Below are 109,665 nucleotides of genomic sequence, written 5' to 3' on the forward strand. Positions count from 1 at the left end.
TATTCTGTCATTCTTCTCCTGTCTTCCTATTTCCATTTAAATGAGCCTTAACAAAAATGGGATTTTTTTTTTTGGCTGTTCCAGCCTAAAACTCCAAAGATTTGAAATGTCTCAAGGAGCTGGGGAGAGGGCAAGATCTAGGCATGACCTATTTCAGGCTACAAGCCAATTGACACCTGCAGCCGCCCTTCTTCAGTGCAAGGGAAAGGTCCCACTAGCTACAAGTGCCTTGCGGAAACTGGGAGAGAAGCCACCCCACGGCCCCGGGGCAGATACTATGTTTTACAGCTGTAAGCAGCCATGTGCTCCCCCCCCCCCAAGCCTCAGTGCAGGGGCCATGTCTGGAGGCAGGACGGGGCCATGCCAGACTAGTCTCTGTGAGAGCAGACCCTGGCCTCTGAAATGGGAGGGGGCTGGGGGGGCTCAAAGCACCTTCTGTGCTCTGCCTCCAGGGGGCGCAGCACAGCCTCTCTCCCCACAGGTGTTTGCATGTAGAAGAAGGTGGGTTCTGGGTTCTATGGGCATCAGCCGAGGAGATTCCTTGTCCCCCCCAGCCGAAATGGGGGGGGCCGAAGATGGCCATCACCTGGCTCTGGGCTAAGAATGATCCGGGTCCCAGCAGGGCCAGGAAAGGGGGCCTGAGGAAGGGGCAGGCGATGGAGCCATGTGGCCGGAGGGGGAGCTAGAGGTTGGATTTCAACGATACGGTTCATCCAGAGTGATCAGAAAGCTGCTGGCGATGGTCAAGTGCCGGGGCCCTTTGGCAGATCAGTGTCCTAGCGCTGTATGGAGCCACCGGGAGTGTCACGCTGCACCGGGGGCTTGGTGGGCTAAGCACAGAGGGAGGCATTTCCCCTTCCTCCTTTCTGTCTCACAGGGGCGGTTTCCACCCACTCACGCCCAGGTGCCGTGGTCGTCCCACCTGCCCTCTACTGAGCACCAGTGGCAGGTTGTCAATCTTTAACCACCTCCTCCTCCTCCATTCGTATTTCTTCTTTTGTTCCTCCTGTTTCTTCCTGGGGCAGGGACTGGCTGCGGGGAGGGGACACAGGCATGACCACCCGCTAGGCCTCTTCCCATCTCTGATCCCTTCTGTAGCTGAGGCTCAGGTTCCCATCTTCCCTCTGGATAAAACAAGGTGGCTGGAGATCAGAGGAAGCCCTAGGAGCCTCCTCCTTTGATTCTGCCACCCTGCTTTTCCAGGAGCTCTTCAGATCTTCCCCGCCAGGCCCTGCACATCGATTTTCTGGCTGTGCTGGCATGTGAACAAGGGATGGACTGCGCCGCCCCAGCATGGGGAGAGGGGGGTGTCTGAGGAATGTTACTGACACCCCGAGCCCCCTCCAGCCAGCGTTCAATAATTAATCACTAATAACAAAGTGGGATGGCTCAGCCTGCAAAGGGAGCATCACAGACACTGGAATATTTTCCTCTCTTCCCTGGTTGCTTGGCACAGTATCCCCAGCCCTGGGCCTGTCTCATCCAGACCCGCCAGCTCTCATTGATCCCACCATCTAGATACACAGGGTCACGGGAGCTGGAGTTGGGAGAGACCCCGAGGGACCCAGCCAGGGGCTCTCATGTCCCTCCCCGGTGCTCAGATGCGGCAGGGATGGGCACTACAGGTGCTGGCACAGAGATCTCACGTACCTGCCCAGCCCTCGGCTCCTGAACTGACAGGTTCTGTAGACTCCAGCGTGGAGAGCTCATGTGCCTTCCTCGTGCTCAGATGCTGCGGTGATGGGCTTTATAGACACCAGCACAAAGCTCTCATTTGCCTAGACACAGAGGCGGATAAGGAGTTTGTGAGGCTCTGGGCCAGAGCAAGTGGGGGCCCCTCCTCACCCATTCCATCTGCAGTCCCCCCGCCCCCCAGAGCACTCCTGCCAGGGAATGAGGTGGGGGGCAGGGGCTTGCCCTGCTCCCGGAGCACCGGTGGAGCAGGTCAGGGTGCAGGGGCACCCCCAATTGGCCAGGGCCCCTGGGCACAGGCCCTGTTGCCCCAATGGCTAATCTGCCACTGCCTGGACACTGCGGTGATGGTCGTTGTAGAAAAGCCCCGGGCAGACTCACTGATGAGTTAGCTCATACAGCCCCATCTCCCGCGAGCACAGGTCACAGGACCCCATGGAGCGGACACAGCAAACAGGCACCCTGGGCCCCAGCATGTTCGCCTCGGGAAGAACGTCTCCCAAAGGGCCAGGGGACCAGCGCTGGGGTGGAAGGAGCCTTCCACAGCTTGGTCCTTGACTCTGCTCTGGTCCAGCACCTGGCGCGGTTACTGTCTGATGGCTGCAATGGGCCCCATGTTGGCAGGCTCAGTGGAGAGGCCAAGGGATGGATGGGCCTGGGGAACTGAGCACCCGTCTCAGCCTTGCACGGGCCCCATAGCAGGCCCGGGGATGGTGGGAGAGCTCATCCTGCTGCCACTCTGAGCAATAAAAGCTTTTCATCTCCAGGGCTGTCAATCCGGCTCCTTTCACCGGCACTAAATTAATTTTAAGCAAACATAATACTTCTCGAAGGGCTCATTTCCCAGCCCCGCCGCCTGCTCCTGTCTCATTGCAAAGCGAGCGCTAATGAATCACCCCAGCGTCTCGGCTGCGGCTGGGACGGCTTGCTGAGGTTATGCAGACAGCTATCTAACAAATTCATGAATAATACAGCAGCGCCGGCCTTTCAGACACAACGGGCAACTTTATTTTGCCACTTCGGAGAAGACAAAGAGGCATTAATGAATTTGTCAGGGAGTCGTCTGCATAAAACATGAATCTCAGGTTCCTGCCTCACCTGAGCATGATGCCATCCGTCAGCTCAGCTTCATCAGTGGGAATCTGCTGCTCTCCTCCATGCAGGGATCCCAGCAGGCTTGACTGACACAGCCCCCTGCACAGGACGCTCTGCCTACAACTGCTGCCACTCGGGCAGAGCCCTGGAGTGACATGGCCCAGATCACACAGCGCCAGGAAAAAAAACAGGAGTCCCAATGCCCTGTCCTATCTCTAACCACTAGACACCACTCTTCTCCCGCAGCTGGGAAAGGGAACCCAAGGGTATGGACCTGCCCATTGCCTCATCACCAGCCGCCCCTAATTTTGTCCTACAGGCAGGAATAGAACCCAGGAGCCCTGACACCACCCCACACTCTGCTCTAACCACTAGGCCACACATCCTGACTTGCTAGCACATGTTCAGTCCACCGAGGCTCCCTGGCGAGCCAGAGGGACCCCAGCTTTGCTGCCTCAGTGGCAGTGGATGAGACCTGGGGGGCAGAGGCGCTTGGGGGGCAGATGGCACTGCGTACAAAGGAGGTCGCTTGGCTCCACTGAATCCATGCACACTTCTGAGCTCTGCCTCTGGGATGGGGAGAGAGAAGGGGCTTCACATATGCTTGGGGCTGTAGCAGGGGGGAATCCAGGTTCACCCATCCCCATCATCCGCTGCCGGGCCAGTAGACGGGCCCCGTAGGCTCTGCCAGCTGGATCTTCATGCACAAGGCCAAGGTAAACGGCCCATAAACCCCCTCTGCAAAGCCACCATCCTCTGGCCTGGGACAGAACAGAAGCACTAGTCTGGCCTGGGGGAAACAGGGCCCAATGCAATGCCGTTGGTGCTCCTGCCCCCGTGCAAATCCCTAGTGGCGACATGCTGCTGCATTCGTGCAAAGCAGAGTTTGTACCTGGCACCTCGCGGGCTCAGTCACGCTAGTGAGGCACCCTCTTCCCATGGTGCAGGGGGGCCGCTCCATCCATGGCACAAACCCCCAACGTGGGGGCCCAACGATGCTGAGCTGGGTTTTCCCCAGCGCCCATCCCTGCTGACCTCCCCAGTGGAAAAGCCCTCACCCTGGCTCCTCCTGGCTCTGCTCCCTTCTCCGGCACCATTGCGGCCAGCACACGGTCACCCAGGGCCTTTGCCCAACAGCTGTGATTACTGGCTAGATTTAACCGCACCAAGCAGCGTGGATCTGGGAGAGCGCCTGGCATGAGGCTGTGGGACTGACCCACGCTGCCTCTCAAAGCCACTGCCCTTCCTGGAGGGATGTTGCCTGTTCCTCCCCTGCCCACACACACACACCCCGACACTGCTCCAGAGGGGAGGGAGCTATGAGGGAGCAAGGGAGGGGGAGCCTCTAAAATGAGGTTCCTTGTTTTAGCCCTCGCCGTGCCACAGGGCCCTGTCCAGGCTGTCGCGGGCCCCTTGCTCTCTCGGTTCACAGCCCTTTTCGAACAGCGAAATCCAGTCCCAGCACAGCTGAGCTCCACTCCCCCCGGCCCCATTTGCCATGGCAGAGCTGCTGTGAGCAGAGCCGGGGCCAGCTTGACGGTGTTTCGAATTCCGGCAGCTATTTATTTTCATCAGCGTTTCGAGTCAATAAACATGATGAATGAAACGTGCTCGAGTCCCCCTGGCAGGAGATAAAGCACCACCAGAATCCAGGCCTGCCTGCTTAGCCAGCCCCAAGCAGAGCTGCTGGGCGCCACCCACCGCCGGCTCCGCATTCAGCACCTCTCCTGCACACAGCGGCAGAGAGCTGACGGGAAGATGAAAGGAAGAGCCGGGGGCGAGGGGGCACCTCACTCCCAAACTCCAGAGAATTAGGCCAGTTACTGAGCAAGGTCACTAGGTGGAAAACAAGAGCTGTGGCCATTCTCCATCAGAGTTAGCGCTCTGCGAAAGTGCAGCTCGGATTGCACCTGGAGGCTGGTTTCACCCCAAAAGACATCATCCCTGGTGAAGCAAGGGCCGACTGGCCAGGATTTTGTGTTGGGGGGGCAGAAAGGGGGGGCTTGTGGTTAGGCCACTGGGCTGGGCCTCAGGAGAGCTGGCCTCCCACTCTGTGTCCGTACAGCGCTGGCACAACAGGGGCCTGAATGCAGTTCAAGCACCTCGGGGCATCTGCCGTAACAGGGCAAAGTTGAAACCACAAAGCAGAACCTACCCCAGAGCCAGGGGAAAGGGCTGCGGAGCCTTTCACCTCTCAATGACTTGTTCCAACCCAGCCCGGGATGGCGACCCGCCGCTGCGGCTGTCTGGTGGGTCCTAGTCCCTCTCCCCAAGGCCAGGTGCCCCCGCACTGAGACCCAGCCTGTCTGCAGCTCACTGCCCGCCTGCTGGCAGTGTGGGTGGAGCTGACAGGGCATGGGGAGTGGCTGGAATCTGCACTCTGGCTATCCCCATCCTATGGCATCAGCCAGCAGGGCTGCCCATCGGGTATCTTCCACCATCTGCAAGCCATCCTGGCAGAGCAATTCCTGCTGCAGCTCTGGGGCTCGCCTGGCAGCTCCTTCCCTGACCCCCCCCCCCCCCACATCCCCCAGCTGCATCTGGGAGTGCGGAGGAGGCTGGGATTCCAGCCTGCAGCCAGCTTGGGAAAGAGAAAAATTCCAGAGTCTTCAACTGTCCAGAGTGCGTCCCCCACCTCCGGAGGGTCTCAGCAGCAGGTCACCCGTGCACACGCTCACAATGGGAGGGAGATGAACCCTTTGCGATGCTGCTCGACTCCTCTTTGCAGCCCTGGGTGCCCAGTTCCAGCTCCCGGGGAGGTTAGCTTCCTAGGCCGCAGCCAGGAGCAGCATGTGGAAGATTGATCCCTGCCCGGCCGGATTCTGCCACTGCTGCTGACAGGATGTACAATATCTGCTTAGCCGCACTGCCCTTTAGCAAATCCCTGGGAATGTTGGATGGGCCGGGACGCCAATCACTGGGAGCCGCGCTTGGCACGCTCAGGCAGAGTCTGCATTTTCCAGGGGCCTCCTCGCGGCTGTGAACAGGACCTAAGAGGCCCAGGCAGGCGCTATCAGCCTGACATTGCTTGACTTGCACAGCTATCTCTGCAGCTGCCTGTTGCCGAGGGAATGGGGAGAATCGCTCCTGACAACCAGCCCTGAGTCCTCCAGAGCCTGCCAGGGCCAGAGCCTGGACACTCCTGCCAACGCCTGCCGCTAGGGGCTTTCACGGGCCTGTGGTACCTGCTTAGGATCTGGTGCACCAGGATCAGACCAGCAGAGGGGAGCAAATCCTGCCACACTTGCTGACCTCTTGGATCTTCTCACTGTGGGCCTGAACCTCCCTCCTGGACTAGGTTAGGGGGTTGGGTCCAGATCAGAACTTGGGGTCAGACCCTTATCTCTATAATGCAGCAAACCAGAACCCCAATTCCCCATCCTGATTGAGGGGTCATGGTTCACCACCATGGCTGGGGAGGGGAGGGCACCTGGAGAGCCAAGGGGCTGGGGTGCACTCACCCCCTCTCAGCCCTTTGCTCTGTCTCGGCTCAGACACCGCCCACCCCTTTGATGAGCAGTGTAACCAGATCAGGCCTGTGAATTCACATCCCATCCCCGAGAGGCACCCCCTACGCAGCCTGGCCCAGACCATCCCTGCCTGGCATCAAAGACGCAACTAGAAGGGGATGCCCTGGAGGGGAGTGATGCAAACAAGCCACTGTGGGGGAGACCCCAGAATGCTCCACTGGCTTGTGGACTCCCCTGACACACCCTCTGCAGTGAGAGAAAACTCACGGAGCAATTACCCCAGCAGGACAATTATGCAAATTAGCTGCAATCATGCAAATTAGCTCCCCACCTCCCTTGCATTTGGCGCTGCACAGAACTCAGCAGCCTGCTTTCCAGGCTGCGCTGACACACGTAGGTTCTGCAACAGAGGGCAGCGATGCCAGGCCTGCTCCCAGCCTTCCCGAGGCTGGCGGAGCGACCCAGAGAAGCAAGAGCAGAGGCAGGGCCGCAGAGATGGTTTGGCTGCAGGTTCCCCCAGATGGGTGGCTGGCTCCAGCTGGTTGCTCACATAATGGGAGCCCCAGGCTGCAGCAGTGGCAGCTGGGCGATGTTGGCTCCCTGCACAAGAAGCAAAGCGGGATGGCCACTGGCTTTGCAAGGCCCATGACACCGCTGACTAATAATAAGATTCCCCTGCAAATCTGAGGCTGCCTGCCAGGCCCCCAGGCTGCAAAGTGAGCGACGACCGACCGGGTCTGCACTGAGCAGGCCCAGCTGGGGGACACGCCCATCCTGCAACCAGCCACCTCCAGCTAGTGCCGCTCTCAGCCAGGCTGGACTGGGCTGGGCAGGAGAGCTCCAGAGTGAGTGACTGATCTGGGCTGAGCTTTCTCCCACCCCCGCAAGTGGGCGCTGAGCAACGTGCTCTGGGGGGCACGGCGCTGCTGGAGAGGCCCTATACCTGACGATCCCAAAGGAGCAGGAGTGCGGGTCCTGCCTCCCTCCCTCATTCCCCCTGCCGCTGGAACTGGCTCTCGACCCCTCCCCGCCTTCCTGCACCATTGCTGGGTGCCATTAACCAACGTCTGCGCTTCACCCCAGAGCTGCATGTTTGTTTCTCCTGCACATCGTGCAGCACCTTGCACGTCAATGTGCCTTGTTGTGATTAGCCAGGAAGTTCGACTGGAGACAGGTCCTGTCTGAGAGGCCCAGGAGCCGGAGAGCCAGGTACAGAGACGTGAGTCCACCCCTCATTCTCAGGCAGCAGCCAAGCCTTTATTTCATGAGCTCAGTGATCACAACCGAGCCCGCACTGGCCAGAAGGGAGGGAGGCCCCTGTGGATTTGGGGAGCCCATTTGTGACCTCTGGCTCTGAGAGCCTCTTGCAGGTCTGTCCCAGTGGCCATCTGGCCCTAAATCAGGGAAATGGAGACCTTGGTCAGCTCTGCTGCTAAACTCAGAGCAGAGGGACCAGGGGCTCCCTCCCGTCACTGGTGGTGCTCCTCGCCCGACCATGCATGCAGCTCATGCAACTGAAAACGAAGTGACGCATGCGATGCAGCGTTGTAGCAAGAGCGGGAGACGGCACGTGGACTGCATGCAGCGGGGGAGGAGAGATGGCCTCAGCCACTGGGCTGGGCTCTGCACCTCAAGCAGGGAAACACACGAGCCGCCAGCGTGACTGAGTCCGACCCCTGGCCCTTGCCCTGTCCTGGGAGGCAGCGCGCACCTGCAGGGCAGGGGAAAGCCAACCCCCTGCCCCCTTTCCCGGTCCCCTCCCCTTTCTCTGGCTCCGCCCCCTCACTAGATTTCTCTCCCATTTCGGAGCCCATGCTGCATGGTGTTGATTTCAGTGGCGGCTGAGGGGACTCAGCCCCTGCAGGATGGGGCCCTATATTGCGATGCTGTATGAATCCCCATCGGTTGCCCCGACTCCACAGAGTAGCCCCCACTTTCACAGGGGGCCCCTGGCTGGGGATCTCAGAACAGCACTGTGGGGACTGAAAACTCCACTCTTGTTTTTCTTTGCCTGGGAAGTGGGAAAAGCCCACCTGTGCTTTGATTGTTTAAGCCTGGGACATCAGCAAGCGTCAGGCAAAGAACAGTGCCCCTCACGGCGAAGCGCCCACAGCCCAGTTTCATAGGTCAGTGGTGAGTGCCTGTTTGAGCTTAACAATGCCCAGTTTGCCAGATTCCTGCTTTCCCATAGTGCCTAGCTTCATGTGCTCAGTGGCGGGGAGAGGCAGGGTGGTGTGGGATGGAATCTGAGCTGTGCCACTGAGTACCATATGCCCTGTACTGTATAGAGCTAATGGGGAATCTCCTTCAGCTCAAAGTGTGTTTTCGAAGTGGGAGGGTCAGAGTTGTGTCGCTGTAAAGTCAGATCAGCTGCCTGAGCATGGCATAGTTCCTACATGGCTATGGATTTGTAACAATATTAAACTGAAGTCCGCAGATGGGATTATTCAGCCAGATGTTTTATACAGACCTCAGAGGGGTTTTGCAATACAAAAGCTTGAGTTAGAGAGTCCAGCTCTCGCCGTGCCTGCTCTCCTGGCCTCTTACAGGGGAGATTCAGGGAGCATAGGCCTCTCCATGCTTATTTCAAGGGCTTTGCACTGAATCTGGCGCTGGGTATGCGGCGTCTGGTCCCTTAGGAAGCATTGTCAGCATGACCGGTGCTGAGCTGTGCAGCTCCCAGGCAGCAAGGGGAGCAGCACGCCACCGCCGCCCCTGGTCTCTTCCGACACCCTCGCGCTTGCTTCTCTTCACAGCCGGCAGGCAAGGGGGAGCTGTTGGTTTTGCTCCGGTGCCGTTAGCTAAAGCACTAACAAGAATGGGCAGGGAGGGAATGGGCTGTAAACGCCACAGGACAGTGCCATTCCCAGCAGACACTTTGCACTCATCCACCCGCTCCCCATCCAGGGCTCTCAGCTGGACCCAGCTGCCCCCTCTGAGTTTCCATCCTCCACAGTCATCAGAGAAGCAGGGCGCAAGGTCTGTCCGTTCGGCAGGACCCACCCTAGCGCTGCTGGTGTGCAGCACATGTGAACAGCCCCCAGCCCCAGACAGGAGCGTGGCCTTGGCACGGGGGGTCCTGGGAAAGCTGCAGGGGCGACAGCCCAGCCCTGCCCCCTCTGCAAGCAGAGAAAGGCCTAAACACTAGAGTCCAAGCACTAGCCACAGCAGCGTGAAGCCAAGAAGGAATCTGGAGGCTGGGTTAGCAAGGGGGGCAGCGGCTGCATCACAGCACAGCAGGAGCGGCCCCTACGAGTGGAGAGACTGGATGTCCGTTTGCAGGAGAAAGCAAGTGAATTGAAGCTGGCATGGTCCCCCCTGCAGCCCCCTTCACCTCTCTACCACAGACTCCCGCCCCAGCCTGCCACGCTGTGGGACCGGCCCCACCTGCTATGGAAAGGGATAAGGGTGGGGAGTTCCCTTCTGTTTCCTGTGATGCTGTTACCAAGAAATGCCAGATCCCTGGGGCTCAGCAGCCAGTCCCACGGTCCTGGCTCACAGCCGGCTCCAGGTGAGAAGCGATGGCTGGCGGGGCGTGGGGGGGTAGTTACTATGTTAGCAGCTCTCCAGCTGTGGTGTTTGTCTGATGGTTGCACAAGTGGTTCTGTCCCCGGCAGAGCAACCGTGGCTGCCTCTTACACCTGGAGAGGCCCCCACTTGCCTGGCTCCTCGCTGCCCTTCTTGGGGGGCCCCTCGCTGCCCTTCCTGTAGCAGTAGACCCCAAAAAGCTTGTACTTCTTGTCCGGGAAGCCCAAGTTGCGGACACCAGGCTCCTGGCCCCCGCAGCGTGCCCGGGGGTTGACGATGGGATAGCGGACGCTGCCGTCCTCCACCCAGCCCGCCTCACATCTGTCCAGCAGCTGGATCTTCCAGGCAGCGTAGAGCTGCCCCACCTTGGCCACCTTGGCCCCGTTCTTCTTGCAGGCCTGGAGGGCCTCGGAGTAGCTTAGCTTGCGGTAGGTCTTCAGGAAGTAGACTTTGCCTGGAGAGGGAAGAGAAGGAGCCGGGTTAAAGGGATGGAGTTTTCTCCCCCAGCTACCAAGCCCAGGCCCGAGACTGGCCATGCCGGGACTGAGGCATCAGCCACACACCGTGGCCAAGACCTAAGCCCATAAGGCTTGGCACCCACAGCTCCCATTGGCTTCTGGGGGAACCCCAGGTGCTCAGCATCTCCGTAGATCATGCCTGTAACTGATGGGAGGGGTCCCCACCATGGGACCCTGCCATTGTCACCATGGCATGAACCGTGAGCGCAGTTACACGTCCAACTCCAGGATCGGCCTCTCCATGACCAGTGACGCCAGGGGGGGTCTCAGACCTAGCAGGGGGACACGGCCTCTCAAGGGGCTTGAATGGCCCCATCTAGCATTTGTTGGAAGGAAGGAAGCAAGCAAGGGAAGGTGCCGTGCTGGGCCATGTCCAGGTAGTGACTGGCCCCCGTTAGCCATGGGGCTCAGAGACCAGGAGGGAGCTGAATTTGTGGCTTGGTTGCCAACATCCCCTGAGCTGGGGGCAGGGCAGAGCTCCAGCCCCACCGGGATGTTGGATCAGGATCTCTCCCACGCCCCCTGGGCCCATGAGCTGTAGACACTGGGCAGCACAAGGGAGCCATTTAGTCTGAGAGGCCCCCAGGATGGATCTGTGTCCCCTTTGCAGCCATGAATCCCAAGCCTGGTCCCCTCTCTGCCCCACAGGACCTGGTGCAGCTTGGCTCCCCCGAGCTTTGGGATCCAGCCGTGCCACACGACCTCGCCCATCCCTCCCTCCAAGGGCAAACCTGCAAAGGTGCCCGACCAGTCCCAGCCGGCTGGGAGGGGCACATAGGCAGGGCTGGGCCTTCATCAGCCCGAGGTGGGGAGCTGGAGGAGCTGAGCCAGACTGGCTGCGGAGGAATAAAGGCAGCTCCTGGAAATTAATTCCTAGACACATCGAGATTGATGGGGGCTGCAGCACTGCGGCCGGTGATGAGTCCCCGTAGCTATTACAGCCGCTATTTATCCTGCCTGCCATGATTAAATAAACATCTTCAGAGCCCCCCCTCCCGCACCTCCCTCCCCCCGCCAGCCAGAGGACTGTAATTTACACACAGGGACAGCCCCTCTAGCTCAGATTTGTCTTGTGTAGCCCTGGCTTCATCCATCATCCGTGCCTCTCTCTGGTGCAATTACCTGCTTCTCCTTCCCCGGTTTCTGCCCCGAGGAGGCAGGAATTACAACACAAAGGACCTTGTCCATCAGGAAACCTCACCTCCTGGCACTAAAGCCAGTGCCGCTGACAGCCTCTCGCACCATTGCCCTGGGGGAGAGGTTCCTCCCCCCACATCCTGCGGGGGGGGGGGGGGGGGCTCTGTCTGCATTGAGTCCTGCTGGGATTTGTGAGGGCTGAGAGTGGCTTTGCAAACGGAGGGGAGGGACTGCACCTCTTGTCTCTCGGTGCCTTGGAGGGGCAGAGGTCGGGGGGTCAAAGCCTGACGAAGGGGGCTGGCTATGGAAGGGAACAACAGAGGCTGACCTTGGCTGAGGCTCATCAAACTCACTGCACACAGGCCAGCAAAACAGCCCTCTGGTCCCCGACTCCGGCCTGTCACAAAGCCCCCGAAGGAGGCCGGACTTTTCAGAGCCCGAGCGAGTGACAGAGACGCACTTCCACCACCCCAGCGCTTCGCCGGCGGCCCCTGCCATCGCCTCCAGCAGCCAAGAAACCAGCGCTAATTGGGCAGATTTATGGGGCAGCCAATGTTACAATGACAGCACGTCAAGCTGTCCCGGCAATAAAAGACATCGTGAAAAGAAAGCAAGAGATGCCTCCCTCTTAGTGGCACCAGAGCTGGCTGAAGGTGCCCTGCATCTGTAGCGAGTCGAGGGCCCTCGGGTTTGCTCCCTCCTGCTGTTTGCCCAGCCCCAAATCCCAGCTGGGACTCCTTCCTCTGTGCAGAGAAGCAGGCCAAGCATTGCCTTTAACAGAGAGATAGGGAGTGAAGGAGGAGCCGGGGCTGGGGACAGCAGGCAGAGAACCGACCAGCCAAATCCATGCTCCAGCTGCAGCCCAGGCTGGGAGCATTGGTGAGATGAGTTGAGAGGGTCTCAGTCACTTCCCGCTGCGGCTCCCCGGCACTTGGGCCCCCTCATTGGCAAACCGAGTGGAAAGGCCAAGGGCTGAGCAGGCAATGGGGACTGAACGCCCAAAGGCAAGACAGGGGCATGGGCAGGGAGAGGCTTTTACCACCCTCTTGAGAGTAGAGAGGATTTGGGGCTTGGGGCAGCTTCCACCAACACCATGTTCACATCCCCACTGGAGACCCCTGGGCTCTTTCTGTCATTGCTACCGAGAGCAGGTTGGGGGGGAGGAAGGCTCTCGCCTTTCCAAAGCGCCCTGCCCAGAGGCTGAGCACTGCCTAGCTCGTATCAGCAGGGACCCCTTTGCTGTTCCTTCCTCCCTTAGGTGGCAGGGGTGGGCTGGATATGAAGAATCCCCTTAGCAATAATCGCTGGTGCTTCCCTGGGCTGTGGGGGGGCTGAGACACAGGCTGAGGGGCAGGGGCAGCCGGAGGCTGCCCTGACAGCACCCCCTCCCCTGCCCCGCCCCAGGGAGAGCTGAGTGATCTCACTGACTTCCATAGGACAGGGGCAGGCAGGGCGAGACCCCAGCAGCTTATAGACCCAGATCAATGGCTGCAGGGGTAGCTCTGGGAAGCTTTTGGGTGCTTAAAAGCCATGGTGTGACACTAATCCACAGCAGAGGAAGGAGGGGAGGGTGCCGAGGGCTGCATGGCTACACCACTCAGGTGATGAGCTGCCTCAGATCTGAGCCTATCCCCACCCCACTGCCCAGAAAGGCAGCATAGTCCAATGGGTAGATTCAATTCTGCTGACCTCAATTCTGTAAGTCACTTCCCCCTGCTCTGTGCCTCAGTTTCCCCATCTATACCATGGGACTAATGAGCCTCCCCTTTGGCAAGTGCTTTGGGGTGTCCAGAATCACAGTACTAAATAAGGGCTGTGCATGGGGGTGCCTCACTAGGGTATCCTCCTGCCCAGCAAGTCCAGTGACGCCTCCCTCCAATGACACGGCCTGGCAGGGAGCGTTACCTAAAAGTGCAAGCACTGGGCCAGGAACCCCCAAGCTAGAATCCTGGCTCTGCTCAAAGGAGAGAGCTCAGGCCAAAAGTGGCCCCTGATTTCAGCTGCCCCCATCTTTGCAGGCACAGCTCAAGGGGTAGAACGGGGAAGGAGCTCGGGTGCCAGCTCGACACTCAGGTCCAAGTCCCAGCTCTGCCACTGACTCCCCGTGTGATCTTGGCAAGTCACGTTGGCCCAGGTCCTCCATGGCTCCTAACTCCCATTAGAACTAATGCTTGGGGGTGCTGGCATTCCTGGCTCCTTCTTTTAATCTGTGCCCCCCCCACAGGGCTGCCCAGAGGATTCAGGGGGCCTGGGGCAAAGCAATTTGGGGGACCCCTTCCATAAAAAAAAGTTGCAATACTATAGAATAATATTCTCATGGGGGGCCCTGTGGGGCCCAGGGCCTGGGGCAAACTGCCCCACTTGCCCCCCCACTCTGGGCAGCCCTGCTCCCACAGCAGCGGCTGTGACTGTTAAAGCCATAAAAGGCACAGGAAAGCTGTAGCCACCCAGTGTGCTGCTCATTCAAGTGCTTTAGTGCCTAATTAACTCCCAATAATCCAAGGCAATGAACCAGGCACGTTCAGCAGCCAGTCACCAGGGGTTAATGGAGAGGGAGGAACTCCACCCGCTGCACCTGAGCCCAGGGCGGGGTTGCTGCAGCCAGGCCCAGAGTGTTTAAATTCCCTGGCAGTTCAGGCTGTGTGGGGCTTTGGGTGATGGACTGGGGCAGTGACATTCAGCCTGGGGCTCCTGGGGGGCTGGAGACTGTGTCTGAGATTTTCAAAGGGGTCTGTGCTAGCATTTGAAATATATTAGGGGTCTGCAAATGAACCAACATTGGGGTATGGAGGAGGAGGAGGAGATGCCAAGGCCAGGCTAGGAATAAATACAATTAAAGGGTCAAAACCCAGTGAGGCCAGGGCTATTGGCCAGGCTCTAGGATGGGCCGTTCTCTTCCCCGATTGGGGAATGCAGCCTGCTCCTTCAGCCCTGGGTTGGGACAGAGAACAGTTGCTGCTCTGGGGGGGGCTGGGATTTGCAGGGGCTGGTAGGGAGAGACGCGTGGGCCTGAAGGAGAATTTCTGCTCTCTCCAGAGCAGGATCCGCACGTCCGTGCTGGGGGGTGACAGCAGCACAAAATGGGTTGAAATGAGGAAGGCGTCTGGAAATTTCAATGACCCTTTTTCCCATTGATGAGACCTTGCTGCTGCTCAACCAGCCCCGTGCCCCTGGGGGACCTGCCGTGCCACGCATCCACAGGGAGAAGAGCTGCCTCATCCCAGCAGGGGAGGGGGATCAGCTTAGGGGACAGTGTTGAGCTACCGTAGCCCACACAGGAGTCAAGTTTAAGGGCTCAGGCCTTCTCTGCAAGGGAAGAAAAGAGCCTCAAGCTGCAGGACAGGGAGGGTGGTTGACAGCTCTGGTCGTCAGGCCCTGTGGAACTCCCTTCCACAAGGGTAACACTTGTCTGGGCAGGGGCCAGAACTTCCTCAGGGGCCAGTCCCAAGCTGCAGGATGAACTCCCCCAGGAACGAGGGGCCATCCCAAACCAGCCTGGTGCCCACCACTCCAGGCGGTGCCCTGCCCTGCCTTCTCCAACCCAAACACAGCAGTGCAGACATGTAGAGATCCAGAACCCTCACGGTGCAGGGAGGGGAGAGAGAACAAATCCTGGGTACCAGATGTGAGTCACACAGCTTAGTGCCCGCCTGGGCGGCGCTGAGACCCTAGTAGAATGGGGCACCTGAGTAGGAGCCGGGGGGTGGGGAAGAAAACACTGAGCATCAAGGCAGCCCGGCTCGTTACACAAAGCACAAGGCTGGGGAGTTCGTTCTCCCACAGCTGCCTGTGTGACCTTGTGCAGGTCACTTCCCCCACACACATTATGTGCCTCAGTTTCCCCCTCTGTAAAGCGAGGATAATGAGCCTGACCCGCTCTGCTAAACCCAGCACGCGCTATGTTTTATGTTCTCGCTGAGTGTTCAGCGTGCCCCATGGCCTGCTGCGGTGCCAGTGCAACTGCCCACGGATCTCAGCGCTGCCCCCCGGGGGAGGGGCTGTTACCGTTCAGATTGGACGTGAAGCAGAAGGCGTCGTAGCGCTCGTCGTCCTTGTGCCGGTACCCATAGGTCCTGACCCCGACGGGGGTGTCTTTGCGGCCGCACTCGTCTCGGGGCCTGGAGATGGGGTACTGCACAGAGCCGTCCTCCAGCCACCCGGCATTGCACCAGTCCATGCCCTCCAGCCAGGCCTTGTGCAGCTGGTCGTATGAAGCCAGGATGCCGTCCTGGGCCAGACACGCCTCCTGGGCCTCATGGTAGTTGAGGGTGTAGCGGCCGAGGCGCGGGTGGTACGGGAAGATCACTCCTACAGGGACACGCAAGCAGAGCAAGGCGCTGGCTGGGGGGTCTTACAACAATCGTCAAATGGGGAGCTGCACAGGGCGGGGAAAGGGCCGTTGGCTCTCAGGCTTCAGGGCCCTAGCTGGGCATTGCAGGGGTCAGGAAGGGATTTCTCCCCCCACCTCCTCAAGCACATTACTTTACAATTGCTCAAGTCTATTACGGGTTCCCCCCCTCCACCTTCCTCTGAAGAATCAGTTACTGGCCACTGCTGGAGGAGGGACGCTGGGCTAGAGGGACCCATGGTCTGCTCCAGGGGCCACACGGGAAGCCTGGCCTCCTGCCTCCTGGTCCTGTGAGCCAACCTCCAGCCCACACTTCCTACCTCTCATCACCCCTCCCATCTCCTCTCACCACTAGTCCCCACTCCCCTCCTAGAGCTGGATATAGGGCCCAGGAGGCCTGTCCTCTGCTCTAGTCACTTGACCACATTCTCCTCTCAGTGCCCGGCTGTCCCCTGAACCGGCTCTAACCCCGGGGAGACATGCTCCCCTGTGTAAAATAGGAACCAGCTGAACTTTCATCCAAAGCTTGAGCCTAATACCAGCTGCCACTAGCCCTGGGGCTGCTGTCCAGGTGGCAGGCACAGCGCAGGTGATGGGACTTCTCTGCCCTGGCAGCTGCTGGGTTTTTCTCTGGCCTGGGCACGTAACACTTGCTTTTGAAAAGAAAGTAGGACAAAGTGAGCTGCAAGGCAGCTTCCCGGCACCGCAGCTGGGAGTGACGGATGCAGCTCTCAGCCCTGCCACCCCAGCACCGACTCCTGCGCCACCTTGCCGGGAGCCGGTGTCTGGGTTCTGCCAGGCCGCAGAGCGAGGTGATAGAGAGGCATGCTCCAAGGGCACCTCTCCAGCAGTTGTGTGCTGTCCTCCCACACTCATTCAGATCACCTTCCCACCGATGCAGGATTACCCGCTCTGAGGAAAGCAAACCCAGTGTGAGGCAGTGATTACAGCAGGACAGAAGGGAGTCTGGCCGCCTGGGGGCAGTGAATCTAGTGGTTAGAGCAAAGGACGGGGAAGTCAGGATTCCTGGCTGTGTCATTCTCTCTGACCTTGGCCAAGTCATGTATCTCTCCGGCTGGCTGGCTGCAAAGAGAGGGCGACTCCCCCCTCCCCAGGTTAATGGATTGTTTGCAAAAATGCTTAGAGAACCTCAGACAAGAGGTGTCTGCTAATGACCGCGCCTGGACATGTACCTCCACTCAGTGTTCTGACTGCATGGACATCACACCAGGACCTTGTCTACGCTACAGGTGACGTCAGTATAATTTACCTCAGTCAGGAGTGTGAATAATCCACAGCCCTGAGCGATTAAAGTTACACCTGCTGGAGTGCCAGTGTAGACAGCACAAAACCAGTCTCTAAGGCCACGCCTGGGCTAGGAAGCTCACAGCAGCACTGCTGCACCAGTACATTCATTTTGCTGACGTGAGTGGTAGTGCAGACATGGCCTAAGTGGGAGTGCACCGTTTTTTGTCTCCGTACGGTAGCTGGGCACGGCAGTCCAGGATTTACGAGCACGTGTTGGGTAGTCAGGCCATGTGTGCATGCAAAAGTGTGCACATAAAACTGGGTGTGCAATGCAGCCTGGGACTTGCAAGCTGCCTGCTAGTGTCTCCGGGATTCCCTTTACCTTCCAGATCCAGCTTCACCATGCCCGTGTCGTCCTCCAGCTCATTGGTGACCTCGCACTCATACCGCCCATAATCCTGCAGGGTGACGTTGCGGATGATGAGGGAGGCATCCCCTGCCCCGTCCTCCTGCAGCGCCGTGCGCCCCCGGTAGCTCCCAAAGGCTCTGCGCTCCTTCCCCATGGCCACAAAGACATCCACGAAAGACATTGGGTCCATCACTTTGGTCCACTTGAGACGGATCTCGGCGGGGTCATGGGCTGACACGTCATAGTGGTACCGGCAGGGGAGGATGATGGTCCCACCCCGGTGGGTGACCACCTTCCCTGGCGCGGTCTGGACGACCACGGCCCCGCTCTCATCCTCTGCACACAGACACAAAGGCTAGCTGTGGCTTTGGGGGGGACACACCCCTCCTCCAGCCAGCACACCACCCCCTGCCCTGCCCTGCCACACCAAACCACAAACCAACCAGGATGGTCTGACCGGTTTTTTCCATCTCAACCTCTCAGGTTGCTTGGAAATGAGAGAGTCGCCGCTTCTCCATGTCACATGTGTTGTGAGGCGTCTGCCCTAGGATGGGCAGTGGCACTGGGGGAACATTATGATGTGACATCTAAACGTTCATGGAGGGTGTCCATCTGTCACACGGCCAGTCTCTAGAGAGCTGGCCGGAGACAAATGGACCCAACCTTAGGAAAAGCTTGTGTCCATTGTCAGCGATTCAGCTCCTTGCTGGATGCTGGGGGTGGTGGCTTTTGGAAGCAGGAATCCACCCCTGTGGATGAGCCTCAAATTTCCAGAGAGAGGAAATAAATCTTCCTTTTTATTGAGGAAGAAAACAAGGTGATTCATGTTCCCTTGGCTGCTCATCTGGGTCTCTCTGACTCCACTTCTTTCTGCATCACACTCCCTCGCTCACCGGCTGGCCTTGGCTATACTAGGAAATTGCACCCGTTTAACTAAATTGATATTAAATGTCACTGAATGGAGCTAAAGAGAGAGAACCAGATTGAGACTGATTGGAATGCATCTGCATTAGGGGCTTGACGAAGGCACCTGGGCTTGTGCTGCAGGCAGCAGGCTGCGATTCCAGAAATCTGGGTCCATTTCCCAGCTATGCCACAGACTCCGTGTGTGATCTTGGCCAAGGCCCTTAATGCCCTTGTGCCTCAGAACCCACATCCTCTGTCTGTTTAGACTGTCAACAATTTGGGGCAAGGCCTGTCTCTCACTGTGTCTGTACAGCACCCAGCACCACGGCTGCCCAGTCTTGGCTGAGGCCTCTTTAGCTCATCCATTGTAGTATAACAGCCTACTAGTAGTAGCTGTTGATGGAGTTACTCTCCTAGCTCAGGAGACAGAGAGGTGTGTGCTGAAGGCCTGGGTTCAAACCTTGCTAATGCCCTATGGTGGGGACCGGGAATTTATTAACCCTTCTGGACCTGGTACAATCCTGGCAGCACAAAGGAGAAATCAGGGTGAGGGGGAGCGAGAGGAACCCCGTCTGAGAGGCTGAACAAAGGCACTGCTTGCCGGAGGCCTCAATCCTATTGACAAAGCAGCATCCCCATAACAACATGGAGGGAAGGTGCTCACTCCCAGTGGTGGAGCCTGTCACACAGCAGAGCCAGGGTGGCTGGGCACGTTAACGTCACGTCCCTCCCAGGAGTCATTCGTGCAGGCAGGTCATTCCCAAGCAGGGTCCCACAGGCTGTGGGTTCAGACAGTGGACTTGCACTGCAGATTCAGCACCCAGCTAATGCAGTCCCAAGCTGGGTCCTGGCTCTGCCAACAGAATGGGAGGGGGGCAAAAACCTGCCCAAGAGCCATTATTACCGGGGTCACACTGTATAGGAAGGGTCCAGTTATAAATAGTTTGTCAAGGGTTATTAAATGAGCAGTAGATGCTTTAATATACGGTTAAGGGATTGTTCTTAGAGTCCAACAGGTCAATACGTTACTTGGAACCAGAGTTTACAGCCAGCTATAACACGACGAAGGGTGTGCTCAGAACCAGAAATGGCTGGAAAACGAGTTTCAATTTCATGAAAAATTTTGAGATAAAAAAATAAAATTCAGCTCAAATTGGGACCAAAAGCCAAAATTTTGAATTTGTGCATTAAATTAAATTTTTAAAAAATTCATTTTTGGTCAGTTGAAACATTTCCTTTTGTTTTTGACCGTTTTTTAATTATTACTTTTAATTTGTGCTTGTTGTTTAACTTGCACAAAAAGTCACTTTGAAATGGCAAATCAAAACTTCCTCTTTTGAAAATATCAATGATTTGAGAGCAGGTTTTTAAAAAAAAAATTCAAAAAGAAACTTTGTCAGAATGCTACAATTTCATGGGAAAATCTGGTTTCATCAGAATGACATTTTCCAAAGGAAAACTGGTTTGACAAAAAAAATAAAATTGACCAGTCCTTAGAACCACTTGTACCAGCCAACTGCCACTCCCACTGTCACGCAAAGCACTTGCTGGGCGGGTGATATTCTTATAACATCTCACGTTCCTGTATAAACCCTTTATAAACACAACCTTCCTATAAAGTGAGACCAGTACCTGTAGCCAAGCGGTCCCTAGAGACCTCAGCTGGCCTGTTGTGTAGGAGACAAAGGCTGCACAGACACACAGTGAGACACTCCCTGCCCCCAAACATGTTACAGACTAAATACATGAAAGGTGGGAGGGGAAACCGAGGCACCAAGCAGGGAAGTGACTTGCCAAGGTCTCGCAGTAGGTCCGGAATAGAACCTGGGTCTCCCGCAGCCCAGTCTGAGAAGCACTAGATAATCACTCTGTCTGTTTACCAGGAAAGAGCATCTTATACACTTTTGCAGGTGAAAATCAAATCTACCTGCGGGGTAGTGGGTGCAGAGCCCCCCACTACCCTCCCTGGCCTCCTGTCTCATCCTGAGGGGGAGAGTGAGCGATGCCCTTAGAGTTAAAGGTGCATTTGGGAGAGATGAACTGGAGCAGGGGGGTAGTGCTGGGCGTTGGCACTCCAGGGCTGTATTCCCAGCTCTGCTGCTGACTGGCCATGTGATGCTGCTCAGTGCCTCAGTTTCCCCATTTGGTGCCTTGGGGAAAAGGTTTGGGTGATATTTCCATAGCAACAGTTCCCCATGTCTCTGGGCTGGAACCATCCCTTCCCAGCCCGGTGTGGATCGTTTTTTGTACCCCTGCCCCTGAGGTGACTGTTCCCTTGGGGTGGGCACACTTGAGACCTCCTTAGTGAGCAAAGAGGGGAGGAAAGACCCATCTGGTGGGAGCTGGGCGAGCCAGCGCCTCACTCACCTGACACGTGGACGACCTTCTTGCGCCCCCTCTCGCTGAGTGCCGGCGGGGAGGAGAGGACAGCAATGAGAAGCACCAGGGTGGCTGCATGGAACATGGGCTGCGTCTAGCAGAGAGAAGGGAAACATTCACCCCTGGCTGCCAGGGCTGGCTCAGAGCTCCCATGCCCCTAGAGAGACCAGTGCCCCCTCCAGGCCTGCTCCAGAGCCCCCAGTGCCTACGCAGGGTTGAAGAGCAAAGGGAGCGTGAAATTTCCATTGTCTGACCCTCGTGCAAAGAGATGTTGGACAGTGACATCAAACTCCCCAGCTGCCCACGGGGACTCGTTCAGGCAGAACCAGCCCCAGGCCAAAGCGCCCAGGACAGTGACTTTCCTGGCATTGAGTGTGAGTGACCCGGTATGCAGCGGGGACGGGGGCAGATACTGGGGGTGAGTGCAAGAGAGCAAGGGAGGATGGAGATTACGAGAGTATGAGAGACAGACAGCAGAGAGGTACAGATGCCAAGGGATTGACAGATGCAGAAACCGAAGGATGGATGGATGGATGGATGGATAGATGAAATATGGCCATGGATGGATGGAGAGAGAGAGGGATGTTTGTAAAGTGCCTTAAGACTGTGCAGGTGGGCACGGCTCTCCCTCCGACTCGGTTTAAGTGTCACCAGAGGACGGCACAGACAGAGCGCCATGGCATCCATGTGAGCAGCTCATACACAGCCGCTCCCATCAGCAGGTGGGTACCGCTACGGGGCGGGCTCCACCCAGCTGGACACATGGCTTCCAGCCACGCCTGCAGGGGGGTCCCAGCGTCCCAAGTTACTGTTTAGATTTTGGTTGGGCTCGCAGCTTGCTGGGCTGTCCCCAAGCGCACGGGATCACAGCTAGCTCCCGGCCAGTGCCCTACAGTGACGACCGAATCCCACTGCCGCACGGGCCTGTCGCCAGCCCTGCGTCACTGGGGAAAGGAGGTGCCATCTCCTCACTGCCTCCAGCTCAGAGCACCGCACACCATTACACTGGCTGATTAAAGCAAATTGAATCGAGCAGGTGATAAAATTGGCTCTAATGCCCTTATTACCTGCCCTGCTGAGCGGGGGGGGGCTCAGCTTTTGCTCGAAAATATTATTTCTGAAGCCGGTTAATTGCACTGGGTGAGGGAAATCTGCCCAATTGGAGCCTCCACCGAACTGGGCTGCCTGCTCCACACCAGGGAGGCTGCGCCACAGGGCTCTCTGGGCCCGGTCCCCCCTTTGCTCTGAGCATCTACGCAGGCTTCTCCTTAGAATGAGGATGTGGTTGGTGGGATGGGAGCTGGAGTGTGTGTGTGTGAGACGCAGCCAGTCAGCTGCCTCCAAGCTCAGAAGTTCATGTTCTACCTCCCAGCCAGCATGGGCCATGACCACACCCTGGCTACACAGAGATTCATCGGTTCCTAGATCCCAAGGCCAAAGGCACCATTGTGATCATCTCGTCTGATCCCCTGTATAACACAGGCCATAGACCTGCCCTGAAGTAATTCCTAGGGCAGATCTGTTAGAAAAATATCCCATCTTGACATCAAAATTGTCAGTGATGGCTAATCCCCCACACCCCTCAGTAAACTGTCCCGATCCCATAATTCCCGTATTCCTGTGTCCCATTCAGATGGGAAATGTTTAAGTGAGGGTGATGATTAACCACTGGCTCCACCATGGGGGTCCATCCAGGCCAGTGTCCTGTCACCAGCAGCTTCAGTAAAAACCCTGCAGTGATGGGGCAACCGGCTCCCAGGGAAAGTCCTCTCCTGACCCCCATGCTAGAGGGCAGTGCATGTCCTAAAACAGGAGGGTTTAGAGCCAATCCCAAACTCTTGTTGTTTTGTAATCCTTGCTATTGTAAGTCAGCTGATGCCTTTCAGTCCTCACCGCCAGCCCCCTGCTATCCTAGCCCTGGACTCCCCTCTCCCTCCTCCCCCCAGCTCTTCTAGTGCCCCTCAATCCTGACTGCAGCCTCCTGCTATCCCAGCTCTGGGCTCCCACACACACCCCTCTTTGCTGGTACCCCTCAGTCCTAACCCACAGCTCCCTGCTTTTCCAGCCCTGGCCATCGGAGCACTGAGCATTCAGAGTCCGGGCTAGAACCCAGCTGTCCTCTGACCACTAGGCCCTGCTGGGTACAGACAGTGGCTGGCTAGCTGGCCAGCAGTTTCTGGGACCAGGACTCCACAGAATTGCTCTCATTTCCCTCCTCCCAAGAGGCTGGGCTACAGTGTCCGCCCCCCTCCTCCCCACACAAAAACCCAGCACAGCTCGAGAACATTGTTGGCCATTCCCAATTCCTCCCTCTGGCCCAGTATAATGTTGGGAGGCTGCTGCTGCCACCTATAGGGGAGAGGGAGTGGTGCACTCACTGTCTCCTTCCTCATGGGGGGGTTCAAAGGGAGGGGGGAGGGGGGCAGGGGCCCAGGTCCCAGCCCCCAATCTGCCCTGCGGCTGCCAAGGCAGAATCCTGCCTCCCAGCAGTGAATCTGCTGGGTGTAGGAGACGGGACAAGCTTTGGGGTGGAAGAGGAGGCCGACTCTTGCTGAGCATGGCCGGTAGGAATGGTCCATCCTTAGGATGGCCACTGCCCCCGGGGAGCAGCCCTGGGTTCCTCCAACTGTGTGGGAAGAGGCCATGCAAGGGGCAGCGATTCCCAGTCACTTGCACCTGTGCAAAGGGCGTGCCATGTGGGTGTGGAACGCTGGTGAGTCCTGCCCGCTTGGCCCCGGGTCAATGCCAGCCCCCAGGCAGCAGAGCCGAGCACTGGCCTTGGGGGCAGAGTGGGACAACTTTGCTGACACACAAACATCCCCTCCAGGCTAGGACCTGCGGCTCAGCTGCGTCACTCTCCTTGGCAACAAGAGCCAGGGCGTCTGCAGTGCCCCTCAGAAAGAAGGTCCCCCACCTGGGACTACAAAGCCATGGGGGATCCAGGCACAATGAGAGGGCTTAATACATTTTCTTCCTCTTCTTTTTTTCTTTCCTTTCTAGGGAAACAGCTCCCTACCCTACACCATCCCCTCCCCGGGCCCTCTGGGACCAAGGTCTGGGGCAGCATCCCACCAGGAGCTGTAGGTGTTTAGTTTGGATGAGAGCTGGACAAATGGCAGAGTGTGATGGTGTGGTGCTGCCTGTGATCGTGGGGGAAGGGCTCAGCAGCCTTGGGGGTCCCTTCCAGTTTATGGCTTATGTTCCCAAAGCTTCAGGGTTTCCACCGACCACTGGCAGGGGTCAGGGTGTGTCGTCCCCCCCACAAGTGTTCTGGGAGGGGGGTTTAATCTCCTTCCTCTGAAGCATCAGGGATGGGCCTGGCTGGAGGTGGGACACTGGGTGGGGAAGACAAGGTGACACCGAGTATTCTCTCTCTCAGGCCCATGTTTGCCCACTTGCTGAGGCAGGGTCTAACTGGTCGCCAGGTGTGGGGTTGGGCAGGAATTTTCCCCAGATCAGAGTGGCAGGGACCTGGAGGGGAGGATTTACCTCCTTCTGCAGCATGGGGTGTGGGTCACTTGCCTGGATTATCTGGGTGTATCTCACTTAACCATTTCCCTGCCATTGTGGGGATGGGGGGCCACTGGCGCACCTGGGTCCCTCCTGTTCAATGCCACCCAGAGGCCTAGTCCCCTGGAGGTCTAAGGCCAGGGCAGTGGGGGCGGCCTGTGGGGTACGGGGATGGAGGATCATGCGGGTCCCTTCCCGCCTGGCTCTGGGGTCCTAGCAATGGGAAGAGGCCGGGGGTCACGCTGCAAACCCTGGGGGCTGGGGCAGGCTGTAAGTTCCTGGCACAAAGCCAGCTCTGGCCCCTGGGGCAGATCCCCGGCTGGCGGCTGCTCTCTGCCGAAGGGGTTGGTGGTCTCAGCCCCAGGACAGTCTAAGTAGAGCGGGCCAGGATGGCGTGGTGCCCGGCTGGGCACGCAGCGTGGCCGTGGGGTGCAGGGCAGCGGCTGTCCCTCTGGCTCCGCTACCCCCCCCCCCTCCGCAGCGGCTGGCAGGGAGGTCCCGGCCCCCGGCCCCGCCGGGACAGCCCGGCCCAAGGCGCTGCAGTGCAGCGGATGGTGGAGCTGGGAGCTGCGCGCCCCGGGGTACCCGGCAGGCCCCGATCCCCCGGGGGCCGGTGCGCCCATGCACCAGCTGAATCCAGGGACGGCCGCCGGGCAGAGGAGCCCCGGGTTCCCGCAGTGGCTCCACCGGCAGCCCCCGGAGCTCCGGGGGGTGGGATCCTCCCTCGCTGCCCGGTCCCCAGCTGCAGATCGGTCGGAGCGGGGGGGGGCGAGTCCTGCTCTCTGCCCCCCTCCCCGGCCCCCTCCCCGGCTCCGCGGACTGCGCCCAGCCCAAGGTGACCCCGCGGGGCGCACTCACCATCGTCCCGGGGCAGGGCGCGCAAGGTCCGGGCCAGAGCAGCGCCCGGCTGGCGCAGGTGGGCTGGGTGCATCCGAGGGGCCCGCGGGCTTGGCTCCTTCCCCAGCCCAGTCTGCGAAGGGGGCGCCGGGTCCCTGCTCAGAGAGAAAGTTCCGCAGGGAGGCGAGGAGAGGGGCTGTGGGGGGTGGGGGGGCTGGAGCCGCTGCAGTTACTGGCTGCGGATGGGCTGGGGGCGGGGGGGAGGAGGAGAGAGACTTGGGAAGGAGAAAGGAGCCGGGCTGGAGCACTCCCGGGAGCTGGCAGCCGGGGCCGTGCCGCAGACAGCAGGATGATCTGCCCGTGGGGTGGGTCTGCTACAGTGAGCGGGGAGCGCCTAGAGACCCCCACCCACATCAGAGCCCCTCGTGCCAGGCGCCTGGAGACCCCCACCCACATCAGAGCCCCTCGTGCCAGGCGCCTGGAGACCTCCACCCACATCAGAGCCCCTCGTGCCAGGCGCCTAGAGACCCCCACCCACATCAGAGCCCCTCGTGCCAGGCTCCTGGAGACCCCCACCCACATCAGAGCCCCTCGTGCCAGGCGCCTGAACACCCCCACCCACATCAGAACCCCTCGTGCCAGGCGCGTGGAGAGACCCTCACCCACATCAGAGCCCCTCGTGCCAGGCGCCTGGAGACCCCCACCCACATCAGAGCCCCTCGTGCCAGGCGCGTGGAGACCCCGACCCACATCAGAGCCCCTCGTGCCAGGCGCCTGGAGACCCCCACCCACATCAGAGCCCCTCGTGCCAGGCGCGTGGAGACCCCGACCCACATCAGAGCCCCTCGTGCCAGGCGCGTGGAGAGACCCTCACCCACATCAGAGCCCCTCGTGCCAGGCGCGTGGAGACCCTCACCCACATCAGAGCCCCTCGTGCCAGGCGCCTGGAGACCCCCACCCACATCAGAGCCCCTCGTGCCAGGCGCGTGGAGACCCCCACCCACATCAGAGCCCCTCGTGCCAGGCGCCTGGACACCCTCACCCACATCAGAGCTCCTCGTGCCAGGCCCTGCACAGACCCCCCCCAGATCAATGCCCCTCATGCCAGACGCTTTGCAGACCCCATAGGAGACAGTCCCTGCCCACAGTCTGAATGCACCAGGCAGACAAAGGAAGGATCATTCACCCCATGTTTCAGCTGCAGAACTGAGACCCAGTGACTCGCCCAGGATCACTCAGCGAGTCAGTGGCAGAGCTGGGCATTAAACCCAGAGCTCCTGAACCTGGCCCAGAGCCCTAACCACAAGCCCCCTGGGCTCCATCTTCTTTCCCCAGGGCTCCCTCCTCCCAGACTCACCCTGGGCAGACCCCGGCATCTCTCTGCAGCACGGGCCTCCCTGCCCAAACTAGCAGGCCCAGGTTCCCCAACCCACCTGCCAGGGGCGTGTGGGCACAAAGCAATTGCCCTCCAGCACTATAGGCAGAGCAGGGGCGTGCTGTTCTGGGCTGTGGCCGCTAGGGGGCAGCAGGCAGGCTGGTGGGGTACCTGTAACCTGCAAGGGGTCCCGACCCCTGCCCCCTCTGTCTCATGCTGAGATGACCCCCACTGCTCGGCCACTGGGGCATGGGGAGCTGGCTGAGGACACGATCCCCTCACTGATCGTGGTGTCTCAGGAGCCCCCCCCCACACCCACTTCTGCCAAGGCTGCGGCACTGGTGGGGCAGGGCCATGCTGCATGGCACTGCCATCATTGCAGGGGCTGGAGCAGGGGGCTGGGAGTCAGGCCACCTGGGCTCAATCCTCATCTCTGGCGGGTGCCATAGGGAGACGAGTATCCAGCAGTACCAGCAGAAGGAGCTAATGCACAGCAGGCCAAGGCTGCATTTCGCCTTGAGCATGGGCTGGGCTGCGTCCCTGCTGCCTGGCTGCCAAGTCCCCTTGGCGTTGCTCATGTGATGCCCCACCTCTCAGCCACTGCACCAGGGCCTTTCTGAGGGCAGACACCTGCTCAGGGTCACCACCCACTGGCCATGGCTAGTGCATTCTGGGAGCCCGCCCCTGCCCTGCTCCCTGTGTGTCACTGATGCAGGCCCTGTGGGTGGGAGCAGGCCCCTGGGATTCAGGGCTCACGCTGCACAGCCACATGCGCTGGCATGAGACCCTGGATGGGGGGGTCACACCCCAGCCTCTGTCTGTTTTTCAGGCACATGCAGATTAGGGCCCAGGGGCCATAGGGCACCAAGGGGGGTGGGAAGCACCTGGCTCAGCAGAGGAAGCAAGTCCTGTGGGTCGCTGGGCTGACCGAAAAGCTCCTGGGCTTTCAAACCAACCCATCAAAGCACCAAGCTTCAGAAAACTTGCCTGTGTTCTGCAAAACCATCCTCGACCCTTGGTATAAACAAGTGAGTGACACACAGCTGTTCACACACCCCATTAACTAGTGCACCAGCAGCTGCACTTGTGCACGCACACCATACAGACGCACGTGTGGATATGCACATGCACGCACAGCTACAGGCACCCACTCCCTCCCAAAGCCAGGAGTTCTGGCTGTCAGTGTAGCCCTCGGAACTTAAATTGGGTGCCTGGGTCATGGTCTTTGGCCCACACACCAGGCTCCTGTATTAGCCAGATGTACAGGGAATGCACATTAATGGGAGAGGCCACAGGGTGGCGGGGGAGATGGAGGTGTGCTGGAGCTGGTCCCTGTCAGCCACTCGCCCTGCCCTGCATCGTCCTGTGCTCTTAGCACGGTGGGTCCTGAGCCCTTGCTGGGCTGGGCAGCTTGCTGTGTCATGGATCCAAGCCCTCGGTACCGCAGCACAAAGCAGACCTGCCAAACTCGGGAAAAAACACAGAAATTGGGCTTGTTTCTGGCTTAATTGGCTTGTGAGTTGCTTGTTGGCTAGTTTTTGGCTTGTTGGCTTGTTGTTGTTGCTCGGCTCCCAGCAAACAGGGGCAAGGTGGGGAGTCTGTCAGGGGTGCAGCGGGCCCACCGCAGTCCCAGACTGCAGGCCGGGGGGATCTAGTCACATAGAGCGTCGGGGTTCTTAGGGACTGGCTTGCTCTGAAATGGGATTTGCTTGATTTTTGGCTGATTGTGGAAGCCGGGTGCTTATTTACTGTGCGAAAGCTGCCAACTGTGCACAAAAGCCTGGCCCCAGCTTGAGAGGTGTCTCGCTCCCTGCTGTCTCCCAGAGGGCTGGGCTGCTCATGCCCCATTTTTCTGGGAGGGCGGGCCCTGGCGCAGACCTGGAAGGGGCAGCGTTTGAGTCGGGCCTGAGCAGAGCCTCGGGGGCAGCACGGGGGAAGGGGGAGTGTGGGGTTCAGGGAGGGGAGCAGTAGGCATGTGGGACATCATCCTCCATTCTGCATCCTGGGCTGGAACCCTCAGGTTTGGGTCAAGAATCTCCTTCCCATCCCCTCGTCCTGACACTGCCTGGGGGCGGGGAGAAATAGACAGACCCAGCCCTGCCCCCCACAACCGAGCCCCCTCCCATACACTGCAGCCCCAGGGAGGCTGTGAAGAGATAAAGTGAGCAAAGGGCCTGATTTCTCCCGCCCCTGGCCAGGCACCATCCCACAAGGGCTCATTGATTTGGAGCTGTGCAGGCCCAACATGAGACACCAGCACCTGCTCCTTAGGGAGGCCAAGCCTCCACTGCTCCTGGCTGCAGCTGGGGGGCAGGCGCTCAGCCAGGCCCCGCCAGTGGCCACTGTGGAAAGCAGGGGGGCCCTATTCCGTAGCAAACCACGCACTGGAGCTCAGGGCCATTGAGAGGCCCTAACATCCCATTGGGGGCTGGAGACCATAGGGCTCGGGGGCGGGAGAACGGGGGACTTCTCTGTGAGCACCGTTCTCAGAACCACACAGCACAGTTCAGGAAATCGATCCACGTTCCGAAGCAGGGACTGTGAGCACCTGAAAAACTATCCAGCCACAGCAGGGTTAAAAAATCACAGCACAAACTGATTTTATTCTGTAAACCATCTGCTATGGAGGGTCTCTGGCACCCCTCTCCTTTACGCACTGCAGCATGGCTAGGGAACAAAGCCTCCTCCCCACTCACCCCCCGACATGTCTGCAGAACAAGAGGCCATTGTGAGCAGCAATCCTTAGGGAGACGCAGCTTGCAGGGTGCCGAGTGGGAGCTGGCTTTGGGCCGGGAGACAGGTCCCCCCAAGCCAGAACACCACCAGCCACTCCAGAGCCAACCCCCTAAACACCACCAGGGTCACAGCAGCCAGCACAGCCCCAAGGCACCTCTGCCTCCATTACCTTTCCCCTGGTGCCGGGGCAGTGCTGACCCCAAGGGACGTCCCTGCCGAAGGGCACGAGGGTGCCAACACCATTAAGGACTCCAAGGCAAAGGTCAACAGGGAGGCAGGGGGAAGCAACCACTCTGCACCCCAGGGCCTGGTGGCTGGTGCTGGGGAGGGGAGGGAGACACACACCCTCACTCCATAGCGCTCCCCTCTGGTGGGGTGAGGAGTGCTGCTGAGAGGCTGAAGTGCCAGTCAGGCCTTGAGAAGAGCCTCAGAGCTCCATGGGGCGGGAGCCCAGGGCCAAAGAGGAGGAACAAGACCCTACCATGCACAAAATCCCTGAACGCCTGCTGTGAAACTCCCCCAAGGCAGGGATCCTCTTTCCCCTCAGCAGCTTGTCCCCTGGAGCCGCATGGCCCGGCTGCTAACCCAGCAGGGACGGAGATTTCGCCATCCCGCTGCCTCCAGCCAGGCTGAGCAGATTGGGGCCCGTGGTGCGTGTGTGGTGGTGGCAGGTAGCAGCTCCGCCTTGCGATGTCCTGGCACTGGAGGCAGGAGCCAGGCTCTCTCCTCACTGATGCTTCTTGATCCCGTCCTGGCCGGTGGGAGCAGCCGGCTGGAAGAAGCCGGGGCTGTGGAGGCAGCGGTAGGCGAGGAGGTGCGGGCCTAGCGCGTAGAGGACGTTGGTGAGAAGGAAGACCCACCAGACCTCCTCTGGGGTGCGGTAGGGATAGGGGGTGTGGTGGTGCAAGGAGGAACCCACGTGGGAGAACTGGGCCTGAAATGCACAAGAAGGGCAGGGTGACGAGAGATGCTGCCCACGCCTCCTGCCCCGTGAGCCCCCCCACCAGCCCCTCCCTCTGCAGTGAGTGGGAAGCCCTGGCTGATGGGGCCCCAGCCCCACAGAGGGGAAGTGACTTGGCTAAGGAGCAGTCAGCGGGCGCCAGCGGACAGTGCTGGCTCCCAGCCTTGTGTGCAGGCCCCAGGTTCGAGAGGACGGCTGAAGGGAAAGCACCTTCGATTCTATCGCACCATGGAGAAATCGCCAGCAGAACTCAGGTCCGCAAGACTGCAAGGGCCAGATGCTCCCACCTCAGCCCCAGCAACCCGCCTAAACAGGGGCGGCTTCTCACGCTGCTCCACACCTGGCAGCTCCACTGCGAACAATGGGGGCAGGGGCAGATTCTCCACTTAGAGCCACAGGGGTTGCTGAGGGCTGATCTCCTTTCAAGGCCTGGCCCGTTCCCCTTCCCCGCAGCCCAAGTGTCACAAGAGGGTTAAACCCTGTTCTGCATAAATCCAGCAGGGCCAAGAGCTAGGGATTAAAGAGGGTAAGTGCCATCTTCACGCTCCAGGGCGTATAAGTGCATCAGCAGCTGAGGTCAGGAAGGAATTGCCTTGGGAAATAATGGTACACAGCCAGGCACACAATGGGGTTTGTCCCCTGACAAATCCAGCACTGGTCCCTGTGGGGCCAAGGGGTTTGGGCTAGCCGGCCCCGAGCCTACACTGGGGCAGCCGTGCCCATGCTGATAGCAGGGCTGCGTGCTCCCCCATACCCTAGTGATAGCTACACGGGGCGCTGGCTCCAGTCTATTTCTGTGAAACTAATCCACGTCCGCCATTAACATCCGTTGAGAGAGTAATTATCAGGCTCTGCTCGTTGCCATAGAAACTGCTCCACATGCAAACCCAGGGACAGGGGAATTGTGAGAGGTCAGAACACACTTGTCCATGCAGGGGCACTGGCCTCGTGACACGCTGGCCCTTTGATGCGCTGGCTCTGCGATGCAGTCGCCCTGCACTGCCCGTGGCTCCCACCTACAGAGACAGCTCGGCGCATTCTCTCGCTGAACCACGGAGCGTGGCTAGCTAAGCGGCTCAATGCAGTGGCAGCTGCTGCCTGCAGTTCAGAGCCCTGTGCCAGCCCAGGGGAGGTGTGTAAAGGCTGCTGGGACCGTGGCCTAAAACCTAGGCCTCCCGTGAGACACTGGCTCGAGGAAAGATCTGGCACTGAGAGCTGGGTCTGCAAATCCATCTCAGTGGCTTCTCGCCACATCTCCGAAGAGGGGCTGAGTGGAACTCCAGGGAGAGGGGGGAATGGTAACTTTCAGAGCAAACTCCTGCTGTGCTTTGAGCAGAGAGCAATTTCCAGGTGTAAACAGGGGCAGGCTGTGGTTCCAGATCATCGTGTCCCTGGGTCTATCCCCTCCCACATCCATAGGGAGACCCGCACACAAGAACAGCGCAGAACCCCAGGCAGGAGTCAAACGTCCCTGCAACTATGAACAAAATAAGAGGGATAAGCCTCATTTTAATCTCCTCCCCCCGACTCCAGAGCGGGAGCCAGTGTGGCTTCGCAGTGAGGAGAGCCTGGGTTCCCAGTCTCTGTGGGACCCCAGTGGCCAGGGGCTGAGCCCTCTCCTTGCCCCTCCCCTTGCTTTACATCGGACTGAGTTAAAGAAAAAAAAACCATCAGGACACCTGGGTTTTATTCCTAGCTCTGCTGCAGACTGGCTGGGTGGCCTTGGCCCAGTCACCCCCCCCCCCCACTGTCTCCCATCTCTCCCTAAACTGTGAGCACCTGGGGGCAGGGACTGTCTCTCACTCTCCGTCGATGAAGCTCCAGCAGAACGGGGCCCTGTTCTCATCCGCGGTCTCTACTGCAATACACCTAACAACAGGCCCAGGGTCTGCTGTGCCCCAGGGAAATCCCAGCCCCGGCCCCTCGTTACCTGTGCTATGGCTCCAGCAAACACCAGGGCCCAGTCAGGCAGCCACGTGCAGCCAGGCCGCAGGAGCCCATAAATACCAAGGCAGAAGAACGGGAGGACATAAAACATGTAGACCAGCATCTGGGAGCGAAGGGAGAGAGGTCAGCACGAGCCTGAGCAGGGCACTGCCAGGGCAAACTGTGAGCACAGGGCAGGGACTGGGAGAAATAAGGAAGCGAGTCCAAGAACAGAGGTGGGGCTGGACCAGAACCCTGGATGCAAAACTGCCCTGGGCCTGCAGGAGTGCCCAGCGGGATGCTCCAGATCTCTGGCCCCCAGAGTCTCCTACAAGCAACCACAATGTTCCCAGGCAGTTAAAATAAATGAATAAGCAGCACCCTCTCCTAAGGGATTTAGGTGCATGAGTCTATACACTCCAGCCTCCCCCTGAATCTCTCTGGGCCTGAATTCCCTGCCTGGACGATGGGGAGACCAATCCCGCCATTCTCCCACCCTTTGTCCGGCAGCCTCCAAGGACCTGCACCGAGAGCGGCACGACCACAGCAGGCTCTGCACTTACCTGCACTTTGGGGTAGGCAACGGGGTCGCGCAGGTATGGCTCGTACTGGTAAATGTAGTTGAAGCAGGAATCGGATGGACAGTCCAGGACCACCTGGAGACACAAGCAGAGTGCATGAGAAAGCCAGCTCTGATCCTCCCGCCCCTGACCCCTCACCCAGTGGCCCCCAGGAGATAGGGAAAGCATGGGACAGCCAGATCTGACAGCCCATAGCCACTCCTCATCCCCCCATCAACCCCATGCCCAGCTGCCCCTATGAGATAAGCAGAGTGCATGGGAGATCTGGCCTCTGCCCCTGCCCCTCCCACATGCCCCACTGACTCAGACTTTTAAGGCCAGAAGGGACCATCATGTTCATCTAGTCTGACCTCCTGCACATCGACGCCCCCCCCCCCCCCTCCGGCCCAACCCTCTGGCGGAGTCACCAACCGGCCAGCCCTTACCAGCCCTCTGAAGAATGTGAACGTCGCAGCCACCATCAGGAACAGGATCAAACCCAAGTCCAGGGGCCGCTGATACAGACTCCTCTGCTGCTCTGCCACAACCTGAAAATGAGCAGCCGCTGTGGGTGTCAGGGACTGGGACGCTGGCCCTTTACGTGGGAAACTTGAACAAGTCCTCAGAAACCTCAATCCCGAGCCAGCAGCCCCAGCGGCAGGCAGCATCTCCTCCCTTTGAAGGGTGGATCCATTCCCAGCCTCAGCACAATCCGCTTTCAAATGGGCAGCGAGCGGCGGGAACCTCCTGCCAGGGCTGCTCCGCTTACGATTCAAGAGAGGCCCAGCTCCGCGGCAAGGGGGGGGTGAGGATGGACGGGGCTACGTTCATCCCCCACTCAGATGCAAACACCATTTTTAAATTAAAGTCCCTTAAAAGAATAAAAGGGGGGAGGTTTCCCCACACCGAGCCCAGTGGGTTAAGGACAAAGGGATCTGTGCCGTCCCTAGGCAGGGCAATCAGACGTGCCCAGGGCCCTTCTCCTGTTCATGCTGCAATGGACTCACACCTACAACTCCTGCCGTGTTTCTCAACGACCGGTCTGTGGACCGGCGCCAGTCCCTGAGGTCTCCCGGACACAGTTTAGGATGGCAGCAAGCCAGTCCCTGGTATCAAAACAGTTGAGAAACGCTGGGCTAGAGGACAGGACCGGAATGGGAGGCAGGAGACCTGGGTTCAGTTCAGTGATCCGGGCCCGTCTTGTCTACTCAACTTGGAGCAGGGCCTGTCTCTCATCATGTCTGTGCAGTGCCTGGCACAACAGGCTCTGGAAAACGCCCCCAGGCCTAATGGTGCCAAAGCAGCATCTCTGCTCAGCGAGCGGACAAGCCTGAGCAGGTGAGACATACACCAACCAGCAGGGGGCAGCAGCGCACAGACACAGTCACAGGTGGAGAGTTTGCACTAGGAGGTGACCAGATGGACCTACAGTATTTTCCACTCCAGGCATCGGATGAAGTGGGTTTTAGCCCACGAAAGCTTATGCCCAAATAAATGTGTTCATCTCTAAGGTGCCACAAGGACTCCTGTTCATTTTACTCTAGGCACAATCTCGATATTTGGGGCTTTTTCTTATATACCTATTACTCCCCACCCTAGTTTGTACCCGGCACCAAAAACAACTGCATTTTGCCATCCTGCCAGCCTGGCAAAAGGGTGCCAGCTGTGCATGTGCTGAGGGATGGGTAAGGGATATGGGGCAATTCCTGCTGGGTTTGCTCACCAACCCCCAGCCTCCAAAAGGGTTTTTTTCCCAAACAACGGTGTAAAATACAGAGCTGGAATATGGGAAAAAACCATCAGTGGCTTGAACCCTAGCCAAGCCCTTAGCTCAGATGGAGGCCAGTGGTGGAGAGGGGGTACTCGGCTCTGGGAACAGCACCCCAATGCTCTGTAATGATCCCAAGGGGCCGGGAGCTCTGTGTCCCGGCCCCAATGGAAGACGTCGCCTGCAGACTCTCTAGCCACAGGCAGGGCGGTTGGCTCTGCACAGGCCCAGGGCACCCCCTGACCAGACACCAACATCTGCCTCTCGCAGGTCACCTACCCCAGCTGGGGATCCTCAGCCTCCGACCCGCCTACCTTCTCAGCAGTGCAGCAGGGAAGGGATTTTGGCTGGCTGAAGAGTCTCATTCCAGCCCAGATTGGGATCAGGATGTAGGGCACATTGAGCAGGAAGGAGGGGCGGATCTCGGAGCTGTACTTCCCTAAGAGAGAAGAGTCCCCATATGTGCATGCAGCAAGACCAGCCTTAGAGACCGGTGCCTTTGGTTAACCCCATGCAGAGCGCATAGCAACGCCCCACTCCTCCCACATCCCCCCTGTAACATTCCACCCTGACAGGATGGGAGAAGGGGGTTCCTGCCCCACACACACCCCGGCTTCACTCCCACCAAGGGGGCCCGTCAGGGCCAGTTTTAGTGATGCACACAGGACTTGAATCCGCGGCTCTGGGTGTGTCCCTGCAGAGGCAGAGCAGAGCACGGGCAACGTGGGAAGGGCACAGACCGACCCCCATGAGACCAGAGCTCAGAGCAGAGGGTAGCTCCCCATGGCTTGTCACCCCTTACCTAACATGTTCCCAGGCAGGAAGACAACAATGCTCATCATCAGGGAGCCCAGCCAGTAGAGACCCAGGGTCCTGTAGTTCTTCCTGGGGAGACAGTGGAAATTCAACACCCTCTTGGAGCTCAGATCAGCCTTTCCCACCTTACCCCATCACTCAACCCCTGCTGCATTCATAGGTTTCTTCCCCTCGCCTGCTCTCCTGGGTTAGTGGCAAGGTGGGGTCAGCCCTGCCACGTCACACCATGTGGGTTCAGATGGGCACTCCGCCACCCCAGAGCAGCCTCCCCTCCAACAGCCGCTCCTCCCTAGCAGCATACCAGCACCGGAAGGAGATTGCTACCCTGCCTGGCTTCCCACCACCCAGAGTGCCCTGGCTCCAGCCCCTCACCAGCCCAGGAATTCTTCCTCACATTGGCTCCAGCCGCTGCCCATTGCTCACAGGCTGCTACCAGCTGGGCAGGGCACATCCATGCCCAAAGACTCACTCACTCACCCTGGGAGGACCTGGGCTGCTGCCCTGTACTGACTCCGCGGAGCTCCCCACTGTTCCTGCCCTAGCATCAGATGCCAAGAGGGCTGGAGTTCAGGTTGGTTACTCAGCCCGGGTCTCCGTGCCCATGGCCAGGAGGTCCCCCAAGAACAGGCCCACGCAGGAGATCCCTGTGGCTTCCAGTCCTGGCTGGGACCTTGTGCAAAATACTACTGGATGGCTGACTATGGTTTCCCTAGCACCTCCACTTGGCCCCCTCCCCAGACTGTTCCAGCAAAAAGCAACCCCCACTCCCCTCCATCCACCGCTTGGAATCAGTCATGCAATGCCCTGCAGGTGAGAAGCCCAGTGATTGAACAGGAAATCCCAGTCGGCTGCAGCCCCGGTCCCCTCTGACCTTTGTGTGATGGCCATGATCATGGCAAGGTAGAGCACGTAGTGCACGATGCCGTCCCAGTAACAGATCATGATGCCGTAAGCTGTGCGTAGGTACGGCTCGCCCTGCCCACCAGAGAGGCATCAAGTCACTTCCCCAGCTGGGCATGACGACGCAGGCTCCTGAGATGGACCCGCTCAGCCCAAAGCCCACATGTGCTGGCCCCCATCTGGTTGCTCTACCCAGGGGCCAGTGTGCCTCCCCGCTCCCTGCCGGGCATGGGGAACTGCGGGTGGCTTAGGAGATGGAGCTGTGCCACACACAGCTCATTTGAAGGAACAAGGGCTCAGCTCTCCAGCGCGGTTGCTTAGACCTGTGCCAATGAAAATCCCCTTTGCACCGGGGGAAGTGCCTGCCCGCAGGGCATCAGGCCCATGGTGTTTGTAAGGGAGCAGGGATGGGACGCCATGGGCTCTGGCCAGGACAACGTGATGTTCTAGCCTCGCAGGCGGGCATCCCACTGGGAACCCTGAGCAGGTGACGGCAGCCAGGGCAGTACCTCCTTCAGGTAGAACTCCATGAAGCCGCTGATGTAGCCATCCTCCTCCAGTGAGATGATCAGGTCGATGACGGAGGTGAAGGAGAACACTGTGAACACTGCAGACGGGGAGAGAGGGAGGCAGGCTCACCTCTGTAGGGGGCCCCGGGGCTGCCCTGGGCCCCCCAAACACAGGCCTCTCCCCAGCTCAGAGGGGACCTGCAATTGCAGTGACAGGTCCCAGCCTCGCCTGTCAGCTGGGGAATTCTTCGCTCCCCAGAGCATAAGGGGCACAAGCCAGGTGGGGCAGGCACAAGGTCTCTGGCTGAGTCCATCCTGCTTGTGGGCTCAGCCCTGGAACTGCCCTCGACGCCCTTCGGTGGGAGACTGGCTCATTCGTTGCTGCTTTGGCAATGGAGACCCCGTCCAACCTCTCTCCCCTGCTGCAGTGCCCCCACAGCCTCTCGCCGCTCCCTGCGCAGGCTGGGGCCAGTGTGTGCCAGCTGATGTGAGGTTTTTGCCAGGCGGGCACCTTTCGCCTGGGCCCTCCCCGCACACAGGCTGCCTGACAGCCGTCACATGGGAACAGCTTCTGGACACTGGCAGCCAGGGCAAGATCTGGGCCTGGCTTGGGTTCTCCAATGCCACTGAGCATCCTCTGCATCATCCAGATCCAGTGGCACCTGCCCTGATGCAGCTTCAATTTCCCTGAACCTCGCCCACCCACCTGCCGCCTACAGAGACACAAGGCTCTTCCAACCACATTGGCTTGCTGCCTCTCTTGCCCAGGTAGGTGAAACAGGAGATAGGAGGGGGTCACTAAGCAGGGCCCCCCTGCCGAGACTCACCGTAGAAGAGGGGATCCTGGGATTGGCTCCATTCGCCCAGGAGATATGCCATGCAGAACAGAATCAGCAACACCAGCACCCCCATCATCGCGATAGCCACTGGGCTGCAATACATCCCAGCAAGGGACAGGTCAGACTCTTGCAGCGTGATGCAAGGGGTTGCTGAGGGCTGGGCAACCCCCCTGCCCAGCCTCTGGCCTGATTAACTGCCCCATCCCCCCTTACCACCGCGCTCAGGGCACGGAGTCCATCCACAGAGGAGACTGAAGACCGTGGATGGAGTCAGTGGGAGATTTGCCATTGAGTTCAGTGGGGCCAGGCTTTCCTCCCCCGTGCCTCAGTTTCCCAATGATCCTGTTGGCCAAGTGGGAAAGAGGCCACAGTCTGGCTTCTGATCTCACCTACTCCTGCTGAATTCCGAGGGATTACTCTAGATTTGTACCCATGACAGTCGGCAGAATCTGAGCCCTGCACCCCTGTGGCTTAGCAGATGGCACTTTGGGGGGGCTCGTCCAGGCACAGGCACAAGATCTGGTGAGCAATTTTGGGCACCCAACTTGAGACACCTGAAAGGGGCCTGCGTTCCAGAGGCTCGGTGCCCAGCACAGTCTGACCAGCTGGCCCCTTTAACATGCTGGGATCAGTCTGATTTGACAATCTTAGCCCCCCAGTGCCCCCGTTCCCCCATCACAGCTCATTTACAGTAGGCCTGGCGGGTCAGCTGATGTAAATCAGGGCAGCCCCACTGACTTCAGTGCAGCAATGCTACTTTACACCAGCTGAGGATTTGATCCCAAACAGCTAGAACATCAGCAGGGATATTTTAACCTTAGCCTGGATTTGAATCTTCAGTATTTTAAACCAGAGGCAGGAATTGTCAGCGCCAGGAACAAGCCACCATCCTGGGTTCACACCCCCTTCCCCTTTCATTATACAGCACATTGCCAGAGAAAGAAACACCAGCACCCGGCAGACCCAGTTCAAACAGCAGACTGACTCCCCAGGCTCTCAGCACCACAAGCCCTGCGATCTGCATGCTGCTTCCCGCACGCTAGCAGGTTTCACCCGCCTCGCCCAGGCAAGGGCACCTAGGGAGCTCATTAATGCCCTGGCACTTTGTGTCTAGCAGCCCCCCGGTTGCCGAGCTGACATTGGGGGCAATAGGTCACAGGTGAAGAGTTGCCGCATTCGAAGGGTTTCAGTGAACGGCTGGGGAAGTGTAGGAACAGCAGCACCAGCAGGGACAGCTCAGCAGACGCGTGCTCGGGCTGCCGTGAGGCCCTCTGTGACGAACTGGGAATGTTCTTAATGTTTTCTCTGAATACTGTGTTGGTGCCTGGGCCCCTCCTCTGCAAAGGTGCCAGCTGAAGGTGTTGGAGACAAAGGGATCAGGTGACCTCCTGGTCCGGGAAAGGGACTGAGCAGAGAGGAGGGGCTGGGGGGAGTTGTTAGTCTGGAGCTGGCTGGGGAAGAGGAGTGAAGTGCAGACGTGGGGGTCTGGCTCACTACCCCCCAGAATGGACCTGGCCGAGGGGTCCGGTTCGCTGTACCTACAAGCTCTGTTTTAGACCTTGTTCCTGCCATCGAATAAACCTCTGTTTTACTAGCTGGCTGAGAGTCACGTCTGACTGCAAAGTGGGGGTGCAGGACCCTGTGGCTTCCCCAGGACCCCGCCTGGGCAAACTCGCTGTGGGAAGCGCCCGGAGGGGCAGAGGATGCTGAATGCTCCAAGGAGAGACCCAGGAGGTGAAGACGTGGGAACTTCTTGCCCTGGAGACAGTCTGCTCCAAGGGAGAGGAGGCTCCCCAGAGTCCTGCCTGGCTTTGTGGGGAGCAGTTCCAGAGCATCGCCCGGGGACTCCGTGACACCCTCTAAGGACAGACACCATGTCAGGATTCCAGCAAAGCCCTGGGCTCCCCCAAATCAGCTCAGGCTGGAAGGAGGCCTCCCAGCTTTCCGGGAGCAGGAGGGATGGGGACAGCAATCGGCAATCCCATGGCAACGCGTTTTAGACCCCGAGTCCTAACCAAGCTGCCTCCTCCCCAGAGCTCTGCGTTGCATTACAAACCAGGCAGCATGGGCACCTGCGGAGCAGAGAGGGGATGGTCTCACCCCATAACACACAAAGGCACCGAAGCAGGGAAAAGGCTTTGCTGGATGAATGGGACTAGTAAGGCAAATGCAGAAGGGCTCATTCCCTGGCTACTGCCCTTGGCCCGGGGTCTAAGGGCACCTGGAAGAGAACAGCTCCCCCTAGGGAGATTCGACCCTTCCCTGAGGCTGCTCTAACTCACATCAGGAGCCAGGCAGAGCCCCAGGAGGTGGGGACTCCAGGGGTGTCTTAGAGCCCTCCTCTGCACCAACCCATCCCCAAGAGCAGGAACCAAGGTGAGGCCTCAGCTCTTGGGGCTCCAGTGGCGCCTGGAGTCCCGTAAAGTACAACTGTCTGGCTAGGATCCCTTGGGCAAACCCACTGGGCGATAGCTCCCAGCTGGGACCCTGTGTAGCTGCCTCCTTGGCTAGAGGGAGGGGACTCTAGCAGAGCAAAGGATCCTCCTGCTGCCTGGGGTTTTGCTTTTGGAAGGTGGGGGCAGGAGGGGTTTTGCCAACAGCAGCCACTGGATGCAGCAGGGTTCAAAGTACAACCAGCCTATGCGCCGAGCCCTCAGGCTACGCAGAGCACACAGCAGCATCCAGGCAGCAGGGCAGCTCCCACCAGACCACAGCCAGGCGCACTGCGTTCAAACACTCACAGGAAGGGCCTGATCCAGCATCCCCTGCAGTCAGAGGGAGTCCTGCCTATCTGCTGACTTTCTGGAGTTGGGCGGGATCTTGGGTGGGGAAATACCCCCGACATACAGGGTGCTAGGAACAAGCAGAGGTTTACAGTGCTGCAACTCCCATCAACCCGTCCAGCTTTGCTCTTCTCGGAGCCAGGTGAACCCTTTGCTCCCGTGGGAGCAGGACAGAGCTCTGCTCGGTGACAAGGGGCTTTGCGATGAATACGAGGCGATTCCATCACTCAGGAGAGGAAAACAGGAGTAGAGAGGGAACCATAGGTACATGTCGATTATTTATACTATGGTAGCACCTAGAAGCCCTAGCCAAGATCAGGGCACTGCAGAGACACATGAGGGATGGTTCCTTCCCCAAGGAGCCTACAATCTATGTAGACAGGGCAAAGGGTGGCAGGGGAGACTGAGGCACAAAGAAGGGAAATGACTTGCCCAAGGTCTGACATAACTGAGCATGGAGGGAAATGACAGGCACTGTCTCCTACTGAAATTCAGACCCTGCATCACAGCAGGAGCTGCTTTGAGAAGTCTCCTGCACAAATACAAAGATAGGGGCCCGTCTTCCAACCATCCAGGCCACTGTTACAATGGGCAAAATGCCAAGGCAGGCACCACACCCTGGGTTTATTCTGAAATGTCATTTCAGTAGAAATCATTAAGATTCCCATCTCCCTCCTCAGGCCCGGCGCTGCCGTCACATCTGAATATGGATGGCCATTAGCTGCTGCGCTATTATCAGAGACCATGCAAACCAATTAGAAAGTGAATCTATAATGAGGGGATAGATACTGCAAATTTGTGCTAGGACAGAGGGTAAGTTGCAGGCAAATCCATCCTGAGCTCTCTTCTCCTCTCCCAAGAAGCAATTTCATTAGTTGTAAGAGCTACAGGACCAGCCCAGCTACTACTTTTGCTTTGTGAGCTATAAAGCTGAAAATATTAAGGCATTTTCCACTAAAGCCTTTAACCCTGAGGCAAAAAAAGGGAAAGCCACTGCGAATTCTGGCCTTCAACAGGGGACGTTAACAGCTTCCACTCCAAAAGTATCACCCATCAGCCAGGGAGCTCATCTGCCGCCCACGGACTCCGCGATGGTAGAGGACAGCCTGAGTTAAGCAAGGCTGAGGGTCCCCCGGCCCCAGCGCATACAGACGAGTGGCGTTCAGGCTAAAAACCCGGGGTGTAGACTAGTCTCTGGTTATCAGGGGCGGCTCCAGGCACCAGCGCTCCAAACGCATGCCTGGGGTGGCAAGCCATGGGGGGCACTCTGTCAGTCGCTGCTAGGGTGGCAGGCAGGGTGCCTTCGGCGGCAAGCCTGCGGAGGGTCTGCTGGTCCCGCAGCTTCAGTGGACCTCCTGCAAGTCCTGTGGCTTCATTGGACCCTCCGTGCTTGGGGTGGCAAAATGTCTATAGCCGCCCCTGCTGGGTATATTTAAAGTAGTCATGCTCCAGTATTGCAAGAGGCAGAGAACAGTCTGTGCCTGGCCTTAAAAGGTAACCCCCAAAATACCAGTGATGGGGAAGATGTGAGCAAGGGTTGTCTAAAGTGGCTACCCTGCCACTGTCATTATGGACAGGAGTTACAATAACACCCACAGGGCCCCCAAGGGATCAGAGCACCATTGTGCCAGGCGCTGCACAGACAGACTAGGCCCCAGAGCTCACAATCCCACTAGATAAACACATGCTGTTTCCCCATTTCTGTTCCCGAACAGAGATCCTTCCTTCCTTCCTCCCTCCCTTGGCTGCCTTGTCTTCATCAGGGCAGGGGCTGGCTCTATGCAGCACCCAGCACGGCGGGGCCCTGTGCAGGCTGAGGCAGGACTGGAATAAAGGCAGATTGGCACAGGCTTTGTTTTGGGCTTTACACCGCAGGGCGATCACAGCTGGGTAGAGTCGAAGGCCAGAAGGGACCCTCGGGATCACCTGGTCTGACCTGGATAACACAACGCCGGAGAACTGCCCCCAAATGTCTGGGGGGAAAGACTAGAAACAGGTCCTACAGCTGGGCACCCAGCCCTAGGGGCACACGCCAGGCGCCAGGAAAGGGGTTGTTAAGGGGAAGAAACAGGGACACTCTCCTGCTCCCAGCGCCGGGCTGTTGCAAAGACTTCCCCCGCGATTGCACCAGGCAGCGGACTCGGGGGGGCGATCCTGCAAGCCCGGGAGGCGCAGCCCCAAAGCCTGCGCACAGCGCGCAGCGAGCGCCCCAGGCAGCGCAGCGCAGCGCAGCGCAGGCCGGGTACTTACTGCGCCAAGGCAGCGCCGCAGTTCAGCGCGTAGGACACAGGGAAGGCGGCGAGGGACAGGCCGACGGCTCCCGGGACCGCAGGCAGCTGCATCGCGAAGGGGCCCCGCGGCTATTCCGCTCCCCGCTAGGGCCAGAGGGAAGCGGACAAATGTGCCCCGCTTGCGCCCGGACAGGTCAGTTGCCCCGACTCCAACCCAGCGCGCAGCGCACGATCCCCGGCCTCCATGCAAAGCTCGCAGACTCGTCCCCCAGGGCGACCTTTCGTGCCCAGCCTAAGTCAACACAGCGCGCTCCCGGGTGGAGCTGCTGGCCCAGAGGCGGAGCCGGAGCCTTTGCCCCGCCTGCCGCTTTGGTGCAGCTCCGACCCTGTGCAGTCTCGGCCAAGGAAGTTTTCAGAAACAGTAAAAGATCAAGACGGAGGCTTCGTCCTCCCCGCGGTTAGAACCAGGCCTGGGACTGCTGGCTCCGATCCCCCCTCTGCACTGGCTCCTTAGACAAGCCTGTGTCCCCCACCCCGGGTCTGGCCTGCTAGAACATTCACCCTGGGCTGCCTGGAGGCTCAGTCAACCTCTGCCAAGTGCTCCAGCAGCACTGGGAAGACAAGGGCTGTCCGAGCAGGAAAGAACTTGGAAACCTGCCGGCCTCCTTAGCCAGCTCCTGCGACCACCACCCCCTTAGCAGGCAAAACACAACCCCCGGCAGGCACCTGCCACCGCCTGGCTCCAACTCAGCAGGTGCCCACCAACCTCCTGCACTCAGAGCCAGCTGGGCTATTTGTGTTTCAGTTGCAGAAAGTTCACCTCTGCCCTGCCCTCGCATCCTGCTGGTACTGGCACCTTCTCCAGTGGCAGTTAGAGAAGCAGAGAGCAGCTGGTGGAAGCTGCAACACTGGTGCCTTCAATAACACTCTTTATCTTCCAAGATGGCAGCAGCATCGCTCCACGCTGTCGGAACAATTGACAAGGAGAAAGGGCTTCACAGCAAAGTGGTCCTAAGCACCATCATCATCTCGCCAAACAGAACCACTCCTACATCTTGGGAGGTGGTGTCTTTTCAGCTGAGCTCATTTCCAAGCTGATCAGCTACAGCTTGGAATGAGAGACTGGGTACAGAACGCTGGGCGCCAGTATCTGTGCCCTGGAACCCCTCATTTTCCTGTTATTCCCAAGACATTCCATCAGGGCTAAGTTGCTCAGATACAATTGCACAAATGTGCCCGCTACAGGAGCTTGCAATGTAGACTGTTGAGCTTCCTGATTTTGCTTACATAAGATTGTCCTTACCAAAGAAATTTCCTTACTTAAGTCCCTGGAACTTATTGCCAAAGGATGGCTTTGAGAGAAAGAACTTAGCAAAATTCAAAGAGGGATTGGACATTTATCTGGTAATGAGAATAACTAGAGTTAATGACAGTTAATGCTAATGGAAAGAGTTTTGGAAGGGCAATGAAACCTCATTTATTAGGAGTGAAGCCAATTTCTATTAGGACTCAGGATGGGAGGAATTATTGCAGGAAATTACCCCACCTCTGCCTACGATGGGGCTTCTTGCACCATCCTCTGAAGATGGTGGATACTGGACTAGATGGACCATGAGTCTGATCCAGGCTGGCAGGTCTACTTCCCTCGTTCACAGTCATGAGGATCAAGTATCAGAGGGTAGCCGTGTTAGTCTGGATCTGTAAAAGCAGCAAAGAATCCTGTGGCACCTTATAGACTAACAGACGTTTTGGAGCATGAGCTTTCGTGGGTGAATACCCACTTCCTCAGATGCATGTCCCGGAGTCCCTACTTCTGTCCCTGGGAAGCTCTTTCCACAGTCTAAACCAATCTAGAAAGGTTTTCCTCCAATATGCAGCGTTTCTTCATTTAATCTCATTAATTTTAGGGTTTACATGTCTCACAACTTATCACTGCAGTATCAGACATGCATCTGAGGAAGTGGGTATTCACCCACGAAAGCTCATGCTCCAAAACGTCTGTTAGTCTATAAGGTGCCACAGGATTCTTTGCTGCTTTTACAGTCATGAGGATGAACATCTGACAATCCCTCTCTCTCTGGCCCCAATTTATTCCTACTCTGACTTCACTGGGTTTATGTCACAGATGCCTCTAGATTCTTAAAAGGATGCATTTGGGTTCCTGGCTGCTCCCTAAATGCTCTCTCCTATGGAAGTGACAGCCTAGAATATTGCATCTCTTCACCCATGACATCTTACTGCTGACCCCGATAGTCTGATTACACTCCATTACTCTGTAACTGCTCTGTAAGTACTTTACTGACAGCATAAGCTGCAACCCAAGCTTCTCGCTGACTGTGAATGAGATAAAGCAGCTTTGGTTCAAGAACATAACCCCCTCCCACCCAAAATAAAAGTCAGAAAAAGCCTGAAGGTCAACGTCCTCCATCAGGGAGACAAAAACACCTATTTCAGTAGGTAATCAAATCACTTTGCCATGGCAGTGTAGGATTGCTGCTTACTGCACATCGAGTATCCAGGGCCGGAGTCCCTACTTCTGTCCCTGGGAAGCTCTTTCCACAGTCTAAACCAATCTAGAAAGTTTTTCCTCCAATATGCAGCGTTTCTTCATTTAATCTCATTAATTTTAGGGTTTACATGTCTCACAACTTATCACTGCAGTATCTGAGCTCCTCACAAACATTAACGAATGCACCCTCATAGCAAGTAACAGCTCCATTGTACCGATGGGGAAATGGGGCTTAGCTTCTTGTTTAAGGTCACCCAGGGAGCTTGTGGCAGATGCCGAACGGAACCCAGATGTCCTGAGTCCCAAGCCAATGCCTTAACTGTAAGATCATCCTTCCTCCTTGTTTATTAGCCCCACTAAATAGACTGTTTAAGTTTATAAACAAAGGGGTCGCGCTTGTCTCCTTGAGATTCACATGTAAATGCTGTACTCCACAAGGTGTTTTGAAAAGCTTGATGACTGAAGCATTTTCTTTTCCTTCATCCTGGAAATCTGAAGCGTTCAAACAGCTCCAGAGAAAAAACATCTTCAGATTTTGAGAGAGAATAAAAAGCCCATGAAAGCCACCACTTTTTAAGTGCCTTTGGGAGAATTGCAATCAGCAGTGGTAGAGCAGCTATTTCAAGGTCTCTGTTGAGACAGGCTCTTTCCAGCATGATTGTGAGACTGAGTCAATGCCAGTTGTTGGGGGAGGGACCTGATTGAATGGTAGCAGTTAGTGTGTGCCAGAAACATTCCAAGAATCGAAGTGCTGTTTGTCAGACATTCATAAAAACAAAACTACTGGCGTATGACCTTTCACCTTGCTTCCAAAAGCTTTCCACCTAAGCCGTTGTGTCATTCCTTTGCTCCATCACGATTAAGAGTCCCTGGATGAATGAGTGGCGGTGCACTTTGCCCTGCACTGTTTCAGTGCTTCGTTATGCAGCAGCAGAAGTGGAATTTACTTTGCATATGCCCCGAGATGACAATTCATCTTATTAAGCAACAATTCAAAGTACAGGCAGTTGTACACGCACTGATTAATAGCAGTGGGCGTGACATGACCATGTCTGTGCACAGAAGGAATGCAGCTCTGCCCCACCTCACACATTTGTGGGGGTTTAGTGCTTGTGAAAGGTACTAGATTATCAGCCATAGAGGCCAAAGTCCCATTTGCTCCCACACAAGCACAGAAATGTAAGCATCCCCCTAGCACTACACTACCAATGCACTCTGGGTTACGGCACAGGGATCCCACCTGGGACTGAGAGGGGAGTTTGATCTCCCTGGGCCATCCAGCGGTTAAAGGAGGGGTAGGCAACCTATGGCATGGGTGCCGAAGGCGGCACGCGAGCTGATTTTCAGTGGCACTCACAATGCCTGGGTCCTGGCCACTGGTCCGGGGGGGGAGGGGGGCTCTGCATTTTAATTTAGTTTTAAATGAAGCTTCCTAAACATTTTTAAACCCTTATTTACTTTACATACAGCAATAGTTTAGTTATATATTATAGACTTATAGAGAGACCTTCTAAAAACATTAAAATGTATTACTGGCATGCCGAACCTTAAATTAGAGTGAATAAATGAAGACTCAGCACATCACTTCCAAAAGGTTGCCGACCCCTGGGTTAAAGCGTGTAACTTTACTTTCTGACTGTAAACGCCTCAGGGACGGGACGGTCACCGTCCAGCACCCACTGGCACGGGGCACGCGTCCTGCCTGTGACCACTGGCAGCTCTCACAAGTACTGGACAATAAAGTAAAATAAAAAATGAGGACAGGCACGTACCGTGGGTTCCAAATTTAAGCCCACTTTAGAATTACTATTACAAGTAAGGAATCTTTCCTGTATTCTAATTATCCATTTGAACAGCAAAGTACCAATACAGCTACCCCTTGCTAAAAGTGTGGTTTCACATGTCTCTGTCCTCATGCCATTGACTACAGCTATGGTCAGCAGGGAGATCTCCTCCTATAAACTAGAAGGGGTGTATGGCAAGGGATTCTCTGTGGGGTTCAAGACTCTGGAACATGCGCTCCTTTGGTTAGAAATAGACCTGGGCACACTAAAAAGATAGTAGTTTGGTAGGATTTGGGGAGAAGGCCGAGGACGTGCTTCCTAGACGATAAAGAGACAAAAAGGTGTTTGTGGAGGTGGCAGGCTGAGCTCCCATTGAATTGATAATTTGATGCTGCTGAGATGTAGATGTTGTGTTAATGGTGCATTTGGTGTTTTTAATTATTTAAATTGAAATAAATAAAAGTTGAGCCAGAGATGCCCACACAGAGGAACAAACCTTGTGTCAATGTACAGGGTGCTTCTGAGAAACAAGGCCATTGACATATTGGTGTGTGTTGAAAAAGAGGAATACATAACATCTGCCAACAGAAGAGTGGGTAGAAAAAGCAGGATATACTCACTTTTCAAGAGAGATTTGCAAAGCATGGAAGAGTGAAAACACTTGACAGTCTCTGCAGCATTTGATTAGCTGTAGATATTTCACCAGCTGTTTAAAACAGGAAACCTGCAGAAGCACCAGTCTGCACTGCCTTAAAAAGACATCCCTAATGGCTGGCTGCGAGGGATTCTCAATCTATTATTACACCTATACTTGAAGTGAACATTCTGATAATGTGCCCATGTCCACAGCAGCCATCCCCATGGTTATGGGATTGGGCCTTCAGCCCACATAGGTAGTCACTAGAATTCAATGCTGTAAGGTAACTTTACGAAGCCCAGGTGACTTGAGCAGCAAGCTCTATTCCCTGCGGTGCTTTTGCTCTTTCATAAACGTGGAAACGTTAGGAATTTCTGCTTTGTTTCATTCACAGCCAAAGACCCAGCATGTGGAGAGGAGAAGCAAGAACAGACCAGCATACCCCAAAACTGTGAGGTCCATAAACTAAGTGCATCAACTAAACTCCTCAGGAAAGCCTGAATGTCACAGCAGCCTTAATAGCTTTGGGAGAAGCTCAGCCTCACCAGTGGCCTGCCAAAATTTCCTACCTTTATTACCTAATGTTTCATAGTTATTGCCCATGTGCTGATTAGCCCCATCATCTGCAATACCCCGGTGTGCAAGCTGTAATAAGTGCACCTGTTACACTGGCGTATATCACTGCCAGGAATGAATCACGTATTTCTTAGTTGCAAGCCTGACTGCCTGTGCTTCCGAGGTGCCCATACATTTTAATTTTCCCATGATGAACTCATATCAAATTGACCAGGCTCTGTTTTTATTTTTTATTGAAAGCCAAGCCATTAACTCTACATCACTGAGAAACGTTAACAAAAAAGTGAATCACATACTAAATGGTAAGATTTTGGTATCAGGGCAGAGGGGGCAAACAACAAACATTGGGAGGGGGAAAAGAAATCTTACAATTTGAGATGTTTTGAAAGAATCCCACCATGGGGCTATATGTCCACCCACAAAAACCTGTGGCAAGGCCACTGTTTCTGATCAGTCTGTGATAAAAAGCTGGGGGGCAGATGGGTGTGTTTGTTTACACCCAGAGCAGAGGAGAGTTGTAATGCAGCGGTGTTTCACAGACCAATAAAAATCCACTGCCCTTTAATAATTGAGGTTTGAAGGACTGGTTCTCTGCCACCCACATCCACAGAAAGGATCGGTGGGCCTCTTGTTTTGCTGAAAGTTGTGTGTGCATTTAGTGTTCAGGAAAGTAAGAGACTTATGGAACTGGTGCTCGGCAAGTTTCCCCAGCAGGCCTCAATCCCCCACAGTGCAGCTCTGTGCATTGCTCAAGACTGTGTCTTCTACCAAGCAGAGATAAAACAAATAGGCACTGGGTTTGCAGTTTCAGCTGGAGGCCAGACTCTTTATACTTGGGACTTAATACAGGATTTGAACTCAGATCTTCAGGGGAAAAGGCTAGTCCACTAACTGATACTCACCTTTTGGGATAAAGGGGGCTGCCTCATATATATTTTCAATAAAGCTACGGCCAAGGCAGCATAGGCTGCATATCTGAGCAGCGAATGCAAAAAACACAAAAAATGTATTTCTTGGCAAGTAACATGGCACTGAGCAATAAACCAATGGAGTCCCTGAACTACTCCCATTAGTATCCTTGGTGCTCCCCTTCTCTACTGGAGAGCACCGTACAAAAACCTCCGTTCTCACCTGCTTTCTTCTCCTTTTGAATACCATCCCAGGCCTTGTTCTGACGCAGCTGTCATGGCACTCAAGTGTGCAGTGAGTGGGCTTCTAGGCCTTTGTTCTGGGTGTAAGATGTCACTCTGACTTTAATAGATTTTACAACATTTGCAAAAAAGGATGATAATGCAGTTTTGTAACATTTCACAGTAAAATTACAACAGGATTGAAAATACTTTGTCCTGAAAACACTATCAGTAGTAAGGTCGCCTCGGATTGTTCTGTAGAAAAGGGAACAACAACAGAAGATCAATTAAAATTGCAACTTGAACAGAACAATGACCATGTGAGCTTAATTAATATTAATTGGAGGACTCCACTGAAACAGGAGGTTTCGAGGGGTGAAATCTGAGGTTTCCTCTGGAAAATTACAAATGGAATGCAACACTAACTGCATTGCCCTGTTGGATGTAATGCATAGTTACATGCAAACTAATAAGCTTTTTGCCACAAAAAGAATGATTCCCAGCATGTTTTATGTTGAATATTCAAGGACAAACCATCAGCTTCTTTTGTGTGCAGTGTTTATACTTGGCACACAAAGCTTCCAGCTAAATGCAGGAACTTTTGTATTAAAAATAATAGAAAGGAGAGCTGACTGTCAGGGGTGTTGTGGTATTCATGATTTGATTCAACACAAGAACAGAACCAAAAGGAAAATCTCCTAGTGTGAATTGTTACAGTCATTTCCCTATGACTGTTACTTTATTTGTTCTATTAAAATGGAACTCTTGGGGATATTTAGGACTATCCTCTGATAAAAAGACACAATTCTAGTGCTTTAAAAACATTGAGTCTCACATTCTACACACCCTTTCCTGAGGTGAAGGGGTAGGTTAGACGCAGCATCTCTATTTTACAGATAGGAAAACAAATACAGGCAGGTGATTTGCCTCAGGTTGCAGAGTGGGCCAACTGCAGAGCTGGGAATAAACTCTTGGGGTATGGATCTCCATGGCTCTGCCCCGTGTGCAGTTATTTACATCAATATCAAGGCAGTGGAAACCCCAACACCCCATTTGGAACTATTTTACACCCACTTTATATTATGTAAATCGCTGCACAATGGGAAGGACAAAGGAGAATGAGACCTCAGAGTCCCAACTCCTAGGTCCCCGGGCTAGCCGGAGCCTGCCTCAGAGGGGTGCTGTGGAGATTAGTCGGTACTTTGGAAGCACTTTGAAGATGAAGGGCCATACCGTGTCCTCTCTCTTTTTACACAAGGCAAAATTGGCTGTAAAGGTAAAATATTGTTGAGCACTAATATGTCCCCACTCCTCCCCCCCCCGGCCTCTTATAGGATATGGGCAGAGACACTATTTAAGCTTCACTACGTCTGAAGTGTGTTAGGAGTCACCTCACCAAAGGGTTGGGTCGGAACCTGTAGGCCAACATCATTCTTTTACGGAACGCCTCATACTCGTCATCTTCCTTTGATAGCTCGGCGGGACGATCAATCCCAAACCCAGCTCCATCCACTGCAGTGGTACCCCTGTTTAACAACAACAACAACCCTTTTCCAGTTAAGCAGATGCTAACAGATCATCTTTCTGCGAATCAGAAGAACCCACCACCTCCTACGATCTGTCCTCTCTAACCAGGGCACAGAGACCAAGACTAAGGGACTGCCTATGGGATGCAACCCATAAAGACAGACCTGCAGCAATCAGGTTTTGAGTTTAGAACAGTGCAGTGCTGTTACAACATTGCAATCTCATTCCTTCAAACAGCAAACTCCACTGCTGTAGTGAGAAGCTGCAGCGTAAATACAGCTCTAGTTAAACAAAGGGTTAATTAACCATGTAACAGGGATAATTCTCAATGCTTTGGGTGTCTCTCTAGTGAAGGATCCCCTGCCCTGCTTCTTATAGCCTCTGGCAGTCAAGGTGACCAAATGCAATGATCTGGACCTTGCTTATTTAAGGAATGAGCATTAAACAGAAGGCGGTCACTGGGAGATAAATCAGTTTTCTTCCCTGTGCATCAGACAGCTCCCTTGCCTCTCCAAGTCATAGCAGACTCTGTCACCTCTGAGGTCTAAGTCATATTTTGCCCAGTGCAGTGCAGGATTGCTCCCTGCAGCATATTCAGGAAAGGGGCAGTGGAAACCTCATTAATCTGTACACAATAATCTCTCCCTACAGCTCTTGATTTCATCACTTCACCAAATAGATATTCCTGAGAGAAAGGAGCTGAAATGCTTTGTAGAGACACTTCATCTGTGTTTTCCACTAGATACGCACAACTGTACTTTATAAAGGACCCACTGGATAGGAAACAGTCTTAATTGCTTTCATTATCAATATTCAGTTTCCCTATAGTCCAGCATACACCACAAACAGCTGGTCATTCTGATCCACTTTGGATGCAATTACTCTTTATTATCCCAAAAACACTTGAGTAAGGAAACAGACTGATGTCCAGAGGGATGGCATGAAACACAAGCTTTCTGCTTGGTACTGACGTGGCTTTGAAAAGCAGTTGGAACAGTACCATCTCCTGGCAACTGCCTTCGATAAACAGCAACACCAGACAGCAGCAAGTCTGCATCAGAGTCCTCCGGCGGCATGAGGCATGCATTGGACATTTAATCACATATAGCACTTTACAAACATTGATCAATCCTCACATGGCCTGTGTGCGGCAAGTAAGCACTACCCCCATTTTAAAGATGGGGAAACTGAGTAACAGAATATATGTCTCAGAGGATGTCAGTGAGAGAGTCAAGGTTAGAATTCAGAAGTTCCTGGCCCATGCTCAGATCACAGGTCATCTATCTTGTGCAAAGTAACAAATCTAATTCTGGAACCAAAAAAGCCTCTATAGGATTTTTTTTTCTTTATTAAGAAGGTTCCATACACTGTCCAAATGATGAACTACAGCCACATTTGTTCCAGCTACTTCCAACAAGCTGCGATGAGAGCATCAACACCTACCTGACAGAGAAGGACTGAATCAACAGAAGGAAAATACAGCATTTTGCTTACTTGCTGACTGGATTTTTAATCCCCTGTCCATCGGAGCCAAGCCCATCACCCTCCTTCCAGCCCATCTTCATCAGCATTTGGTAACCTATATTCTCCACGGTCAGCTTGAATTCCTTGTACTCAGAATAATCTGGTTCACGACCTTCCTGCAGGGCAACAAAAGGCAACATGAGTTACACTGCAGGGAAAGCACCATGCAGGGGAGATTAGTGTAGGCCTGGCAAACAGTCAGGGACAGTTAATAATTTTAACAAAACTTCTTGGGATTCCATTGCTAGTGCAACACAGGGGAGGAAACAGGGAAATGATACAGCATGGCAGAGCCACCCAGAGTCCAAAATGTAATCTGCAAGGTGCAGGGAGTGCAGCTCTGAGATTAAATTGAGAAATATTAGAGTTCTGAATTGAAAGCTGCTCACTGGACTGGCTCCAAAGATGGCTCTTATTTAAAAAGAGATCTTACCTCGGGCCCCAGCTCCAGTGCTGGCTACAAAAGAACACTATCAACGATGCCAGCAGCCAGCTGTACAACTATGAGTTGGCAGGAGCCAAGGACTCTGCATAGGCTTTATATTTTTGCCTTATTACACTTGTCTGGCTAAAAATTCCAATTTTCCCTGCCTGGTATTAGCGATTGCTTATCCTGCTCTGACACTGGAACTGCTGACTTGTCAGCAAGCAGTCTAAAAGCTCTGTCTGTTTCCCTGTAATGTCACTAATGCCCTGTCCCCCTTGCTGACGTGCTGTTTTGTCACCCAGCCCAGCCAGGCTTCCCCGTGGATCAAAACAGATCAGCCCCTCACTTCTACAGTGACAAGACCCTTGGGGGACGGAGTTGTTTTTCCTTCAGTTGCCAGTGGTGGAAAAACACCAGCTTCACATAGCTGTGCTGAATCAGGACACCAGCTCTTTCCAAAGGCTGATGCCAAGAGGTTCAGCACCAAATGCAGACATTTCTGCAAGTGGATGGAGAGCCTGTACAGGCTTAAAGCATTAAAAAAGACCCCAAAACCTCACTTGCAAAGAAGCTATACTAGTAAGTGTCTCACAGAACTGCAGGCAGCCTACTGTGGTAGATGGTTGAAAATGCTTGAGTTCTTTCCCTCAGTGCTACCAGACAGGTCAGATTTCTGCTGGAGAGTTCCACTGTGGCCTTGGAAACTGTCGCTCATTTCACCTTTAATGCCTTGAACGTCTCCATGAATTTCTCCAGCTCATCAGGTGGCAGGAAGTCTCCGATGAAATGCTTCCCTCTGCCCATCTGAGTCAGTTGCTCGGCCCACTCTGCTCAAGACACGGAGGGGAGAAAAAAAACATAGTAATGATCAAGAGTGTCCACAGCACCTTTGACCTCAGGCTCTCAAAGTGCTTTACAAAGCATTAAGCTTCACAATCCCATGTGAAGTGGGTGTTATCTCCATTCTATGGGTGGGGAAACCAAGGCACAGAGAGGTTAAATGACTTGCCCAAGGGCACTCAATGAGTCAGTGGCAGAACTGGGAATGTCCTGAGTCTAGCCACAAGACCTCATATTCCATTCCTTGGAAATCTCAGCACAGCAGCAGAACAAGAGAAAATCCAGTGCTGCGGCTTTCCCACCCACCTCGTGTCTTGTCCATTTCCATGCGTCGAAGTTGATGTTCCCATGTCCCCAGTTCATTGTCTACCTCCTCATCGCTGTCATAATCATGCTGGTGCTGCTGAACCGCCTTTTCCCACATCACCTGCATATCCTGCATGGCTCGCTTGTGTTTCATGATCATGTCATACATCTGCTGCATCTAGGGAAGCAAAACAGCAGCCTGTTCAGTGAGGCAGCCAGTCTGTAGGCAGCAGAGTGGACACAGAGAGGTCTCTAAGTTATGCAATATAGCACATGGCTGCCTTAGCTATGAGACAGAAATGCAGGCCACAAAGACTACAAATCCCAGCAGGCAATGCTGAGTCAAACTCAGGACCGGCGCTAGGGGTTTTAGCGCCCTAGGCGCATGGCAATTTCGCAGACCCGCGCCTCCAGTGGAGCTGCCGCAGTTGTGGCTGCGGATGGTCGGCTGCTCCGGGGCTCTGGTGGAGCTGCCGCAGTTGTGCCTGCGGGAGGTCCACCGGAGCCGCGCGAGCAGCCAACTGTCTGCAGGTACGACTGCGGCAGCTCCACCAGAGCCGCGGACCAGGGGATCCTCCGCAGGCACGACTGCGACAGCTCCACTGGAGCCGCCTGTCGCCCCCTCTGGCAAAACGCCGCCCACCAATAATCCTGGCGCCCTAGACGATTGCCTAGGCCGCCTAAATGGAAGCGCCGGCCCTGGTCAAACTGCAAACAGCCTACTGCTCAGGACAAACAGGAGCATCCCCTGCTGGCATGTTTGAGAGCTGCACCCATATATTAACAATGCAGGCAGCTCCCTTTTTATGTAGTTTGTAGTTTAAATGCAGCCCTCAGGATCCCAGAAGTGGCCAGTTATGATCCTCTGAACTACAGTAACACAAATCTCAGCAGGGAAGAGAAATGACACAACAAGCCTTACAGACACTGGGCTTTAGTTGGAAGGGGAATTAAGTCCCACATGGATAGCATATAAGAGGAAAGGTGAGCTCACAGGCAGAACACTTTTTTGTTTAGTGGGGAGATGGGATTTTGCTCATGTCCCCCTATGGTCTAGAAGGTATTTCTGCTGACTACAGCATCATCTGATACTTACGAATCCAATATGAATCAAGAGGTTTTGTTTGTTCGGCCCCTGGTAAAATCTCCATTGTCTATCTCCACCCATGTTTCCTCCCCTAACCCAACCATGCTGCAATGCAAAGTGCTGCTGCACAAATTAGCTTAGAAATCATTTCCTGGCATTACCTCCTGCTGCTCCTTCAGCTGTTTCTTCTGCGCATCAGAGAGCTCTGTCACACCCACCAGTCCAACTGGTTTCCCTTTTTCATAACCAAGACCCTTGAGGTCCTGAACTGAAATAAGCAAATGTTAAAAGATTTTCAAAAAACTGAGCCAGCTGTTCAAAACAGAGGAGCCACATCCCAACATCTTATCTGTTAAAATCTTACAGTCTGTTTCATAACTCCAGCATTAAGATGCTAAGCTGCACAACAACTCCCAGTAGAACTTTAAAGACTCTCAAAAGAAAAAGACTCATTAGGTCACACTCCACCTCCTGGCCAACTCAGAACTGTTCCCTACATTTATATTCTCTAGGGCTTTGTTCTCTCTAGTCTCAGATATTCCCCAGCTTCCCTTGGGAAGCTATTCCACAGTCTTGGAGATCACACTAATCAGGAAGTCTGTTCTCTCAAGCAGGCTAACATTACCCTCTCTTAATTTAAGCTTATTTCTTCTCATTAAGCTCCTTTATGAATCTCTCTACCACAAAGAAACTGGTATTTAATTTTACAGCATTAAGTGCCCAGCAGATTTGGGCCTGTCAGTGTATTGCTCAGTACATCTATGCAGTAAATGTGCTGTGTTTACTATATGAATAGCTGTCAGTCATTCAGAATGATAAATGATCACACCTTTTTTGGAAATTACCACTTCCTACTACGTGTTTAATTTCTCAGCTACAGATTTCAGAAGGGGCATCGCCAAGGACATCAGACCTCCTGCCTTCAAAGAGGAGACATATTTTAAATCTCAGCTAGTGTCTCTGTTCTGCTTCACCTGGGTCTCAAGCTTCTGTTTTGAAATTATTTTACCTGCTGTTGTATTGGAAAGGCCCTGCAATTAGGTTTTAAGATCAGTAGGGCAGGGCCCTGATGATTTTGAATGGCCATTCAGAGCTGTGCGTTCATAGGGGCATTTTAAAATTGTATGATGCTCTCTCTTTAAGAAAATATTTCTGCAGCAATAAAAAAACAAACACAAACATTCTTGGGGCAGGGAAGCCAAGATTTACAATGAAGAACAACTTTTAAGGCTAGTGTATTTCTAACTAACTGGGCTGACAGCTCCCGTTTTAAATATCTAGGAGTTGCAGTTAAATATTTAAAGGATTGCAAAAAACCCCACACAAACCCTGCACTTGAAAGTACATTATGTTTTTCAATACAAGGGGGAAGGATTTTTTCCTAGTGGCTACAAGAATCTCATATTTAATGAGAACCCAGGCTATGGCTAAATGATGCTTTATTAATTATTCACTATCAATTAATTATGAAGCCTGATAATAATAGGATCATTGTTCATGACACCAAATGTCTGTGCAGATGGTAATTAGGTCCCAGGGGTCATGCGTCCTTAGCACTGTCTCCAAACAAGAACATAAAGCAGTCCAGCGGTTCATGCTCATATGGCCGAGAGCACTTGGATACTCCTTTAATCAGTCTCAAGAGCAAACTGTGTATATTGTGTTAGGCAGAAACATGGCAAGAGATTTTCTAAGAGACAGTTAGAGACAAACGGGCTCTGTGGAGTACTGGGTACGCCCTCAATTCCCAATGAAATAACAGCAAATAAAAAATCAAATCTATGCCTAAAATGATTGGACAGAGGCCCTTTAAATAAAGCACATGATTCTTTTCTCACAGGCACCAGTGAGAATCAGAAGCAGCTCCACTGAAGTCACTGAGGGAAGACCGGTGAGAGGAGAATCAGGCTCAAAATGTCCTTTGTGAGACTGGGACACTTTAGTGGCAGCCCGATTCTCAAGGAACAGAAAGCCTTTCTTTGGCTACACTGAAGAAATCCATATGACCTTCACAGAGAAGGTCAGCAGCCGTTTGACTTAGCCTGAGAGTTTATGCCACCTAGAACTAAGAGCACAACACAGCTCGGGAGGCCAATGTGTCGGCACGCCTCCAGGGACAGCACTAAAAGGAGAAAGGTGAGACAGAGTGGCATCTTCCTTTCCATCCCAGACATACAGTACACGCCTTTGCTCCTCTCTGTACCAAAACTGTACACCCGGTTTCATGGAACCAACATATAACCTTGCAGCTCCAGGCCAACATGACAACATGCTGAAAGACCTATTGTTCATGTTTAGCTCTGTGCACCAAGGCTAATTAAAAAAATCCCTCAAAGTGACACATATTATAAGCAGGCAAAGTTGACAGAAGGAAGAAAGTCTTTGGTGCAGGTGGGAAAACTACTGTAGAACAAAGCCAAGACAGTTGCCTGGGCAACTTGTATCAATCTGTACATTGTGCAAAAGTCAGCATACTTACCTGAAACTGGACCCTGGGACTTAGAGTTATCTTGGGATTGCTAGTGCCACGCAAACAGGCAAAAGACGAGGAATTGCTCCTCAGTCTGGGAAAAATTGCTGCTTTCATCCTAGGAAAAGTGTGTCTTGCAAAACATTAGCTTTGGCCACTACAAGGTTAATGGTGCAATTTATATTTGCAGCATCTAGTGAAAGACTGCCGTAAAGTTTACCCCTATCCACATGCCTGGAGAGGATGTCTCCTTCCTTTCACTACAAGTGCAATCACTCCACAGCCAAAGGGAACCATTAGCTGCCTGACTTGACTCAGTATTCTGAAGATCATATTAATTATAACGAGACAGATCCAAAACAGTGCTCCACCCCCAATCCAAAGTTAGCATCAGACATGCCCAGACGACACTCATGAGTTCTCCTGTAGTTCCCTAGACTTTACTAATTAATAGCATCCCTGTTCTATTCAGCATTTTGAATACTTCACTCACTGTAGTATACAAGCTGCTAAGTGTGTAAACATCAATATATGTAAGAGGAGCATCATATCTGTCCAAAAGGGCCATACTACACTCTCCACTCCGCATGATATTGATTTAAGAGTGAAAACTGACAGGGAATGAATGAGGGTATGTCTACACTACCCGCCGGATCTGGGTAGTGATCGATCGGGGATCGATTTATCGCATCCAGTGTAGACGCGATAAACCGATCCCTGATCGCTCTGCCGTTGACTCTGGAACTCCACCATGGCGAGAGGCGGAAGCGGAGTCGACGGGGGAGTGGCAGCTGTTGATCCCGCGCCGCGAGGACGCAAAGTAAGTGATTCTAACTCGATTTAAGACACGTCGTCTTCCGCTATGCTATTCTCATAGCTGAAGTTGCATATCTTAGATCGATCCCCCCCCAGTGTAGACCAGGCCTGAGAACTGATAAACAGTCCTTGCCTAACTGTCCAAGGCTCCAAAGCAGCAACGTTTGCTAAGAAGATGGGGCTGAGGAGGCATGGACAAGAATCATCTAAAGCACGTTTTGCGGCTCTAACTCCAGCAGGGCCATGGCTATAATTTGGTATTCTAGTCATCTGTCAAGTTAAAGATGTTAATTCTAGAAGAGGATTATTCCATCTGAACCAATAAACACTTTCCCTGCAGAGCATTACCACAGTGTTAAAGGTCAGTTTCTTATGACTGGCAGATTGCCATCTTTTCTTTTACTTGACACAATGCCCTGTGGAAAGTGAGCACGCCACCTGTCTAACTAAGAGGAAGCTAACACAGAGGTTAAAGGAAAAAGCAAATTATTTTAGCAGGAAGACACAAAGGAATGTGCAGCTGTAAGATTCTATCAGACCCCAAGTGCAGCATGATGCGCAAGGCAGGAATTCACTTATTTTATTATGACAGCATCTGCCCAGCTTTGGCTTTTTAACTTTTTTTTTTTTAAATGTAATAAAATAGATAAACGAAGGTGTGACAACCCACGTAGCCTGGCTTTTACACACTTTAGATTTCTGTCTCATTAGGAAAAGAAACATAAGATCAGACCAGTGGTCCATTTAGCCTGGTATCTCATCTCCCTCCACACAGAGCTGGTTGAAACTCAAAATTTCCATTTTGCAGGATTTTGACATTTTAAAATTTGTTTTAATTCCAAACTGTATCAGTGCTAAACTATTTCATTACAACACAACAGGAGACACTCATCTAGAAAAGATAAGATGTGTCAATGAGTGCTAAGTAGCGGCTGCCCTTCGTGATTTTAAAAACAAAATATCTCAACCATTACTGATGTCGTAAAATAATGTAAAAATAAAAAAAACCCAAAAATAAAATTCTAAATGAAGTTTTCCAAAATGAAACATTTGTTGTTTCAAAATATCCCCCCTTCCAGGAATTTTTGTTGAAATCAACATTTTTTCCAAGATGCTTAGATTTCAATGGAAACAGGGTTTTTGATCAAAACATTTTGAGGAAGGATGTTTGACCAGCTCTATTCCTGATCCCTGTGGCCATCAGCTGACACTACACTACACTTGCCCTTTATCTTGGCCGTCCAACATTATCAATGGCCATGCAATTATCCAGTCTCTCTTAAAACCCAGCCACAGTACATGACCCAATGACTTGCTGTGGCAGTGAATTCCACAGGCTGAACATATGCAACTGTGAACTCACTCTGCAGCTCAGAAAGACAGTAGAGCTTCTATTATCCTTACCACTTCATCTGCCCTATTATTACCTCCTGCAAAGAGGACAATACTTCCGCCCTCTATAGTCATATCAATACCCCTCCTGTAGTTTGTTGGCGCTTCTCTTTCCATTACCTCCCTCATCTCTGTTCTCTTCTTCCTCTTTTTCTCTGTCCTAGCCCCATCTTTTCCCCTCATCACACTAGACAGGCAAAGTATTCAAAGACAGGCTCTTAAGCTGCACCTGAAAAATGCCAACATTCATCAGTTGCACTTGAAAGTCATGCATTCACGTGCACATAGCCAGCTCACCATCTGACTCATTACCTAGCAACACATGGATACATGGGACATAAGCGTTTAAATTTTGCAGGCACAGTAAGAGTGCCTCTATTGGAAAAAGTCCTCTCCTATCTGATGTGAGTTGCACCCCGAAAGGGGTCTGCAGCATGCTGTCCTGAGAGAGAAATCACAATCCTGGATCAGCGTGCAGTCCCATGACTTGAAATAGGCCCTGGAAACCAAAAATTGGAAACTGGCAGCTTCGCTTGCATCCCTTAGTACAGTGGTTCTGAACCAGGGGTACGTGTAACTCTGGGGGTATTCAGAGGACTTCCGGGGGTATATCAGCTTATCTAAAGATTTGCCTAATTTTACAACAGGCTTCATAAAAAGCACTAGCGAAGTCAGTACAAACTAAACTTTCATAGACAATGATTTGCTTATACTGTTCTGTATACTATACACTGAAATGTAAGTACAATATTTATATTCCAATTGATTTATTTTATAATTATATGGTAAAAATGAGAAAGTAAGCAATTTTTCAGTAATAGTGTATTATGTATTTCTGTGTTTGATTTTGTAAGTTTTTAAGTGAGGTGTAACTTGGGGGTACAACACAAATCAGACTCTTGAAGGGGTACAGTGGTCTGGAAAGGTTGAGAGCCACTGCCTTAGTGCCAGGAGCAAAGCTGATTATATTCAGTTACTTTTCTGACCGTCATCATCAAAGAGAGTATAGAAGAGCTGCCCAAGGATGTTAGCCTGCCATGGGGAATAAGCAGAGTTCATATTTCAATATTTGTTTTCTGACCGTCTCTATTCCTGACGTGAAATAGCCCTAAATAGCATGGAGGCTGAGGCTATAATGAGCTACAGCTCAGCAGAGTTTTACAGATAACTGGAAAGCGATAAGATTCCAATCCCCACTGTCAATGAGATAAGGTGGTTTATCTGGATTTGCACACTCGGAGAGTTAGCTGCTAGACATAGCTGAGCGATAGAAGGTTGCTGACTGGGCAGATTACAACAAGAGAGAGACTCGCAGGGTATCCTGTTTACAGAGCTAACTGAGTTAGGACAGATCACAAGCTACCAGGAAAAAAAACATCCAGTCAATCCCAAATACAGAACCACTAACCTGATAATGGGGAGGGAGAAGAGTTCAACCCCTGCTGCGCAAGTTCTGGGGGGGGCAAGTCAACCTTTTCCTCCTCTGGCCCCCATCTGCTCTTCCTCCTCTTTTTAGGAGCGGCTGCAGCCGGCTGTTTAGAGGAAGCTGGAGAGGATGATGACGATGGTGTGGCCTCAGGAATGCTCTTGTGTTTCAGGCTGGGTTCCGGCACAAAAGGTGTCCCTGTGGAGTTGCTCTTGGCCTTACGGAACTCCTCCAGCTTCTGCCGGTAATACTTGTAGCCTTTGCTGTTTGGTTCATATAAAAACCTAAGTTTAAAAAAGAAAAAGCTTGGTGTGCAACAGTTCAATTTAGTGATAGGTCTAACAGTGACCTGGCCAGGAACTCTCCTCCCGACATGTGCCTGGAAATACCTCCTGCCTTCTTCAAACCCACTTCTTCCACTTCACCTCTGGATACTTCTCTCCCCATTTGCCTGCGGTGCAAGTTAGCTTGTGAGCCCCTTGGGGCAAGGGCTTTATCTGCTGTTTGTAAATGCACCACGGCTAATGGTTACAATACCATTGAAATACAGAAAAGTAGTAAGAAGGCGGTTGTTCTGGTTAGGTATCTGATGCCTTTTCAAGATCACATTGTCAGTGGAAACATAAAATCGCCCCCACCCCCGTCCACCCACTATACTCCACACAGCCTGTTCCAGTTCACAACAGACAAGTCTTCACCTTACCAAAGAGAAAAATGGACTAGTGGTTAGAGCACACTCCCACTCAAGTATTCAGATCACCAGACAACATCCTACTGACACTAAGAGTCATCTTATGTAACCCTCCCCCTCCCCCACACCCAGAGCTCATTGTCATAGGCTGTAACCTCATGCACAAATAATGTCTTTTTTCCCTTTTGGGTGGAGGGAAAACCTATTTCAATCTCTGTGGGAGGAATAGGAAGTGTCTGCAATCTAACAGCCACACAGATTAGACACACTCAGATTTGTTACAAATTTATCCACTGCTTCCCCCATCCCCTTTTCAATTTAAGAATTTTAACATAAAACCTTGACTCCCTTCAAACTTCCCCATCCCTCACCCTTCGGCGGATCAGTTCATTATTGGATACAGCCTCTCATCAGGAGACTGTTGCGTTCTTGCAGGAGAACATACTCAGTTAGGTAATAGGCCCTTTCCATCTATAACGGCATGATTCTACATAGGCATATGTACACGTCTCTGCTGTATTCTAAATTCACCGAGGTGTGACCTCTCACTCCCTAACTCAGACAAAACTGCTGCATACTTCAATGGGCATTGTTTCAGGGTAGAGAGTGGAGTGCAGGATCAGACTCTCCATGAGCAATACATTAACTAACCCAAGCAGCAGGCCCAGATGAGATTCCCAGCAGGGCTTTAAGGGAGTTAAATGACAAAGTGGCTCAGATGCTGGCACGTCTGTCTGATATGCCACTCAACACAAGGGAGTGGGGGGCTCCTGAGGGCAGGATGGCAGCCAATATAATGCCAAGATTTCAAGAAGGAACAGGCTAATTAAAAACTGGTGAGTCTAGCTTCACTCCCATGAAACCTACTGTAATCCCTTGTAATGGCAGAAACGATGAGCTGCTTGGGTGAGAAGAAAAACTAGGCAATTCCAAGTGGGGGTTGTGAGGAACGGGGCCTGTCAGATAAACTGATGAGAAATTTTCCAAAGGGTGGAAAAGGGGCTCTTCCTGGAATTCAGTTACGGCACCCTACAAAGTAGCAGTGAGTATCAGCAGCAGGTGGAAGTCATGGGTGAAAGGAAGCTGCAGGGAAAGGTGTAAAGGATCAGAATCAATACTAGTGCATTGCCACAGAAGGGAGGAAGTGAATGCACAATTAGGGAAAACAGACAGCAACATATGCCACTCAGTTTGTTTAGACTATTTTCTGCTCAGAAATGGCAGCCTTGGGTTGTGATTTGGGCTCTAGGCTTGGTCAGCTACAGGAATGTCCTGTAGCAAGAAATAAGCAGAATGACAGCTGCGAGTGCTTGCACTGGAAAAGGGGCAACCTATCCGGCACAAAGCAGTGTCCATTATTTATACACGTTTTGGGTGCTACCGTAATACGTGCTGAACAAGACGTAGAGGGGAGATAGCACCAGCACCCAAAATGTACAGTCCTATGCCCTGCTCCTCCAATGAGCTTTGTGCAGAGGGACCCCTGGACCCATGCAGAGCTCACTGGAGAATCCGGGTCTAAGACAACAACAAGAGACTAACGGGAGTGAAATGGGATACAACATGCACGGCAAGGGATCAGGTGATGGCAACACATGACTCCAGTGCCATGATATCTACTACAAGAGAAGATGAAATAATAAATATTGACTCATTTCTAGCAGCCACTGAAGCAGCAGCGGGTCTAAGGAGCAATATGAATGAGCAGAGGGTAAAACATTCCGGAAGTGTGTTCCGTCCACAGGGAAACATGAAACAGAAGTGCAGAGACTGCTGCAGAAGTGAATGCACAGGGCATCGATGGAGGTAGCACTGTCTGGCAAAGTGGAAATAGCAAAAAGTAAAGATCAGACTTCAGGACAATTAAACCACATTAACATGCAGAAATATGGTGTTAAGTGGTTGGAGTAGGGGCCTGCGAAGTCGGACTCCTGGGCTCTATACCCAGCTTTGCAATATAATCATTCTGCAGCTTGTATCCTAAACCTTATTCACAGGGATTTGTCCCCTGTAAACCCTACTAAAAACAAACAAACATGCATACTCAGCTGCAGGCTTCTTCCTTTACCTGAAAGCATGGTTCTCTCGGTTGTTCTGCAAGGCAATAGCTTCCACATCTGGACCCCCGTCTGCTATGAACCTGGCCAGCTTCTCAGCAAAGTTCTTGGTCTCTTCCTCCTCTGGGGGTGAAACTTTAAGCAGGCTGTCAATACTGGGCCCAACTCACACACTCAACAGTCAAAAGCCTATCTGTTCTACGGACCCCAAGAGTGGAATAAGGGCAAGAGGAGTAGTTTATTTTTAAGAATAATGTAAAGAAACACAAACGGTCAAGAGTTCATATCACTGGGAAAGCGGTGAGGTATCAGCTAGCACGATGGCTCTGCATCCAGGGGAATGGCCAGGACTTTCACACTCTGATTTTCTGCATTCCAGGGGGCAGGTGAGAGTAGGTTAATACACAAGGCAGCTTTCCCCTTCCAAACACCCATATTTGTCTCTCGCACCTAGGAAGGCAGCTAGTTTTGTCTTCCTGTGCTGGATATTTGCCAATATCAGAGAACCACAATGCAATCGGTCATCTCTAGTTAAGGCCCCCACTTCTATAATCAGTGGGAGCTTTGCCAGGATTGCAGCCCTCCGAAATGAGGGTGACAGGTCAGATGTGAGAGTGAGTGGTTTGCGTTACTCTCATTGTTGCGCTTCTGCTGGCCAGTCTAGGGGAAAAGGGGAAAGCCTTGGTCCCACTCTTACCTGGCGGAGGGAGTTACTGCAGCCCTAGTCCCACTGTGCAGGGAAAGCTCTGACCGTGAATATTGTCAGAGCAATTCCCCCTTATGAACAATCAAAAAGTATTTTATTTACATACAACTGCCTTATAAGGTACTTCCCATCTTCAGAGCACTATAGCAACAAGACCTAATAGTTAGAGCACAGGAGTAGGTGTCCAGGCGACCTGACTCGCTGTCTGGGCTTGGGCATATCAGCACATTTCCTTGCCTCAATATCCCACCTGCAAAGGGTGGATAATGCCGCTTAACTGTTAGGGTGCTGCCAGGATTATTTAATTGGGGTTTTCAAAGCACTGTGGACCTAAAAAGTTCTATAAAAATCATTGCTACTGTGTGTTAACTAATAAACCTTCAATACCCTGCACTGGTAAACAACATTAATCCCTGTTTTTACAGATGAAGAAATGGGCTAAGAGAGATTAAGTGATTTGCCATGGCCACACAGGAATTCTGTGCCAGAGGCTGGATTAGAAGAGAGATGTTCCTGACCTAGAAATCATGCTCAGCTCACCAGGCCACTCCCTTCTTTCCAAAATATTTAATTTTTTGCATTTCACTGCCCAGGACATTCATTCACTGGCAGATCATCTGCTCCTGCTGCTTTTCCACCTAAAGCCACAATTCCCAATTTGCAAGAACTCATCTGTTGGCTATGGAATTGTGATGCAAGCAGAATGTAATGGCTTTCAATAGGGAATAAGCAGCAGAAACAGAGGAATGAATGTTGAAGAAACAAATACCCTGTTTCCATCTTGACTCATGTAGAGTGAGGTTGTAAAGCAACTTTCAGAGTTGGAACATCATTTTCAGGACCAAACAATGCAGAATCTTCTTCCTTCTAGCTCACTTTCTTGAAGATGTTTGGGAAATACTAGGATACTCTTCCTCCACAGGAAGCAATCCTGCACGCTCTCATTATGTTGAATTCACACTGATTTCAATGGGACTTTCATGCGTGGAGAGCTCCCAGGATCAGGCTCTCTCAGGATTCAGGAAATGAATATAGCGGCATCAGAGATCGATGCCAGGAAACATCACATTTTGTGACAGTGCTTTACTTACAGGCAGCAAGAGACCAACAGCAAGACTAAATTTGCTGCATATTCCACTTGGATTGGTTTTTAAAACGTCTAACGAGCAGTTATAGAGAGCACTGACAAAGACTTTATGATCTACACTTCATGATGGACAGGTTGTGCTCCCGACCCCCTCATTTACCTTTCTGACAAGAGGACGTCTGCAAACTCTGATTCTCTTTTTTCATCTCTGCTACTTTCTTTCTGTAGTAGAGGAATTCCCTGCTGTTCTTATCATGTAAAAATCTGGAGTGGACGGGAGAAAAAAAGTCATTAACGCATGATTTGAGCTGTTAATGTTTCTGCTCACTTAGCACACAAAATAGGCTAGACTAAACAAAATCAGAAGATAAACTACTCTGGAAATACCTTAAATGACTCCCTTTATAAATTGTATAGCATATAACAGTGGTTCTCAACCAGGGGTTTGGCACTCCCAGGTGGCGGGGAACGACAGCGAGCAGGTTTCAGGGTGTCTGACAAGCAGGGACAATGTTAGACTTGCTGGGACCCAGGGGAGAAAGCCAAAGCCCCACAGCATGGGGCTGAAGCCCAGGACCCTGAACCCCACTACCCAGGGCTGAAGTCAAAGCCTGAGCAATGTAACTTTCAGGGGGTCTCCGTGACGTGGGCCCCAGACAATTGTCCTGCTTACTCCCCAAACATCAGCCCTACAGAAAACCAATTATTGTGGCACAGGTGGGCCGTGGAGCTTTTATAGCATGTTGGAGGAGGAGGTATTCAGAAAGAAAAGGCTGAGAACCCCTGGCATATAACACTTTATACCTGTAAATCTCACAGCACTTTAGGAAGTTAAGCAACATTAGCCCCATTTTACAGATGGGGAAATGATCACCAAGCAGGCAGAGAGGAGAGAACCTATTGTCTCCTGACTCCTTCTCCAGTACTCTTATCCGCAAGACCACAAGAGCATAGCGAGTCAGGGCTCCTGGGTTCTCCTCCTAACAGCTACTGATTTGCTATGTGTCCTCAGCAACTTCATCTCCTCTCTATAACTCAGTTTCCCCATCTATAAAACAAGGCCAATAACACTCAGCTACCTCAAAGGAGATAGTGAGACATAACTGATTGGTGTTTGTAAAGTGCTTTGAGATCCATGACTAGAAGGCTCTCCAGATGCACAGAGTATTCTTATGGTACTTTGTGAAAACATAGGAAGGAAAGGACACCATAAAGATCCAACCCCGCTCCTTCCAGAAGATCACAAAGCTCCCGCTCTATGCATGCAGGGCCTAGGTTCTTCACCTAGACATATAATATCCTGCTTTAGCAAATGAAGGTTGCCCCCAAACTTACGAAAATGCTGGATTATCCTTGTAGTCTTCCATAGCGACCTTTTCTAATTCTGGTCCCCCTTCGGCCACGAACCTAGCCAGTTTTTCCACCACTTTCCGGGTCTCTGCATCCTCTGGGGGTAAAACTTTAAGCAGGCTGTCAGTACTGGGGTTCAACTCACACACCCAACAGGCACATTACTTCTAAGAACCATAGTGGTAGACAAGAGTGGGATGGGGATGAGGAGAAAAATGATGAAATGGGGATCCAGTCTTACACAGCTGCACAAGTTACAAAGCTGAGTTGTTCTCAGGCTTTACCCTCCCAATGGGAAAGGAACGATCTGACTAGAACCTTTTATGAGAGAAAATATAAGACCTGGATTCCTTCTAGTTTAGGGTTCAGTTGTAATTTTCTATGTAATTAGCTACTAACAATTCTAACACACACTCAAAGGGGGGGGGGACAAAGTGGCTGTTTTTAAAAAGAATGTATTGTTCATGAAAGGGCGCAGATTTCAGCTCCCGAGATGTCACTCTTTATCCACATACCAGATAGTCTGGGCAGTGGGAGCATGCACTTCCTCACGCTGCACCTGCCAGTGTGCCTTGAGGACCATTACTAGAGGGGAGAGAGCTAACTCTCTGAGAAGTTACCCTTTGGCCTCTCTGATGAGTCTGCCAACAAGGGGCCAATTTATCTCAAGTGTCACAGGAAGTCCCACAAAAGACACATGTTCACTGGGAACTAGATAGAGACCAAACAAATTTCACATTGATAGCTATTCAGTGGCTTGATTTGTCAGCACTGACCTAGACTAGATTTGACCCAATGACCGAAAAGCTCCATTATCCTAGCACCAATCCCATTAGCCACTTGGTCTCCCACACTTGTTTTCCAGTTGTTGTAGGGATGTTTAATTCCTACCTTGGTTTCTACACTGTTATGTGCAGATCTGCCTGAGATTTTGCTTAAGTTTCTGCTGGAAATAGCAATAAGGCTGATCCCATATAGCAAAAAGTAGTCTTTCTAATGCATCACTAAGACCATTTCACAGTTTGTTAAATCACATAAAACGAAGCCTAGTTAGAAGGTCTGTAAATATGCCCAGACTGACTGCTTCTAAACCATTAGTACACATCATGAATGGAAATTCAAGTTACTAGCTGGGAAGCAGGGCTCCATAAGTTTCTGTAAGATCATCTTGGCCCAAAATTTAAGTGAGACTTTCTGTTATTTGATATGCTGCCACATTCTTTATTCTCTTTGATATTCTAACCTAATCAAGGAGTCATAGGCCTGGTCTACACAGGCAGGGGAATTGATCTAAGTTACACAACTTCAGCTACGTGACTAACATAGCTGAAGTCGACCTACTTAGATCTACTTACCGCGGTATCTTCACTGCGGTAAGTCAATGGCTGACGCTCTCCCGTCGACTCTGCATGCGCCTCTCAACCTGGTGGAGTACAGGAGTCGACGGGAAAGTGCTCGGTGGTCGATTTATCATGTCTAGATTAGACACGATAAATCAACCTCCGCTGTATAGATAGCTGTGGATCCAGCAGGTAATGTAGACAAGCCCACAGATCTCAAGGCCAGAAGGGGCCATTGTGATCATCCAGTCTGACTCCCTGTGACACAGGCCATAAACTTCCTCAAAATAATTCCTAGAGCTTCTCTTTTAGAAAAAGGATCCAATCTTGATTTAAAGGGTAAAAAAATAAGTTCACAGTCAAAATATCCAAAATGGTGATTTCCTAATGAAACTCTGGAAAGATGGGAGGGCTTCACTTCTATCTGATCTCCATAACATGCTTAGTGTTCAAAAAGCCACTCCTGAAGAGGGAGCCTTTCATTTTCAACTATTAAAACAAACCAGATGTGTGTCAAGATTACATTTTTAAAAAAGAATTGTGCACCATCCAGCCTGCTTTCCTTAAGCGAGCTCAACTAAGTGGAGGAAAGATTAGAACACATCCTTCCCCTCCCCTACTCCTTAGAGAGTGTGAATTTTGTAACAGTGAAAGGTGCTGGCTTGACAGCTCTGGAGAAAATAATCCTCTATTCCCAGCACAGGCAATGATAGTGGGAGCTTTCTCCACTCTGGCTAACTATTGTGTATCAGCCCCAAACTGGAGGAACAGGATCTAAGGGTGAGGCGGGAGTTCACTCTCCGTGGTCCAGTAATTCAATCCTCAGCCCCTGTCATGGCCAATCAGTGTCAATTATAGTGTTTATATTTTGTGATGCAGACATCTGCCAATTGGGATCTGGGCTGAGAAGTACCAAATCGCAGCACATGAGAAAGTAAGATCTTTCCAATGAGAAAGCATCAAGCAATAACTTTTCCCCATAAGAAAGACTGTAAACTGAAGTCTGAAGGAGCATTAAACCAAGCTGTTTCCCATCTGAACCCTTACTGATAGCCTAACTGAACCTGCATGCAAAATAAATAAGAGGTGAACTTCAGTTTAATAGGATGCAACTTACTTTTAATTTCCAACCATTGCTCATAATCCTCCTCTTCATCATCATCTGGCGACTGAAACACACTGAGGCGGTTAGCAACTGGCATCTGTTTGGAATGGGAGTAATTCTTCACTTGGTTCACCATGCTGCTCGCGCCCAAGCTGGAACGTTTCCCGATCAGGATGGGTTTCTTTCCGCTGCTTGAAGCAGAGGTGTTTGCAGAAACGTTGCCAGAACTTGGGGAAGCTTCTTAGAAAAGAAGATAGGGAAAAAAATTGGTTTAGCCTTTCTGATTTCACTGAGTAGTTTGCATAGGGCACCAATATGGTTACCACAGCGAATTGTGTTTAATTTTAGGTTTACAGATATTTGTTGGTAAACACCAAACTCAGCCAGGCAGCTGAGTTTAAGGAAGACTAGGATCTCCTGGAAACGTTAAGAAAATGCATTTCAAGCTGGAGAACACATCTTGTTAAATACAAATGGCAGCAATGCAAGCTTCTGTACAATATACTGCCTCACCAAGTCACCTTCATCTCAATTTAGAGGGACTACTTCTATTTCAGTATTTAAAGTAACCAATGTTAGCAAACAGTTTGCACTCTAACATTGGGCTCTTCAGTGTAAATACACCTTTAGAGAAGCTCTTGTGCTGCTGGTGTCACAAAGGAGAAGAGGGAGGACTTCTTGTTGCTCAAGAGTTAACTTACCAGTACTTGATTTTTCCTTCTGCAGCTTAAGAAACTGCTGGAGAAAGCTGCCGTCGTTGGCAAATTTGTTGGAAACAGAGGCTTCGCTTTCACCGCTTTCATCTCTAAATAGAAAAAAAGAAGAGAATGAGGTTAGATGCTTCATCTCCTTCCTTGTAGCTCAGAGAGTGAAATAAAATGCCAATAATTGCTAATCTCTCAAGGTGGAAAGGGACTTCCTAATCATATAGCATTTTAAAAACATTAGATACTAATTAATCTACACAACACCCCCGTTAGGTATTAGTAATCCTACTTAATGGTTTGGAAAGTGAAACAGGAAGTTGAGTAAGTCACTTAAACCAGCAATGAATCATGGTCAGAGCTGGAGTTAGAATTCAGGTGTTTCTGACTCCCAGTCGAGTGTTTGGACTATGTCTCTCTCACTGTACAAAATGCCCCTAAGTTTTCTAAAGCTCCACAGCCACAGAATTTGCTTATTATGGAATTATCTGTGCATCCCATATAGTTCACGCCCCACCCTACTAAAACAGGGCTGCTGCTAGTGGAGTTTCTGTATCATTTCCCTGAGCAGCATTTGTTCAGAGGACTACACTAACCAAACCACACTAGAGACTAACCCCACAGTAGTTTACAAAACAAGGTTTACATAATACGGGTATCAGGCACAAAACTCCGGGTAAAACATACTAGAACTCTGCTACCAACAATCATATTTAATTGTTGTTGCTAGCTGCTCAACCATGCACAATACTTTAGAAAGGAGAGAAGACACTGAAAACTGCCTAGCATTAAAAGATATTTAATTGTACTAAAGTTGTGGGGGGGGGTTAAATCACAGTCATGTATGTAATGGTTTCTGAAACAAAATTTAGTGACAAAACCCCATGATTCTTACGCACTCATTGAGCCGAGGGGGTTGTTGGCTAGCCAAGTGATTCCGTTTTGCTTGCTGCTCCATTTTGGCCTCAATTTCTTTCTTCTTTTGTGCTATCAATTCTTCCTGATGAAGGATATTCATATTCATCTTCACAGATTTAGATGGCGTAACGCCAAACCATCTGCTAGCTTTTCCTGGAGAAACAAAGTGGGATCAAAAATAAAACCCTATTCTTCCCTTTATGAGATCATCTAGAGAATTATTAGAGTGCTTATAAATAACTGGAGGGGCAAGAGAGAAAAAGCAAACAAGCCACGTTCCCGCTTCTGCTATTCCTGACTGTTATGCCATCTGACTAGGGGACATTTGGTAAGCCCTTTAACCTCTACCTCAGAGTTGGTCTACATCAGGGGTCCCCAGTGCAGTGCCCGCAGGTGCTATGGCGCCCGCCGGGACATCTAAGAGCATCCGCATACTTGCTGGCAGATGAGCATCCGCCGAAATGCGGCCAACAAGCTGTGTCATCCAGAGGTGTCGCCACCGAAACGCTGCCAATTTTTTACAGTATTTCGGCGGCGACGCCTTTGGATGACGTTACTTGTTGATGGCATTTTGGCACCAACGCCTATTGACGTTGATGCTTGTCTGCAGAATTTCGGTGGATGCTTGTCTGCTGCCACGGTCCTCCATGGCTCATTGGGGTTGGGGACTACTGGTCTACATCTACAACTGAATTTGACCTAGCTACACTGCTCAAGACTGTGAAAAATTTCACATCCTGTACAACATGGTTAGGTCAACCCAAACCCCACTGTAGATGCAGCTAGATCAACAGAAGAATTCTTCCATCAATCTAGCTACTGCCTTTTGAGGCTACAGCAATGGAGAAACCCTTCCATCACTGGAGTGTCTGCACTACAGCAGCCTGGCTGCAGTGCTTGTAGTGCAGACACCCCCTTAGATTTGCTCTCTCTAACAGGACAGAGCCGTGAGACTTGACCTACATTTTGTGAGTGCTTTAGAAACCGTCCAACAAAAGGTGTTACAGAAAGACAGAGCATTGTATTATTCAGCTAGAGACTCTCACACAGGAGATGACAGTGCTTTGCCTCCCAAGCCGAAGGGCCCTGCTGTGCATGTATCAATCAGCCGTTTAAAAAGATCACTTTTTAAAAGCCTCCCTCGTTTGTACAATTACAGCTTCGCAGCCAGAGTGCCGGGGGCGGGAGGCTGGCTGCTGATCTGCTCGGCCGGGAGTAGGGAGAAAGGCTTTTCCCTTCCAGGGCTGGGCTGCGACGGAGGGCAGACCCACGGCAGGCGCCCCGCCAGCCCTACCGCCCCTCTGGACTTGATGCCGGGCTCGAGGCTGGGGCGGGGAGAGAGCGAGTGGGGCGGAACCCCCTTAGCCAGACTAGGAGCTTGGCCGGGCCCCCTCCCGGGATCGGGGCGGGATCTGCGCCTCTCTCAGACAGGCGGGGAGGGCTGGGCTGCGGAGACAACATTGGTACCTGGAGCATCCCGAGAGTTGTCCATTTTGATGTCGTTATCCCACAATGCAACGCGGTAACCTGGGCTTATGGGATGGAACTAGGGGGGAGGGCTAATACGCCGCAAAGGCGCCTGGGAGTTGTAGTCCTAAATCCAGAAAGCGGGAGGCGGATGGGGTGGGGAATCTGGAAGGATTAAAGGTCATCTCGATTCCGTATGTGGCCCAAGATCCCATCTTCGCCCCAACAACCAGATTCGGCCTCGCGGGTAGGGCTGAAGAGAGGGACTACGGCTCCCATGAGACTGCGCGCGGGAAGTCCCGTTGAGAGCGCGCAGTTCTCGCGCGATTTGGCTAGGCCTCCAAGGAGGCGGGGGAGAAGGGGAGTGAAGAACAACATTTCCCATGAGCCTGTTCGCGGGGAACTGGCCCTCCTCGGACGTGAGTGCTGCTCCCCGGCGTCCGCGCGCGCGGGATTTGCTCTGAGTTCTCGCGTGACCTATGCGCGCCGGGGCCGCCCTGGTTTGTGAGGCAGGCTAGCGACTCCATCTCCCATGCGCCCTTGCGCGGGCAGCCGCTCCCGCCCCCGCGTTGTGGCGGCGGCGGCCCTGAGATGGCGGCGGTAGCTGGGGGTGGTTCGGGCTCGGCGGCCGGGGCGGCCCCTCAGCAGCAGCAGCAGGCGCCGCCGCAGCAGGCGGCGGGGGGCGCGGCGGGCTCGGGCTCCGGGGAGGCCGGCGGGGGCGGCGCTGGCGCTGGGGCCGGGGCGGGCTCGGGCGGCGGGGCCGGGCCCGGAGGCGGGGGCGAGTCGTGGTACCTGGCGCTGCTGGGCCTGGCCGAGCACTTCCGCACCTCGAGCCCGCCCAAGGTGCGGCTGTGCGTGCACTGCCTGCAGGCCGTGCTGCCCCGCAAGCCGCCGGCCCGCATGGAGGCCCGCACCCACCTGCAGCTGGGCTCCGTGCTCTACCACCACACCCGCAACGGGGACCAGGCCCGCGGGCACCTGGAGAAGGCGGTGAGCGGCGGCGGGAGCGGCGCCAGAGGGGCAGTGAGCGAGTGGGGGCTGGGGCAGGAGAGTGGGGTCCTGCAGGGTGCTCACGGGTGGAGGCTGCCCGCCGCTCACCACCACAGCTCGCCCTGCCCTGGTGACCAGCTCCCTGAATGGGAGTCAGGCTGCTCTCCCCGTCTCTGCCCCAGCCAGCTCGTGACTTGGTGCCCACTGAGCAGGGGGGCAGGCTGGTGTGGAGATTTTTTGGGTGGGCAGAGTGAAAGGTTTCATGCCATGGAGGGAGACCGTGCTGACTCCTTGATTGAGGCCCACAAGCCACGTTCTATTTACCAGAGAAATTGTAGAGGGAGAGAATGGGTGGCCGTGGGGCAGTTTCTTAAATTAACCCCTTAGTATTGTTGACTGTGCAATAACTACTGTAATCTGTCTTCTCCTTCAGTGGTTGATATCACAACAAGTATCCTTTCCTTACCATCTGACAGTACAACTTGAACACTTTTATAGTCTGGATTTAATGTGAAATATTTCAGCAAACATAACTGGCCAGAGTGAATCTGTTTTGTTATTTTGTCGGTAGTTCTCTCCCAATTTCCAGACATGGGGCTTCTTTCTTCAATTTTTTTAGCTTTGACTTGGCATATTGAGCATTGCTTGGTGGATTAATACTTATTGTAGTAAAGTTTATTATTTGCTTAACTCTGATGCTGCAAGATTCCACAGTTTGAAGATGTTAAATTTGAAGCAGCAAGCCTTCTGTCTGAACTGTACTGTCAAGAGGTAAGTGTATTGAGGCTGCTCCTAAAAAGTATGCTACTTTGCTGATCATAAATGCTCTGTCAAGGGGATGAAGGGTTTTTGAAAATTTACGTATTTTTTTTTATGTAGAACCACCATATGAGCACACATCAGTTACAACATATTCCTGAGTATGGGTGATCTCTGTTGCAAGGAAGCTTAATTTATAGTGAAGTAATATGGAAGTTCTGAGGTGTTTCAATATATCACATTATGCTGGTTGCAATTACTGTTACAATTAAGTTCTGTGATAAAATGAGTTTACTATCCTTATTTATTCCATTAGTCATGGAGGAAAAGACAGGCTAACTTTTTTGGAGTTGCCTGAGATACTTTTGTTATGTGCCTTGAATATTTTGGATTAGATTTACTAAAAGGCTTTTAAAAGGGGTCTTCAGTTTTTTCAAGCAAGCCCATTTGTGTTCTCTTGTATGCATTTTTGTGCATGTATGAAGAGTTTGATGTGAGTGTGCAGATGGATTTATTTACTAATATTGTTCAGCACATCTTTAGAGGACTACAAATTTGATTGTTCATGTCAGTTTGTTTTCAATTTTTTTTGTTTTCTTGCTTTAAGACTTTTAAATCAAGATCTAACCAGAATTTTTTTCATTAAATCTCACTGCTTTTAATGCTGAAGATTCCTTGTATAGGTTTGTTTTACTGTTGAATTTAACGTACATATTTTTATTTCAGAATTCAGTTGATGCCGCAAAACCTTTGTTGCGTAAAGCCATCCAGATTTCACAGCAGACTCCATACTGGCACTGTAGACTACTTTTTCAGCTTGCCGTAAGTATTATTCAGGTGACTTATAAAGCTGCATAAAAGGACTATGAACATGGCAGGAAGAAAGCATAATGCGCTTGTAAATTTCTAGATTTTTGCAAAGAGGAGAGAATACTTCTGTATTACCCATGCCTTGCGGTGTCTGCAGTGTCTGTCTCTTGATCCAGTGGCTGGGACTAGTGGATAGACTGAATTATCGAGTATGCTTCATGTTGTACTATTGCGATAGACTTCAAATGGAGTCTAATAGAGGCCTCCTTGCCTGCATAAGTGATGATGTGGCTGGCAGAGAAGGGAGGGTGGGATCCTCAGGATTCTAGCCGGGACACAGAATCCTGAGAAAAGGTAGAAGAATCCCCTTCAAAACGTACATAAAATAGAAACCTCCCCATAAAGCCTAACTGGATAGAATAGTGAGTTTCCTACCTGAGGATGGTGTGATAGAAGTCTGGGTTCCACTGTTTTCCACTTCCCGTAACATCCACAGCAGAACTGGGTTAGAAAGTGGAGTTACTATGAAGGCTTCAGGTCAACATCAGAAATGTTATTGTCCCTGTTTTGTAAATGTTCTTAGGCATGGCTTTGGTTGAACGTTTAACACAGTACTGGTTTTTAGGCATCATCTGAGAATAATCTTGGAATTAGGTGTGCTTGACATCTTGTCCTTACTTTTGTTGTCCATGTGTTCAGAGAATACTTCTTAACCTATCTATAGGGTATCCCAGCCTGTTAAGATTAGGAGCACATCATATCATCCAAAGAGTTTACAGGCTAACTAAGCAGTGAGAGAGGCAGGTCATTCTCTCTGCTGGACTGTACAGTCAAGAGAGCACTGTTCAGCAATATCTCTTCCAAGATGTGCCTTTTCTCAGCAGCCTGTTAGATATGCAGAATACAGTGAAGGCTGTTTGATAAGAATTGAGGGAATTGCTCTTTAGAAGCAGCAAAGAGTCCTGTGGCACCTTATAGACTAACAGATGTTTTGGAGCATGAGCTTTCGTGGGTGAATACCCACTTCGTCGGATGCACGTAGTGGAAATCTCCAGGGGCAGGTATATATATGCAAGCAAGAAGCAGGCACTTTAGAGGCACTTTCAAAGGGAGCTTGCCAAACTATTTTCTTGAAGGATGTGTTAACATTCACCTTTACTCTTCTTCTTCCTCGTTCTGTGTAGGCTCAAGCAAATAGCAACAACTTATCTCCTTGAAAATGACTCATCTGTGTAATTTGAGTTGAGATTTTGAGAGCCTTGCACTTCTGTCAATTCAGGGACAAATGTTTAGCTATCAGTGAGTTGTATGTGTACTTATAGGAAGCTTAACCTCCAGTTACATTCTGTGCTTCTGTGAAGGATTCTTCTTACAACCCCCAAATATATTGCCGGTATTGGGGCATGTTTCTTTCTAGCTTCTTTCTGATCAAAAGGCCTGAATTATTTATTCTGTTATACATTTCACTGAGATGAATTGGCTTTCTGGCTGGAGATTGGGAAAATTCCAATTTCAAAAACTAAGGATGCATCACAAAAAAACCTACCCCACTCTTCTTCCCTGGCCTGGAGCATTGAATATCAGGTGGTGCTCAATGACTTTATGATAGTGCATTCCCTGCCAGAGGAACCACTGCTATTGACTGTACGTTAAGTTTAGATTAGGCTGTATGTAGAATAAACCATCTCTACTTTATGGTAACTTGGATAAGTGTAAAAAAATGGTTTGAAGGGGATTTTCTCTGAAATGTTGAAGACTTTTTTCAGAAGAGGAATAGGAAAAGTTTCCTGAAACCTGAAACAAAACACCTGTTGTGTTCAGGTGACATGTAAAGAACTCCTATTAAGCAGTTGGATACTTTGTTATGAAATTAAAGTTTGATGCAATTATTGTAACGAGTATGTACCTAGAGCAAAAAGAGAGAAAACAAACCCATAACTGGAAGTTTGAGTCATTAAAAATGCTAGCTTGAAAACTAACTTTTTTTTTTTTCCTTCAGCAACTTCACACACTTGAAAAAGATTTGGTATCTGCATGTGACCTTCTAGGAGTTGGAGCAGAATATGCTCGGGTAGTAGGATCAGAATATACCAGGTATGTTTCCTTCACTTACCTCTTCTAATTTATTCTGATTTACATAGAGACACTGGTTGCAAATGAGCTTCTGTAAATCCATCATAATCAAACCAGTACTTATCATGTATTCTCTCTCTCAAATCTGAGTCTCTTGCCTATCCAAGGCTCCTTTTAGCAGAAAACAAACACCAGCACTCTGCACCAAAGCTCTGGAGAGCCTTAGTCTTAAACAGAACTTTGTTTGCCTTCCTCATCTACTCAAATCTTCCCAACATGTAGGCTTTAGTCTTTGGCTCCCCTGCAGATTGGGACCTTTCAAGGCCTAGATACAGACCTAAAGCCTCGGACTCTTTAATTCCCTGGCACTGTGATTTGGACTCCTTTTTCCAACTTTACACTTGCCTTCCTCTTCTAGCTCTGGCAGGACCCTTATTTCTGCTTTGAGTAGAGCCCCAGAGATGGAGGACAATGGGTGTTTTCTGTGGTTTGGTTGATAAACAGCAAAAGTTTGATTAAACCCTCTTTTTCCACCCCACATATTGTCTTATAATTTACTTTATGTTGTGTCTTTTACGTCAAAGGTACTCTAAAGTCTGTGCTGCCACTACTGGGGTGGCCACACCCAGCCAGTGACACAGCATGCTGCACAGTGATGAGGGAGGGCAAAATTTGACCAAGGACACCTGTGCTCTGATAAATAGGACCATGGAATGGATGGCCTTGCAGAGCCGGCAAGACCTCTTTTAGTAAGATCTCATTTCAAAGGCCTTCACGTGATAGATTGCATGGACTTCATTTACCATGAAAGGGTGAAGGGCTGAGTTGGTTCTACTAGACCAAGGGTAGACAACCTATGGCACGCGTGCCAAAGGCAGCACGTGAGCTGATTTTCAGTGGCACTCTCACTGCCCAGGTCCTGGGCACCGGTCCTGAGGGCTCTGCATTTTAATTTAATTTTAAATGGAGCTTCTTAAACATTTGAAAAACCTTATTTACTTTCCATACAACAATAGTTTAGTCATATATTATAGACTTATAGAAAGAGGCCTTCAGAAAACATTAAAATGTATTACTGGCACGTGAAACCTTAAATTAGAGTGAATAAATGAAGACTCGGCGCACCACTTCTGAAAGGTTGCCGACATCTGTACTAGACTTTTGACCCAAAGTCCCAGGCAGTCTGAGCATTATAAATGTGATGCTTATACCAATAGCTTGTTTCCTCTGGCATGGTATAGTCTGTGCTGAAAGGATCTGCGGCATTCTCTTACCCTGAGTTTTCTCTCATGAGTATATCTTGTTCAGTGTTGTACCTTCTTAGAGCTGTGACACGGTTTTGTTTTATTTCAGGGCACTGTTTCTGCTAAGTAAAGGGATGGTAAGTTGGATATATTTAAGTGTAACAAATAAGTTAATACTATTACTTCAGTTCATATACTTTATAGGAACAGAATAAGGCTACTGGTCTTGAAATTGTCTGGTTTGAATGTGTGTTGTGTGCCTTCCTTGTGCTAAGCATATTCTGCTTCATTTCCATAAACAAGCGTGATGTTTGAAATGCAGCTGAAATCTGCCCTTTGGCTTGCAGGATTTTTATGTAGTTCAATGTCTTGCTTGCTCAGAATACACAAGTATAATACACATAACACACAAGTAATTTCATGAAGAAATCAAGCACCGTTAGGCAGGCATATCTCAGATTAGCGAAGTTGATTATAATCTGCGAAGAAGCCCTTTTGTGATGCAAGATAAAAGGCCCAGTAACATATAATGACAAATTCTTTTCTAACAAAGGGTGCCTTTAAAGTTAACGTCTTAAATCTACATTTAGGGACTTAAATAAATCACACTCAACATTCAAAAGGGAAGAGCACTCAACAGCTTCGACTCAGCTTCACTGAGCATTTAAGCTGTTTCTTCTGCACTGTTTATACACGTAATGCTTTTCTTACAGCTTCTTCTAATGGAACGGAAACTGCAGGAAGTGCACCCACTCCTTACTTTGTGCGGACAGATAGTTGAAAACTGGCAAGGAAATCCCATCCAGAAAGAATCATTGCGAGTATTCTTCTTGGTGCTGCAGGTGACTCATTACCTGGATGCTGGGCAGGTATGTGATAATTCCGCAAAGTTACATGTTTGGGAATCAGGAAAAGATTCCTGTCCAAAAGCTATGGTGTCTTGTGAAATTACTGCATCATCTTATGCCTTTAAAGTAGACTAAACTCTTTAAGGCAAGGACTGTTAACTGGTTGGCATCTTTACTGAACTATATACATATTCAGGTGTTGTCCCAGATGGCATGACCTGTGACTCATATGAATCAACTTTCACAGGTGAAAAGTGTGAAACCATGTCTGAAGCAGCTGCAGCAGTGCATTCAGACCATATCGACTCTTCATGACGACGAAATTCTACCCAGCAACCCAGCAGATCTCTTTCACTGGCTGCCGAAGGAGCATATGTGTGTGCTGGTCTACCTGGTGAGAAGCTTTGTTTTACTTAGGTGGCCATTGTTAACTGATGAGGTGTGGGATAAATGTGCTCATTTCATGCAAGGATGAACCTTGTATCCAGAGTATAATCCAGTGTACAAGCACTTTAATTCTTTAAATGGTTGTAGATTTTGCCATTGTTATGTATGGACTGAATGCACAGTACAGAGCAAAGAGTTTTTACTTCTGCCCTCCCACATGTATATAGTTCTTCTAATCTAATGCTTGATCCTTGCTCTCCACAGGGATCAAAAAGATGCAGTTCATCCTGTAAGTTCAAACTTACTGAGGTCAGAGTATGGTGACTTACATGGCTTAAAACAACCAACAGATGGCAAACATGGTCTGAAAGAACTGGCTAGGAGAGTTTGCCATTCTGCACCTTGTTGTAGTGTGTTTTAAATAGTGTTTTTTAATGCAATAGCCTTTTGCTTCTAGAAACCAGAGTTGTCACAAGTAAGCATGAATCTGGTACTCTCAAATTTAGTTCCTAGTGGTCCAAGTCACCACGTGGTAAGCTGCAGTTGGCAATCAAGGTCTTTTAAATATCAGTGGATGTCCTATATTGTGGGAGACTATCTTGGAAGAGCAGTAAATTTACGTGGAAGTTTAATAATCTATGGAGTTTTGCTCTAGAAATTGACTTTGTAAAGATGGCATCATGATCATTGTGTTAATTTCCAGATCGATCATCCCTGCCAACTAAACCTGGGATCTGAAAGTTGCGCTGTTTTTTCTAGCTTGTCCATAATCAGCAGTAGTAAAGGTTTTTCAGACTCTCTGTTGCTTTGTTGTACTTCTACCATTAGCTTCAGATTCTGGTCTGTGACACCTGTGCAGCTTTTTATTCCCTTCAGTCACGGCAGCATTTAAAGGGGTTGTACAAGAAGCCCTGAAAATGAAACTTAGTTAACAATGACATCCTTACATGAGCCAAGTAGAATCCAGTTCATTCTCCTAGAGCTTTGTTGGTTCTTCATGACTGACAGTGGCAGAAGCTTATTTTTTTAAACAAAGCAAGGAGATATGACTCCATGTGCCTGAAAATACTTAACTAGACTAGATTTCAGTTTGATGTTTTAAATTGTTTTGACTTCAGTTCTGGAGTGTGGCGTTAGACTTTCAGAGCCTCTTTCTTATGTTCTGTGGCAGGTGACGGTGATGCATTCCATGCAAGCAGGATATCTGGAGAAGGCACAAAAGTACACAGACAAAGCACTCATGCAGCTAGAAAAGCTAAAAAGTAAGTATGGAGGTTAAAACTTTTGATGAGTTGCAAGGTGCCTTTATCTGGTGCTAAAATAAAAATACCAAAACATGTTGTCTGCCTCCAAGAACAGGCACCTCTAATGCTATTGATCTGTTCAGGGTTACTTTCATAAGCTTATGTATGAGGATTTACTGCTTAGCTGTAAGAATTTTGCTCTGGTCTGAAAGTTGGTTTCTTAAGATCTGAGTCCAGAACAGGAATTCTTTTCCCTACATATTTAAAAAAAAAAAAAAGGGTATATCTCCAATTATTTTATCTCGTAGAACTGGAAGGGACCTTGAAAGGTCATCGAGTCCAGCCCCCTGCCTTCACTAGCAGGACCAAGTACTGATTTGTGCCCCAGATCCCTAAGTGGCCCCCTCAAGGATTGAACTCACAACCCTGGGTTTAGCAGGCCAATGCTCAAACCACTGAGCTATCCCTCCCCCCTACTGGTTAGCCTCTGAGTTATGGGAGTACAAAAAGATTAATTTATCAGTTCCTTGCAGTTTTTAAACTGCTTTGTGGAATCTTGGCTATCCAAAACTCTGGACTATTCAAGATCTCACTTATTGGAAGCAAAGTCATGATCCCCAGGGGTTCAGCTAAGTGAACCTTGGATTGCCATTCTTCCCTGATGAAGGGACAATTCTCCTTTTAAAAATAGGCTCACTTCCCCAGTGGCAACTGAAACAGTAGGTCGGAGCAAACTGGCTTATCCAGTGCCACATAGTTCATACAGACTTCTGCTCAGAAGTCTTTGTGCTGAAGTTATGTTGAACTGTTGGCATGAGGGAAGCTAGCTTTGTAGTAGTTATATGAGGCCTAGGCTGTGGGATTAGGATGTTATAGTGCTATATAAGTTTATTTCCTGAACTACACTTGCTTCCCTCTTAGTGTTGGACTGCAGTCCTATTTTGTCATCTTTCCAAGTTATTTTGTTGGAACATATTATCATGTGTCGGCTTGTCACGGGGCACAAAGCTACAGCACTGCAGGAGGTAAAACTGTATTTCCATGCTTGTTTAATCTTTTGAATATTCATGAATCATTGCAATAAACATTAGTTTAAAGATATGGAAATTTAATTTCCAAATAACATGTTCAGACTCTCACTGGAATCGCAGTAGTCTCAGTGTAACTACTAACATGCATAGCAGTGTCTGGGAATCCTTAAGACGACAAGGTTCTTAAGCCTTGAAATTAAGCTCCCATCCATTCAGAGATTTTACTCACAGGGTTTTAAAATAGTATAGCTTGCTAATGGCCAGAACTGAGTTCCAGATACTTTTCCCTCATCCTCTTTTCTGTCACTCTTAACTCAAACCCATAACTAGAGTTATCTTCAACTCTTCTTTCGCTTACTTCCACATAGTGTCGACCATGGTGCACTTCAGCCTGTGCATATAATAAGATCCAGCTGTTTCTTTCTATCCATACAGCTAAAACTGTCATCCAGGCTCTCCTCTCCATTCTGTTAGTTCATAAAAAAATGCAGTTGAAGATTAATTTTCCTTGTTTGTTCCTCTGATCATGTCATCCCCTTTTGAATCCTTCCTCCAGTTTCCCATTCTCTGTGTGACTCAAGCTCAGGCATATTACACTGGCTTTCCCAGCCCTTCCCTACTTTTCTTTATCTTATTATGTCACCACCTCCTTCTCCCAGCTGATGATAATACTGGTCTCAGCTTCCCTTTTGCCCAGTCCTCTCCCAAATGTCTGCATTGTCTTCCATTCCATCCCTTATTTATGAAACATGCTTTCTGAATTGGTCCACTGACCTTTCAAATCGTTTCACACTGCCTACCACAGTGCTTAGAAGAAATTAGCCAGGTAATAGTGCCTAAATAAAGGAGTAATTGGTGATAGTTCATGGGTGTTTTGTTTTTGTTTTTTTAAACCCTTTGAATATTTGTGCCTCTCTTCCATCTTTTTCCTGCTGCATGTTGTCTTGGATTGTGAGCTCTTCAGGACAGGACCCATGACTTCATGTGGGTGGATAGTGCCCAGCACATGATAGAATCTACCATAAAGCAAATAATTCTGAAAACTAACTGGTGCACATATCCTAGTATGTGGAAGAGCGTATACACACTGTATATAAGGCTTAGCTTACAGCGTGTCTGGTCTCTGCTTCAAAGGTGCAAGGCAGAGCTTAACTTAATTTTGAGCAAAGCACAGCAATAAGCTGAATGGCTCTTACAGTTCAGGCAGTTGGGAAGTGGGGGCAGGCTCAGCCTAGATGTAATAAAGAAATAATTGGTTTAATCTTTTAAAATATTTTTTTCTAACAGATCTCACAAGTCTGTCAACTCTGCCAGCAATCTCCCAGACTGTTTTCTAATCATGCTGCGCAGCTACATACTCTCCTAGTGAGTACACACTATTACTCTTGAATTTTGGCCTATACATGGCACCATACCTAGAGTTCCTCCTTAATTGTTACAGATAACTGTTGTAGTGATGCAAACCTCAGCCAGTTTTTTAGACTTGCACCAAGCAAGATCATTTATTCATTGTCTAGAAATTTTGTGAATTGCCTTAATCTGTCTTTTAAGCAAACACCAAGCATTTTGTAATAGCCATAGAACTGTTAACTATTTAAACTCTTCTCCTTTAAAAATACATCACATTTAAGTATGAGAGCTTTGCAAGTGAACATCCACAAGGTATATTGTATGCTGTAGGGAATCCATTTTGGTAACAGAATAAGCATCAGATGATTCATTGTATGTAGAATTTGTATTTTTAATGTTATATGAAACAAATAGATTCTAAGAAGAAATGAACTTTACAATAATGTGATGAGAAGTTGGCAGTACAGGAATTACTTGATCTTTTCAAGTGAACCAAACAAAACTGAGGCTTGGTGGTGTCTGGCATAACACATTAAATTGTTTTCCTGTTAATGACTCATAATGTCAGGATTTCGTGGATCAAACTTGCGACCATCTCCTTTACTTGCAGAATTGCAATTTTGCTACAGTTACTAGAATGCATAGTCTAAAACACACTTTCTTTTACAGGGGCTTTACTGCATTTCTGTTAATTGCATGGACAATGCAGAAGCACAGTTTACAACAGCATTGCGGGTAAGATTTAATGCTAAAACTACTTGCTGTAGCTCTATTAAATGTAGAGGTGGGCACAGAATACTTACCTTCAATTTCTCTAGGGTCTAAGTAACCTTTTAGAAGCAGCCATGGGTATTGCTTTACATCTCCTTGGGTAAGGCAAAGCTATCTTACTCAGTGAAACATCTGAATGGATCATTCTGCTATTCCTGTTGAGAGGGGGAGGATTAAGGTTGGGGGGGGGCAGAGCCGGAGTGCTTTAATGTTATCACTGGGCTCACAACAATCTCTCTTTACTAGAATGTGGCAGTATCAGAGGACACTGTGCTCAAAGGGCTGGCCTAGCAGTTCTGTCTTACCCAAACTGAGAGCACTTTAATATGAAGAGATGTAAGAGAAACTAAGATGAAACAGCAAAACAAAAAAGCCTCATCACAGGAATGTGTTGTTTAAATGCTGCCTGTCATGAATTTTGCCTTAGAGACTTTTACAGACTGCTGTTGGTTTTAACATTTATTACCTCCTCAGAAATGAGTTCTATGTATGAGTGCACTTTTGAGTGTCTAGATGGCTTGGATCTTCTAGGCTGGGCTATATCTTTGTCTTGTAAGGGCTTTAAACATGTTGCTTAGTAACTAATACCACTGCAGCTATTTCCGGTTTTAGTTTGTGTTTTGTATTCTTCTATTTAGCTCACCACACATCAGGAATTGTGGGCATTTATTGTGACAAACCTGGCCAGTGTGTACATCAGGGAGGGCAACAGACATCAAGAGGTATGTGTCTGGCTGCTTCTGTTCTGTGGCTTTACAGGGTGCATGTTTCAAGAGGAAAAAATTTTAGGACAGCACTTTTGATTATTCATTCTTGGTGTGCTTTGCCACAAGTGCTTTGTTGGGCAACCACCCATCTGATCAAAGTAGTGTCATTTATTAATAATAATACTTACAGGGGCTTGGGGGTATGAGTTGGCCCAGTACAGACTATTAAAGGAAACAAGCATTTTGGATCCTACAGAGAGGTGATTTAGATGTCTGAGCACAGCAGTGGGAGTCAGGAACTTGAGTCCTAATCTCAGGCCTGTCACTGACTCCCTCTGTGATCTTGAGCCAATCACTAATTTGTCCATTTCAGTTTCCATCTGTATCTAAGAGCAATATCTTCATTACATGGAGTTTAATGAGAATTAATTAAATGATGGCCAAGTGTTTGGAAATGGACATTTGCAGGTGTTAATTGTTACCCACAGAGGACTGATGAACCAACTCTCTTTCCAAAGAAGTTTACATCAACTGTCAAGTATTTATCATTTGTACAGCAGCATTTGTGTATTCTCTCTAGCACTTACGATTGGGTTCTTTAGCTACTTTTCAGAAACTTCTTTCAAATGTTATGTGGACAAATGGTACGTTGTCAATTTGAACAAGCAAAAGCATGAAGCATGTTAAAAAGGGAAGCTTGGAGAATGAAAATTAGTCACCTTAATTTTTGGCTAGTGTCAGGTTCTGGTTCTTGTTAGTTAGCAAGATGATTCAGCTTTTGGATTTCTAGCACTCTAGTCATATGTTTCCATTAAAAGTCTTTCCAGTTAAATTTGAAGTTTCATGCTAACACTTACAGAGTCTAAAAAAAAAAAAAAAAAAAAAAAAAGAGAAAATTGTTCTTTATAAACCTGATTTTTAGGGCCAATATTGAGCTGATGGTACCCTTCCAATGTTGGAATGTTCCATCCTGTGTTCTAGCCAGTAACAGCAAATGCTTGCTGTGTTTTTTATATAACTTGTGGCATTCTGCTTTATGTACTGCTCCCATTAAAACTTGTATATCCCATACTGTAAGCTAATATTTGTTAAACAATTTTTTTCCATTTCTGTTTCTTGACTACAGCTTTACAGTTTATTGGAAAGGATAAATCCAGACCACAACTTCCCTGTAAGGTAAGGATTCTGGATATCTTCTAAATGCTGTTTTTGCAAGAGCGCTTTTGCCTTGTAAAATTCTTAAAATAAAAAAAAGCATAGCATGAAAAGCAAGTGATGTCAAGGAAGGGCTGCTTACAGTTTTTTCAATCATTGGCACAAAGAACTATACTTTGATTATGAAATGTTGGAAAATAAATTCCTAGAATGTATTCTGTATCACGCATCTAATGATTGTGAAACTCCTGGATTTAAGTTTATTGCTTTTTCCCCAGCTCTCACTGTCTCCGAGCAGCTGCTTTCTACATCCGAGGACTGTTCTCCTTCTTCCAAGGAAGATACAATGAAGCAAAGTGAGTGCAAAATCAGTGCTATTTGGAAGGGGTGAGCGAAAGGGAAAAATGAGACCTCTTCCAGGCCTACCAGAATCCTTCCCTTGAATTTGGCCAGGCTGATTTAATACTTGCTGGTTGTCTAAATAGGACTGACAAACAGTTTAGGGAAATTCCCCTTTAGATTTAATTCTCTACAGCTTTGAATTCCTAGTAATGACAATATCTAGCACTCTTCATTGGTAGATCTCAAAAGTGCTTTACAAATGTCTGTATTGTAATCCCTGTTTTACAGATAGGGAAACTGAGGCACACAGAGGGGAAGTGACATGCCCCAGGTGTTGCAACCAGCCAGTGGCAGAGCTGGGAGTAGATCTTAGGTCTCCCGAGTCCCAGTATTTGCCTCTTGACTTCCACAGTTAGTCTTTCAGTTCTGGATTATGGTTATGACATGTTTGTTACATATTAGAAGGAAAGGAGAATGTTTTATAGAATGTTTGTTTTATTTTTGTTGTGTTTTTGTAGGCGTTTTTTGCGAGAGACACTGAAAATGTCAAATGCAGAAGACTTGAACCGATTAACAGCATGTTCTCTTGTACTCCTGGGTCATATATTCTATGTGTTAGGGAATCACAGGGTAAGCCTTTACAGTCTTTAGTATTACTACTGAGACCCTTGTTTTACTTGCCGTTTGCTAAAAAAAATCAGTGGGTTTTGTAAAACTAATCTGTTTTAAGAGTTCCATACTTAGCAGTATCCTACCTAAAGTGGGCAGCGTATTGACTTTTCAGTTTGTGATTTGCATGTTTAATGGTACATTGACAAAGCAGTGACATTTGCAATCTATTTCAGAAGATTGTATTTTTGTAATGTTTAAAATCACTTGAAAAGAGGATCAAAGTAGAGGAGAAATGGTTTAAACTAGATTGTTTTGGAAAGGATTCTGAATTCAGATCCTTTTTTAATCCTCATGCTGTGGCAAGCTGATGCGTGCCACAGCATGTTTTCCCTGATGTGCACTCTAATTCCTATTGTGTTGAAAGATCCTAGACAACTTTAGACTATATTTTAGGGGTTACCGTCCAACCTTAGAAACACAGCCACTTCTTGGATTGGAACATATGGCAGCCATTCTGTGGTTATCAAAGTTGTTTCAATTTCAGCAATAACTTAATTTTTGTAATTATTGGCGATCCATATACTGAAACAAAATCCTTAATAGGTCACTTGCTTTAAAGTTACTTGTCTTAATTGGCCCCTTGTATAGTGTAGCCCTTCTTTACATCTGCCATCTCTGTCCTCCTTTGCTTTTCTTATGCAGTAGGGAGCAGTAAACTTTAATTCTGAACTTCCTATATGTACTCTGTCAATCTGTCATACACATAATGTATAGACTGTGTGTTCAGGTGTCTGTACTCTCTTCTGAATAAAGCCTGATATCTGGTGCTTGGATTTAGTTTCCTGCAGCAGATCCAGTAACTGATGAAATAACAAAACTGGAGTTATATAGAGGAATTATAATCTCACATGAGATTGGTTCTAATAGCCCAGGAGAGACACTGACTGTCATGTTACTGCATAGGTGAAAATTGCCCTTAGTAGATCTTAACTAATACACGAGAACAGTGTTGGGTTAAGAGTTAACTAGATATTCTATCTGGCGGTAGATAGCTTCAGGTGAGGGGGGAAGAGCTGGGGGGCTGTGAGCATGCCATTGTGACACTTTTGTGTTAGAAAAATGTCCCATAAAATTTATATCTTAAAAATATCTGTGGCTACAATGAGTGTTTGACCTTAATATGCATTCTTGACTAGGAAAGTAATAACATGGTGGTACCAGCCATGCAACTTGCTAGCAAGATCCCAGACATGTCTGTGCAACTATGGTCTTCAGCTCTGCTGCGAGGTAAGATAGGAGCGACGCTTTGACTAAATATTTGTATACAAGACACGTAGCAAGTTGAGTTCTCAGGATTGGGGAGAAGGGAAAGACCATGCTTTTCGGTTCTAATGCTTACCAAGAAGCTAGTGGCATAAACATCTTATGTACTCAGTTTTTTTAGGAGTGTGTGTGTGTCGAAGATAAGAAATGTTAATTTTCTGACCAGATATACTCATATTTAAAGTGTGTGAAAATCAGGTGCTTCTTCCAGAGAAGCTCTGCAGGAGAAGCTGGTGGTCAGTCACCTGAATTTCAAAAATCCTGACTATCAGTCTTGCTGTGCAGCAACTCGCATATGCTAATGTAGCCTCTCCTTTGCAGCTATGCGCACTTGATGCCCTGATTTTGAGTAGAATGATCTTGGCCAAGATTTTCTAAAGGGACAGGTTGATTTTGAATGTCTAACTTGCCACCTTAAAGGGGATTGACTTTTTCAGAAAGTTCTGAGAACCATCCTCTGAAAATCAGCCCCACATAGTGTCTCCAGGTGGGCACCCAAAATCACTAGTCACTTTTTAAATCTTGGTCTTTGGGGTATCATTGGAAGCCTGTAATTTTTAAGAAACTTTTCTCCCACTTTTTCAGACTATTGCACTAGCTCCCAACTGTTCCCACTTGTTGCTGATCTTATTTGCCCAGAAATAACTTCATCTGTTAGTCACTAAAGAGGTGCAGTTCCCAGAAGAGAAAAAGATCAGGATACATTGGCTGACAGTAGGGACAGTTATGAGCTGGTGCAGCACAGTCTGAAAAAGAGGGGGGAAATGTTTGACCGGCTTTTCAGTCCCTGATAGCAGAAGTGGTAGTTTCAAATCTTAGTATCACCTTTTCTAGTTCAGCATTAGGGTGCAAGGTGAAAGAAAGGAAAGTAAATTAAACCAGGAGGGAGAGATGGGGTTTACATTTTGTTTTCCCACTTGACCACCACGCAAATACCATATGAATGCTACTGGCTGTTCTGGGAGCCTACTGAATCTTTAACCTTGACACCAGCCCCAGATTTTTTTGGATGCCGAGGTCATCCCTGCATGTTTTGCTACAGCAGTAGAATCACTAATGCCTGCAGTTCATAGTATCTCTTCATGAACATCTTGCAAAAGGGGTGGGAGAGAATCTTGTATTGCTTTCTAGCAATCCCATGTGGCTAGCCCAAGAGCAGCGTTAAATTAATCCAGAGAGAGGTTGATCTAATTTTTGACTATAAAGGGAGGTTAGCCTGCTGCGAGGGTGAATGAATAGGCAAGATTCTAAAGGATGTTTTCTCCGTGTATGTAGTTGATTCTCTCACAGACTATCCCTTTTTCAACATTATTCTCTGTGCTTCACCGTATCCTGGATACTGCAAGCATTGATTGTTTCACTTCATAGTTTCTGCTGCTGTCAGAGCGTTCATAAATAGGGCAGGGGAGACTGTTATACCACATCATACATAAATATCATTTAATTTGACTCCCACAAGACCCAGGATGCTTTGTACAAATGTTGACTAGTTTCTTGGCAGACAGTGTTAACGCCACAGTTGACTTACCCTGCAGCTTCAATTTAATATAAATAGCCGTGTTACTACAAAAACTGTGCTGCACATTAAGCTCTGCAGGAAAGAAAGGCCAGACTTACATTCTCGTGCTTTCCTGCTGCTTTGGTTACAAATGTCTTCTGTGCAATTGAAATACTTTTTTAATTTGTATGTGAGTGTCGCTCTTGTGCGAGGTGTGTTGATACCCTCAATTTATCCACAGTCCGGGTGCAATATAAGCTTCCCCCATGCTGTCCCATCAGTGTGCCTTATTCAGGCCTTGGATAGAGCTCGAGTGGAAAGGGGGACTCTGTCTCAATGGCTATTACCTGCTGGGACTGCCTTGAAGAGGTCCACTTGTTTCTTGATGTGGATACTTGTCCATTAGTAACTAGCCTGTGACCCACTAATTTACTGTGAATAGATTGCCAAACAGGCAGCCATGTGATGATAGCATTTTTTCAGTCACTAGTCACCTGGATTAAGATTTTCCTCTTTTTGCAGTCCTTGTATGTGGTTACAGGTCTTTCATAAAGTTTCTTTCAAGGAAATGGCAGTCACCTTGAAATAGATTAAAGCTCTTCAGTAATGGGGGATGACAGAGCTTACACATGGACAGTTTGTGGAATTGCTTATACTGAAAAAACAGCCCTGGGTTAGTACACTAGAATGTGACAAAATATTTAAGAGTCAAATCAGAATGATGGCAAAATACACCACACAGAGGCTCTTTATCTTGGCGCTGTCATCCTGGTAAAATATATATTTTTTAAGAATTAAGATGTCTAAGGGAGAGCTTGATTTCTAATAAGTATCATATTCACTGCAGGATAACACTGCTTCAGGTTTATGATAATAGAAGATATAAACATTCGTCTTTTTGCTTAACTGAAGATATCTATGCATAATGATAGCTGCCTGTTTAGCCCAGGTTTCCCTTTTGGACCACAAAAAAATGCAACTTTACTTCATAAATTCCTCCGTGTTCACATCCTAGAATTGCTGGTGAAAAAGCACTTGGCTACTAGTCACTGAGAGTACCCTGGCAAAATGGATGTATTAAGGGCAGATTGGCACCCTTAAGAGCTGTCCCTTCACTTTGCTCTGCAGAGCATTTTGAAACTTCACACTACTACTAACACTGCACTGCTCCTGCCTACCTTTGACCTTTTTCTGCACCTCTTCCTACTTCCTCTGCTTGTCTAGCATGGGCCTTCTCTTCATCACTTTTCACGATGTTACCTGTGGGGTGAGAGCCTTCTTCACTGCAGTTCCTTGCATTGGGAACAGTCGTGTTGTATTTCTGGGCCTCACGGATTCTCCTTCTGTCTTCAGTTTGTATTTGAAAACTTACATTTTTCTCTTGTGAACACAGATTCAGTTAACTTCAGCTGTATTTTAACTTTGGAGGTGGAATATGGTTTAGCTGAAACTACCTATTGAAACACTACACTGAGAACTCATTCTGTGTGTGCACCAACTTCCATCCTGCTTAAGAGTGTCATAGTGATAAGAATTTTCTGTATAAACAGAGATTTAGTGTTGGAACAAAGTTTTTCAGTCACCTAATATGAGAGTAGCCTGCAAAATCAAATGGACTGTGTATGCTGTTTGGGGCTGAGGGAGAGACTGGCAAGCATCTTTGGCAGAAACTGATCTTGGGAAAGGCAGAATCCAAAGTGGTAATGCCTGGGATGTGAAGAGAAGGCAGCTATGACTGCTTTCCCCAAGCAGTGCCAAAAAGAGGTTAATGACAAATGCAGAGAGAGACAAAGCTACTAGAAGGGGCACTAGGCACTGTGACTCCTGTATGCAAAGTGCTACTGTCCCCCACCAGACTGCTTCATAATGTGAGAGCAAGAATTGTGTTGTGAGGCTCTTTTGGCACAAATCCGAACTAAAAAGGGATGGACTAGTTTAAATGAGCAAACATTACATAGGGTGAGACTGATGCCAAGTTTCAGCCTGTCGTGAATTAAAACAGTGCAGTTCTAAAGCTCCACAAAATTTAGGTTTTGTAATAGCAAATTATAACTCAACTTCTATTAAAATCAGCACTCCAGTCAGGTGAATATAATTCCTTGTAATTACCAAGACATGCAGTCACACACTTCCTTCCCAATAGGTGGCACTGTAAACTAGACACACTGTCAAAGGTTGACAACAAACAAGTGTTTACTGTTCAAGTAAAACTTACTGGTCCCTGTGGAACTACTGGTGTATTTGTCCATAGAGGTTGAAAATAAAAAGAGAATAAATGTTGAGAGGAACACAAATAGGTTTTGAAACAGGGAAAGATAACAGACCGTTGAGCAAAAGTGAAACTTTCTCCTGCCCTCTCATTGTGCAGAATAGAACAGTGCAATAGTGGAGAATGTGAGATGTGGCTGGTGTAATAGCATCAAGTATTTTAGGCATATTTTGTTAAATATTTTTTATTTTATACAATATCTAAGATTAATCTGCCCTCAGATGCAAGTGTGCAATTCCTACTGAAGACACTGGGAGGGAGTACCCTATGAGGGTAGAAGTTAGCACCAAATGTAACTTTTGGCCGTTTTGGTCCAATTCTGTCTGATCTTGCCTTTCCGTTAAGTAGCAGAGTAAAAGCACTTGGAGAACATCTTGTCATGGTCGTTATTACAGAGTGCTTTAGAGTGAGTTGTAGACTATAAGAAAAGTAAATGTTTGTTATAAAGGGCCATCGGTTTCAAACTCACCTTTCCGTCTGAACGATCTACCGGTTATCGCTGCAGGTATCACCTAGTGTTACCAGGATTGAAAGGGGGAGTGTTTTCTATCTTTTCAGTTTTACTTTGTGCAGTACGCAGTACTTAGGCTGGAAGCCTTGGGAGTTAAGTGTCAAACTCCCACTGAATGGTGGTAGAATTTAAGAGCCTAATTCCCCTGGGTCCCTTTGAAAATTCCAGGCTTTGGCCTGGTCTACACTAACAGTTAGGTCCACCCAGCTACATCACTCAGAGGTATGAAAAATCCATACCCCTGAGTGAAATAGTTAAGTTGATCTAATCTCCAGTGTAAGCAGTGCTTGGTAAACAAAGAATTCTTTTTTCAACCTAGCTACTGCCTCTCAGGGAGGTGTTCACCTGTGCTGACAGGAGAACCCTTCCCAGTGTGAACACTGAAGTGCTAAGGCAGTGCTGCCATAGTGGTGCCACTGTAGTATTTCTAGTGTAGACTAACTCTGTGTCATTATTTTCATTGTTCTCCTTTGCTGAAAATAACTTTATAAACATCCCCAGTGTAGCAGAAACACCTTTAAACTTCTCTGAGGAGTTGTTATAAAAGTATCCAAGCATACTATTTAAAGGGCAGACTCTTTTGGGGGGAGATAATCAATTTAAAAAACTTTGAATTCAGTGTCCCTTGAAAATGACTTATTTTTTATATAAAGTCAGAGACGGGAAGGAAGTTGCACATGGGGCTACACAAGTAATCTCTTCCTCCAGCCAATAAAAAGGGGCATTCTTAAGCAATTAAAAATGCCATCTGCCCGAACTGTCAGCCATTTAATCTTTCTCTTAGTACAAAAATGTGACACACTCCACTTTTTTCTGTTTCAGATCTGAACAAAGCCTGTGGAAACGCAATGGATGCTCATGAGGCTGCACAGATGCATCAGAACTTTTCACAGCAGCTTCTTCAGGATCATATTGAAGCTTGTAGTCTTCCAGAACACAACCTAATTACGGTAAGTAGTCTTCATCTTTCACAGTGCGGTGTGTGTAAAGCCACACACTGATCTCTTCTCTCATCTGCCACCCTTTTCCCCAACACACAAGTATCTCAGTAAGTTGTCAAACTTCAGGCTGCTTCCTCATATTTATAATGGACTGATTACAGAAAAGAGAAATGGAGATCAAATTAATGAGTTAACTTTTGTACAGGCTGTTAGGTTGGTGATGTCTTTATTTCTCAAGTGTATTTTTCTCTGAGTGTCACATTATTTATTGCATGATGAGCAAAGTAGTTTTTGTAACCCATCAGCTGGTTCATTTTACTTACAGTTCTTGCTTTCAAAAGCAAGAAACCACTTATGTTCTGGATATGTTGTTAGGTTATGGTAGTGCACCCAGATCTTCAATCTGAGAGTGATATTGTCTTGTACATTGCAAGAAATATCCACTACTGTTGACATTTCTGCCATGTTTAGATTTTCTGTGCCTAAATAGAAATGTCTTTGGGTAGCCAGTCTAGGTTTTGGTTTAATTTCACATTTTGTATCTATACAGACATTGCCATAAACTGTTTTTATCCCTTTGAATGTGCTAATCTTCTGAAGCCACTTAGATTCACTTCTAACAGAACTAAATACATTGTCTGAATTTGGAATCCAGAGAATTACCTTAACCTCTGACTCCCTAACTTTGACTGTATCAGTGTCAAAATGTTCTGACACTGAAATTGTTTTGAAGAGGTAAAGAAGTCAATCCATCTTTTTTAATTATTAATAATTTAAACGTCTTAACTTTCTGGGGACCAAATGAGGGGGAGAATGGAAAGAAATCATTTAATTGCTTTGTCTGCAGTAGGTCCCTCTAGAGATTTCCCAGGGGTGGGAATGCTTGAGATATAACCTCTTGTTTACAAAGATGCCCACAGCAATTGTGTGATTTCTAGGAGCATGTGTATAAAACCTGCAATCCCAGAGGACAGATTTCAGTGATAGTGCTGTGCTAATGACTTCAGTTTGATGTCAACCTGCATTGCTGAGCTTTTCATAATCCATGTTCTGATTGCATAGGCTAGATAGTGTGGATTGGAAAAATGTATATTACAAAAATTAGTTTTCTGTCTCAGCAGACTTTTTGTAAAATGTAAAACACCCAAATGTATTAAGATGGGTGAGGAACAGGCCTTTATTGAATTGAATTGTAGATTGAACATTTTAATGGACTTGTACAGACAGACTCAGCTTGGGGCCCTATCCATCAAATCTGTACTTGTGTGAGTGGTTTCAGGATTGGACCTTCGCATTCTTACGGGAAGGAACAGGATATGCATTCACTCAGTAGCTTGTCAGTCCTAGGTCAAATGAAGTAAGAGACCAATGTCTGAAATTAAATTGAACCCAGGAATGACTGGCAGTTTGAATAGCAGCATTTTGTTTCTGTGGTGTTTCCTAGTAACAGACTCCTGGCTGATAAAAATCAAACATTCTGGTTCTCAACTAATTTTGATGCCCTGACTCTTATTATCTCAGTGTGGTAAATATTATATGGCCAACTCTTCATTTCTGACCTTGCTGTGATTTTTCCCCCCCTCCCATGTAGTGAATATAGGTTTTTTCATATTGTATGTTGTCTTTCAGTGGACAGATGGACCGCCTCCTGTACAGTTCCAGGCTCAGAATGGACCCACCACCAGCCTGGCCAGTCTCCTGTGAAAGAGAAACTACCAGGACAATGCTTAAAAATGTAGCCAAAAAAAGAGGGAAAAACCAGAACGTTTTCCCAAAAACTTTTCTGCAAAGAAGAAAAAGCAAATTCCTCTTCTAGCAAGGGCCTCATAGGAAATGGATTGATAATCACATAATGTACATTTCATAGACTTACAAAGCAGGAAGGGCATTTTAAGCAGCTTTTATGTAGCCTGTGTGAACATACAGCTAGTTTGTGTGTATACTCACAATCTGGTTTTAACTTGTTTTCCTCTTTGTCTAAACCTTAATTCTGGACAAGAGGAACACTTGTTCCTTAAAGTGGTTAGATGTTTGTTTTTTAAAAAGACAATACCAGAAAATGAAGAATGTATTGAGATTGGAACAGTGATCATAATCTAAATATTTAAACCCTACCTGAAATGACACGTGTCTGCTTTTATTGTTTTCTGTGCTCTCCACTCCCTGGGAATAATTGGATAGAATCATGACTAGCCATAGGTTACAACAAGCTTCAGAAGTTGGCTCATGAAGTGGCATCCTTTCTTCTTCTGTATCAAGGGCTTGAGAATGCCAAAAGTATTGGAATCCCATAATGAAGGTAAAAATTAGCTCATTTACTAGTTAAACTGTTGAAGAGAGAAGCAAAATGAAGTGTGTGGTTTAGGGTAAACATTCCCCAAATCTGACATGAATATTTGTATAGAAGAGGCTTACAACAGAATAACACATGCACCTGGGAAACCTTGCATTTCCAAATGATTTTCCATCTGCTGGGCAACTTTTTTGATTTGTACCTCAAATTTTGGAACCCTGGTGCTGTGAAGTTGTTGTGTTTGTCTGTGTGCTGTCCAACTGCCTACCAAAATAGGAAAGATGTGGTCACAACTCAAGTCATTTCCATTTTGCAGAGTAGAGTTTGGCAGCTGTTAATTCTGTGGAGCAGTGTCCACAGCTTATAGTGGGGATTCCAACATGTTCAGTGCAGAATGGTGTAAATGTCATCAGACAGGGTTAAATGTGTTTCCCCTTTTTGAAACATATTTAACTCTGCATTTTTCATAAGAAAAATACTTAAGATTTCTAATCAAATGAGTACTGCTGGTACTCCAGTAATACCTGTACGTTTTTTAAAGAAATGCTAATCTTATGTTTGGGGTAACTTTCCTGCTAGACTCGACAATTTTAAGGTCAGAGTGTATTTGAAACTTGTCTCTTGGGGTGGTGGTTCTCCTATTTAGCAATCTGGTATCTGCCTGATTGCATATTACCTGCCTTCTAGAAAGCAGTCTACTACTTGACCATAGAGTAATTTATGTATTTTTTTTAAAATGGGACAAAAATCTGTTTTGTCCATGTAACGGTGGGGTTTTGTGATCCTTCTGCTTGCAGTACTGCAGCTGTTTAACCTTTGTTCTCAGAGCTGTGCAAGCCATGGTAATTTTAGGCTTCATTGGATGCACAGTAGGGGGAAGATGGTTATCTTCAAAACTGATAGGGGGAGATACTTCAATTTCAGGCCTGCAGAGCAGTAATGGATGCAGCATAAACTTAGTTTTTTTCCAGAACTCGGGCGATAACAGCATTTTTGTGAGCTGACAGGACTTTATGTGTTCTTTTTATGCAAATACGCATCCCTTGTTTCTCATAGTTATACAAATAGAAACTGTTCCACAACATTTGTGATAGTGTCTCTTCTTTTAAATCAACACAATCTCCAGCGAATGTTTTTTGCCCAGACTGGAATGCCAGTCTTGTACCCAAGAATGGTTGTGCCAGTTGATCGTGAGGAAAGCTACCTAGAGTATACTTTGCGGAGTTCCTTTGAATTATATCACTGACATTTAGGACAGTGCAGCATTCCCATGAAGGGTCCCAGATTGACAGCTCTGGGGACAGAAAACCTCTCTCTTCATAAGACAGCTTTGGCAGCAGCACTGCAAGCTTGCATCACAGTACCATTGTGGCCTCAGTTCTCAACAGGTGGATTGTGTTGCTGGCCTCTGATGGGACTACCAGTAAAGATGCCAGACTGTGGTATGGACATCTGCCACTAGGAAGGGTACTGGCACAATAGACTTTTCACACTGGCAGTCAAGCAGCTATCACTGCAGTCACTTTGTCTGGATTTCAACCAGTGATGTTCAGGTGAATGGTGCCACATTCCATGTGCCATCCAGACCCTTCTTTACTCTGGGGCATGAAGCAATTAGTCTTTCTCATACATCTATGGCCAGATTTCCAAAAGTGCTGAACAGACACCACCTCCTATTGAAACACTTATGGAAGGTGGCCATATTCTCAGTGGTGGTCAGTACCTCACCCCACCCTCATGATTCTCAACTTCTGGTTGCTGACTTGTCTTAAAAATATGCCCCCAGTTCTGGGTGCTGGTCAGTTGAAAATCCTGTGAAAGAATCTTGGTTTAGAAGTGTTTATACTTTGCATTTGGATGTGTGTTAAAGAATGGAGCCTTTACAAAATGGGATGAGTGTGTCTGTCTTGGTTTCTCACTGATAGGGAACGTTCTTGTTCTGTAATGTAATATTCAAATTAATACAAATATTTTTCAATAATTCCCTTCAAAGATCGGCCTATTCAGATGATCCAAGCACTGTTCCTTTCCTGCCTTCTAGGCTCTTGTCATCTACCCTAAGCTCTTTATTCACCTATCATGTTCCCATTCAACTGAAAGAAATCCATTATAAATGTTAGTCAAATGCCTCTTCTGTGAAGCAATGTGGAGGGGAGGAAACAAAACCATTAGGGATGGTTCACATGAAGGGTCTCCAGACAAGCCAGGCATGTTCACTTGAGTCTACACAGGTACGTTGCCTCCTGTGGCATTACTGCCTTCTGGCTTTCAGGGGAAGCTATTGTGCCCCAAGGTCTTGAAAGTGGTTTTCAAGGCTAAGGGGTTATAAAGAGGCCGTGTATTATCCTCTGTGCAGCTCTTCAGTTTGCAGAGGTGATTTTCTAGCTTCTTGTTGGCAATACCTTGGCACATATGGATTGCTTTGTTCTATCTGTAGAAATTATAGGAGCTTGTTGTAAAGTGATAGAAAATAACAATGGGAATTCCACCTGTTACCTGACTAGCCAACACTTGCTTCTGCATAGGAGTATGGTGCTGCATTTCCAATCTCTGGACAGAATGGCATGCTTGTTCACATCTGTTGACAACTGACGTATCACCCTCCATAGGTCCCTCTACTTGAATTCAAATTCCTTTCCCTTTCTCCTGCCCTCTTCCTGTGTGCAGAATTTTGCAAACTGTGTAAATTTGAATTAACCTGGTAATTTTGTATATCTGAAACTCAATGTACATTTGCTACAATGTACAATGCTTTTTGACTATACTTGTGTATTAACTTATTTAATAGTTATATTTGCTTTTCAATACATTTTGTATGTAGCGCAGATTAAAATAGGGGTCTCATAACTTGAGTTCTTCCTAATTTTAAAATGCATAATATCTTTGGTCATCTGTATGTCAGGATGAACAGAAAACTAGAAACTTACATTTTAGAAATATTTTTTGGTTAAATGCTTGATCCGACTTTAAATTGATTTGATCAACACTACATATTTCTAGTCTTCAAACTCCTGTCCCTGAATTCTCTTTATATGAAACATACAGTCGTTTTTATGAATTTCTTAAAAAAAAAACTGTACAGTTTCTTTAGCATTTTAAATGAGTAGTAAAATTTATACAGAAACATTTAATCATCATGTAGATAGTGTAAAAGCTTCAATATGTATAGACAATGCAATCTGAAACAGTGTTTGCGTATTATATTTTCATTTCCTGCAGTACAGACTTCAGAGGGGTTTCAGCTAATACATTTCATATGTGGGAAAGACCATTTAAATTAGCTCACTGTTTCTTGAAAAAGTATATAGGAACTTTATTCCCCCGGTGTGCACGTGCACGCGCACTCAGAAATACCTGATGTTACAACAGTGTTAGAGCCTTGAGTTGTTATGCTACCTATAGACATATGCAGTTCAGGACTCTGTTGTTTTGCCTCTTTGATTTCAGTTTTTCAATTTACCCAGAGGATGGATAGTTGTTTTTCTTTTATGACAGAAATTCTAATTAGTATACCATCTTGCTTTAATGTACAGGGGTGCTGACAAAACTACATACCACACTAAATGAACCTGATTAGCATTTATACTATATGGCACTCATGCCACAACTGTGGAAGCTCTTTTGTGGCAGAGGGGTGGAGCGGGGAGCCAATCAGTATTTCAGCCTGTACAGAAAAACCTTTGGTGAAAACAACAAAGTGAAGTATTACTTGTCTGTACTGTTCTGCTGTCTGTCTGAGCAAGTCTCTCAAATTATTTGCTGCAGTGAAATGTTAATGATTGGGTCTGTACAATGTATTGTTTGTGTTTGTAGTTCTCCCTAAATACCAGGACTACTACTTCTGTCTAACACTGTAAATACAGTAACTGATGTAAAGAGACGTAACTTTAGGCAATAGTTTGTTGCGTTTGGTTCCTCTCGTTTTCTATATTAGAAGAATTTTTAATAAAGTTTAATCTGACCTCTAATTTTAGTAACTTGTAAAATACTAATTCCATTAGTTGTAATAACTATGACTACTAAGGCCTCTTATATGGAGGTGGTGACTCAACCCATCCTCCGGATCTGCTGTTGAAAGTTGGTTAAGGTGCTGCTGTTTGGGACAAAACACTTCAGAGAGAGCCATGCCCCAGCAGGACCCCAACCCGGTACCTGCATAGAGGTGACGTGGCAGCATGCAGGGAGCAGGACCAGGACAGCACCATGCATGGAGGTGGAGTGCTGCTCAATGTGATGCTGCCCTTCGTTTTGCTGCTGTTGAGGGTTTCTGTCTCAGGGTTTCATGACACAATGCTAAAAATGCCTGAGCCTGGTCTATGCTGGCATTTACACAATAGCACTGGTGCAGCTGCTCAAAATTGGGTACAAAACTTTATTATGAATGCAACTCTAGGGCCTGTTAACATGGGTGATGCCTAAGCTAACATGGTTATGCTTTCCTTGATTGTATGATACAGTTTCAGTGTGTGTTGTAGTCAAGGTGGACGGCCCAGTGTGTTTCTGGGCTGTGTCCCCTTTCACTCTCCAGTAAAGGGGAGTTCAGGAAAGATGGATGAGAACACAGCCTGTGCCCCTGAATCCATCACAGTCACTCCCATTCCCGTTATCACGACAGATTTGCTCAGGATCATACCTGGCAGTACAAGTAGTGTCCAGGTGGATGAGCTGCAAGGGGTAGTTATCAGTAGTTAGGTACTTGCCTAACAAACATCCCACTTTACATGCAGGCAAATTCTATTTGTATTACTGCAGCCTGTTCACCAGGAGCTGTGCAGAGATGTGTTGTGCTGTTATAACTTTTAACAGGGCAGCCAGGCACTCTCTTCAGTTGCTATGGGTCATTTCTTTTGTTAGGAGTAGGCAGCTTACCTTAACTTTTGACATGCAGGATGTCTAGTTATTAAAATGGACCAGTCTTAAACAGAGCTGAATGAGAGCTCTATTAGAGCACATGCCTTCATCTAGGCTCCCGAGGTCACAGCCTATTACAGTGTTAGACTGAGCAAAGTTCTGATAAAGCAGGGTAGCAAAAGACACACTACACCTTTCTTTAAATAAACTGCACTCGGTGGTATGACACTTCTTGTGCCAACACAAATGAAATAGCACAAGTTGGAGAACCCAAATAAATGTGTGCTAAAGTATAACTTTAGAAGGGTCTGTCATCCTCAGTAGTTAACTATAAGGTTCTGAATAGCCTGAGGTGAAGCCAAAGGCTCTTAAGCCTGTAAGAAAACAGTCATTAACTAGAGTAACAACTAGCAGTAAGTGAATTTGAGAACTACGGTTGAGCTCTTGAACATGAAAAACCTGCTGTAAAGTTGTACTAGGAAACATTGCCCATTTTCAAGGTAGCTTTAGAAAAAGACCTGTGTTGTAGAGAGGTCAATATCGGTTATTAAACTTCATATAGAATGGAGTACAGGTAAAGGAAGATGAGTAAATAGTTTTCCTGATCACAGGCAGAATCTGTTCAAAGACGCTATTTGGTGATGTAGATGCTCTGCCGGCTAGGACACTGAACTAGAAGCTCTGGGGTCTATTACTAGCTCTTCTGACTTCTTTTGTGACCTTGAGTAAGTCACTTCACCTTCCTGCTTCAGTAAAATGGGGAAAATACTTACCTGTCTCTGTTAAACATTGAGATCTGTGGATGAAAAGCACTAGATAAGAGCTCAGTATTAATTGTTCCTCTTTCTTTGAAACAAGCACCGGAATTATTTGATCTAAAGATGCATCTAATCCCAGAAAGAACCGTGATAGTGTGTGTAAATTAGCTGGTGAAAAACTAGTTTCAATATGTAAAAATAAAAATCTCTTTTAAAACAAAACCTAGTTACTATCATTCCCCTTGTAACTGAAGAAAATAAAATAGTGATGATAAACTTGCTCTACACAATGCTGCATTAACAAGTTCATAAGCAGGATGTCTACAGATAGGAGCTCCTGAAATTTGTGTGTGGGGCATTCAGGGGCACATTGCAACACTTTCTAAATGCTCTTCCATGTCAGTGATTTGTTACAGTTGCCACAGGGTCCTTACCCTTAGGGTCACAGAATGGAAGGAAGGTAGTACATGAAAATATGGGAACAGAGGACTTGCCCAGATAGCATCTGACCAATAGTCCTCCTTGTCCTGTACCTGCTGGAGTCCATGCCAGATGCTTGAGAAGAAGGTGGAGGAAACCCTATAGAAGGCAGTGATGCGGTAACACCTCTCCTCCTTTTGTCCCCCACCCCAAGAAAAATTTCCTTTTAACCTCCCTTAATTTACAGGTTGGCTCATGGCCTGGAGAACCAAGGGTTAATATCCCTTTCAAAGCTCTTGGAGAGAAGATTGTCTCATGGCCCATCTGGTAAGAGGTGCGGTCCATGGTATGAAAATGTTTGAAAACCCCTGACCTAGATACAAGGAGGAAGTGGGGGATGAGTCACTGTGTAATACTGACAGTTGCAGTATGATCTATCACAAATAATCTTGCTCCATCTTGCAGTCCACCCACAGCCAGCAGGTGTTGCTGTGGGCTTTAGATTCAGAAGATTTCAGGTTTACAACAGTGCCAGCCTTGCCAGTGTGATTACCAGCTTTAATTGCTTCCTGAGCACCAAAGTAACTAAAGAGTACGCTTCCACACTTATAAACAGACCCTTGAATGCTATGGAGCTCTATCAAGCTATTAGTTGAGGCCTATGATGTATCAGTGATAATGCCAGGAGGAACCAGAGCACTGAAGAGTGGTATGTACCACTCAGCATAAACCTCAAGTGCACGTACAATGGCGATGCATGGAAGGAATGATGATGTCCCAGTACACTAAAGTCACTTGCATTTTAAAAGTTTAATTTTATTTTTCTTCTATTGCCACCCAAGGACATTTTCTATACACACAAGACTGATCATGGATAATTTTTAAGCACTGTTATGGAAGGTGCTAAATAAATTTACAAGGGAAAAGAGTACAGTTGTTCTCCATGGATGGGACAGCAATATATACTTTTAAGTGGATGTATTTTGCTCTTGGCAAATAAGGCCATTTCTAAATGAGTTGTTCTCTGCAAATTATTTAAACTATAACTTATGGTTGGTTTGGTGTCTTTTTGCTTTGGATATTTACTGCTGAAGGTTAGTAATACCTTGCTCTTATTGCTTTTCATCAATAGATCTCAAAGCACTTTACAGAGGAAGTAAATCATATTTTCCATTTTACAGATGAAGAAACTGAGGCACGGAGAGGTGAAGTAACTTGCATAAGATTACTAAGCAGGAGAGCTGGGAATAGAAGGTATCTTGACTCCCAGTCCAGTGCTCTAGCCACTTAGCCCCACTTCCTCTATAGCAATGGCTCTCAACCTTTCTAGACTACTTCATCCATTTCAGGAGTCTGATTTGTCTTGCATACCCTCCCAACTTTCACCTCACTTACAAACTACTTGCTTACAAAGTCAGACATTGAAATACAAAAGTGTCACAGCACACTATTACTGAAAAATTGCTTTTCTCATTTTTATCATATAATTATAAAATAAATTGGAATTAAAATATTGTACTTACATTTCATGTATAGTATAGATAGCAGTATAAATAATTGTATGAAATTTTAGTTTGTACCAACTTCTCTAGAGCTTTTTATGTAGCCTGTTGTAAAACTAGGCAAATATCTAGATGAGTTGATTTACCCACTGGAAGACCTCTGTGTACCCCCAGGGAGTACATGTACCCCTAGTTGAGAACTAAGATTCTATAGAACTTTTTTGTCAGGGTGGAGATTACTCTGTACTTTAAGGATCACAAAGTGCAGCTGTTTCTGAAGGAGATAATGTACTATATCATTTTCCAGATGTGTAAACTGAGTCACATTCAGAGAGAGGTTGAGATTTGCCTTAAGTCACAATGAAAATCAATAGTAGAGGTGGGAAATGAACTCAAGAATCCAGATATCCTCCCCCATTTTCACTACTAGATACACTTTCTGTGAGGCTCTGTTCTCTGTAGCATGTTTAGATGCTTGCTCAAGTGCGTATTTCCCTAAATGAAAAGGATTGCTCAGGCAGTTTACCTGAATCATAGAAATACAGAATGCTTCCCCATCATTGTTAAGGGGCACACTTTAATGTGAAGAGTTGTAGCCTCTACCCATGTGGCCAAGAAAGGAAATTCCCTGAAGGAGTTTGCTCATTTTCCCTGTTCTTTCCCTTTTGTGTGATGAGGACTGCATTCACTTTGTCATGACATTTTTTTTATCAGAGTACAATTATCAAATAGGGCCCTTTTGAAGTGGAGGAGGCTGCTTCTGACCATTCTCATTTTTGGGGTAATGATGAAGAGTCTAGATCCTTCCAGAGACCATTAGCACTAGGCAGATATCTGTCACTCCTAACAGGTTCCCCATTTTTACAGAGGCCATTGCTTGTCCTAACGACTGGATGTGGAGCTGCCCTTTCACCCTCACATCCGCTTCACTTTTTTGTTTTTGTGTTGTCCCAGGGCTATTAGTAATTATTAATAAAAGATCTCCAAAGTGATGGACAGAAAATCAAAGAAATGATGCCCAAGTCTTAGGAAAGGAAGATGTCAGTTGTAAATAAGTCTAGATCTCTGTGTCCTAAAGCAATGTGGAAATTCCAGGGAAATGCTGATATTTTTGGTTATCCTCTTCTGCTTGTGTGCACCCCATGGTGCAAGGTGAAAGAGACTCCTTTTGACCCAAACGGTTAGCCAAAAAATTAGGGTCTTCCAGGTTGTTCCGCTCATGAGGGGAAATCAGTTATGGAGCCAGATATTTGTCTGATGCAGTCCTGTTTATTTACAAAGAATGTATAAAGTCCTGTTTCCCTGAACACAGCAGGAAGCAAATGAGACAGAGTCTTTACTCATAACTCCAAGCCTCTTTTCCAGTGGGCACTTAGGCCCAGATCCACAAGGGCATTAAGGCGCCTAAGTAAATACACAAACCCGCTCACTCATTTAGCCTGTCTGGAAAGGAACAGAAAAAAAAACCCAAAAACCTGTCAGGGACTGTACTTGGTCCTGCTAGTGAAGACAGGGGCCTGGACTCGATGACCTTTCAAAGCCTCTTCCAGTTCTATGAGATGGATATATCTCCATATATATGAGAGAGAGATTGATATTCACAAAAGCTGCAAGTAGAATGTCCTTTCTTTGAGTTTTTCACTCTAGAGAATAAGAGCACTAGACATCTTTGCAAATGCTTCTCTATTCCTTAGATAGGTATAACATGGAGGCCTTTTTGAGTACAGGGCTATGACTGTTGGTTCTAGGGGATCAGGAGCCTAAGGACGTGATTTAATTGAGGATTGGTCCTGCTTTGAGCAGGGGGTTGGACTAGATGATCTTCTGAGGTCCCTTCCAATCCTAATAATCTATGATTCTATGAACACGATTTCCATTGCTGGGGCACAACTGGTCTAATATAAACTCAGCAACTGGAGTGCTTGCTAACTGCTGTCAATTTTTTTGTAGGAATCATGGCAAAGGAGTTGTATGAAGAGATCTGAAGGATAATAGCAGTTTTCCAGATATTTGCAGAGAGCTTCTCCTAAGAGTGACAGACAGCGTAAGAGAAAACACAAAGGCGCTTGTTTGAAAATAGAACAAATGGGCAATGGAGGCTGGGATCATGGGCTGATTGGAGGTGAGTATCAACCTCTCAGTAGTGAATGAGACACAATAGGTTGGGTAGGGATAGGGCATGAAGAGCCTTGAAAGTGAATACAAGCAGCTTACAGCTGATATGATAGAGAAGGGAGAAGCCAGTGGAAAGATGTAAAGAGAGGGGTGATATGGTCAAAGTTACAGACTATGAAAATGATCTTTGCAGCAACATTCTGAATGGATATGAGCAGGCCAATATTTCTCTAGCCTTGACAAATGCAAAGCATCTCCCTTACCCAGACCGTCAGAACTCATTTTTCAGCTTAACAGTGCTGTCTGTTCAACTACATAGGTTCTTATACTGCCCTCAACTCTGTAGTATCTGAGTGCCTTCCAGTAACACACCAAACAACATGACTAATATGTGTCACATGGTTTGTTCTCTTATCCTCTCTCTATGGGGAACAACTGTGTTCAGTGAAGTGTTTTTTGTATTGGGAAGGTTTGTGTTTTTTTCTGTGTATGTGCTCCTCTTTGTTTGTTAGGGAAGACAGAAGAAACATGCCTTGCAGTTGGAGAAGCTGGTGAGTTTTATGATGGTCTTTAGACCAAGCCTGTGTGTAAATGGTTGGATAGCATGATTGCTGTGTGGTAGTGACACCAAAGGAATGCCGAACTACACTTACTGACACTCAGCACTGTGGCTAAGGAAGACATACTAGTAGTCACTGGGGACTCAAAGAAATGGTAACTTAAACAAGGTGGAGTCTTTATATAAAAGAATTGCTAGAAATCCTGCACAGTGGTGGCCAAGAGTCCAAATTCTGATCCAGTTCTATTTGCACATAATCTCACCCTATTAGAAACTGAGGTCCAGCAAGAGAAAGTGATTTGACTCAAGTCACACAGCCAAATCACAGCAGAGTATGGACCAAAATCCAAATCTCCAGACTCCCAGCCCCATATCCCTTGCACTAGAGTACAGTGCTTCCTCTTGAAATGTGTTTGAGGTGCATCCATTCAGTCACTGGAAAGGAGACAAACCAGACTGTAGGGATCCACTGGCTCAATGTGTGTCTCCCTACGGTCCTCCCTGCTCTGCAATCAGTGCCCATCTGCCCCCGCATCTCCATCCTCCATACTGTCCCCCAGCCCTGCCCAGCCACCCCACCCAATACCTTCACCTCCACGCCCTGGTCCCCATCGCCACCCAACACCCTCATGTGCCCGATCCTCCATGCCCTGCCCCTCACACTGGCCAGCCAGCCCACCCCCATACACCTCATCCTCCCTGCCCTTACATGGCCAGCCCCCCCACCCCCATACACCTCATCCTCCCTGCCCTTACATGGCCAGCCCCCCCACCCCCATACACCTCATCCTCCCTGCCCTTACATGGCCAGCCCCCCACCCCCATATAGCTCATCCTCCCTGCCCTTACATGGCCAGCCCCCCCACCCCCATACACCTCATCCTCCCTGCCCTTACATGGCCAGCCCCCCCACCCCCATACACCTCATCCTCCCTGCCCTTACATGGCCAGCCCCCCCACCCCCATACACCTCATCCTCCCCCGTCTCCCCACACTTCGTCCTCACCACCCCCGCTGCCCCCCACCCCTGCCCAGCCACCCCACCCGATACCCCATGTGTCCCATCCCCCACATGCAACCCATCCTCTTCCCTCCCACTGCCTCCCACAGCGCCCCCTCCATCACAGCCAGCCAGCCATCCTCCACTGCCCGCCCCCAGCAGCCCCATGCCCCAGCCCGCCGCCGCCGCTAACTCCTGCCGCCGGGCTCCACACACCATGGAGACGCCGCCTAGGGGACTAAACAGCGCCAGTCCCTCCCTTTTTAAAACCAAGCCCCCCTTCTTTTCAGCCGCGCTCCGCTTCCGGGTTTGTTCATTGGCTGATTTGGCTGTCGATCACCGCCTACAGAGAGGCCGGCCTCCCCCCACCAGCTTTACACGCCCCGCATACCTAGCTGTTTGGTTGGCAGGGTTATAATCCTGCTTCCTTATTGGCTGTCTTAGCTGTCAATTTCTCCAGAGAGAGGCGGAGGGGTAGTCTGTAAAATCTGCCTAGCAACTGGTGCGGGCGGGAAAAAGCGTCCTGAGGAGGTGACGGTTGGTGGCGCGCGCGCCACCCTGGGAGTCCCGCGCCGCCGGTGGCGCGCGGCGCGGGGGGAGGGAACCCGGCGCGAGGCGGGTCTCTCTGCGCGCGCAGCCCCCCTCCTCCTCCTCCCTCCTCCTGTCAGTGGCCACCTGAGGGAGCCGCCTCCCCTCCCCCCACGGCCCCAGTCCGGCCCGGGCCCCGCTGAGGAGGAGGAGGCGGCTCTGAGGGGGCTGAGGAGAGTGAGTGACATCCCCCACCCCCAGCAACCTGTGGGGCCCGGGGCGAGGGCGCGAAGGGAACCGGGGGCCGGGCTGAGGAAAAGGGGGCACCAGGGCTGAGGAAAGGGGAGCGTTGGAACGGAGGGGTGGGGGGCCCGTCTGGGGAAAGCGGATACCGGGGGGGGCAGCGATGAGGGAGAGGAGCACCAGGATGTGGGGACAGGCCTGGGGGGGCAAAGCAAAGGGGGCACTGAGGAGAGCGGGGGGCCGGCAAGGCCTGAGGAAAGGGACGGGGCGGGGGACAGGCCTGAGGAAGTGCTGTGCTAAGGGAACCAGGAAGAGCGGAGGGGGAGGGGGAGGTAAGGGCACCAAGGAGGCCGAGTGCTGGGGTGGGGGTGGGGTCAGTTCTGAGGGAGCCACGGCCCCAGGAGTGGGGGCTGGGAGAGGGTGGAGGGGATTCTGGGAACATTGGCCTAAGGAAGCCCTGGAACTGGGCAGAGAGGCGTTTAAAGGGAAAACAGAGCTCAGGAAGTACCAGGGACGTGGGCAAAGCTGGGGTGGTGGGGGCAGGGAGGAGGTAAGGGTGCGCCCTGGGAGTTGCCTGCGGGACACAGCCAGCAGAGGCAAAGACAGATCATTGGTGCCAGAGACATGGTCGGGGGCTGTATGTGTGCTAAAGATGGGCATCATGCGAAGAACTTTGGGGACAAGGCTGTGATTTGGGAGAGGGGTGCAGTCAGCAGCAAAGTAAGATTGGGTAGGAGGACATGCCAGAGGGAAGATTTATGATAGGGGAGAGAAGGGTGGATGCTGAAAATGGAGGGCGCTTTTCAGGGTAATGAACATACAAGAGACTGGTACAGGCTTCTGTGGTACGCTCTTTAGCGCGTGCCATAAGGGGAAGTGAGGTTTGGGGAAAGTGGCATGGTATGGACAGACAAGCTTTTGCATGGGTCATGCTAAAGAAGGGTGAATGCAGGCAATATGAGGCCACTTGAAGAAAGTACCTGGAAAATACTGGCTGTGTGTTGAATGCCAGATGGGATGAGTTCATGATAGGGTTTAAGATGGATGTGGTTTTGTGAGGCTGTTGCCAAAGATGGGTAATTGCACTTAACCTGTTTTTCACTAGATGGATACTTAATTTCCCCCCTCTAATCTGACAGCATCTCTATTATTCCTTTGCCACTATCAGTCTTAATTTTTCTACTTTCTGCTGTGTGTATCTCTGTAATACCTTTGGGGGCAATACAATATGTATACAAGACAAATTCTATACAAAATAAAGTTGTATTGTGTCTGTGGTCTACCACCTTTTCACCCCTCAGCCATGGTAGGGGAATGTTTATAGGTTGCCTTTAAAAAAAAAAACCCAAAAACTATTAATTTTCTGTCTTGGATTTTTCCCTCTATTCCCTGTTTTTGTAGCAGAACAACATTTCTCCCCAGAATAGTGTAGGGTTAAGCTAGTGAGGACAAAATGGAGCTTATTTGGGTGCCAACTCAGAAAGGGGTGGAAAGTTTGTGCTCAAGTGATAGTTTTCAGTTTAACCCAGCACTGCTGTCAACTCAGCTTTTGTTTGTCACTTTATAACACATGACTTTTGGTCTGTATATGCAGTCTGTATACTTATATACGTGTACATCTTTTTCTATTATGCATATTGTAGTAGGAGCCATAGTTAAAATAACACTCAGCTTGAATATTTGAAAATGACTAGTCCTGTTTTGTGAGTGAGCATTGTTTAACTGCATAGCTTGAATTAAAAAAAAATCCTTTTAAGAGAAAAAAGTATAACTGTTTTTCTACTTCAGTGATATTTATTGAAGTTTCTTCAGCTTATATACTTAGAAAAGGAGATACTGATTATATAAAAGATTAATCACGTGTATTGTATACAAAGTGCCATTTAGTAATTTTAGTGTCATTTGCAATAGCAGGGACAACAGTTTCCTAAAAATGTCACGTTTTCCAATTGGACAGTGTCACTTTTTAAAGTTTAGGTTCAATGTCCATTCTAACCTCTCTCTCATACCATGATGAATTTTTGGAGAGGTTTGAGACAATCTCATGGCATGCGGCTATGAAAAATAACACACATGTTCCACATAGTAACCACTTAATCTACCTTATACTGTAGTAGACTTATTTAACTTCTGCCACTTTCAGATGGCATTTTGTTCTGCCTCTGAAACTGAAA

The 109,665-nt window shown here is 49.5% G+C and overlaps 4 protein-coding genes across 6 annotated transcripts; 1 reads left to right on the top strand and 3 right to left on the bottom strand.

The window, feature by feature from the left end:
* Positions 1–8,487: 8,487 nt before the first annotated feature.
* On the bottom strand, positions 8,488–25,265 carry HAPLN4 (hyaluronan and proteoglycan link protein 4). Its single transcript, XM_030540796.1, has 5 exons — positions 25,099–25,265; positions 20,719–20,824; positions 17,419–17,781; positions 15,446–15,748; positions 8,488–10,239 (listed from the first exon to the last, which is right to left on the bottom strand). The coding sequence occupies exons 1-5, from the start codon at positions 25,099–25,101 to the stop codon at positions 9,893–9,895; spliced, it is 1,122 nt and encodes a 373-aa protein (XP_030396656.1). The 5' UTR covers positions 25,102–25,265; the 3' UTR covers positions 8,488–9,892.
* Positions 25,266–29,027: 3,762 nt separating this feature from the next.
* Positions 29,028–42,676, bottom strand: TM6SF2 (transmembrane 6 superfamily member 2). Of its 2 annotated transcripts, none has more exons than XM_030540501.1 (10): positions 42,501–42,676; positions 37,456–37,559; positions 36,629–36,726; positions 36,091–36,194; positions 35,206–35,288; positions 34,718–34,842; positions 33,082–33,183; positions 32,639–32,731; positions 32,080–32,199; positions 29,028–30,122 (listed from the first exon to the last, which is right to left on the bottom strand). In XM_030540501.1, exons 1-10 carry the CDS (start codon positions 42,590–42,592, stop codon positions 29,916–29,918), a joined length of 1,128 nt encoding a protein of 375 aa, XP_030396361.1. In that variant the 5' UTR covers positions 42,593–42,676; the 3' UTR covers positions 29,028–29,915. The 2 variants fall into 2 exon arrangements, with proteins under 2 accessions (XP_030396361.1, XP_030396360.1); XM_030540500.1 differs by lacking the exon at positions 42,501–42,676 and adding an exon at positions 40,209–40,314.
* Positions 42,677–48,188: 5,512 nt separating this feature from the next.
* SUGP1 (SURP and G-patch domain containing 1) lies at positions 48,189–72,457 on the bottom strand. Of its 2 annotated transcripts, none has more exons than XM_030540261.1 (14): positions 72,358–72,457; positions 70,872–71,043; positions 69,970–70,073; positions 69,281–69,505; positions 66,809–66,932; positions 65,634–65,737; positions 63,692–63,815; positions 60,915–61,216; positions 54,990–55,096; positions 53,742–53,919; positions 53,316–53,422; positions 52,139–52,284; positions 50,514–50,643; positions 48,189–49,372 (listed from the first exon to the last, which is right to left on the bottom strand). In XM_030540261.1, the coding sequence occupies exons 1-14, from the start codon at positions 72,380–72,382 to the stop codon at positions 49,346–49,348; spliced, it is 1,875 nt and encodes a 624-aa protein (XP_030396121.1). In that variant the 5' UTR covers positions 72,383–72,457; the 3' UTR covers positions 48,189–49,345. The 2 variants fall into 2 exon arrangements, with proteins under 2 accessions (XP_030396121.1, XP_030396120.1); XM_030540260.1 differs by having other exon boundaries at positions 69,281–69,508.
* Positions 72,458–72,948: 491 nt separating this feature from the next.
* On the top strand, positions 72,949–99,483 carry MAU2 (MAU2 sister chromatid cohesion factor). Its single transcript, XM_030540784.1, has 19 exons — positions 72,949–73,347; positions 73,781–73,798; positions 74,053–74,118; positions 74,833–74,928; positions 76,916–77,010; positions 78,343–78,370; positions 78,947–79,102; positions 79,329–79,475; positions 80,640–80,730; positions 81,634–81,737; positions 83,031–83,108; positions 83,763–83,828; positions 84,503–84,586; positions 85,698–85,747; positions 86,005–86,082; positions 86,587–86,698; positions 87,877–87,967; positions 93,104–93,231; positions 94,852–99,483. The coding sequence occupies exons 1-19, from the start codon at positions 72,949–72,951 to the stop codon at positions 94,924–94,926; spliced, it is 1,962 nt and encodes a 653-aa protein (XP_030396644.1). The 3' UTR covers positions 94,927–99,483.
* Positions 99,484–109,665: the final 10,182 nt, after the last annotated feature.

Source organism: Gopherus evgoodei, chromosome 22 (genome assembly GCF_007399415.2).
Source record: "Gopherus evgoodei ecotype Sinaloan lineage chromosome 22, rGopEvg1_v1.p, whole genome shotgun sequence".
NCBI classification, from domain to species: domain Eukaryota; kingdom Metazoa; phylum Chordata; order Testudines; family Testudinidae; genus Gopherus; species Gopherus evgoodei.

Coding starts and splice junctions, on each gene's coding strand:
- HAPLN4 (XM_030540796.1), bottom strand. Junction 17,782..20,718: donor GAAGGTCGTCCACGTGTCAG/GTGAGTGAGGCG, acceptor GTCTGTGTGCAG/AGGATGAGAGCGGGGCCGTG. Junction 10,240..15,445: donor CTTCACGTCCAATCTGAACG/GTAACAGCCCCT, acceptor TTCCCTCTCCAG/GCAAAGTCTACTTCCTGAAG.
- TM6SF2 (XM_030540500.1), bottom strand. CDS start 40,312: ATGTCGGGGGTATTTCCCCACCCAAGATCCCGCCCAACTCCAGAAAGT. Junction 35,289..36,090: donor ATCATGGCCATCACACAAAG/GTCAGAGGGGAC, acceptor CTGTCTCCCCAG/GAAGAACTACAGGACCCTGG. Junction 32,200..32,638: donor TTGCCTACCCCAAAGTGCAG/GTAAGTGCAGAG, acceptor CTTCGCTCCCAG/ATGCTGGTCTACATGTTTTA.
- SUGP1 (XM_030540260.1), bottom strand. CDS start 72,382: ATGGACAACTCTCGGGATGCTCCAG. Junction 66,933..69,280: donor GCAATGGTTGGAAATTAAAA/GTAAGTTGCATC, acceptor GCCTGCTTAAAG/TTTTACCCCCAGAGGATGCA. Junction 63,816..65,633: donor GACGTCCTCTTGTCAGAAAG/GTAAATGAGGGG, acceptor GCCTGCTTAAAG/TTTCACCCCCAGAGGAGGAA.
- MAU2 (XM_030540784.1), top strand. CDS start 72,949: ATGGCGGCGGTAGCTGGGGGTGGTTCGGGCTCGGCGGCCGGGGCGGCC. Junction 74,929..76,915: donor GACTACTTTTTCAGCTTGCC/GTAAGTATTATT, acceptor TTTTTCCTTCAG/CAACTTCACACACTTGAAAA. Junction 80,731..81,633: donor GCAGCTAGAAAAGCTAAAAA/GTAAGTATGGAG, acceptor CTTCCCTCTTAG/TGTTGGACTGCAGTCCTATT.